At 52.5% G+C, this 141,971-nt stretch overlaps 3 protein-coding genes across 5 annotated transcripts in view; all 3 read right to left on the bottom strand.

The window, feature by feature from the left end:
• The window catches only part of MX2 (MX dynamin like GTPase 2), a 30,813-nt gene extending 5,777 nt beyond the window's left edge, over positions 1–25,036 (bottom strand). The window contains exons 1-12 of the mRNA XM_084873625.1: positions 24,914–25,036; positions 20,711–21,098; positions 20,211–20,403; positions 18,812–18,949; positions 13,570–13,724; positions 11,777–11,915; positions 8,514–8,712; positions 5,514–5,592; positions 3,096–3,218; positions 2,692–2,833; positions 1,021–1,179; positions 530–606 (exon numbers count right to left, since the gene is read on the bottom strand). Coding sequence (XP_084729751.1) covers positions 530–606; positions 1,021–1,179; positions 2,692–2,833; positions 3,096–3,218; positions 5,514–5,592; positions 8,514–8,712; positions 11,777–11,915; positions 13,570–13,724; positions 18,812–18,949; positions 20,211–20,403; positions 20,711–21,055 — 1,749 coding nt within the window. The 5' untranslated portion in view covers positions 21,056–21,098; positions 24,914–25,036. The remainder of the gene's footprint in view (positions 1–529; positions 607–1,020; positions 1,180–2,691; positions 2,834–3,095; positions 3,219–5,513; positions 5,593–8,513; positions 8,713–11,776; positions 11,916–13,569; positions 13,725–18,811; positions 18,950–20,210; positions 20,404–20,710; positions 21,099–24,913) is intronic.
• Positions 25,037–32,270: 7,234 nt separating this feature from the next.
• On the bottom strand, positions 32,271–51,306 carry FAM3B (FAM3 metabolism regulating signaling molecule B). 2 transcript variants are annotated; one of them, XM_084875710.1, is made up of 8 exons: positions 50,858–51,124; positions 46,903–47,046; positions 45,418–45,541; positions 37,351–37,409; positions 36,482–36,532; positions 35,350–35,437; positions 34,998–35,130; positions 32,271–32,408 (listed from the first exon to the last, which is right to left on the bottom strand). In XM_084875710.1, exons 1-8 carry the CDS (start codon positions 50,874–50,876, stop codon positions 32,319–32,321), a joined length of 708 nt encoding a protein of 235 aa, XP_084731836.1. In that variant the 5' UTR covers positions 50,877–51,124; the 3' UTR covers positions 32,271–32,318. The 2 variants fall into 2 exon arrangements, with proteins under 2 accessions (XP_084731836.1, XP_084731837.1); XM_084875711.1 differs by lacking the exon at positions 50,858–51,124 and adding an exon at positions 51,240–51,306 and having other exon boundaries at positions 32,279–32,408.
• A 24,171-nt stretch (positions 51,307–75,477) lies between these two features.
• On the bottom strand, positions 75,478–141,678 carry BACE2 (beta-secretase 2). Of its 2 annotated transcripts, XM_084873644.1 has the most exons (9): positions 140,868–141,666; positions 115,721–115,809; positions 108,661–108,877; positions 105,136–105,264; positions 103,583–103,717; positions 102,203–102,304; positions 96,621–96,770; positions 90,736–90,904; positions 75,478–77,137 (listed from the first exon to the last, which is right to left on the bottom strand). In XM_084873644.1, the coding sequence occupies exons 1-9, from the start codon at positions 141,159–141,161 to the stop codon at positions 76,884–76,886; spliced, it is 1,539 nt and encodes a 512-aa protein (XP_084729770.1). In that variant the 5' UTR covers positions 141,162–141,666; the 3' UTR covers positions 75,478–76,883. The 2 variants fall into 2 exon arrangements, with proteins under 2 accessions (XP_084729770.1, XP_084729771.1); XM_084873645.1 differs by lacking the exon at positions 90,736–90,904 and having other exon boundaries at positions 76,932–77,137; positions 140,868–141,678.
• Positions 141,679–141,971: the final 293 nt, after the last annotated feature.

The following is a 141,971-nucleotide window of genomic DNA, read 5'->3' as shown; positions in this document are numbered from 1 at the left end:
GCAAAGGTTCTGAGACAAGGAGAATTTTTAGCTCCTTTAGCTGAAGCTCCTCTGACCACAAATGCCTTTCACAATTATCTTTCATCTCTGGACTCTTACTTAATCTATGCACAGCCTTTTTCCAGATTGCTGGGACAAGAACCCCGGCACCACACAGCGGTGGCAATATTTTTAAGTCAAACTAATAAAAATGTTGGACCAGGACTAGTAGACAATGCTGTCCTTCATGTAGGAAAAAGGCCCAAAATACTTGCCAGTCACTAGGGACAGTCATACATTCAGTTATGTCCTGCCAGGACACAAGGGACCGAGAGATCAATGTCAGTGTTGTGTTCTACTTCTCCCGGGAAGGGCCCCTCAACACCCGGGCAGAAGCAAAACAGCGCTGCTGCTCAAGTCGCCCGCCCGCACGGGTACAATGTTATCCCCACCCTTGCATATCTAAATGGAGTACACACGCGCCTTCTTTCGAAGGCTAGATCCTAATAAATCCGCACAGGTGCCCAGCAGCTGAACTGGGGGCACTTACCCGGGCTGTTTGATTAAGGTTGGAAAATTCGCCAAAATGTGTTTTGGCTGCATCAATGAATGTTTGCCGGACGATTTCTGACCAAAGGAAAAACCAAACATCAGTGAGATGCAAGCAGGAATCACATGGCTTAGTGGCACAGGGCAGGGAAATCATGGCACGGGCCCCTATTCAGACCTACAGACTTCAGTGAGAGAAGGAAGAGATGGTACACAGTCCTGGGAAGACATAAGATCCATGGCCACCACCCTCCCTGAGCAGGTGCCCTCAATTTCCTGTCGTTCCTGGTAGGTGTGATCCTCCCCAGGTGAGCATCTGGCTCTTTCTCACACAGCTGCGTGGAGGGTAGGTCTGACTAGGCGAAGCCCAATGCACTGGCACCCTTCTTTCCCAAATGGGCAAAGGAGATCTGCAGGCTGCGGTTGGTCATTCCAACCCAGTCTCTCCCTCAAGGCATGGAGACCATGGGCAGTGCTGGGAGAGCCCCTCACCCACGGCCTTCTGGAGCATGCTCAGGGCGGGCTCCACCAGCTGCTGGATGTACTGCTGCACGATGGTCTCGAACGTCTTGTAGTTGACAAACCCAAGAAGTTCTTTGCCCCGGTACTGGTTTTCATACTTTGAGACTTCTTCATGAATGATATTTTTAACTGCAAGGTGAAACAAACCACAGACATTTTTAAAGATAAAGGCATTTTTAAAAGTCTTGCTCACCTACTATATGTATCCTAAGGCGATGCTTCTAAATGCGCCAGGAACCAATGTCAGCATGTCATGATTACAAGAGTTTCATCAAAAGGTTGATGAAGCTTGGGGGGGCTCAACAAGGGCTGAGCCACATATGTAATTCCTGTTGGGACAGCTAAAAAGCATCTCCCCCAAACCTGAATAGGATTGTTAGCTGCCAGACAACTCAGGGCATCTTAATCTACACATTATTGCCTCCTGTTGGCCAAACACCTGAACAGCTGTAGGCTATTCCCCAATCTGACAATGCTTCTGTAAATCCTACCCTTTGAAACTCTACCCTTTGAAGTGTATTATCTCTACCTTGCCTTAGGACAAATTGTGTTAATAAAAAGCAAAGGTCCTAGACAAGATGAGAGTCTTTAGCTCCTTTAGCTGAAGCTCCTCTGACCCCCAATGCCTTTTAAAACTGTCTTCCGTCTTTGGACTTCTTCTCGAATCTACATGCAGCACAAAGCTCCCTTCTCCAGATTGCTGAACCCTTCGTAATGCTTGGACAAGAACCCTGGCATAAATGGGAGTCCTTTTCATAATGAAAAACATACAAGTTCTAACAGAGACCTTCAGGAACAAAATCTGACTCTAAAAAAAATGTATTTCAACTGAGAGTCATCACCCCGAGAATATGTTGGGTGTGTATAGTTGATAGAAAGGAAGCAGATGAGTTCAATGAAAATAGGAAGTTACATGTTTCACTTACAAGTCTCTCAAAAATTCAGCTAAACTAGGGTTAGAGGAATTCTACTGTGGAAATGAGTAGTGCTGTTTTTTTTTTTGAAAGTGGCAGACATTTTAAAATATATATTTTATTGCTTTCAGAGAGGAAGGGAGAGGGAAATGGGAACATCAATGATGAGAGAGAATCATTGATAGCTGCCTCCTGCATGTGCCCTGACTAGGAATTGAACCATGACCTCCTGGTTCATAGGTTGACATCAACCACTGAGCTGCGCTGGCTAGGTAACAGTACTATTTTTATCAAGTGCCAGAATGGAAAACAATGCAATACACACACACACACACACACACACACACACACACACGCTCACACGCAGCCCACTTTCATCCTGGCTGGAGCAGAATGGAAGGTGGAAGCATGCCAGACAGAGCCAGGAGACTCTTACCAAAGCCTTCACCTCTGGTTTCGGCTTCGGGGTTACCAGAAGGGAGAAATGGGGGAAGCGGGATTGCCTAGCCTCACAACAAAGATGTGAGAGAGAAGCAAGTCTGGGATGCGGAGCTGCTTTCTGTGGAGTGGGTGAGGGCAGGCTCCCGCCCAGTCATGCATGCCCGCACGCCGCAGGCCAGGGTCTCTGGGGTGGGCAATCAGTACCCCACACTGCCTGTGCCGGGGGTAGCTCCTGGCCTTGGTAACTACGACGCAGCTGCTGGGGCAACCCTGGCCCAAGACTCACCCTTTTGGGAATTGGCTGCAAGTACACGGACCCACTGTTTAAACTCCTCCCGGAGTTTGTTGTATAAGCGCGTCTCTTTGTCCTTCACCACTTCTTCTCCATCTACTAACCTTTCAATGTTCCGATTGAACACTTTGATTTTCTGGAAAAGAGGTAACGTCATTCCGCTGTGCTGTGGTTGAGGAGCCGGGCCGGGGTGCAGGGCGGCGAGGGAGCTGGCAGTACATCACCCACCCACCCTTCCTATCCCAGGTGACACTGGAGGGAGGACAGGGCCCCGCAGGACCCAGGCAGGGGAGCACAGAGGCCCCAGAGATGCGCTGGGCCACCTGGGAGGGTGTTGCCGCTGCAGGGAGAGGCCAGATTCTGTGCCCGAGTGTCACCTGGCGCCCGGGAGTCCTCACCTCGACCAGAAAGAACATCTTGTCGGCATCGGTGTTGGGGATGTGCTCCCCGCACTGGCGCAGCTCCTCCGTGGCGCTCAGGTGGCTCTCTCGGATCTGATCCTCCAACAGCGGCAGTGATTTCTGAACAAAATAACAGCCAGCAGTGAGACACCGCAGCCTGGAGCACGTTGACAGATGTCTTGGGCACAGGAGCAGAACCCGCTGGGAAGTCAAAGGCGGAGGGAGGGAGGGGTTCTGTCGCTGTGTGAGGCTTTGAGGCAAAGGCCCATAGGGAGCTGGAGCAGAATCCGTGGTTCTGTGCTACAGCGAGGAACACGGGGAGGGGCAGATCTTGGTTTCGTTTGGTAAGGTAAGTGTCTGTGTCTTTAGATCAATTACACCCGAACACAGTGTCAGCTTTCTCTAGGAACACGTGGCCTGGGTGAGCATCTGAAGATCATCAACTGAGAAAGAGCGCTTTGGTAGAAGCTATGCCATGGGGGTTGGTGCCAGGCTGGGGACAGTCCTAAGCAATCACCATGCAGGTGAGGAGAACAGAGAGCCTAGAGCGCTCCACGAGGGCTTCCTGTGGCCACGCCCTGTGTCTCAGTGACGGCCCTGGGTGTGGGGGAGCACCGGCTTCGTGGCCTTTTTCCAGGACAGGAACCAGAAGCTCAGGGAGGCCCATAGCTGGGCAGCCTTGCTGAGCTAGTAAGTGGCTCGGTTCCAGTTTGCACCCTGCTCACCAAAGCCCAGACAGGTGGACCCTGCCAGTGAAGACACCTGAGTGAGCAGCGCCCCCAATCCTGCTTCGGTGCCAAGGTCGCTGCAGCCAGCACGGCAGGAGGAGGTCATTGAGACTCAGAGGCAGCTTGTCAAGGCTACACAAAATGGCGGTAAAGGTGGGGGCGCCAAGAAGGTAATAAGGCCTCCTGGGCTCTTTAAAACTAAACAAAACATATATATGTATATTTCAAATTACAATGACCAAAATTGAATCCTGATATACATGAAAAATTAATTTAAAATACTACAAATTTCAATTTTAATGTAAAACTTTAAGTGTTGAGAAATGTGTTATCAAAAATGTTATCAAAATGCAACATCTTTTTGCAGAAACACGTGTTTGTTTTTGCAATTAGACAGGGTTCTATCTTTTGGTGCCTCCTTCTGCACACTGAGGGGATTCCGCAAGAGTTAGTCCTTCTCTAAGTGTGTTCCCGAGACCGCCTGCGAACTTACAAGGGCAAATGTAAGTTCGACCTGCTGACTCAGAAACTGGGCCCAGGGATGTGAGCTTTCACCAAATTTCAAGGGGATTCTTGTGTGCACTGCCTCTCAGGTCCACTGCCCCCTTCCCACCAAATATGTCTTTCTTTTTCTTAGTTGATTTTTTAGAGAGAGGAAGGGGGTGGGGAGAGAGAGAGAGAGAGAGAGAGAGAGAGAGAGAGAGAGAGAGAGAGAAACATTGATGTGAGAAAGATTGATCAGTTGCTTCCCATACACACTCTGACCAGGGATCGAGCCCAAAACCTTTTGGTGTATGGGATGGCTCACCAACAAACAGCCACCCAGCCAGGGCCCACCACCTATGTTTTGAGTGTGTGTTTTCTGGCTCAAAAGCATTCATTGTCTTGGTCTAACTCGCAGTTGAGCAGTTTAGCATGGACGAAACCCAGGCCCGGGGGTCATCTCTGCTCTGGGGTTAACCTTCAGTCCTGCCCTGTGGTTCAGCCTCATGTACAAAGGTTCAGGCAAGCTCCATGACTGGGTCTCAAGAAGCACTAAGCCGCCTTCGGTGGTTTGGCTCACTGGATAGAGTGTGTGCCTGAGGGCATGTGCCTTGGCTGTGAGCACATCCCCCGTAGGGGGCGTGCAGGAGGTGGCTGATCAATGTTTCTCTCTCATGAATGTTTCTAGCTGTCTATCCCTCTCCCTTCTCCTCTGTAAAAAAAATCAATGGAATGTATTTAAAAAAAAAAAAAAGAAAGAAAGAAAGAAAAGAAAAAGAAAAAGAAGAAGAAGCACTAAGCCACTAAGTCACGCTTGTACCATATTTCACAACATCATGAAAAGTTTGAGAATCCATGGAAACCAAACACATATTCCTTACAAGTCTGAGGCTGGGAAAATGTCTGATGTGTACTGTGAAGTGTTAAGGACCGCTGAAAAGAGAGAAATCTGCTACCTCGGCGTTCATTGCTTTTTACCGCGCTGAGCTGGTTTCTCGTTCTGCTTTCCCCACGCTGACCAGTTCCCCTTTTTGTTTCCAGATCATGCCCTGTTCCTCCCCTGTTTCAGACGCTGGCCTCGGAGCCATTTGGTTTATTTGGTTTTCAGAATGTGCTTGTTTGCAGTGTGTCTTAGCCCTTTGGTGACTGAGAGGGATTCACGCAGGCTGCAATTTTTATAACTTGCAGCCAACCCTTGACTCACGTTGATGTGCCAGATGAGCTCGGTGGTGAGTCTCTCTGCCAGGCGGGGCACCGTGGCCTTGCCTTCCTCCAGGAGGACTCTGAAACAAGACAGTGCACTTGAGTTCGGGAAGGGCCCATGAGGTCATTTGCCCACATCCTGGCCTTTGTGAGTGGGTGAGTGAGCTCACTCTGCTCCCGGGGGGCGGGGGGGCGCATGGTGTCAGAGAAGCCCGGGAGCGCGGGGGAAAGACAAATGCTATTTATGGGATGAGCCTATCCGAGGCATGCACGGCGCTAGGAAGGTTACATCCGCCTTCTCTTTTTATCATCCCAGAAACTGATGACATAAGGCAGTGGTCGGCAAACTCATTAGTCAACAGAGCCAAATATCAATAGTACACGATTGAAATTTCTTTTGAGATTCAAATTTTATAGGTAGGTACAAGGTTACTAACTTAATTAGGGTCCTCCTAAGCTGGCCTTTGCTAAAAACCCAAGGGGCCAAAGAGCCGCATGTGGCTCGCGAGCTGCAGTTTGCCGACCACTGAAGTAAGGGATCTTTTTATCCACAGAAAACAAAACCAACCTAACTTTGTAGCAGTGGAGTGATTTGTCCAAACTCGTGTTTTATTTTTGGTAACAAATATTCACCCCTGAGTAGCCAAATCAATCTTGAGGAAAAAGAATAAAGGGGGAGGGATCAGCCCTAGCTAGTTTGGCCCTCAGTAGACAGAGTGTCAGCCTGCGGAATGAAGCGTCCCAGGTTCCATTCTGGTCAAGGGCACATGCCCGGGTTGCGGGATCCATCCCCAATAAGGGGCATGCAGGAGGCAGCCGATCAATGATCCCCTCTCATCATTGATGTTTCTATCTCTTGCCCTCCCCCTTCTTCTCTGGAATCAATACAAATATATTAAAAATAAAAAGTGGGAGGCACCACATGTCCTGATTTCAAAATATATTACAAAGCTACAGTTTGTTATTACAAAAGAGTACAATGCTAGCACAAAGACAGATATGCACAGAATAGGGCACCCAGAAATAAATGCGTGCATATATATTCAACTCAATTTTAATAATGGTGCCAAGATGCACAATGTAGAAAGATTGCTCTTCAACATAGGATATCAGGAGACCTATATGTCTGCATTCAGAAAAATGAAATTGGATCCTTATCTCATACCACACACAAAAGCCAACTGAAAATGTATTGAAGGCTTTAACATAAAACAAGAAATGTAAAGCTCCTAGAATAAAACCCCACGAAAAACACAGGGGAGCCCAGCCAGTGTGGGCCAGTGCTCAAGCATCCATCTATGAACCAGGAGGTCAGTTTGTTTCCCGGTCAGGGCACATGCCTGGGTTGTGGGTTTGACCCCAATGAGTAGGAATGCAGGAGGCAGCTGATCTATGAGTCTCTCTCATTATTGATGTTTCTATCTCTCTCTCTTCCTCTTTCTTCTTCTCTGAAATCAATAAAAATATATTTAAAAAAAAACACACAGGGGAAAATGATTTCACCAAAAACACTGAGAAGAAAAGCAAAAAATAGACCAAAGTGGGACTACATCAAACTGAAAAGCTTCCACAGAGCAAAGAAGCAACACAGAACCTACCAAATGGGAGAAAATCTTTGCAAACAATGTATCCGATCAGGGGTTAATTTTTAAAAAATGTGAGGAGGAAGCAGTGGCAGCTCCTTCTGCGTGGTGATCGGCTCTCATACCAGAGTTTCCGTAAAGCTCAGGAATTGGATAATGGTTGCCTCATGCCAGTTTGGGGGAACAACTTAAGTTTCGTTTATGATTTTCAGAAGCAAGAAGAGCACGTGTGTGGGCACCGGCTTGTCTGTGAAATCAGCCGAGTGAAGCATTGCCGGGGTGACTGATCGATCCGCTGTTGTCTGCTCAGGGGATCTCCGATTCTGGCCCCCGTTTGTGTTTGTTTTAACAACGCAATGGGAGCTGAGCCAGCGTTTAAAAAGGAGGATATTCTGCCACATGTGACCACAAGAATGAACCTCGAGGACTTTATGCTAAGAGGGCTCTTTCACAAAATACCAGAGCCTGGGCGAGTCTGTTTTGAAGAAGTGGCATTAGAAGAAGTTTAAGTTTAAAAAATGTGACTCTCAAAAGAAGTTTCAATCGTTGTACTGTTGATATTTGGCTCTGTGGACTAATGAGTTTGCCAACCACTGGTCTACGCGAATGAGAATGTCCACTGTGCAGTGGCCTGAAGGTCCATTCCCAGGGGAGAGGGTGTCCATTCAATCATGTGATCAGGCCTCACAAAACCCAGCTCCTTTGCGGGCTCTAACGCAGTGGAGGGAGCCCCAAAGCAGATGTTCACGTGCACCATTTATGATGATCAGCATGGGTTTCCGGAGGCTCAGAGATCTGCTTTCAGTCCTGTTTCCTTCACTCGTGCTTTGACCTCTCATCCTTGTCTACAGAAGTGAGAAGACCCTCACTTGCCATGTGCATCTCCTAAGACTTGATGGGGCGCACACGAGCAGGTGAGTGAAGACATTTTGGAAAACCCAGGCACCCTATGCCCTGTGGCTCACCAAATTACAACCTTTAATCAGCACCATCGTTAGAGCCCACCAAAAAACGATTTGTTTCAATAAGCCAATGAATTTTTAAAAATACATTCTATTGATTTTCACAGAGAGGAAGGGAGAGGGATAGAGAGCCAGAAACATTGACAAGAGAGAAACATCGATCAGCTGCCTCCTGCACACCCTCTACTGAGGATGTGCCCCGCAACCAAGGTACATGCCCTTGACAGGAATCGAACCTGGGACCCTTCAGTCTGCAGACTGATGCTCTATCCACTGAGCCAAACCGGTTAGGGCAATAAGCCAACGAATTTAACACTAAAAATAAAGTCAAGGATGGGTTCCGCTATACTGTACAATTTTATATGCAGTTTGGTCATCACGCTGGCCCATCCTGGGGGGTAGAGGAGGGGGAGCGGTTCCCAGGGAGCCCAGCTCCAGGGTCCCGCGGGCGCTCACCTGAAATACGGATGAGTGTGGAAGAACATCCTTTCTTTCTGGGTGGCCTCCGCCAGGCTCAGCTTGTCGGTGATCTCCTGCTGGCCCCGGCACTTGACGATCATGTAGCCCTTCTTGAGACGGTACGTCAGGTTCTGCGCCACGTTCACCACAGTCTTTTCCGTGCCCTTGTCCACCAGGTCCGGCTTGGTCAGGATCCCTGCGAGGTGACAAAGAAGGGCATGGAAGGTCCGTTCTCTTCTCAGATCCACTTGACCGCTGCGGGACTCTGGGTTCTTTCCCGGCCAGGACCCACAGAGCCTTCTGCAGCCTCCGCTGCCCAATGCCTGCCTGTCATCCATTCATGTCAGCGGCTCCCCTCAGATCGGCTCCCCCCACTCCCTCAGTTCACCAACTGCCTTGAGTCATTGATTTAACGAATGTTCTGGGTGGGCCAAAACCGGTTTGGCTCAGTGGATAGAGCATCGGCCTGCGGACTGAAAGGTCCCGGGTTCGATTCCGGTCAAGGGCATGTAGGTTGGTTGCCGGCACATCCCCAGTAGGGGGTGTGCAGGAGGCAGCTGGTCAATGTTTCTCTCTCATAGACATTTCTAGCTCTCTATCCCTCTCCCTTCCTCTCTGTGGAAAATCAATAAAAAAGTTTAAAAAAAAATGTTCTGGGCACTGGGCAGCAGCGCGGGCACAGGGGACCGGCTCCATCACCACGTCCCTGAGAAGCTTCCCTGGCGCTTAAGCAGCTTCATTTCTCTGTCTCTTCTGTTCCCAGAAGTTGTTACTTCAGAGCACATCCTAGACTCACTACAAGGTCTGTGTGAGCTGACCTTCGGGTGACTCACAGAGCCCAGGCGTGTCTGAATCTGCGTCTGCACCTCCCGTTGGCGAAGGAGAGGGCCCCCCCAGGGAGGGGAGACAGCTGGGACTGCCCCTTCCCGGAGCCAGCACTCCTTCAGGGAAGCCTGGGTCCCTGTGCTCTATTCTGAGTAAAGGGAGTGAGATCAGGAAAATGGGAGCTTGCCATTAGAATCCGCCCCGGCAGGGGAGACAGGGCCCTCTAGGGCACCTCGGTTAGAAACACACACCTCCAGCCACAGAATCAGCTCAGAAGCATCATTTAATGGCCCAGCTGCCTGGCTACAGAGATGGGCACTCAGCCATTTTTAGATGCTTTCATATTTTTTTTTTTCTCTTTTTAAGTGTGTTCATTCCTGAATGCGTTCCGCACACACATTAAATTAACCAATGCTTATTGAGCACTCTGCTGCAGGTGGGATGAGTGAGAAAGCATAGTTCCTGATTTCACAAATAGCCCTCCGTCTTCCAGTGGGGAAAAGCCAGCTAAATGATCCTAGTTACATATAAAAAATAAACAAAAATATCCAATATTGATAAATTCCATGCCGGGAATGAAAAGAAAGGCAAAGAAATGACCACAGGCTGGGTGGCTGTACACGGGTAGGCTGCTGGACGCTGAGGGCCCCAGAGCAGGCAACGTTTGGGCTGTGACCTGAATGAGAGGAAGGAGCCAGCCTTGTGGGCGGAGAGGTAGCTGGATGTCTGAGCTGCACTGGACAGTAGGGGACAAGGTGGGGAGTGATGGGAGCCGTGGTCCCAGAGGCATGCAGAAGCCAGGTCCCAGAATGCATTGTGGTCTCGGTAAAGCGGTCTGGGTTTGGAAAGTGAGCATAGGAGGGGCATGGCCTGACTTGCAGGTCTAAGGCGGGGCACAGAGGGTGGTGGTGTGTGGATTGTTGTGGGCAAGGTGAATGCCGGGAGACCAGAGCATGTCTGCGTAGCCCAGGCAGGCGATGGAGGCTGGGTCTAGGTAGTGACTCTGGGGATGGAGAGGGGCAGACAGACTCGGTATTAGTTCTGGAAGCAGGGTTGCCGGGACTTCAGATGAATTAGACACAGAAGCAAGGAAAAGGAGGAATCGAGGGTGACTCTTTGATGTGGCTTTAGACCTGGGCAGGTGGGTGTGGGGCCGTGAAGAGGTGGGGAAGCTTGGGGAGGAGGGGAATTGGGGTGTGGGAGAATAGTGTCAAGATTAGTGCTTTGGTCACAATACCTCGGAGACATTTGATGGACATCCAAGTGGAGACATCGAGTCTAGGGAAAGGTAAGCGTTCCAGAAAGAGCTTTGGGAGTCATTGGCATGTAGAACGAATTCAAAAGCATGGACACATAAGGTCACTTCAAGAGAGTGTGTGATAGAGGGAGAGCTCAGAACCAAGTTCTGGTTTCCCATATGTAGAGGTCATAGAGTTAAAGAAGCAACCTGCCAAGGTGACTAGGAACGTGACCTGAAGCTGGCCAGTGAAGGAGAGAACCCAGGGAGAAGCTGGGCACCCAGTAGTTCTTCGTGTAGCCCTCCCAACAACCCTCGCAGGTGGCTGTGACTGTTAGCACCATTTACAGAGGAGGAAGGAGAGGTTAAACGCACTGCCCAAGGGCATGGAGCCAGTCAGTGAGGACTCAAACCCAGGCAGTCTGTGCTCGTAAGCCAAGTCCCTTTAATGCCACGAAGGGTGACATTTAAAAAAGGACATTGAGGCCGAAACCGGTTTGGCTCAGTGAATAGAGCGTCGGCCTGCGAACTCAAGGGTCCCAGGTTCCATTCCGGTCAAGGGTACATACCTTGGTTGCGGGCATATTCTCAGTGGGGGGTGTGCAAAAGGCAGCGGATCATGTTTCTCTCTCATCGATGTTTCTAACTCTCTATCCCTCTCCCTTCCTCTTTATAAAAAAATCTATAAAATATATATTTTTTAAAAAAAGGACATTGAAGATAACACAGTTTCCCACAACAAAGCGTTCTGCTTGAATTTAGTCCTGCAGATGCTTAGGATCCAACATTCGCCTGGAAGTGTGTTCGTGGGGTCTGTGACGGTCTTTTCCCTGTACCCAGGGGCCCAGACCTTCATTGTGTTATGGCAGAACTGATGGGCCAGGCACTTTCTCCTTTCTGGGCCATCGTGGGAGAGCAGATAAAGCAGGCCTTGTCCCCATTCAGAATGGCTCCTGAATGCAATGGGGCGATGAGGAGGGTGAAGAAGCGCGTCCTGGCGGCTCAGCTAACCCTGACTGTGAGCAAGATGACCAGCACGGATGGACCCTGCGCCCATGGAGCTCTGGCTGGAGCAGCACTTGGATCTAACACAGGATGTGGGCATCTCTTACAGTGGACCTACCTCCAGGGCCTTCCACGTGTGTGAGGGTCTCCCCCTCCTTCCCCAACCTCTGGAAGCCTGGTTCTCCCTTCTTACCGATGGTCCTGTCTCCTTCGGGGTCCACCTCGTGAGCCATGCTCAGCGCCTCTGTGGTGGCGATGTCCACGTTACAGGGCACCACCACCAAGTTGATGGTCTGCTGCCTCTGGATGTACTTCTTGATGAGAGCCTTGATCTGATGCCACAGGGTCACACAAAGGAAGAGCAGGTCTCTGATGACTCAGCAGCACAGTAAGACACCCCCCCAATTATGGTAAAAACCAGTCATCCTAGTGCGGGACCCAGTGTTCCCCCTTCCGAGCCCTCGCTTGGCCTATCCCCTTCCTCTGGAATGCCCACCCCACCGGCCCTTATGGAGTCTCTGTTGATTTTCTACTTATTCCTCAGAGCCCATCACTGGTGTAGCTTCTCTCCTGAAAACTCAATTCTTATGGCCGGAGGAAACCTCTCCTTCCTCTCCAGATCTCTCCTGGAAGCCTTCTGCGATTGTATCACTTTACTAGAGGCCTGGTGTACAAATTCGTGCACAGGCGGGGTCTGGCCAGCTTGTCCCAAAGGGGGCCAATCAGGGCTGGGCCAGCAATGGGGAGGGGACACAGGCAGTTGGCCAGCCAGCCCCACCTTGGATAGGTTTGTTTTTTTTTGGGGGGGGGGCAGCAATCAGACTAGTTGGCCACCACAGTGCACATCATAGTGACAGGTTGTTCTGGTCGTTCTGTCATTCTGGTCACTTGGCTTTTATAGATAGATAGATAGATAGATAGATAGATAGATAGATAGATAGATATAGATCAGCATGATTTTTTAAAATGTGTTGTACCTTCCCCAGAAGCCCAGAGGTTCACCCATCATTGGATGGATGAACCAGCACCCTCCTGGCTGGTGAGAAGTGTGGAATTAGTCACTAACTCAGTAAGGAAAAGGAGCAAATTACACTGCTCCTAGAGACAGAGAAAGGGTAATTTGGATGTTGAGGAAGAAACCAACATTTCACTGCCCAAGATTTTTCCCAGAGCAGCAGAGCTAGCAGAGAACCCCCGAGTTTGGCTATGGTTGGGTTCCCTCACTGGCAGTATCCCTCATAAAAGGAGAAAAGGGCAGGCAAGTGAGCCTAGTTCGTAGGATAGGAAGGTCTCATCTTCTCCCCCTCACAAACTCTATCCCAGCATACCTTGCACCGGAGACCATGTTTTCTCCCTGGCTTCCATGTGAGCTGGGTTAGCAAAGTTAGACAGAGCTAGCTTGGGGATGGGCCTTGCCCAAAGATCAAGGGTGACTCAAACATCCCAGTAAGACTGTGTGCTCAGGCAGTCTTAAGTGGGCAGGTCTTTGGAAAGAAGCAACAGGCTCAGGGGCTCTTAGTTTTACTGGTCATTGTTGTCCTTGGCTGTCACCCCTCCCACTGTGCTGCCTCCTTGCTTCTGACCAGAGACCGCAGACCATGTTCTGATTAGTTTAAGTAGCGTTATTTTTTTTTAATTGTTGCTAAAATTGGCAGATTTCATGTGAAAATCCGAATTTCTGGCGTCTGTTGACTATCTCAAGACAGCTGGCAACACTGGTCCCACATTCTTTATTTTAGGCAGGATGGGAGCTGTCCCATGCACCCCCAGTCCCACCAAGTCAATTTCTCTTGTTTCTATGACCTGCCAGGCTCTACTCTCATCCTCAGTATAAACCCCATGCCAGGAGATCTTATTCCAGTCTCCGCCCCAGTCACTCAGAGTGAGGGATGGGGAGGCACACCACAACCCTAAGGGTGACCAATAGAGGCCTCAAAGTCTCCCCAACTTCAGCTTGGCCCATTCCCAAGTTCCAGAAAGGCTCACCTGCTGTCCGATGTCCTGGGGCTGATTTCCCACAGCCACCCTGGCGATGCCGGGAAGATCAATGAGGGTCAGATCCGGAACCTCGGGGGAGGTGATCTCCAGATTGATGAGCTCGTGGCTGATGCCAACTCCATTCCCGGCGATGGTGTTCTGGGCTATGGAGGCCAAGAGAAGAGAAACCCAGAGCCCAAATTAGCGACCCTTCTGAGGGAAAGCAGTTGTTCTTGAAGGCAACGGTTGGTATTCACAGTATAGGAGCTTCAGAGTCCCAGGTGGTTGGACACGTTTCACAGAAACCTGCCGAGTGATCTGAGGCCACAGAGGTGGCCGTTCATGTACCAGTATTCAGGGTCCCCACATGTGCATACACTTTCAGAAATTCTAGAGGAAAACATCCAATTTCTTTCCATTGGAATTGTGGATGGGTTCTGTTCTCTATATTTTTAAATATTTTCCATTGGGTTTTCACTGGGTGTGGTAATGGTTCTATCCCCAAATCCTTCAACATCCCTCTCATCAAAAGATGGAGCCTTCAGTGGGGTCAGACAGAGGGACTTATATCATGAGAATAGATAAGGTGGAAGTGACAGTGTGACGAGGTCATTCAAGGCATCGTTGCTTGCTCCTACTTTCTCGTGGATGGTTTCACTCCGGGGAAGGCCAATGGCCCCATCATAAAAGGCCACCAAGCAGCAATGGAGAGGCCCACAACAGGGTGGGACCTAGCACCTTTGCCAGCAGCCAGCAAGAAAGTGTGGCCTCCTGTTAATGGCCACGTGAGGGAAGAGTTCACCAGCCCCAGTCGAGTCTTCAGATAGAATTCAGTCCCCAGCCAACATCTGGCTGCGGCCTCACTGAAAACCCTGAATCAGAACTACCCACTGATGTGTCCAATTCCTGACCCTCACACACTGTGTGAGAGAGTATCTGTTTGTGTTTTAATCTGCTAAATTTTGGAGTAATTTGTTATGTGGTAATAGAGAACTAATAGAGGTATGTATTACTTCTATAACCAGAAAAAAATATATAAATAAATACAAATCTATACTAATAAAAGGGTACTATGCTAATGAGACCAGATGTCTCCTGGACATCCTTTCAGACCTCCTTCTGGACAAAGCCACAGTGGTGGGGGCTGAGGCAGAGGCAGTTAGGGGTGATCAGGCCAGCAGGGGAGAGCAGTTAGGGGCGATCAGGCAGGTGAGTGGTTAGGATCCAGTGGTCCCGGATTGCGAGAGGGATCCTGAATTGGAGAGGATGCAGGCTAGGCTGAGGCCCCTTCTCCCCACATGAATTTTGTGCACCAGGCCTCTAGTACAAATATAAGTGTGTGTGTGTTCCAGGGCAATATTACAGTGTCTCCTGTTTCTTTATATCTGACTCTTTAACACACGCATACATATACACAAACATACACTAACAGATATAAATGCACACACTAACATATACCCACTAACACATAAACATGTGACAAATACCACAGTGAAATTCCACTGCTAGGTGTGTTCATGGCAGGGGAGACACATACCCCTCCAGTCCAGGACACCTAACACAAAGCCTCTCTTCCTCCTTCTGTCCGTTGGAAACCAGGTGCGAATCTGAAGGCCTGTGGTCAGTCTGGAGCTAAGCAGACCCCCAAGAAGGGGACCCTCAACTGCCAGCCACCCAGGCTCCACTGCAGGGACCGCAGAGAAGCCCCCGGGGGCAGGACCCCTTGGCTAAACAAGATCATGTAAGCAAACGCGGCACATCAATAACACACGTGCTGCTTATCTTTGGTCATAGACTACTTTGCAGCTACCCTATGGTGCTGTCCCTTGGGGGTAAGAGGGATTGTGGGAAGGGAGGAGGAAAAGAAGGAACTATTCCTGGAAAGTAGAAGGGAGGAGAAATAATTTCTTATATCTTATCTAAAAATGGATTATTTCCTATATAATCTCTATAGAATATTTAAAAGATCTCTTTTTGAGAACTATATACAACTTATTATATACTTACCATATACCCCAAACTATGCATGCATAATACACAGTGATTTATGGTTATTTTACACTGATCCCTTTAAATCACATAGCTGGTCCTGCTCCGGTCAGGGTTTCTCAAAATGTAAGTGCATGTGACCCGTCAGGGGTCTGGTTAGCACCCAGATTCTGACTCCGCAGGTCTGAGCTGTGGCCTGAGATTCTGCAGTTCCCAATAGCCCCAGGTGGTGGCGCTGCTGCAGACCAGGAACCGCACTGAGAAGCCAGGGTATTAGCAGACCTGTAAGCTTCTGGAAATGAGTCAAAGCCCAGGGTGGTCTAGGTGAGGGGGAGGCACGTGGAATCCCTGTGCCAAGGACACAGGTCATTGGTCACCAGCTCAGGGGAAGCATGGAGGCCTAAGGGGAGGCTACAGTTCCTCCCCTTCTCCTGGAGGGTACCTGTGTCCTCCACCTTCCACCTTCCTCCTGCTCAGAATGTGCCTTCGCATCCTCTCTGGGGCAGAAAGTGAGTCCTGGGAGACCCTTCTCCCTCCAGCAGCCTCGCCGGGAGGCCACTGCGTCCACATTGGCAACAGGAAACTCCCCAGACCAGGCGATTCTTTTGTGGCCAGTTCTGCCTGACAACAGCCGTGGGCCCGGGGAGAAGGTCCATTTTTGATGGACTCCGAAGTTTTAGGTAAAGGCCCCCTGGGAAGGGTGGGCAGTTGGGACCACCGGGGGGTGCTGATGCTGTAGGTTAGGACAGGGCCTCCCGGGGGCCCTGAGGGGGTCTCCGGGGATGGAGATGAGGGGAGACACGCCGGCCCCTTCCTGGGCAGCACTGCAATGGAATCTGTGGGCAGTCACACACTGACCGGCATCGGGGACAGCCCTCATCTGAGCACCAGGGAAGCAGGGAAGCCACGGCCCCAGTTAACTGCCTGATCCCTTAGGCCCCAAGGCTTAGGGATGGAACCAGGAGAGAGTGAAAAACCAGGAGCCTGTGAAAAACCAGGGCGGTGCCTTCGGAAACACTTCCTGCTTTAGTCATCCTTTCATGGAGGATGTTATCCAGTGTAACATCTGTACAGAGAATCACTCCTTATCTAAGTGTGCGGCTTGGTGGGTATCCCGGCTGAACACACAGGCGTGACCAACACCCCCAGAACACACAGGTGTGACCAACACCCCAGAACACACAGGCGTGACCAACACCCCGAGAACACACGGGTGTAACCAACACCAGAGAACACGCAGACGTGACCAACACCTGGGTGGAGGGCAGAACCTGGCAGCCCTCTGAAGGGCCTCCTGCTCCGGCCAGTCCTTAGCCCCCACTATCCTGGCCAGGCCTGCATTCATTCTTTTTGCCCATGTTCGAACTTCACACGTGGTTGAGCAACTGCATTTGCTGATAATACGGCATTTCCGCCACAAGAACAACAGTTTCACGTGGCCCCGCCCGACTATACCAGGTAAATGGAATCCCAGGGGCTCCCTCGCGTCTGGCTGCTTTCACTCAACGTTACGTTGCTGAGAGTCACCGTGTCGGTGCCTGTCACTGAGGGACCCCGCGTGTGGGTCAGGCCCGCTGCTGAGGGACATCTGGGCGCCCCCAGCGAGCTGCTCCCCAGCAGTGCTGCCTCAGGCATCCTAGACCCTGGCTCTCGGGGCCTGTCTGGCCGGGGTGTGCCCAGGGCGAGAGTCCAGGGTGCACACCTCCAGCCTCAGCATACTGACTGTCTTCCTAGTAGCTGCACCAGCTCACACCCCACCAGCCGCAGACGGGAGTCCAGAGGCTCTTCTGCAGATGCTTCGGCCTCGAGAGCCGGCTTCTCACACGCCCTCACCCAGCACCAGTCCCCAGCAGCACCGAGCACGCCAGCTCTGCTGTGCGCGCACCCACGGAGCTCAGGGCGGGGCAGGGTGAGGTCCTGTGTGGAAACCTCCCAGGGCGGTCCCTGCAGAGATTCTTATTACCCAGAGCTGGTGTAATTGCAAGCTGGGAATCTTGCCAATGGAGGGTCTGGAGCAGCTTCTGTATGGGGGCGAGCACTAGAATGGGGGCCCGGACCTCTCCACGTGCCAAGGATCCCTCTGTGAACCTCGGGTGCGGGGTTCTCGAAGCTGAGCCCAGGACGTCCTGTGGGGGCCTCCCCTCAGATGCTGAGTTCTTCGTTTGCTAATACAGAGAGCCTGTCCTCCGGGGACGGAGGTGGTCCCTGCAGACCTTCTCATTTCCATCAGGGTCACCGTTTCTGCCAGGCGGACACCGGAGGGAGAGCAGACAGGGGAGCCGCCACCAGGGGGCGGCAGGGCTGGAGTCGTGGGCAGCAGTGACAGTCAGGGGCCCCCTCAGGGAGTGCAGTGGGCTCAGCAGCCTTTTTATCGCTCTGCCGTTACCTAACATGAATCTCGGGTTTTGGTAACTGTGTTCAAAGGCCCGGTGGCGGCTGGCATCTGTGTTGGGGAAGCTGCGTGGGGACGTGGCCACCCGTGGCTGCTGGGGTTAGCTTAGAGCAGCGACCTAAGACAGCGGCGACCAGACAGCTGGGGGGTAGGGTGGGGTCCTGTGGGGACACTTCTCAGGGTGGGGGAGTTAATTGAGAAGCTAAGAAAGAATAGGAAGTAGGTGGCAGGGACAGTGTGAGAGGCAGGGACACCAACAGGAGGAAGCGCATGGGGACAAGAGAGGGTGCTCCCTGGGAGGAGGGGAGGGCGCTCTCTGGGAGGAGGAGAGGGTGCTCCCTGGATGGAGGAGAGGGTGCTCCCTGGATGGAGGAGAGGGTGCTCCCTGAGAGGAGGGGAGGGGAGGGTGCTCCCTGGATGGAGGAGAGGGTGCTCCCTGAGAGGAGGGGAGGGGAGGGTGGTCCCTGGATGGAGGAGAAGGTGCTCCCTGGGAGGAGGGGAGGGTGCTCCCTGGATGGAGGAGCGGGTGCTCCCTGAAAGGAGGGGAGGGGAGGGTGGTCCCTGGATGGAGGAGAAGGTGCTCCCTGGGAGGAGGGGAGGGTGCTCCCTGGATGGAGGAGAGGGTGCTCCCTGGATGGAGGAGAAGGTGCTCCCTGGGAAGAGGGAAGGGTGCTCCCTGGGAGGAGATGATGCGCCCTGGGAGGAGGGGAGGGGAGCACCCTGGATGGAGGAGAGATCGCTGCCTTGAGGACCTTAAAATTCCTGAAGCCCAGGAGGAGCTGGAGGAGGTGGGACAGTGAGGGGAGCAGCCCCAGCAGCAACCGTAGCCCTCCCTTCCCCTCCCCCCCACCCCCCTCCCCGCAGCCTCACCTTTGTGTATTTCCCTCTCCACCTGGGAGGGGTCCTGGAGCTGGAGCTCGGTGCTCCGGTAGCTGAGCTTCCCCGCCCACGGGGAGTCTGCCAGCTGCTTCTTCAGCTTTAGCACCAGCGGACACCTGGTTACGATTCCTGAGAGAGAGGTTTCCGTTAGCAGCGGGGTCCCAGCGCCCTTCCCGCTCACCGCCCAGGAGCTGCCCGTGTCCCCCGAGGCCTCACCCGAGATGTCTGTCCCTGTGCAGGGCCCGACCCAGGCCCCCCCAGCACCGGCCCTGGAAACACCCCGGGCACAGCCTCCGGACCGCGGCGTCCGGGTGGCAGCTCAGGGCCGGGAGAGAGGGAAGCAGCGATCCACCCAAAGAGATGGGCACCCAATCCTCCCGGGAGGCGGGAGAAGCAGCGAGAGCCCAGGGGGAGCTGGACGCCCCGAAGGAGGGTCCACGGGGCGCCCGGGGCTGGTTTTCGAGGTCCCTGGGGGTGAGGGCAGACCCCCTCTTGACGCAGCTGGAGCCAAAGGCTGGGACTGCCCTGAGCTTGGGGGCTGAGGCCAGTGTGTCAGCAGGTGGTGAGGGAGCCTGTCCCCTGAGGGAGGACCATCTCCTCACCAGCCTGGGCCACATGCCCGCCGCTGGCATGCAGGCTCCCACGCTGGCACCCTCTCCCCAGAACCCAGGGCAGCGGCGTGTGTCCCAGACTCTTACCCTCAGGCACCAGGTGCGGCTACTGGGGACCTCAGAGGACCCCCTGGCCCCCAGGCGCCTGGCGTGCAGACTCCTGGTGGGGGCTGTGCCACCCTCTGAGGTCCCCACCCCCTCCCCTGTGCTCGGGGGGAGGGGGAGGGTGGCAGCCCCAGTGGGGCGACACTGGTGCCTCCTCGCCCCTGGGCCTGCGGGGGTCTGGCGATGGCCGTGCTGGTGGGAGCCCGGAGCCAGGGGGCGGCCCGCTGTGAGGACACTGTCTCTCCTGCTTCCCCGTTTGCAATCACTTCACTAAGTTGCGCAACAGCTTCCTTTTATTTATTTATTTTTAAACGAAAAACACATGATCCTGACTAATCGCTTCTCTAAACATTGAATAAGTTCCTCAACAGGGACTTCGCCTGTTAAATGTACACATTTAACCTGATCTAGGGAGACATGCTCCACGCTCCCTGGGCCGCGAGGGAGAAACAGCAGGGCCCGGAGCCTGGACTGACAGGGCCGGCGACAGCCATCGCCACGTGACCGTGGCCTTGGAAACCTAGGGGCAGCTGGGGTGGTCCCTGTCCGCCCCCTCCCCCGCCCAGGCTGCGCCCTCCAGACCTAAGCCGTCCGGGGCCGGCAGGCACGGCCCTCCCGGGGGCCTGTGGGCGCCATCGGACCCCAGAGATGCTGTGTGGCCCCTCCGTGCTCACCGCTGCCTCTGGGGAGGGCGACGCCCGACAGCGCCTCCAGCACGGAGCTCTTGCCCGAGCTCTGGTCCCCGATGACGGCGATGGCGGGCAGGGCCAGGTCCTGCTCCACGCCCAGGGCCCGCAGGGAGTCGATGAGGTCGATGCACGGCCGCACCTTCTCCTCGTACTGGCTGTACAGGTTGTTCTCCAGCCCCTGGTGGGGGAGGGGGAGAGGGGGCAGAGGTCACACCCCCGGCCTCTGGGAAGGCTCTCCCCGGCCGAGGGCGAATTTGGGCATCTGCTCCCCTTGGCTGCAGACAGGAGGCCCCTGCGTCCCGCTCCTATGGAGGCTTTGCTTCTGCAGAAGCGGGCATAGTTAGCTGAGGGCGGAGGGGCCTGGCCGAGCGGAGAGAAGGTGCCCAGGCAGGGCAGGAGGGGACTGGGCCCTGGGCCCTGGGGGAGGGTCCGAAATCCTGACGGTGGCAGGACGCGCCCTTCCAAGCGTTCTCCCCCCACCACACCTTTGTCCTGGGAGGGCTCCTGGTTTCTCCCGGCATCTGAGGGGCCATCTGAGGGGCCATCTGAGGGGCCATCTGAGGGGGCATCTGAGGGGCCATCTGAGGGGGCATCTGAGGGGCCATCTGAGGGTTCAATGTCATCGAGCTGAAGTTCTTGGTGAGGAAGGCCGGGTTGGTCTCTCTCGGTTGGGAAGAACCCGAAAAGATGGGGGAAAACTTCATCTGCCCTCCTGGGGCGCCGAACGGCGACGACTGCTTTGCGAAGAAATTCATTTCTTCCTTTGGAGAGGGCGGGGAGGGGAGCGGGGTGTGCCTCGGCTGCTGCGCAGACTTGTAGCTTTTCGGCATCAGCTGACAGTGAGGGCAGCCGGCAGGTGCTTCTCGGCGAGCTCTGCAGAGACACGGACAGGGTGGCCCCAAGTTGCCCAGGCTGCACCTCTCCAGCCCCAGCAAGGCCCCCCCTTCCCTCTACACTCAGACTCGGGGAGACCAGGCTCCTCGCATAGGGAGTGGGGTCTCCACGGGCCCCCAGGGCTCGGGGAGGAGAGGCAGGGGGCTCCTGGAAGAGCCAAGGCCCCCTGCCACCGGGAGGCACCTGTGGCTCAGGAGCCAACAGGGGACCGTTAGGTGCGGGGAGATGGAGGCCGCATCCCCCAGGCCCCTGGGAGCCGGCGCCTGCCCTCCCACCACGGACGGTCACCCAGGCCCGGTCGGACCCAGGGGAGTCCGGGAAGGTGCTGCGGCCTGCGGCCAGATCCAGGCGGCCCCGCCAGAAACAGCTGTGCTGGAGGGCCGCTCCTTGTGTTCGGACAACAGCTCCACGTGGTGGCTGCTTTCCTGCACTTCCCACTTCAGGAAACAGAAGGCAGGAAGGGCCTGCGCTGGTTACGTCAGGACTCAGACACCCCCCTCCACCCCCCCCTCGCCCGCCTCCCCAATGGCCACTCTCGACAAGAATCCTCCCCCGCCCACAAGAGAGAGCCTGAGTGTCGTGCACTCGTCCGTCAGGGCGGCTATCACAAAGAGCACACACCGGGCCAAACCTCAGGATGTGTTCCCTCCGGGTCTGGAGGCTGGAGTCCAAAACCGAGGTGTGGCAGGGCTGGCTCCGGGTGAGGCCGAGGGTGCCCCTGCTCAGGCCGCTGCCCCGGCCTGCAGGTGGGGGAATGGGGGGGGGCTGTGCACTGCCTCCAGGCGGGGTCAGCGGAGTCCCAGGGGCCGGGCACACTTAATGCTCCTTATGCTCGAGGGCCCAGACAGGTGCTGCTCTGCTCCCTCAGCCACATCGTCCCAGGTCTCCCAGGAGATGTGCAGGGAGGACAGGCAAGTCAGGCAACTGGGATGCAGTCCCGGCGGAGGCCACAGCCCCGGGTGCCAGGGAACCAGGCTTACTGTGCTCAGAGGAAACAGGAAAGCCATTCCAACCGTCCACCGCCCAGTCCCTCTGCCTTTGGATTGTTTTATTTTATATTTTATTTTATTTTATTATTTTATTTTATTTTATTATTTTATTTTATTTTATTATTCTATTCTATTCTATTCTATTCTATTCTATTCTATTCTATTCTATTCTATTCTATTTTTACTCTTTTGTGTTTCGAGCTTCCCACAGGCCTCACTGGTCCCCGAGGAGCCTTCGTGGGTCTGAGAGGCCTGAGTCCCAGCACCCTCCAGACATGCCTGGCCCAGGTTGGCGGAGGGCCCCTCCAGTCCGCTAAGCGGAGAGACCTGCCCTGAATTAAAAACATCCCCCCCTGGACTGGGTGTGGGGAGATGGAGGCGTTCAATCTCTCGGGCAGGCCTGTGGGGCCCGCGTGCCTCCCTTCCTAACTAACAGGAATGCGTTTCCCCTGACGGCAGACTAACAACAACAAAGCCCAGCCTGCGGAGCTGCCATCCTCCTTTCCAGGGAGAGGGAGAGGGAGGAAGTGACGGCCTAACCCCATGGTGGTCGGCAAACTGCGGCTCGCGAGCCACGTGCGGCTCTCCGGCCCCTTGCGGGCGGCTCTTCCCCAAAACACCACGGCGGGGGCGCGTCTATGTTGAAGTGGTTTTAGAAGAAGTTTCAGTTTAAAAACTGTGGCTCTCCGAAGAAATCTCAGTCCTTGTACTGTTGCTAGTTGGCTCAGTGGACCAATGAGTTCTCAGACCCCGTGCTCCCCTGGGAAGGGCAGGGAGCAGCTAAGGGCCACTCTCCCGTAAGGTCTGCCCGAATCTGTGGGCGGGCGGCCTGGGTGACCGAGTGGCCCGCATTTGCTGGCGGCGTGATGTGAGGAGGCCCTCCCCCCGCACCTGGAGACGGTTCCCTAACCAGCGCCCAGGACCTGGCAGAGGCCAGCCGCTGGAAGGGACAGGGAGGACTCTACGGTGGCGTCTCAGGAGCAGCCCACCGGCACCGTGATCCCTCACGTCCTGCCTGCAGAGCTGGGAGACACACAGACAGGTCTCCATGGTGTGAGCCACTGAGCCACGGCACAGCAGTCCCGGGACACCAACCTTCCAGGGTTTAGACCAGGGGTCCTCAAACTTTTTAAAGTGGGGGCCAGATCACGGTCCCTCAGAGAGCTGGAGGGCCGGACTATATGAACTACTAATTCCTACTGTAACACCTCGGCTGCGCTCACTGCCCAAAAAACCTGGCGGGCCGGATCAGACTCCCCTGGGGGCTGCATGTGGCCCGCGGGCCGTAGTTTGAAGACCCCTGGTTTAGACCTAACCTGCTCCCCGCCTCCCCCGCCCTAGTCCAATACTTGTATCTATTGTGAAATGATCACTGTATGCACCTCCCTCCCTCCCCCCCCCCCCCCCGCATGGGGCTGCCAGTTGTGAATATGACACCCCACCCCCCACGTCCCGCGCGGTTCAGGGTTCGGGCTCTGGAGGAGGCCGCACGCAAACGAAAGAGACTAGGAAATACTAATTTGGGAATATTGGGGGCCAGGCGGGAGGGAGCCCAGCTCCAGAGGAAAAACTCTGCTTGGCTCCGGCCTTGCGATCCCTTTTATTCAGGTTTGGGATCCACCCATAGCCCTTAGGCAGGCAATTTCCAGTAACAGCTGGCTGGAAGATGGCCCATCAGCCAGGATTTACAGGAGACTAAAAGGCAGAAGTTGCTTTAGCTACTTTGTTTCAATTAGACAGTGTCTGCAGGGCTCCTCTGACCTTTCCTTGTCCACACCTCTCTGCTAGTCCACACCTCTCTGCGGCTTCCCACTGAGGACCGCCGTACCAGGAAGTCTAGTTAACATCCCTCCCATGCACAGCCTTTGCTTTCTCCTTGCGATGAGGACTTGTAAGATCCTCTCTGTGAAGGAAAAGAGCCACATGCTAACCTGACAAGCTCAGGGGAAACCCACGTGGCAGTCTTGCAAACTCAGAGACCTAAAATCACCACAAAAGATGGTTTGAAAATTAAATATCTAACTACAAACAGGTTATAGTGAGTAGTCACATCCCAGATCAATTTAGATCTTCTTTCCTGAGCTCATCTGCCTTCCGGCCTCTAAGAAAACATATCTGAGATGTCTGGGTAACTTGTAACTTCCCTTTTTCTGGAGCCTCTGGGGCACAACCAAATGTGGTGGGCGCCAGGACGGATGCCTCAAATTTCTTCGTTATCATGTTAATTGTTCCTGCACTCATCTGAGTATACATCCATCATTTTACCTTTTATCCAATCCCAGGGTTTCCCACCGCTTGGCTTTCTCCCGCCTCCTTGCTCCATCACCAATGCATTTCATGTCACCCACCTCTGTCCCTCCTTTGATTTCAGTGTATAAACAGAAATGTAACCCGCCATTCTTTGGAGCACTATCTCAACCCATTGAGATTCTGCTGCCCGGCCTATGTCAATAGTTTGGCTCAAACAAGCTCACTAAAATTCTTTACAGATTTCAATGTTGTTGTTTTTTCCCCCATTAACATCTCTTAACAACTTCCAAGCCCTCCATCCCGGATCGTTATCTGTGGGGATGAAGCGGGCAGGGGGCCTGGGGACCGCAGCCAGCCTACATCCTGTCCATTTCTTATCATAAATCACAGGATCGCACTGCACCGCTGCACAAAGCCCCAACCGCAAAGCCACCCCTTCCCCGCCACAGCGCCCTGAAGCGGATTCTGGAAGGGGGGCCCCCGGGGGCTCTCCCAGCCTGGTTTCCAGGAAATCCTTCCCACAAGCGAAGGCAGCCCTCCCGCCCTGGCCCTCACCTGTGAGCCTTCAGGACTTCGGACGGAGCCTCGTCTGATCAGCCCTCTCCCTTCCAACGCCGCCCTTTATCTGGTGAGGGAGCCACTCCTCTCCCGAGCTTTTCCTGCACCCGCAGCCAGAGAAACGAAACCCCAGAAATGACGCTGGAGGCTACAGAAACGAAACTGAAGAATGGAGGGGTTTGGGGCGGGGAGGGGGGGGGGGTTGTCTCTGATGAATCCCCCGGGGAAGGGGGAGCCTGAGAACTGAGAGGGCCCGGCCCGAGCCCCCGCTCCCCCCCACCCCCCAGGCCCCACTGGCAGGACGCCGGGCTCCAGGGCCGGTCCCTCATCTGCATTGCTAACAAGTTTTCGTGAGGTCCCGGAGCACCTGCCCGCGGCCAGGCCCCGAGGAAGTGCGCCTGACTGCTTTCTTCTCGTGGATGCAAAGCCTGCACCTGGGCTCCATCCGGGACCGCCTGGGACCGGACGTGCACTCAGGTACACGCTCTGACAGCTCCGAGCCGTCCCGCTGGCCTCCCGCCCGAGCCCCAGCGGACAGAGGTCCCCTCGGCCACCTTCTCCGGGTGTGGGGGAAGGGCTCCTGTTAAATAAAGAAGGCAGCCGAAACCGGATTGGCGTCAGCCTGTGGACTGAAGGGTCCCAGGTTCGATTCCGGTCAAGGGCATGTACCTTGGTTGCGGGCACATCCCAAGTAGGGGACATGCAAGAGGCAGCTGATCGATGACTCTCTCTCTCATCGATGTTTCTGACTCTCTATCCTTCTCCCTTCCTCTCTGTACAAAATTAATAAAATATATTATAAATAAATAAATACATACATAAATAAATAAATAAATAGAGAAGGTAGACCGGAGACTGGGCTGGCGGGACACAGGCTTTATTGGAGGGAAGGGTACCCCTCCCAGCTGCTTCCACGGAGAGGGGCGGAAGAGAGCGAGTGCCAGGGTACAAGCACCTTTAAGGATAGGGGACGGGGCTTAGGGCTCTCAGCACACGCTGGTTGGTGATGAGGGACCTAGGGACTTAGGAATCCGGGGCTTAGGGTATTTGGCAGGTGCTGATGGGTGGTTCAGAGCTCCGGAATGTCTGGCCGCAGGTGGGGTTTACATCTGTCCATCAGTTGGAGGGAGGGAGGATCTATCAGTACCCTCACGGGGAAGTGCCTGAGCCCCAGCAGACAGATGTCCCCTCGGCCACCTTCTCCGGGTGCGGGGGAAGGGCTCTGTAACCACACGGGGAAGTGGGCAGATCGGCTGCACTGCCTCGAGCACGGCGTTGGCTTCCTTTAGGGAAGGTTCCCCTGAGAGTTCGGCTCCCACGGTTGGACAGGGAAAGGGCGGGGCCCAGGCCCGACCCAGGCTCCAGGCCAGGAACTCCAACCCTAACCCTACCCCTAACCCTAACCCTCACCTCTGCCCGGAGCTGCCTGCTGGATCCTGCCTCCTCCTCCCAAATGCTTCCCTCTGTGGGGGGGAGGGAGCCCTTGGTGCAGGAGGGAGGGAGCAGCGCCTCAGGCGGGTGCCCACCCCCGTCATTCTTTGGGAAACGTTGTGAACTAAGAAAAGGTCATGTACAGCCCCTCTTTGCTCACGCACTTACTTCTTCAGACAAGGCACTCAGAGGCTTAGAAAAGGTGAGAGCCCTGGCTCAGGAGGCCATGGGAGCGGGCGCGGTCTGGCCTGCGGGAGCCAGCACTGTCCTGGCCTCTCCGGGAGGGACCAGAGACAGGGCGGCCCAGGGCGGCTCCGGGAAAGACAGTGTCAAACCCCAAACCCAATCGAGGAAACAGACCGTCAGCGGGCTTCCTCTAAGGGCCTGTGAACGGGCAGCAGCCGCCCCGCAGGCAGAAAGGAGCTCCCAGTGGCTGCCCGGGACGGACGGCTCCACAGACAGAAGGGGCGGGAGGAGGTCATGGGGGTTGCGGGGGTCCATCAGGCAGACGCCCTCACTGCTGCCCGGACACCCCAGAACTGCGGTTGGATAGGGTGTGAAGGCTCCGTTGGGTGCCGTGGGCGGAGCGCTAGTGACCCCCTGGGGCGTGTGGTTCCTTTTTCTAACAGAAGGCACCTTCGGAGCCCGGCAGAGTGATGCCAGCTTCACAAGTACACCTGGGGACCCTCCCTGCACCCCCAAGCAGCCCCCCCCCCGGGCACCTCCCCCCGCCCGGCGGCCTCTCTAGGAGGGACGAGTCCCTGCACACGCACACTGCACTCGGGGTCCTTGCCGATGCGGGTGGCCAGCCCGGGGAGGGACATCGCGCCACACGCAGCATCGGTGGCGTGCAGGGCGGGCTGCCCGTGTGGTCACACGCCCCGGCCCTCACAGGGCCTCCGCTTCCCAGTTTGCTCTCAGCGCACGAAGGCCACCCCGCTAACGTGTCCTGGGTGAACGGGGCGGAGGGGACCTGGAGCCCTGTGGGGGGTGAGAGATCTTAGCGGTGGGTGTGTGCTCTGGCTGGGCACAGTGGCAGAGAGGGCACGTTGGGGCCCACGCTTACTGACCCCTCGCTCTCTGCCCACCTGCTCCCGTGGGGTCACCACGGCCATCACGGCTGGCAAGGTCTCCTCAGCCTCCTGGATGGTGCCCACCGGAGACTGGCTTGGGGGCTGGCAGTGCCCGTGCCTTTGGCTACAGTGAGACAAGGGCCCACTCGGGTGGTGGTGTCTCGGCTGGTGGCCCCCTTTCCTCAGCCAAGAGCAAGCTCTGCTATCAATGTCGTGGTGCCCACCGTCCAGGGACTTGGTGACAGAAGCACCGAGAGGGGTGGGGAGATGCCTGTCTTCCCAGGCCTGGCCCCTCCCTCTGTGGAAGCAGGTCCCCCCCCCCACCCCGTGCTCTCCCTGGAACCCGCACCAGGAGGGGTCTGCAGCCCTGGTGCGGGGGAGGGAGGCCTCCCCAGCTCTGCCTGCCCTGGGGTGGGGGACTCGGGCTTGCCGCCCATCTAAGTCTCGTTCTCCTGGCAGCACGTTTCCTCTTATAACAGACTTTATTTTTTAGGTCCCTTTAGGTCGCTGCAAAACTGAGCAGAAGGCACAGAGATTTCCCTTACAGCCAGCCCCTGCCCCCCCTGTCAGCAGCCCCGGGACAGGGCGCTCGCCACATCCCACGATCCTCAGTGACTCATCACCATTGCCCAGAGACCCAGTTTGCAAAAACATGTGGCCACCGCCCACTGGCGTGACTCAGCGATTCAGTGTCGACCCAGTCAGCAAGACATCACCGGTTCGATTTCCCGTCAGGGCTCAATCCCCAGGGAGCGGCGTGCGGGAGGCAGAGGATCAATGTTTCTCATCATCGCCCTATCTCTCTATCCCTTTCCCTTTCTCTCTCTCTAAAAATTAGTCAACATTTTTTTTTTTTAAAGTGCAAACATGTGGCCGCCGTCACAGCATCATCCGGAGTAGTTTCACTGCCCTGAAGGTCGCTGTTGCTTGCTGTCTTCTCCGCCCTGCCCCCGCGCCTGCTCTGTGCAGCGCCAGCCTCCCAGGGCCTCAGGCCGTCCATCTGGTGGGTGACTCAGGGGTCCGGGAGCCCAGAAAGCAGGTTGTTTCCCACCCCTGACTCCTGCCCAGAGGGCTTCCCAGCAAGGGGCGGGCCCAGGGCGGAACTGGGGATCACCCTCACCCCGTCAGGGGTCCCCAGGCTCTGAAGGCAGAGGCCCCAGCAGGGGTGATGCGGCCGTCCTGTCCCGTGGCTGTGTTCAGGAATGTCAGAGGCCACCTGCAGAAAGCAGTAGTGGGAACAGCGTCTGAACCACAGGCCAGCAACGCAGCCGAGAACTCTCAAAACCGGTCACGTTGTGGAGGCTATCCTCCTGATCACGTGTGTTTAATGGAAGACAAGGAACACTGAAGTAAGAGGCGCAAACCTGGCCAAGAAGGGTCGCCAAGCCAAGACCGGCTCTATTGTTTGCTGTGTTCTAAGCTCCAGCTGAGCAGCAGGTGGCCTCGTGCAGAGCTCCCCCTAGTGCCGGGCCCAGGAACGACAGTCCCAGCGCCCAGCGCCCAGGGAGGTGGGAAGCAGGGCCTGCAACTCAGAGCCGGTGCCCACATAGGGGCCAGGGTGTTAGGGGTCGCACCAGGGAGAGGGGCAGTGGCCGCAGAGGCACAGGTGCCCAGGGCTGTCGCAGGATGGGACCGGGTGTCATAGGAGGGCCCAGCCCCGGCAGGAGTCTGGGCAGGCTGGCTGGAAGTGAATTCACAGTGAATTCAGACAACACTGCAGAGAAAGTGTGGTCATTTCAACGGGAGAAAATAAAAAGATCCAGCGCCCCCCCTTCCACCCTCCCCTTTATTTTATATACAGGAATCCTTTGTGCACTTAAGAGTTTACATCGTTGGCCCTGACCAGTTTGGCTCAGTGGATACAGCGTCAGCCTGTGGACTGAAGGGTCCCAGGTTCGATTCCAATCAAGGGCATGTACCTTGGTTGCGGGCACACCTCCAGTGGGGGATGTACAAGAGGCAGCTGATCCATGTTTCTCTCTCATCGATGTTTCTAACTCTCTCTCCCTCTCCCTTCTCCTCTGTAAAAAATCAATAATATATATATATTTTAAATAGAGTTTACAATGTAAAGAAAATGACCTGGTGTCCTGGCTGCTGTGAAAGCGCCAGAATCTGAGCGGCGGAGACAGCCAGTGGACATTTATCCTCTCGCTCTAAGGCCAGAGGTCTAAGACGCAGGCGTGTGCGGGCCGGGCTCCCTCTGGAGGCTCCAGGGTGACAGTGGCCCACCCTCCCCCAGCGCCTGCCGGCTGCTGGCCGTCTTTGGGTTCCCTGGCTGTCTAAGCACCTCCCCACCTCTGCCTTCACCTTCCCGTGGCCTTGCCTCTGTATCTGTGTCCAAGTGTCCCCTTTTACTAAAGAGGCCACTAATGATATTGGCCCAGGGGCCACCCTCCTCTCACTCATCACAATGCAATGACCTTATTTCTGAGTAAGGTCACATTTGGAGTTGCCGGGGGTTAGGATTCTGGGGCGACACAATGTAATTCACCTGGAGCCTGAGCCAGGGTCCCAGACATTGGTCTGTGGGGAGGGGCCCAGCCTCTGAGGGCCCACTGCCCAGGCTCGGCAGCCAGCAGCCCCTTCCTCGACTGTCCCATAAGAAGGTGAGCTCCATGGTCATGGAATCAAGGCTTCCTCTCTGCAGAGCTGACCACAGGGTCAAGCTTCCATCTGATCATAAAATAACTGCACACACTCACACGCAGTGGTCACTTCAGCTCCAGGCGAAACCCCTTCCTTAAACAATTTCCATTCATTCCAGTCTTCCTGCTCCTTAGTGTTTCGCTGTATAAATATTGGCATGAAAACACTGTGTGCCAAAGTTTTGTGCAATTATTCCTGCTCTTCCCGAATGGCCGGAGGAGGAGACCTCTACAAATGGTTCCCTCTTCGCTTGACCCAGAAAACTCCACAAACCCCTGCAGACCCAGAGGTCCAGATCCTCACGTTCATTGGGAGAACGCTGGTGAAGCTGGCAAGGCCCGTGGTCGGCAAACTGCGGCTCTCGAGCCACATGCGTCTCTTGGGCCCCTTGAGTGTGGCTCTTCCACAAAATGCCACGGCCTGGGCGAGTCTATGTTGAAGAAGTGGCATTGGAAGAAGTTTAAGTTTAAAAAATGTGGCTCTCCAAAGAAATTTCAATCGTTGTCCTGTTGGTATTTGGCTCTGTGGACTAAGGAGTTTGCCGACCACTGGGCCAGGCCATCAGGGTGTGCCTATCCGAGAGCCACCGAATCTCCGAAGGATGTCCCTTTTCGGAAGCAATGGCTGCCCTTCTGTCGTGAGGACGGTGGGGCTGGTGGGTGTGCCCAGGCCAGACAGTGGGGCGGGACAGGGGACAGTGTCGGGGCCCAGAAGCGGTGCCGAATGATTGCTGCACGAGCTGGACGACGCGGAGAGCAGCGCTGCACCTGAGGGTTTAGATGCCATTGAGCACATCCGGGTGAACAGAGCTCCACCTCCCAGAGCTCGCGGGCGGATGAATCCACAGGAGCTCCCCCTGCCGCCCGGCCCGAGAGGACCCCACTGAGAAACGGCAGGTGGTTCCTGCAGCCAAGGAGGTTGCAGAGCAGAAAAAGATGCCCCAGGAGAGATCGAAGACACAAAAACAGATGGCCGGGAGTAAATGCAGCATCAAATGAACGCTAAGGAAAGTAAAAACAACAAAACAAAACAAAACAAAACACACACGGGCATTGCATTCCTGCCTAGGATATTCACCGCACACACTGTGGACACGCCCTGGGCTGGGCCTGGCAACAGGTGGGAGGAGGTGGGGCTCACACGGAGCCCTGGCAGGAGCCCTGGGCGTGTGCGTCCTGCACTCTGGCTTCTGTGCCTGACAGGACCCCCTCCGGCCGGCTGAGTGCTCAGGGCCCAGCCGCAGCTGCCCCGCGGCCCAGGTATAATCTACTCGAGGGGGAAATCAGGGCCGTGTAAGCCATTGAGGTTGGGTGGTTTGCTGTGGCCAGGATGCTGACATCCAGGGTGCCATGTGCTACCATGTTCTTAAAAGGGTTTCTGCTGATAAACATGCTCGGACTCATTCTTCTACCCTAATTCTTCCATCTTACACAAGAGAAACTAGGGGCTCAGAGAAGCTACATTAGCCTGGCACCAAAGTGCTTTGCTGGGAGCTGGGCTTGGAAAGACGGTTAGAATGAGCACTGGGCCTTGACCCGATTGTCTGAACCCCAAATCGGATGCATCATCGGACTTGCTTCTCAGAGCGTGTGTATCTCGAATACACGGGTCTCGATGAACCTTCTGGAAGGCCCTGCGTGGACAGTTGTCCTCCTGAGGTCAGACCTCCATGGAGCTCTGGCAGTGACACCCCGCAGGAAGGCAGAGGCTGTGTCCCTGCACCCCCAGTGGCTGAAGGCAGGGGGCGCCCAGGTTTGCTAAGGGAAGAGTAAGCTCACGGACCCGCAGGGAGAGTTCAAGGGCTCAACTGGCGCTGACCAGGGCAGCCCTGCCAGGCCCTCTGACCATTGCTCCTTCTCCGAGGAGATGACTGGCCCCTAAGAGGGTCATGGAATCAAGGCTTTCCCTCAGGGTCATGGAATCAAGGCCAAGCTCCGATCTGATCATAAAATAACTGCACACACACTCACAAGCAGTGGTCACTTCCCACAACGCTCTCCACTCCGGGTGAAACCCCTTCATTAAACAATTTCCACTCATTCCAGTCTTCCTGCTCCTTATGTTTTTGCTGTATCAATATTGGCAATAAATAAAAATACTGTGTGCCAAGTTTTCATGCAATTTGCAAATATTGGTTGGTTGGCGACAAGACCCATATAATCAAATATTGACTGTTGGGTAAGACTCATGGGCCATTTCCTGATTCATTTGTCTATAGAAACACACACATTTATTAAATCTGCACAGTGTCAGCTTGGCTCCTTCGGTACACAGCCTTCTATCTGAACTTCTGCAGGCCAGCCTGAGGCACTGTCCTTTGCATCATCCACGTGGCTGACCTGGGCAGAGGAAAGAAAGGAATTGTATTTATTTGCTAATCCACAAATATTGAATGTGTCCTCTATGAGCAAAGTCCTACAACTGAAAAGTTCCATTCTAGGATTAGTCACTTCCTAGAACGGATTTTGCCCCAACCCACTCTGGATACTTGATTTTTCCTCTCAACGTGCTTCCTAATACAATGTGACCCTGGTGTTAATGAAGCTCCAGAACTTTCTGTAATGATGTAAATGTGCTGGGACCAACCCTGTCCAATAGAGTATACACTAGCCATGCTTGGCTATCAAGTACCTAGCGTGAGTGAGGAACTGAATTCTAAGTTCTATTTAATTTTAATAAGTATGATACAAATTTAATAAAATGTAATAAATGTAATAAGTGAAATGCAAATTTGGTTCGTAGCTGCTGTATTGAACAGCATAGCTCTAACATTTAGTTTTCATTCTTTGGGGGTAGGACTATATGTTATTACAGAATTCCTAGCTCAGCACATGTGTGTTCCTATTGATGTGGTGTTAATCCTTTATATCTCCTAGAGGCCCAGTGCACAAAATTTATGCATTGGAAGAGTCCCTAGAGGCTGCTGGCAGGTGGAGCCCAGGCCCTCACCACAGCTGGATCTCCCCAGCTTTCCTTTCCTTACACAGATCCGAAAACGCAAGCCCAGAGCAGCGAGGCAGCTTGTGCAGCAGCACCTGTGACCTCCCACCCCCCTCCACAAACCTGACCCTGGACACTAAGCCCCTCTCCCGAGGTATTAGAATCGAACCCAGGATCTTTTAGTCCAAGGGCGGACACTCTATCCAGTGAGCCACACCAGCTAGAGCTGGTGCTCCGCTACTTTAAATGCTTCGGGGCACAGGCGCGATGGCCTCTGAGCCCATTAGCAGGGAGCACTGTCCCCTTCCCCACACGGAGGCACAGCAGAGAGGCCTGAGTTGGCTCCAGCATGACGCAATATCAGTCTCAACAGCCACTGAGAACTTTCTACTCTTTTGTTTTGTTCATCCTCACTGGAGGGTATCTTTCCATTGATTTTTAGGGAGAGTGGGAGAGAGAGGGAAAGGCAGAGCGAAACATTGATGTGAGAGGAACACATCCATTGGTTGTCTCCTGCACAGGCCCTGACCAGGGGAGGAGCCTGCAACCAAGGTACGTGCCCTTGACTGGAATCGAACCCGAGACCTTTTGGTCTGCAGGCCAACATTCTGTCCACTGAGCCAAACTGGCTAGCGTGAGAATTTCCTACTTAAAAAAAAAAAAAAAAAATATATATATATATATATATATATATATATATATATATATATATACACACACACACACACACACACACACACACACATACACACACACACACACACACACACCGTATTTTCAGGCATATAAGACGACCCCCCTAATTTTACAGTTAAAAAACATAGGTTTAGGCCTATATTCGCTGTATAAGACTACCCCCCACTTCCAAGGCAACACCAGTTCTATTTTTTTTTTTTTAAATATTTTTTATTGATTTTTCACAGAGAGGAAGAGAGAGGGATAGAGAGTTAGAAACATCGATGAGAGAGAATCATCGATCAGCTGCCTCTTGCACACCCCCTACTGGGGATGTGCCTGCAACCAAGGTACATGCCCTTGACCGGAATCGAACCTGGGACCTTTCAGTCCGCAGACCGACGCTCTATCCACTGAGCCAAACTGATTCCGGCAACACCAGTTCTTTTTTTAATAGACCGCCTCTCTGACTCTGGCCAATCTGAGCAGGCTTTTTTTTCCTTTCAAAAGTCGTCTTATATGCTGGAAAATACAGTGTGTGTGTGTGTGTGTGTGTGTGTGTGTGTGTGTGTATATATATATATATATATATATATATACTTAAAATATATATATACTATTGATTTTCTACAGAGAGGAAGGGAGAGGGATAGAGAGTTAGAAACATTGATGAGAGAGAAACATCCATCAGCTGCCTCCTGCACACCCCCCACTGGGGATGTGCCCACAACCACGGTACACACCCTTGACTGGAATCGAACCTGGGACTCTTGAGTCCACAGGCTGACGCTCTATCCACTGAGGCAAACCGGTTGGGGCGAATTTCCTACTTTTAAAGAGATTTAAGAATTGAAACTTCAGTGCCGATCTAATGCTGCTCTAAAGGGAAAGGGTTTTGGTCTCAGCATGGACGGTTTCACCCACGACACACCCAGCGCCTCCGGAGTGGAAGGTGGGATTTTCCGAGACGGAGGAACACGGAACCCGGAGCGGAGAGACAGCGCTCAGCCCAGATGCCCACCCCCACACGGCTCTGGAGGCACGCACTCCCCACAGGGCCGGGGTTAGAGACAGGGAGCTGTCACCGGCTGGCAACCTCTCCAATCGCAGATCCTGCCATCCTCACCACCTGCGGGAAGGGACCTTTCAGAACCACTCACCCTGTGGCTGGCACGGTGACGGATGGCCACTAGACTCGGCGTGGTGAGCACGTGGTACGGTGTACAGAGGCTGCAGCCCTGTATCGAACACCTGAGACTAATGTCACACAGAAAACCAGCGAACTGAACTTTCAAACACAAGGACACACTCACCTCCTCTCTCTGGAGGCCCGCGGGAAGTTCAAAGCCCTTCGCTGTGAGAAAGGCCCAGGTGGACCTGAGCCGCAAGCTCCTGATCTCTTTGCTTCCAAGCGCTCCTATGGCCTGCTTGGCGTCCTCCTGCAGGCTAGGGGGCAGAGGAGAGCGGCTGAGTGTCCCCGGGGGGACTCGCGTGTGTCCCCTGTGCTTGTCCCCGCACAGAGGTCTCCAAAGCACCTCAGCTCCTTGGCCGGGGGTGGGAGGGAGGGGGTGGGGAGGGGGCTTGGTAAGCAGGAGGACTGGGCACCCCAGCTGGCTGCGTGTGTCAGATTTCCAGTCCCCGCTGGGCGACCCCACGCATGCTCACTGGGCGCTGCCGTCCTCCTGGGTCACCATGAAGAGCAGGGACTTCGCGGGCGCGCCCCGGATGAACTGGGCCATGGCTCCGGAGTTACCTGCGGGGTCAATGCAAACCAGTTTCAGGAGCGCCGTCAGCTGAGGCTCCTGCCCTACATGCTGCACCTCCCTGCCCTGTAGGGTGTCTGTAGCCACTGAGCATCCTGATTCCTGGAGCCCCTCCCTGGACCATGCGTATGGCCCTCACAGCTGCTGGGCTTCCGCGTGGGGCCGTCGAGGGCAGAGCACGATCGGACCAGGAAGATGCTACTGACCAAACTCAACACCTGCAGCCACTTTGGTGGCCTGGGCGGCGCGCTCTGCAATGAGGAAGGCAGCCACACCCACGGGTGAGCATCCTAGATCCGAGCAGCTCAGGCAGATGGGCCGGACAGAGACAGGGATGCAGGCCTGGCCTTGGCCGGGGAAGTCCTGGCTAAGGGGGCTGCCTGCGTTTCCCAGGATAAAGGAAGGCGGACCTCTGACCCTGCTTGGTACCCCCGGGGCTCGGTGCTGGTAGCTGTGGTACAGTTAGCTGCAGAGTGAACACGCACAACTCCCAGAAGAGGCACCGGCATTTCTCTCACCTCTGCATCAGCTTACAGAGACCTGCTCCCAGCCCCCAGGGCTGGCACAGCCTGGCAGGCACCGTGCCCAGGACCCAGTGCCCAGCTGGAGAGACACTGAAGGAGGGTGGGGGTCGAGGGCCTGGGAGGGAGCACAGCAGGCCCCTCGGGCTCCAGGCTCAGGACAGAAACCCTGAGGGTATGCGGGCTGGATGCTGATGGTGTTACTTGACAGGGTTTTGGTTTGAAACTGTCTCTTCCTGTTCTCCAATGAGGGGAGGGAAGGAGAAGATTCAGGACAAGAGTGACCAGGGGAAAGAAATGTTCTAGAGAGTGCCTTCACGCTGGATTGTATGAACCCAGAGCCTAAGAGGACTTGTGGAGGGACAACGGTTCTAGAACACTCAGCATGAAGTTCCGGCAGTTTTCTTAGCAGACAGCTAAGAATGTCCTGCATTTTGCTTGTGGTTTTTACGGGTAGAACCTGACTTCTGTTTATAAGGCACTTAGATTTGTACAGGAGAAGGGTTTGCTTACCTCCTTCATGCACATCAAAATGCCGCGCTGCGACCGCTTTCCCGGTCACGTCTGAGGAGAAAAGGAACAGCTTTTAACAGGAAGCTCCGCAGGACTCGGGGTGCCTCCTGGCACCAGGGTCTCGGTGTGGCCTGTTCCCTCCCCGTCTCTTTCCCGGAGCCCGAAGATGCGCTGCTGCCTGCCCCGCGGGCGGGTCAGAGAGGGCTCTTCCGCTGTCCTGGGCTTCCTCCTGGCTGCTTCCCACCAGATTCATCCTACACTTTCCTGTCGCACCTTCCTCTTCCCCCAGAGACCCCGCGTTCCCGCCTCAGGGCGTTCTGCTGTGAGCTGCAGGCTCACCCCCCCACCCCCCACCCCCCCATCATCACGCTGGGCACCTTCTGTCTTGAGTTCACTGGGCCATATGCCCAGCTGGCGTCCAGGGGCACCCCAAACCCGCTCTCCTCAGGGTCCCCAGTGGCGATTGCCTCTCCCAGGCCTGAGGGGAGGCCAGGACTGGCTTCCCTTGAGGCCCTCGACCCCCAGGAACTGGTGGTGCTGCCACCGTCCGCTGGCCTCGGGAATCTGAGAGCAAAAGCGAGGCCCAGGCCTGTTCCTTGGCCCTCACCCCACCTCTGCCTCTGCCCGTCCTCCTGGTTTTGTTTAAAAAAAAAAAAAAATCTATGTTTGGTTTCACTGTGTTTTCTTTGGAACTACAAATAATCTGTCAAGTGAGGCGTAAAAATAGTTAAATATGTACTTTAAAAAATGCATTAAATATAAACCTAGACTAGGCTGAATGCAAAAACCATCGAGAACCCAAGGTACCTGGGAAAAATCCCATCACAGAGCCCTTAGGAAAGTTTTAGAGAAAAGACTTAATGACTCACAGTCGACAATGGCGATGTTGATTCCTCTCCCAACATTTCCAACCTTTTTTCCTATGAGCCTGAAACGTACATAAGTGTTAGTCAAAGGACTCCTTTCTTACCAAGCCCAGGGGTGGCCTGCCCTCTCACCCCATCCTCCGCAAGACAAGATCTTCTCCTGCAGTCACTGCCTCTCCCATTGTCACCTAACGCCCCTCCCGCCCTCGCTGACATGCACCACAGACACCCCCGCACTCCTCCACACACACTTCCCCGAGTTCCTATAGGCTCAGTCCCTCACACGGAATCTCATAATTTAGACAAATATCCAGGGAGAGGACAATTTCAGATTTGTTTAGCAAAGCTCAGATTTGTGTAGCACAGGCTCTTTACAAACTTTCCCCCTCCCCCACTGAGTTCTCAACCACCTCAGGAGCAGTCATTGTTCTGCTTTATTCAGATGAGGTAGAAGGGGTGGGCATAAGAGATGGCTCTAACCCAGGTCTGGTATCAATTTATACATACTCTCCCCCTTAGTGTGATGACCAAGAGTCTCCTCGACTCTTGCGGTCCTTTAATCTGACTCCTAGTGACCTCCTTCAGTAAGCCCCTGTATTGCTTCACTTAACCTTTGCTTTTATCTATTCATTTAAAAAATATATCTGTATTGATTTCAGAGAGAAAGGGAGAGGAAAAGAGAGACAGAAACATCAATGATGAGAGAGAATCATGGATCGGCTGTCTCCTGCCTGCCCCACACTGGGGATCGTGCCCGCAACCTGGACATGGGCTCTGACCAGGAATCGAACCATGACCTCCTGCTTTATGGGGTGACTCTCAACCACTGAGCCATGCTGCCCGGGAATCTTTGTTTCCTGGAGATGGTAGGTCTTTGGAATTCCATGCAGGGATGCGCACTTCCTCTGCCAGGTTTTAGAATTAATGGTATATTCGTTTCCTACAGCAATGCGGAAGCTGCCATTCTTTTCCATGTTTGGAATAGTGACTACAGCACGGGAAAATTCTGCCTTTGACGTGTTTAGCTAAACTGCCGTGGAAGCCTTCTAAGCTAAGTCCTTTGGGGAGGAGTAGCTCTTTGACAGTTTCAGAGAATATTCTATAAGAATTGGAAAAGGCTCAAAAAGAAACTTCCATTCTATATAATAAAGAGGTAATATGCAAATTGACCCTCACACCCTCACAAATGGCTACCTATGACCAGGCTGGCAGGGGGGTGGGTTTAATGTAGGACAACCAAACAACTGAACAGCAGGCTGCATGGGGTGGCCAGGGGGGCTGTGAGGGGCAATTAGGCTGGCAGGTGGAGCAGTTAGGAGCAACCAGGCAGGCAGGCAGGTGAGCAATTAGAAGCCAGCGGTCCAGGATTGTAAGAGGGATTCCGACTGCCGGTTTAGGCCTGATCGGACATCTCTGAGGGGCCCCAGATTGGCTGAGGGGGATCCCCCTTTCCATGCACAAATTTCATTCACCAGGCCTCTAGTTTATGATAATTTATATAAAGTTAGGTTATCTGACCCTACTCTCCCAATAAGAAAAAAACAAAACAAAACAAAAAAGTTGGGGAGAGGGGCTTAAAAATGACCTGCTTGAATATGTTATATTAATAAAAATTTCTCTGGCCAAGATTTGGGAGAAGACTAAATTACAAGGTGCTGAGCCCAGCCTGCGAAGCTACTTACATCCCAGAAGCATTTGTCGATTCCAGAAAAAGTGCCCAAGAAGGGCACTTCTGATAGCCATGTGCACCTCGGGGGACAAATGCTAGAAACCAGGGCCCATCAAAGGAAAGGCCCTATTAACCCCCCCATTTCTTATTTGGGTTGGAGTGAAAAAGGGTTCAATCCCGACAGTGAGAGTGAACCAGGAATAAATCAGAACTTCTATAACTGCAGACCACTAGGTGGCCCAAAACACCTCAATCCTTAACACTTACTCACATTATTCTATTCAGTAATGGTTCCAGTCCCTGACAGAAGTCAACAAAAATTCTTAGAAGAAGAAGGTATATATCATCATCTGCTGCCTCAAATGCTCTGCCTGGCACACTCTCAAATATGACCTGGCACAGGAGGAGAGGAGCCGTCAGAACAAGAGCTGGTGGAAACAGCAGAACACAATAGATAATGGAGACAGACTCACAGGGCTCCAAATACGAGGATTATCCAACAGACTTTAAGTAACTAAACTTAATATGACGATGATAAAGAAAGTTGAAAATTTCAGAACTGGAAACTACAAAACATGATGTGAAGATTATGAAAAAAGTCCAAATGAGGCTTTAAAACTAAAATAACATAACTAAATTCAGTAGCTAATGGAAGGGCTTAATAGCAGAAAGGATTAGTAAACCGGAAAGCCATTCAGAGGAAACCAGCTCTGTTCACATGAATAACAGAGAGAGATACAAAATGGAAAATACAAAATAGACTATAGGCTACTGAGATTATAATAATAAAGTCTACTGTTGCATCAAGTGTCTTAGGAGAGGAAAGAATAAATGGGGCAGAAAATGCAGTGACAGAGAATTGGTTAAATGTGATGAAAGACTAATACACATACATTTAAGAAGCTCAGCCCTGGCCAGTGTGGCGCAGATGGTTGGAGCACCATCTTGTGCACCAAAAGTTTGCCAGTTCAACTCCTGGTCAGAGCATGTACCCAGGTTTCAAGTTCCCAGGTCAGAGTAAGTATGAGAGGCAACCTGTGGGAACCCTTAACACGACCCTCGTGATCAGGGCCCACTCAGGGTCCGGTTTCTGGAGGAGGCCACACACTAAAATGAAGAGAGAGACTAGAAAAGAGTTAATTTGGGACAAATGGGGGGCCAGGCGGGAGTCAACCTCTAGTGGGAAGACTCTCTAGGCTCTGGCCTTGCTCTCCCTTCTATTGAGGCTGCTATGGGATATACCCATTACCCTTAAGCAGCTTTGGGAAACACCCATAGCCCTTAGGCAGGTAATAAGCGGATTATCACATCAGTAAGGATTTAAATGATTACAAGATGGGGAAGTTGCCTCAATTACCATTGTCTCATTAGATAGGGAGTGGTTGGCTTTGACCTGTCAGAGCTTCAAGGTTGACCAGCCTCTTTCTATTAGTGAGACAATGATTGGTTTCCGGCAGCAACCAATAGATGTTTCTCTCTCACATTGATATTCCTCTCTCTACTTTCCTCCCTCTTCCTCTCTCTCTAAAAATCAACAAAAAAAATGCTAAGAGGTTTTTGTATTAAAGAAGCTCAATAAAGCCAAGTAACTTGAAGCAACAACAACAGACATAGCAGGGTACAAGTGGTGAAGACCAAAGAGAAGCAAACATTCTCCGAGGCAATCGGAGAGGGAGAAAAGGCAGTTTACTTCTGCAACATCAACGATTAAACTGTCAGCTGACTTACTAAGAAAAACAACGGAAGCCAGGACACCATGAATTATTTCTGGAATGGGTTGTTAAAGAAATAATAAGCAAACATCTTCCATCAATAAAGAAGAAATAAAGATATTTCAGAGGAACATAAACTGAGATAATTCAGCACCAGAAGACCACAAACAGCTTTGGTTCTGCATCTTCTGCTGTAATAAACTTTATCCATAAATATTAGCTGTCCTTGAGTCTTACGAGTAGTTCTGGAGTATCGCTGAAACAAAGGGTGATTGTGGGTTCCTGCACCCCCCCAAAATCTCTAGGCACATGTGCACCAAGAGACACGAACAGGGCTATCCATAGCACTATCACTTATAACAGCTCCAAACCAGAAATGACCCAAATGCCATTCAACAGAATGGATAAATGAATTCTAGTATATTCATGCAATGCAATATTACACCGCTATGCCAATCAATGAATAATAGCTTTGCCCTACATCAAGGATAATGCTCAAAAATATAATTTTGAGCAAAGAAGAGACAAAAGTCGGTGGTTTACGGTTACATTTATATAAAGTTCAAAATAGCTAAAATGAAACAATAAGGTTTTACAGTGGATGCTTAGGCTGTAAAACTATCATTTAGAAAAGCAAGGAAATGGTTGCCATAAAAGACAGAGTGGAGGTTACCATGGGCAGTAAGTAAAAGGGGGCTGCACTTGGGAAGGGGTACAGGGGGCTCATGGTTTGCTGGTGATAGTCCATTTCTTAGCCTGGATGGTGATCACACAGTATTCACTTTATCATAATTTGTTACACAACAACATGCTCACAAGGTTATTAATTGCAATACTATTTATAACTAGAGGCCTGGTGCATTGAATTCATGCACGGGAGGGGGATGGGGTCCTGCAGCCAGGTCTACACCCTTTCGCAATCTAGGATGGGGAGAAGGCCTAAGTCAGCAGTTGGACATCCCCCTTGCAGTCTGGGACCCGTTGCTCCTTACGGCCCACCTAAAAAAAAAAAATCTAAAAAAAGTAACCTGGCCATTGTGGTTGAGCATCAACCTATGAACCTGGAGGTCAGGGCACATGCCTGGGTTTCTGGCTTGATCCCCAGTGTGGGCTATGCAGGAGGCAGCCAATCAATGATCGTCTTTCATCATGATATTTCTATCTCTTTCCCTCTCCCTTCCTCTCTGAAATCAATAAAAATATATTTTTAAAAATTGCAAAGTAATATGTAATGAGAACCCAGTGGAGGGTACAGGGGAGATGCTCTGAGTATAAATTTTTTTCTACCTTGTGGCAGCTCCAGCTGGGGTTTCTGCTTCAGGTGAGCTGTGATTTATGAGTCTGTCTGTTCCTCTAGTTTTCAGGGCGGAGGTTTGCCCAGTGACCACAGGTCTCTTGTATGTATGAATTCTTACCAATAGCAGAACTCGGGTTGTTGTGTTTGTTGCTTTTTAAAATTGTGCTTTCACTATATGGCTATAGTTTCTTTTGTCTTGTTAAATGTTATACATTAACTGAGGTATAGGCATGTTTAAAAATGGCCTTTTAATAAATGAAAATAGAGAAAATTTTTACTCCATTCAAAGAGCTAACTATATATATATATATATATATATATATATATATATATATATATATATTATAAATCAACAAAAATGGCCAACAGCAGAAATAAAAATGGGCAAGAGATAGGAAAAGATAGTTCATAACAAAGTAAATACAAAGATGCAGCATAAAGGGACCCTCAATTCACTATGGCAAGAGCAATAACCAAGTAAAAAATCTGACCCGAAACCCGCGTTTCGTCTCACACAATGGCAACTGCCAGAGTGTTTGCCCACATGTCGTGTTTGGATAGACAGCGGCGGGCAAACCGTCATGCTCGTCAAGACTAATCCGAGTCCTCTGAGAAGCGGAGAGCAGAACAGGACCAAACGCACAAAGGCCTTCCTTAGGGGGAAAGGCCTCTGAGGGAAGGTGGGGAGGGGCCGGGGGACTGGGGAGAGCCGGTCAGACCACATTGCAAGTCTGTCCGACCGACCGGAAGTGAAGGAAAGAGGGAAGCAGTTGGGTAGACCAAGCTGCCCTGCAGTCTTGGGAGGGCTCAGCAAAGCCAGGGCCCCTGGAGCCTGTCTCCCAGGAATGGGCCTGCGTGGGACCCCTGGTGCCGCCAGACTCTCTCCTTCACTGAACCCTACCCAGGCTTCCAGAGCTCTTCCCACCGAGGCCTAACTTTTGGACTACCGCGTTTATCTCTGCATTGTCCAGCGTTAGCAAGAATTCTGCTAAGTCAGGTTAACTAGAACCCCCCTGCCTTTGATTTCTTCCTTATTGATTGGGTTCCTCATCCTCCACTTCACCCCTCCTGGTTTCTGATCTTCCCAGCCCACCTCCAGCAAGGAACCTGTTAGGTTAGTTTAGCCAGAATCCCCTCGACCCCAGATGCTTCTTTCCTCTTAGGGATTCCTATCCACTGACCTCACCCCGCTCCTTGGCTAGGATTCCCACTTACTGTGTTCAGAGTCAAGTACAACCTCTCTCTCCCGCTGCAAGACCCCACTGCAGAGGTTCCTACAGTGGGTGCCATGGCCCACCTTGAATAAATTCTGCCCTTCCATCATCAACAAGCATCATGAATACTTTTTATATTATATTTTATTTAAATACTAGAGGCCTGATGCACAGGATTCATGCACTGGTGGGGGGTGTGGCCCGTGGGGATCAGCTGCTGCTCATCCTGGTTAACCGAGCAGAGTTCCCACTGTGGGAGCACACTGACCACCAGGGAGCAGCTCCTGCATAGCAACTGGCCGACCTGTCTTTCTGGTCATTCTGCCATTGGGTTGCTGAGCTTTTATTATATAGGATTAGTAGCTCATTGCAAGAAAATTCCTGCAATAGGGCTTCCTGCTGCGGTAGCTGCCCCACCTGCTTTCCTCCCTTCTCCGCCACCCTGCTTGCCTCTCCTCAGCTTTGGTTTGGCTGCTTTCTACACTGTCTTGATATACAAATTAACCGCCATATTGGTTGGATTAATTTGCATACTCACCCTGATTGGCCAGTGGGTGTGGCTTGGGTGTAGCAAAGATGTGGTCAATTTCCATATTATTATACTAGGTAGGATGTTATTATTGATTTCAGAGAGAGGAAGGGAGAGGGAGAGAGAGATAGAAACATCAATGATGTGAGAGAATCATCGATTGCCTGCCTCCTGCATACCACCCACTGGGCACCGAGCCAGCAACTTGGGCATGTGCCCTGACTGGGAATTGAATGGCAATGCTTAATCACCGGAGCGGCCTGTGGAAGCATGGCCTCAAGCAAACATACTATACATTTCAGAATGCAGCAATGGGGCCTGTGGGCCAATGGACCCCCTCCCACTGGAAACCTGAGAAGTGCATTGCTCCAGGCAATGACCTCAAAATTCAAAGTAGAGGTCATTTCTAATTTAGAAATGTATACCCAGCCAAACTATCACTTCCTTGTGAAGGGGAATGCCTATATATATATATATATATATATATATATATATATATATATTTATATATTTTATTGATTTTTTCAGAGAGGAAGAGAGTGGGATAGAGAGTTAGAAACATCGATGAGAGAAACATTGATCAGCTGCCACTTGCACATCCCCTACTGGGGATGTGCCCGCAACCAAGGTACATGCCCTTGACTGGAATCGAACCCAGGACCCTTCAGTCCGCAGGGTGACGCTCTATCCACTGAGCCAATCCGGTTTCAGCGGGAATGCCTATATTCTAAACACAAAAAATCTTTAAAAATTTTTACCTCTCCTTCTACCCTTTTCTCGGGATGTTAATAGAGGATGCGCTCCAGCAAAACAAGGGAGGAAACCGAGAAAAGTGATATTTGTATCCTGGAGATAGGGGCTGCCACCCCAGAGAGGGAGGCAAAGAGCACCCCAGGATGGTGGTAGAGAGGGATGCCAGCGGTGCCAGCCTTGAGAGCAGCCTGGCCTCCTGCGGGGCAATAGAGATCGCCCCACATCAGTGCACCCATGCGAACAGAGTCCTTTTTAAAAGGGGCAATTTGGGCCCAGATACACACACTGAGGGAGATGATGCAGACTCGGGAAAAGACCACCACGCACAGCCCAGGGCAGGGGCTGGAGCAGGGCCGCCCTCGGCCTCACAAGAAACCAGACCTGCTCACTCCTCCATCCTGGACGCCAGCCTGCACACCAGGAAAGAACACACCCCTGTTGTTTGTGCAGGGGCCTAGGACAGCTCCAGGCCAGCATTTCCTCAGGGTCTCTGTGGGCAAGGCGGCCACACAGACCTGCGACGCCGAGGTGTGGGCTTGGAAGGGAGGCCGCACCTGCTTCAACCCGTGAGGATCATGTAACAAAACGGAAGGAAACCCGCGTTCCTTTCCAGTGACTTCGAAGGGCCATGGCACGTATTCAGAGAAGGCTGTGGAGTATGAGGCCTGTCTGACCTGCTGCCAAACGAGAGTTCAACGCTGGGACACAGCCTCCATCCACATCCTCCCGGGAGCACCGCTGGCATCCTCAGCCCCCCTCCCCTGCCTATGCTCCCTGCCCTTGCCCAGGGTCAAGGTCGTGCCCTTCCCTGCTGGGGGCAGACCGGCTGCCTGGCCCACCTCAGTGAAGGGAAGGGACCGGGTGGCTATGTTTTCCTTTCTCACCCTGCTACTTACAGCTCGTCCTCGAAGCAGATTTTGGCATAGCTGTCCGTGCCCCTGCCGCTGAGCAACCGGTAAGCGTAGGTGTTGGGGGGGCACGGGGCCCCGTGGTCGCATTTTTGCCTCTTGGGGACTGGGGCTGCAGGGAACAAGAATGTAACAGGTCTCGTGAGGATTTCCCGGAGGAGCCCACCGCGTGGCAGTGAGCACAGCTGCTCTGCCCGGGACACCACACCTGCATGGCCCACGTCGTGGGCAGAACCAGGAGTGGGAAAGGTAGCCAAGAGGAATGGTGGCCACCAGTAGGAGCTTCAGAGATTCCCCTAAGCACACGAAGTTAACTTAATTTGCTTTTGTCTTAAAATCACAAACACACAAAAGGGAGGTGGTTTTTGCAGGTGTAATGAGTTTCAGAGTTGGGTATCACTGCCCATGGCTGGCCATCCAACGGACATCCTTGGCATGGGATGGAGGGAGAGAGACACCATGGCAACGAGTCCCTGAAACGCCTGGATCAGAGGCGGCTCCTAGGGGAAGCTGTGTCCAGGACAGACTTCTGGTTTTGTGGGAAAACGAGAGAGCGAGCCCTCTGAGGGCGTCTCCTGTGCTCTGATCTAGCCAAGGCTTCCGTGGAGCTGGGCCCCACCCCAGGCTGTGCACAGTCAGCCTACTGATTCCGGGCAAGTCCCTATGAGAACCTAATCAAACTCAAACAACCCTGTCACAGTTAGTCCTGGAAAGCGTTTGTTTGTCTGTTTTTAGCCATAAAAGATAATTCAATCTGAGAAGGAATGGCTTTTATAAAAAGAGTCAGTGCTCTGTATTTGTGCAAACTGATTTTGAATAATGTGCTCGCGTATTGAAAGTATCCCAGCATATTGCTGAAACCGGTTTGGCTCAGTGGATAGAGCGTAGGCCTGAGGACTGAAAGGTCCCGGGTTTGATTCCGGTCAAGGACGTGTACCTTGGTTGCCGGCACATCTCCAGTAGGGGGTGTGCAAGAGGCAGCTGGTCGATGTTTCTCTCTCATTGATGTTTCTAGCTCTCTATCCCTCTCCCTTCCTCTCTGTAAAAAACCAATAAAATATATTAAAAATAAATAAATGAATGAAAGGATGCCACCATATCTACTGACAAACCTTGAAAAGGAATACAGGTTATTCCTTAGTCCTGTCTATGCATCACCGAATGCCATTTTTAATGGCTGTTTGGTCGTTTCACCTCATTCCCGATGTGAGCTGTGTTCCAGACACATTTTTCACTTAACGCGGTTGCACATCAAGTTGTTTTCCAGTTTGTCGCCCTCACAGCGTGAGTGGCCTTGGAGCCTCTCACGGGGGGCGTGAGGTTGGAGAGGAGCAGAAATGGAAGGAGATGTTACCCCACCCCCCCACCCCCGGCCTCCTCATCATCGTCACCAACGTAAAATGGCCAGAGTCTGCTGGCACCTCTGAGCCAGGCTGCAGCTACGAGTGCGCCATGACCCGGGCGGGCACTGACCTTTGAGGACGGGCCTCTCCCCGAGGCTCCGGAAGCTGTAGATGGCACTGGACAGGGGCGCGTCCGGGATGAGCTCTGCCAGCAGGTACCCGGAGTACCAGGCGCACACGGAGGCGAAGATGAAGAGCACGGCTCTCAGGGTGCCTGCGGGCAGACATGCGGGTGTGGATGCTCAGGACAGCAGCTGCCAGGCAGCCCTGCTCCCTGTTCTCCTAGCCCCCCACCGCCACACCAACCACGCGTGTGTGCAGGGCGCTCCTGGGGGCGGACCAGAGCCCAGGGCTGCCTTAAGGAGCCTACATGCTGTGATGACTTAGTAGGCTCTGTGGGGGGTGGCAGTGAGGCAGACAGAAGCAGACAACATGAACAGATATGAACGCTTTCAGGGCCATGCTTTCCTGTCCACTGCTGGTCTGAACTTCCCCCAATGCTAACGTCATCGATTCCTCAAGTGGCCTGGGGAGCCGTCCCGCCTGACGTGGGCCACGTCTAGCCGGCTCAGCGGACGGATGGGGCAGGCGTCAGCTCTCTGGGGCTGCTCCTCCGTTCCGCGTGCACTGTCCCACCTGCACACCGCCGGCCAGCTCTGCCAGTCGTTCTGGCAAATGATGGAGCCTCGATGAGTTGTTGGAACTCCCAAGGTCATAGATGGGGGTGGCCCCAAGGCTAGTGGCTGGCGGCTGAAGGGAGGGCAGCTGGTAGGGGCTGTGCCCTTGACCTGCTGGGTCTGCACTAACTGCTGGCGGCCAGAGTCAGAGCTGCACTGAATTGTGGGACACCCGGTTGCTGTCAGGGGGCTGGTGTCTCCCTATCCAGCACCCTGAGCAGAGACAGGTGGCCAGTTCTCCCAGGCCCCCTTTTCCAAGTTCACGGCCATCGACAGAAGCAGGCCTCTAATCCGCCGGCACACCACCCAGGCGCCCTCCTCTCCAGGCGGTGATGACAGGCAAACCTGCGCCTGTCACTCTGCCCGAGCTCAGCCCGGACCTCAGCTCCACCGTTTCCTGCACCCGCGGGTCTCCCCTTCCTGTGAGCGTGGCGGGGGTGCCCCCACTGCTGTGTCTGATGGGGTCTGTAGGCGCTTGTGGGCTCACTAGCTCAGGCAGCAGCGAAGCTCATAGAACTGGATGCTTCGGTCTTTTTCCAAGTGCACATGTCAGCATCAATACTTCTTCTCTTTTCCAAACTACGCAGCCCCCAAGGCGGTGAGGACGTTATGCAGGGAGGGCTTCCTGATGGTAATACCCTGGACCGTGTGGCTGCTGCCATTTCTAGGACTTGGGGGCATCTCCCTGCTGGAAAGTGATAGATCCTCCCTTCCTCCAGTTCAGGGGTCTTCAAACTACGGCCCGCGGGCCACATGCAGCCCCCGGGGAGTCTGATCCTGCCCGCCAGGTTTTTTGGGCAGTGAGCGCAGCCAAGGTGTTACAGTAGGGATTAGTAGTTCATATAGTCCGGCCCTCCAGCTCTCTGAGGGACCGTGATCTGGCCCCCACTTTAAAAAGTTTGAGGACCCCTGCTCCAGTTGATGGACGGACGTAAACCACACCTGCGGCCAGACATTCCTGAGCTCTGAACCACCATCAGCACCTGCCAAATACCCTAAGCCCCCGATTCCTAAGTCCCTACGTCCCTAATCATAGGCCTTACATGGAACCACCAATCAGCATGTGCTGGGTGCCCTAAGCCCCGTCCCCTATACTCCCCTTAAAAATACATGGACCCCGGCCCTCGCTCGCTCTCTCTCTCTGGAAACAGCTGGCAGTGGTATTCTTCTCTTCAATAAAGCCTGTATCCTGGCATCCGGGTCTCCAGCCCCCTCTGTTTCATCTTTCAGAAAGAGTAGCCACAGAGAGCACAGGAGAGCCCTGGGATGGCGGTCCCTTCCTGGAATCCTGCTGGCTCGGTGGCAGGCGGGGAGACCTGCTGTGACTGCGAGTGGCCCTCTCTGTCCTCTGCTTCAGGACGCGCTCTGGCACAGACCCCAACCCATTGGCCCGCCTCCCGCTCCTCCTCATCGGGCTCTCCCAACCGGCCATGAGCCCCCACTCTGGTGCAGCCCCGTGGCCTGTCCGGCACCCTCATCGCAGCCATTCGCACACCTTGTGGGTGTGGCACTCCAACGGCCCCTTCCCTCCGGACTGTGCCCACACACCCAGGACAGGGCACGGGCCGCAGAATATCCCGGAAAGTGCTGTTGGGGCCGCACGGGGTGGCTGCTGGAGTCCCGGAGTCAGCCTCAACGGTCAGGTTCAGCGGAAACAGCCGCTGAGCACGTCACAGCTGGACCACTTCGTCCAAGTGTCCTGTTTGAAGATGGCACTCGGCCAGCCGGGGGCCAGTCAGAGGTCGCATGATGTCCTGGAGCGAAGAGCTGCTGTTTGGCTTGGAGGAGCTGAGAGCGAACTCGTGCCGCCTCTCGGACGTGAGAGAACGGCCACACGGAAGGAAGACACAGTGTGTCACCGGCTGAGCCGGGACAGTGGATGCAAGTGACAGGGAGCAAACAGAGGATGAAGGAAAGCACGCAGGCCTCACCGGCGGAACCTGCAGCCAGGCTGGCCGCCGGCACGGTGATGAGCCCCCTCCCTGCGCACTTCCCGGGCCCCTAGGAAGGCTGGGGTGTCCGTGGGCTGGGGCAGGGGTGCCAGGATGACCTCAGGGCAGGTCCCACAGAGGATGGGGCACTGGCTGGGGGTGAGCCATCCGCAACCCTGGCACGGGTCTAACTCAGGATGCCAAATGGAGGCAGGCGTAGGAGCCAGGAGGTGGGGGACAAGAGGCACCTGGAGAACCAAGGCCCAGGCTGCCCGGGGCCCAGCTGCCCGGGGCCCGGCCTGTCCCTGAGCCTGACAGCTGCACCAGGAGCTCAGTCCCTGCAGGGATGGCTGAGCAGGCGGGACACTGGCAGGTAAGGGTGGTCTTGGAAGGTGAAAGTCCAGGGAGCCAGCGAAGGGGGGTCCTGGCCCCAGGGGGCTGCCCGGGGGAGTGGTCCAGCAGCCGCAGAGACGGGGGGGGGGGGGGGGGGGGGGGGAGCGGAGGCGAGAGGAAGTGCACAAAGTCCAGAGCCTCCGGTGACTCCCTGACGAGGACCCGACCTTTGCCGCAGGCAATAAAGCCATCACCGGCTGTCAGACAGGGCTCCCCGGCTGGGCTTCCACCGTGGAGCAAAGGCCAGCCCTGCCCTGCCCTCAGCGGCCACATGGCTCTGAGTTTCTGCAGGTTACTTCCCCTCCCCCCCCCCCCCCCCCCCCCGCCCCAACAAACACACCGACACCAGGAATAGCAGCAAAGCTTGCTGTGCCAGAACCCCGCAGCTCAGAGTGATCAGGAGGTGGGGGATGAAGAGGGGGACTTGGAAGAGGCCCTGGGACCACATTCAGCATTGTCTCCTAACGAAGCAGCAAGACGATGTTCTAAGTACGTGACGGAGAAAGAACCATAAATCCTTCCAAGATTGCGCCCCCGAGATTCAGCGCCCGAGGGCGGTGTATTCTACCCCCAAAAGACACACATCTCCACCTGTTTGTCCTACAATCTACGGCGTAACCTACAACCGCTCTTCAATGCAAGGCTTTTGGAAAGCAGGACTGGGGGAGGGGGTGCCTCCCAGAGGCCGGGGAACTCTCCATTCTTTCCACACCTGTCCAGATACGCTGCCTGCTCCAGGCAGAGTCCGGACTCCTCGGCAATGGGCAGAGAGCAGCAGCAGCAGCTGGCGAAGGCCTGTGCCAGGGGCGGGTGGTACCCAGGCGCAGAGGGCAGAGGCCACGTCAGAAGACAGGCTTTCAGGGAGAAAACGACCTTGGGAATAATTGCTTTTTTCCTTTCTCCTTCCCAAACACCCCGCCACCTAAGCAGCCTGATAAGTGGAAAACATAAAACCAGCCTCTGAACAGCAGTCAGAACCAGGCCAGGGGGCGCCCCCTGCTCGCCGGACCCCGTTCTTACCCACCTCGCCGCGGGCCCTGCATTGGACACGTGGCTGAAGACTCCTGGTCAGCAGAGGGCCCGAAGTGAAGTCCCGGGGCTGGGGGCGCCCCTCAGGCACCTGCTCTCCCCAGAAGGACCCCACCCCAGCTCCTCCCCTCGCTCCCCCAATCCAGCCTACACATCACCCTCACGGGTGCCCCTGCCAGGAGTCCCAGTGGGGCCAGAAAATGCCCAGGGCTGCCTGCTCTGAACCCCAGTCTGTTCCCTCTGGGGCACACACTCCCCGCATGTGTTCCGGTCCCAGGTCAGAGAGCAGAGGACTGGCCCCACCCTCTGGCTCTTGGGGTGGGGCGGACCGGGAACAGAGGGCCCTGTTCCTCCTCGGTGGTGGCGGTGGCACTCACGGGCAGCCTTCAGGCTCATCTTCCAGGAGCTGCTCCTGGCCTCCTGGCTCAGGCGGCTGCCTGCCCGGGGACTGGGGACCTCCCACATGCCAGGGCCAGCGCCAGGGCCGGGGTGGAGGACCAGGCAGCACGCCCTGGGACAGGTGGCGGGGAGGGCGGGCAAAGCAGACGCCGCCGGGCCAGGCAGGTGCGGACGGGGGAAGTGCGGGCTGCCTGGCAGCTGCGCAGGGTAGAGCCCAACCAGCTCCCACTGGGCAGCCCCTGAGCACCCTGCCCTCTGCCCAGCGCCCGCTGGAGAGAGTGAGCAGGCTGGTTCTGGAGGGAGGACTGCTCCCTAGTGGCTCTGGACCCAGCCCCCGATGCAATGTCTCCGGGGGAAATGGCTGCAAAGGTGAGCGTCATGTGAGCTTTTAAACTCCTAGACCGAGCTCCCGGGCCCTGGGCCTCGGTGGGGGGCAGCGGGGGAGGCTATGCTTGCCCAGACCAGCCCCCTGCCCACTGCTTGGCCAGAGCCCCGCAGGGTGCATCACCTCCTGCCTTCTTTACGGTGTGAGTGTGTGGAGGGGGCGGGGGGAGGGGCCTGAGTGAGGAGGGGGTGATTAGAAAGTATGGGCAAGCCCTAGCCGGTGTGGCTCGGTGGATAGAGTATCAGCCTGCGGACTGAAGGGTCCCGGGTTCCATTCTAGTCAAGGGCACATACACAAGTTGTGGGGCTCAGTCCCCGGGAGGCAGCCGATCAATGGTTCCCTCTCATCATTAATGTTTCAGTCTCTCTTTCTCCCTCTCCCTTCCTCTCTGAAATCAATAAAAATATATTTTTTAAAAAGAGAGAAAGTATGGGGCCAGGACAATGCCCCAGCCCCATGGTCAGTGTCAGATCTGTAGGTCCTCTTGCTCATACAGAGCCCGGGTGGTGGTGGTGGTGGTGGGGGGGGGGGCACGTGGTGGGCAGGCAGGTGTTTGAAGAAAGCAATCCTTTTCTTCAATTTTTTTTTTTTTTAACAGTTTGAGAAGGGTGAGTATTAATTCTTCTTTGATTTTTTGTAAAATTCTTCTTTGAAGCCATCTGGCCCAGGGCTTTGTTTGGTAGTAGATTTTGCTGTTGTTACTCCTCACCCAAGGATATTTCTCCATTGGTTTTTAGTGAGAGTGGAAGGAAGAGGAAGAGGGAGGAGAGGAGGAGGGGGAGGGGGAGCCTTCCTTCTACTTATTTTAGGTTTGGTTTGCTCTATTTCTAGCTCCTCTGGGTTGCAAAGTTAGGTAGTTTACTTGAAATTTTCTTGTTTCTGAAGGTAGGCATGCAGAACTACGAATGTCCCCCTTAGAACGGCTTTGGCTGCATTCCATACATTTTGGAAAGCTGTATTTTCATTTCCATTTGCCTCGAGGGACTTTTTGATCTCTTGTTTGGTTTCTTCTTTGACCCATTGATTGCTTAGTAGCACGTTTAGTCTCCATGTAGATGAGGTTCAAGAACCAACAAAAGTGACCTATGGCAACAGAGGATGGAACAGGAAGCTCTTCAGTGGGAAGGAGGAGGGAAGACTTCCTGGTGTCTCTACCTGGGCAGTGAGGACACAAGAATCCTATGCAAACAATATTCACTTCCAGAGCAATATTCATTCGGGAACGGTGTACTTTGCTGCATATAAATTAGACTTCATTAAAGAATGTTATTTAAAAAAAATTCTGTTTTTGTTTGGGGTGGGTGGGTCATTGCGGTCTTATGTTGCTCTTGCTACCACACAGTCATGTATTCACTGTCTTTGGATGATGAGTTTTAAAGCCAATAAATAGGAACACCAAAAAATAAAAAAATAGAAAACAAACCCAATAAATTAAAATGACAGAGAGGGACAGGTGTGTGAAGCTTCGGAAGACTCGGGCCCTGGAAGCACACTGAGAGCTCAGCCTGGCCAGTGCGGCCCGGAGAGCTGCCCGCCAGGTGCCCTTCCTGGCCGGGGCCGCTGGGAGCTCTGAGGGCTGCGTTCTGCCAGCTGTCTCCGCGTTCTTCAGCCTGTGGTCCCATCTCCACATGGAACTTCCCCAATAGCTCTATCCTGCCCTTCCTTCGAGGTCACAGCCCCCCAAGCCGCCCCTCCTCTCTGCCGCCCTCTGCCCCCGGGCCCCACAGGCCTCTGGGCACCCCAAACTCGCCAGCAGCCTGTCCGCTCCCGGGAGGGTGGTCTCAGAGCCATGGCAGGGTGCAGTGTGGGGTCATAGCTGAGAAGGTCCGTCAAAGGTAGACCCCGCACACACACCCTGAGACCTGGAGGGTTTTTTGATTGTTTGTTTGTTTTTTACTGTTTTGTAGCTTCTGTGCACTCCTGTGTCCATTTCTCTCCTTAGGTTAGCATACTGAACCGAACATACCTACGTTATCATTTTCAATGTCACGACGATCCGGCCTAATTTTTTATTTCTTTCATCACTTCCCCCAGGACTTCGCACTCGGTGACCATTCAATTTGTACCCCAGACGGCAGTTCTCACCCTGCGGCCTGGGCACCCTGGGGGTCCGGGGACCCTTCAGGAAGCTGGCCAGTCCCTCCCAACGCTGGGGGCTCTGCCTGCGGGGCGCCCTGCCGCCCCACTGCCCCCCGCCAGGCCCCACATGCAGCTCTGTCCCTGACCCTGACCCTGACCCTGACGCTGACCCAGACCTTGATCCCACCCACCCAGACCCTGACCCTGACCCTGATCCCACCCACCCAGACGCTGACCCAGACCCTGATCGCACCCACCCAGACCCCCACCCCGCCCTGTGTCCCCACTGACCCCGCCCGGCCCACGTGCAGCTCTGACCGAGGCCCCGACCCTGACCCTGACGCTGACCCATACCCTGACCCTGATCCAGACCCTGATCCCACCCACCCAGACCCCAGCCACGCCCTGCGCACAGCGCTCACCCAGCCTCCGCCCGTGGTCTCTGTGCGCCAGGAGCCTCCGCGCCCGCGCCATCCGCCCGCCCGGCCCGCGGCCGCTGCACCGCCGCCTGTGGTTCCGGGCGCACAGGGACCTGCGCCCTCGGCCTGGGGGGAGGTGGGGGGTGAAGGGGGTGGGGTGGAGGGAGGGATAGGGTGGAGGGGGGGAGGGGGATGGGGGGGGAGGGTGGGAGGGGGAGGGGGGTGAAGGGGGGGTGGGGGGAGGACGGGGTGAGGCCAACTTACAGGCCGCTCCGCATCGCAGAGCCCACTGAGCGGTGCGGAGTTCGCCCCGCCCCCATGTACCCAGTGGGGGCTCTCACTGCCCTCCCGTCCCTCCCCACACCCCGCTGGCCCCTTGGCGGCATCGCCGCCTCCTGCCGCGGGGACCCCATGGAGGCACCCGCCCAAGGCGCCTGCCCAGACCCTCATCAGACTGCCCCCCCATTGTCCTCCCCCCTTCACCTCCCCACCCCCCATCCACCGCTTCCCTGGGGTGCTGGCTGCTGAAACTGCAGGACCCAACGACACCCCATGGGGGCCCCCAGGAAGTTCCCGAGGCCGGAAGTGCAGGTGAAAAGGCCGCTTTGGGGCTGACTGTGAGCTGTCCCCGGAGGCCCCATTAGGGCTCTGGCTGTGCACTGGTCACCCCCCCGCCCCCCCCCATCTCCCCCATCTCCAGCAGCTTCCACTCTTTTCAAGTCCGGGCTTCGCTCCCGCACTGCCATCCTCAGCCCTTTCGTAATCATGTCTCATTAACAATAAACACAGGAAACGTTTGAGGAGCCTCAGCTCAAATGCTTTGGAGTTAGTTTCCAGATTAACACGCTTCCCCGGTTACCTCTGATCCGTGCCCCACGCCCAGGACTGTCCTGTGTTTGTTGTAAGCGGGATTAATGACTTCCTGGCGTGTCAGTGGCACCTTGGCCTGTGGGTTTCGGGAAGGCAGGGGCTGGGTGGGGGGGTGGGGAGGGCGCTCAAGCATCCAGTCTCTAACAGCAGTGCTCATCGAATCCCAGGGTCACATGACCTTCCGAGTTAGAAGGAGGCTTCTTATGGGGAGTCTGCTCTCCGAACTTTAAAAAAATATATATATATATGTATTTTACTGATTTTTTTACAGAGAGGAAGGGAAAGGGATAGAGAGCTAGAAACATCGATGAGAGAGAAACATCGGTCAGCTGCCTCTTGCACACCTCCTACTGGGGATGTGCCCGCAACCAAGGTACATGCCCTTGCCTGGAATGGAACCCGAGACCTTTTGGTCCTCAGGACTTGGTACATAAAACAATGCTTTTGGCTCCTATCAGTAATTATAAATTCAAGTTCAGGCAATAAGGATCAGAAAAAGGGGGGCTGATGCTCTGAAAATTAATAAAGGAAACCTCAATTAAAGTTGGAATTGCAGCTCTCATCCTCAATTACTCCAAATAGGAGAAGACAAACCTTGCATCTCCAATAGAAAGATGTTTTCTATTGACTATCCTAGCAGGAGGAAGATTTTCTCTTTGCCTGGCAACAGCCCAGCCAATGAGAGATTGTCACAACTCAGCCAATGAAAAGCTGAGCTGCCAGTTTCCTCCAATGGACTCTGTAACAGGCCCTCCCAACTCCCACTTCCCTCTTTATTTTTAAAATATATTTTATTGATTTTACACAGAGAGGAATTGAGAGGGATAGAGAGTTAGAACCGTCAATGAGAGAGAAACATAGACCAGCTGCCTCTTGCACACCCCCCATTGGGGATGTGCCCGCAACCAATGTACATGCCCCTGACCGGAATCGAACCTGGGACCCTTCAGTCCGCAGGCCGACGCTCTATCCACTGAGCCAAACCGGTTCCGGCCCACTTCCCTCTTTAAAAAGAAGGATCCCCTTCTTTGTTTTCCAGACTTGCCTATGGTTTTGTCATGAGGCCTAATATTCCGAAGTGCGAGTCTTTGCTGGTCAAATAACTGTTTTTCTAGGTCAACAATGCCATATCTCCACCGATCCTGGTCGTCAAGGCTGACAGCTAAGGTGTGCTTGGTCAGCACAGGGTTTGGCTGGAAAAAGAGGTTTCCTGAGAGAATTAAAAATGCTAAACTCAGTTTCATAGCTTGTTCTTGATCTCATTGTGCAGAACAGAAGTCAGGATACCTGATGAGGAATGCAAACCAAAACTCCTTGGTCACACTGCCTTACAACTCTCATGCCAACACCCTGGCTTATTTGGTTCATTTAAAGCGAAACAGTGCTGAGTGGAGTGGGAAATAGTTAAACACACCTCTGTTTAGAGATGCCAAAAAAAAAAAAAAAAAAAAAAAAAAAAAGGTAACACCTGTCTGCCTTCTTCCTAAAGAGAGAAACAAGTTTTCACTGACTCAAGTCCCTCTGTTTATCCAGTAACTTAAGGAAGCAGGTGAATGAATGAACAAACATTTACTTTGGACTGGTTACTTCGATGGCCTCACTGTGTACTCACAATCGAGGGAGAAGAGAATTTACACCCATTTTACAGATGAGGCAGCCAAGGATCTGGGAAGAGCAGTGAGTTGCAGGGGGCTGTTTCTATATTTTCCGTGTCCATCACAGAAAACGACAGGTTCCTGAGTGGAAGAGCTGGGGATTAAGAAAGAAAGAGAGAAAGAAGAGAAGGAGACCAAGAGGCAGAAATAGATTCATCTAGCTGGGTGCTAGGTGGGTGCCATCTCTCTGATGGAGAGGCAGCGAGCCCCCAAACCACGCAGCAGGTTTATTTATAGGTCAAAGGAGCTTATTTGCATTCTTAACTAGGCCCTAGCATCCCTGGATTTACATGTCTAGACCTGCCCCTGCTGACACCTGGACAAAGGTACTCTGCCAGTGCCTGGGGCTCAGCTGACAATTTAAAGAATGCCCATGTGCCTTCTCAGGCGGCCCGCTACAGTGAGTCCCACAGCTGGTCGCACCCAGGATGAGGGCAGCACCTGGGCCCTCTCCTTTGTGGTCTTCCAGGGGCATTTGTAACACCGGGTTATGTATGCTGACCTGTACGCGTTCTGTCCCAGCCCCGGACCTGGGCGTTACCGGTGGGAAGACCTCTCTACGACTTGTTTATCCAGCAACTAAAATGATCCTGGGCCCATAGCCAATTGTCAATGCACATTGAATGAATGAACGAAGAAACAAACTTGATGGAGAGCAACAGAAGAGAGGGAAGACCCTATTTGATTTGAATTGACAAATGCCAGGTTCTAATCCAAGCTCTGCCATTTTCCTAGCTAGCCCACCAATTCTTCTGGCCCTTGATTGTAACATTCACCTGTAACATCACATGATGGCGATGGTTATTAACCTCCATAAGGATGAAATAAAAGCTCCCCTGCAGTCGCTGAGGTGTTGGGACCAATAATCACCGATGTCATGTGGAATGGGGCTCCTGGAAGGGGAGGAGAGAACCCCAGCTAGCTATTCCTTGCCCCAGGGCAGAGGCAGCACCCCATGCACCCCCCCCCACACACACAAACAAAAGCACACACACTCACACTCACACACACACACACACTCACTCACACACACACACACTCACACACACTCACACTCATACTCACACACACACTCACACACACACACACTCACACACACACACTCACACACACACTCACACACATACACACACACACACAAAACCACACACTCACACTCACACACACACACTCACACTCACACACACACACACACACAGACACACACACACACACACACACACACACACAACACCGCACACACAGAGGGCCCTCAGATCCCCAGGTCCGGACAGAGCAGAGCCACACAAGGTAACTGGGGTCTCTTCCGGCCTCTCCACACACACCCGCCGGCCAGTGTGAGCAGAGATGTGTGCTGTGCACCCATGGCAATGTAACAAGCCCCCAATACGAAGCCTGCTCCTCCGCCCGTGGTTTTCCCGTTTTCAGACGATTCTGGTGGGGCCGCTGGCTCTCAGCTGAGTGCACATTCGGATCCCAGTCTGCATTGGAAAGTACAGATTTGAGGCCTCACCCCAAGATGCCGATGTCATGATCTAGGAGGGACCCTCAGAACTGATTTTTTAAGAACTCCAGGTAACGCTCATGTACAGACAGAATTAGATGCTACCAAGTTCGGATGTAGGGTTTTCAACCCGGGCACATGGTAGGACGCTGAGCATTGTTCCTGCTCTCTGTCCCCTACACGAGCAGCGACACCTCCCCTGGATCCTTTATGAAGCGAACAAGAGGCTGACACCAAAAACTGTGTCTCCGGGAGACCCCGCTGCTCCCTGCTGAGAACCCCTGGATCTGCTCATCAAGGGTGGGAGGAGAGAGGCCATGACGACACTTGGTCCTCGATGGGTTGTGGGATCCGTTAACACGACCCACGTGGTTCAGGGCCCACTCAGGGTCCGGTTTCTGGAGGAGGCCGCACACTAAAATGAAGAGAGAGAGAGAGACTAGAAAAGAGTTAATTTGGAAAAATGGGGGGCCAGGCGGGAGTCAACCTCTAGTGGGAAGACTACCACCAGGCTCTGGCCTTGCTGTCCCTTTTATTGAGGCTATGGGATACACCCATTATCCTTAAGCAGCTTTGGGAGACACCCATAGCCCTTAGGCAGGTAATAAGAGGATTATCACATCAGTAAGGATTTACGTGATTACAAGATGGGGAAGCTGCCTCAGTTACCATTGTCTCATTAGATAGGGGGTGGTTGGCTCCGACCTTTCAGAGCGTCAAGGTTGACCAGCCTCTTTCTATTAGTGAGACAATGATTGGTTTCCAGCAATGGGTAGTCACGGGACCTGCAGCACCTGGGGGCTTGTTAGAACTGCAGGCCCCCTAACCCTGGTGTCACCTGGCGTTCCTCTTAAAAGATCAGTTCTGCGGGTCCCTCATAGATCACAACATTGGCATCTTGGGGTGAGGCCTCGATTCTGTACTTTCCAACTCGAACTGGGATCCGAAGGTGCACTGGGATCCCCGCCCCCGTGGGTGCTGTGCTCACAGGATGCCTGGCGTTCTCGTGCGCGTTGGAGAGCTGTCTTCTTTCCCTGCAAACACTTATCACCTGAGTCAGGTGATCCACTACCAGGGGTCTTCAAACTACGGCCCGCGGGCCACATGCGGCCCGCAGAGGAGTCTGATCCGGCCCGCCAGGTTTTTTGGGCAGTGAGCGCAGCCGCGGTGTTACAGTAGGAATTAGTAGTTCATATAGTCCGGCCCTCCAGCTCTCTGAGGGACCGTGATCTGGCCCCCACTTTAAAAAGTTTGAGGACCCCTGCTAGCCCTTCACCATCTGCTCCAGGACTACGTGAGGTCAGAGCCACCGGGGCCAAGGCGGGAGGGAGGCACCTGGAAGTCACCTGCGCCTCCCAGGCCAGGACCCCGTGGCGGTCTGGTCCCTTGCAGGAGAGCTCCAGGGGGGCAGGTGGCAGGGAGGGCAGGCGAGAGGCGCCTGGGTGGGGACACCCAAATGAGGGACCTGAATGGCTGGTTGTCCTGAGCAGGAAACTGGGCGAGGGAGTCGCTGCTGTCACAGGGACAAGCTGTTCCTCCTGCCCCTGCGTCGTGGACGCCGTGAGATGACAGTCACGCTGAGCCAGAGTTTCCTGGTGTCTGAGCAAGGCCTGTCCCCCATGGGGCAAAGGCGAGCAGGAAGCCTGGGCGGGAACGGAACTGGCCCGGCCGAGCCACCAGGGCGGCGCATGTGGGCACACCCTCTGCAGGGTGGTAGGGAATGGAGAGCAGCCCTGCCATCTGGCACTCCACTCTGTCTCCTGGAGAACCACGTCTGGGGCTGCCTCTGACCTCGCCGGGACCAGATGTCAAAGTCAACTCTAAAGGGGAGGGGAGGCCACAGAAGGTCAATGTATGTGTGTGTGCGCGCGCGTGTGTGTGTGTGTGTGTGTGGCGGTGGGGGACTATTATGGAAATGGGCCAAGGTGATGGGAGGAAGCCCTGTGATATTTATCAAAACTAGCACCCCGCCCCAGCCAAAACCAATTTGGCTCAGTGGATAGAGCGTTGGCCTGCAGACTGAAGGGTCCCAGGTTCGATTCCGGTCAAGGGCATGCATCTTGGTTATTGGCACATCTCCAGTGGTGGGTGTGCAGGAAGCAGCTGATGTATGTTTCTCTCTCATCGATGTTTCTAACTCTCTATCCCTCTCCCTTCCCCTCTGTAAAAAAAAAGAAAAATTCAATAAAATATAATTAAAAAAAAAACTAGCACCCCCCTCTCCATCATCCTCTCCTTATCCCTGCCTGTTGCCCCTCCTCCCTAGCACTGAGCCGCTCCTGGCATTAACTTAGACATCTCGTTCACTATTTTCTGGAGTGTAGCCCTGTCTCGATAGACTAGGTTCCAGGAGGACAGGGTTTCTGTCTAGTTCACAGCGGGAATCCCAGAGCCGGCAGGCCCTGGCTCACGGTCAGCACTCGCTAAATATTTGTCCAATGCCTGAATAAATGAATGAGCAAATAGATAAGCGTCAGGGTGTTTTATTTGAAAGGTGTGCTCTCGAGAGGGCACCCAATAAAATAATATTTTATTTTATTGATTTTGGAGAGGAAGGGAGAGGGAGAGAGAAGCATCAATGATGAGAACCATTGATTTGCTGCCTCCTGCATGCCTCACTCTGGGGATCCAGCCTGCAACCCGGGCATGTGCCCTGACCAGGACTCAAGCCGTGACCTCCTGGTTCATAGGTGAAAGCTCAACCACTGAGCCATGCACATTGAGTTAGTTTTAAAGGGCGTGAGAAACAAAGGCCTTATTGATCAAGGGAGTGAGGCTGACCATCAGGAGCCACAAAGAAACCACCAGGCCATGCTATGTATAACCCATTCCCTGGCCTTCTTCCTCCTGGAGGGTTAGGCAAGTTCAAGGCGAGGCTCGAGGTAGGCCCATGGACGGTGGGTGGGAGGGGAGCCTGGCCGGGGCAGGGAGGCCTGGTGGTCTTTGGGGAGGGAACAGCCACTCTCCACAAATGAAACCAACGTGCTCCTGCCAAGTGCCCGGTAGAGAAGCAGATCTCAGCACACACCCCTAGCATGGTCCTGTCTGGGGTGTGAACATGTTTTAGAGAGACTGTAAAAGGCTTAGACAAATACAGACAAGCAGCCATTCACCCGCTGACCCAGAAAAGAGTTACCGTCCACCCTCTGTATCCAGGGGCACCACATCTGCCAATTCAACTAATTGCCAATCAGAAAAATCCCAAAACCATTCCAGAAAGCTGATCGCTAGGCAATACAGTGGACCAACTTTTAACGTAGCATTCACATTGCATTAGGTTTGTAAGTAACCTAGAGGAGATTTACAGCACAGAGAGGGATATTAGTCCATCCTATATAATAAAAGCCTAATATGCTACATGTCCTGTTGTCCGTTCAGCCAATCAAAGTGTAATCCTATATAATAACAGGGTAATATGCAAATTGACCCTAATGGTGGAACGACTGGTCGCTATGACACGCACTGACCAAAAGGGGGCAGACGCTCAATACAGGAGCTGCCCCCTGGTGGTCAGTGCACTCCCACAGGGAGAGCTCTGCTAGGCCACAAGCCGAGTGCATGAATTTTCGTGCACCAGGCCTCTAGTTTTATATAAGGGACGTCCCTGGACTTTGGTATCTGAGGCAGATCCTGGGACTAAGGTCCTTTGGATGCCGAAGGATGACTGCAGTGTCATCCTCCTCGAGCCAGACACAGTGAGGGATTTTGCTGGAGCTGTGGGGACCATGCCCACTGCCTGCTTCCTAGCTGGTGACGACCATCAGGCTGGGATTCAGGCTGAGCTAATCAACACCATCAGGGGGGATGCTGAGTTACCATCCATCTCGAAAAGACCTGGAGGGCTGCCATGGGGAGGGGAGGCTGGGCTGGGGCCTGAAGGGGGAGAGGCAGTAACCAGGTAGGGTGTTTGCTGAAGGTGGGGTGCGGGAGAGGGTGTACCTAGACCTTGTTACTTAATGGGGGGCCATGATCCAGCAGCATCACTGGGGGCTGGTCAGAGAGGCCCCCTTTCTCCTGAGTGAAGTCAGCGAGACTGGAATGTAGGTTTCCAGACACCCTGTCAGCGTTTTATCTCTTTCCCTCCATTGCAGGGACCTCCTCGTTTCAAGCGATTGAAATGCAATCAACAAACAGGACATTGACTCAGAGACTCTCAGCCGAGAACAGGGCTCTCCTTTCAGCCTTTGGCCTCTGGGTCGTGGCTGGGGATTGGTACTCGAATGTTTCCTGCCCCCATGCAGAGCTCAGCTCCCAGGTAAAACACTAATGCGCTTGCCCTGGCCAGGGTGGCTCCGTTGGTTGGGTGTTGTCCCAGGTTCCGAAAGGTTGCTGGTTAGATTCCTGGTCGGGGCGCATGCTGGGGTTTCTGGGCTCAATCCCCAGGAGGGGGCGAGCAGGAGGCAGCAGATGCATGTTTCACTCTCACATCGATGTCTCTCTCTCTCTCTCTCTCTCTCTCTCTCTCTCTCTCTCTCTCTCTCTCTCTCTCTCTCTTTCTCTCTCCCACTCTCTAAAAAATCAATAGAAATATTAAAACAAACCAAACATTAATGCTCTTCAGGCAGAGCAAACGTGAAACCCCAAGTGAAAAGGCTCAGGGAAATGAAGCACATCCCATACCATACAGAAGGCACAGGAAGAGGGAACCTCACCATAAGCAGGTGCCTCTGTATTCACAAACCACGTTCCCATCGCCAGGTGACCCGTCTCGCCCCCTGCTGGGCGGGGTGTGAACTTGGACATCACCACAGGACAGGAAGCCAAGCTCACTGAGCTCGCAGACCCCGTGTTCCCTGGGACCTAGGGATGCTCTGCTCCAGCCTCTAAGGAAGCTGCGAGGAAGGTCCCAGGAGATAACATCTGAGTGTTTCCTCACCTTATCCAAATTATCCCACAGATCCAAACACCACGGGGCTGCCGGGATGGTTGGGGGTGTGTGTGGGGGAGACGGGGCTCTGCTCTTGGGCACCTCGGTGCTAGGAGCTAGGACAAGCTGTCCTCCTGTCAGCAGGGCTCGGAACTGGCTGGGGCTCGGAACGGGCTGGTGGGAACCGGTGCTGGAGGAACCTGCTGCTCCCCCCTTCACACACTCAGGCCACAGGCACAGAGCAGGCAGACCCAGCCGGCCCGAGGCAGTCGGCACCCCGCAGGAGCCTGGTGGCTTGGGGGTTGCTGTGACCAGTTAGTACATGACTTGCCAGCGGCGGGTCCTGACACCGGGACGGCTGGAATGCAGGCTCCTGAGAGACTGAGAGGCAGGCGTGTCCCGGGAGGTGGATCAGGGCCACCCCGGCTGGCCTGGGCCTGATTGGGGTTTCTCTCTGCAGGGAGCCAGGGGGAGGGTGCAGCTTATGTGGGGGTGGGGGTGGGGGCACCGCTCACAGAGAAGGTGGGCTCCAGCGGGGAGAGGCAAAGGGCAAGAAAACCAACGCAGAGTCCAGAAGGCGCATCTTTAGGGCTACCCGGGGACACACACACACACACACACACACACACACACACACAGCTGAGCCATCCAGGAAGCGGAACCAAAGGATAAGGAGCAGGTCAGTGTGGGGAGGGGAGGGGAGGGGAGGGGCAGGGTGACTCAGGTTCCTGCCCATCTGTGGTGGGTGGGGTGCCACCCATCATGACAGAGAATGAGAGCCTAACAGGAGGGTTGAGGAACAGAAAGAAAACCATGGGTGGCGTTTTACAATTCACCTTCCACAGGATTTCCTGGTTGTAAAAATATAATATTCGGGATGGGGTAAAGGGGGCTTATAGTTGGTATGGAAAGCAATACAACACTTAATAAATAATGATACAAGAAGAAACCCTGTGTTTTGTGTACTTACTTACAACTGTAAACTTGTTTTGGCTCGACCCTGTGTTTAGGAAATACAGACCTTTTAGAAGAATATTTAAAATCACCTGTAATTCCGTTAGCGCGAGTGGCTTCAGCTTCTGGGTGCATGGCTCCGCGGCTTCAGTCTCACTTTCTGAACGTGTGGGCCCGTGTACGTGTGTGGGCATGTATATGTGTATGTGTGTGAGAGTGCATGTAGGTGTGTGTGGGCATGTAGAGGAGCATGCGTGTGTGTATATAGGCATGTGTGTGGGCGTGTGTATATGCGGGTAGATGTATGTTAAGGTGACCAGACATCCTGCTTTTGGTGGGACAGTCCCGATTTTTAACAATTTGTCCTTTCCAAAAATTGGGACTGTTAAAACGCCGCGGGACGTGGGACAAATTGTTAAAAATCGGGACTGTCCCGCCAAAAGCGGGACGTCCGGTCACGTTAGTGTATGTGTGTATGTGAGTATGGGTATGTGTGTGTGTGTATGTGTGTATAGGTGGGTGTGCACTTAAAATTGTTGATCTCACAGCTTAGAGAGTTTCTTTTTCCTCTTGACATAATATAATATAGTCGTTCCCCATTCCTTCAATTATCAAACATAGCAGCTGCCAAGGACTCTGCCCGTTGGGTGCCTGGATGATGACCACGCTGCTTCCCTCCTGTGGGACAGTCAGGTCACTTTCTTCCCACCTTGACCAGCACGGCAATGAATATGCTCAATAACCCTTTATGTTCCAATAAAAAGGCTTTAAAATATTCAAATAACCTAACTGAGACATTTCTGTAAAAACAAACAAACAAAAAAAAAACAAAAAAAAAAAACCCCAAACAACACGGATTTACACGGATGCTGAAGCACACAGGATAAAACATCGGAGGCCAGCCGGGGCAGGTTTGGCTCAATGGATAGAGCGTCGGTCCCGGGTTCGATTCCGGTCAAGGGCATGTGCCTTGGTTGCGGGCATATCCCCAGTAGGGGGTGTGCAGGAGGCGGCTGATCGATGACTCTCTTTCATTGATGTTTTGAACTCTCTATCTCTCTCCCTTCCTCTCTGTACAAAAATCAATAAAATATATTTTAAAAAAAAACAAACAAAAAGAAACAGCGGAGGCTGAACTTCAGGTCTGAACACGGAGCGCAGCAACTTCCTCCTCCTTCTCATGGGAATCACAGAAGAGAAACAGGGAAATGAAACAAAACAAACAAACAAATCTCAAGCCGTGAAGCCTGCCCTTTCGGTGAAACTAGGGGCAGAGGTAGGTGTAGGCTGCCGGGCTGAGCGGGCAGACACTGCCAGCGGCGGCGGGGAGAAGAGGTCAGGCAAAGGCCAGCACGGGGCCTCGGGCTCTCCGCTGCCCATCTCGGAGGCCCCAGAGCACACTGCTTCCTGAGCAGCGGCTCCTCCTGCCTCAGCTGGGCTCCCTCTCCCAGCAAGGGGGAGGGGCGGAGGGGGAGAGGGCCCGTGGCCCCTCGCAGGCGCTCAGAGAGAGGCTGTGAAGTGATGCACACACATGTGCCCAATCCCCAGAACACAGAGGACAGGAAGTATTACCGTGAAACCCGGGAGGTCGGTGGAGCCTGCTCCTTGCTCCATCGGAACTGCCTGCTAATAGCTGGCCTGTAGAGGGCCGCCTGAGAAGGCACATGGACATCCTTTAATTGTCAGCTGAGACCGAGGGCTGGGGGTGTATTCAGTTTCTGACTTACCTTTGTCCAGGTGTCAGCAGGGGCGGGTCTAGATATGTAAATCCAGGGATGCTAGAGCCTAGTTAAGAATGCAAATAGGCTCCTTTGACCCTATAAATAAACCTGCTGTGTGGCTTGGGGGGTCGCCTTGCTGCCTCTCCATCAGAGAGGTGGCACTCACCTAGCGCCCAGCTTGATGAATCTATTTCTGCCTCCATGTCTCTTTCTTTCTTAATCCCCAGCTACTCCACTCAGGAACCTGTCGTTTTCTGTGATGGACACGGGAAACAGAGAAACAGCCCCCCGCACTGGCCCACAATTCCACCGTGAGGGAGACAGAGATTGGAAAAAGGGTCTCAAGCAGAATTGATGAGTGAATGCTCTTTTAAAAATGTGGGAAAGAGTAGCAAAACTTACCATGGAATGAAGGCATCGGAGAAAGGCCTTCAGAGAGCAAAAGAAAAGCATGCATTTCATCACAACTTTAAGACACATGCATAAAATGGAACTGCCATGTGGCCCAGGGATCCCATTTCCGAGCATATTTCCCAAGAAGCCAGAAGCACCGGTCAGAAAGAACACATGCACCCCTTTGTTCATAGCGGCGCGACTTACAATAGCTAAGCTCTGAAACGGCCCAAGTGCCCGTCAGTAGAAAATGGATAAAAGAAAAGCTGTGGTACATCTACACCATGGAATACTATGCAGCTGTAAAAAAGAAGCATCTCTTATCTTTTGAGGCAGCATGGAGGGACCTGGAGAGTATTATGCTAAGTAAAATAAGCCAGGCAGAGAGAGAGAGGGAGACAGAGAGAGAGAGAGAGAGAGAGAGAGAGAGAGAGAGAGAGAGAGAAGTACCACACGATCTCACTCATAGGTGGAACCTAATGAACAACATAAACTGATGGACAAAATGGGTCTAGAGATATTGAAGCATGGAACAGAAGGAAGAGGAAGGGGGAAGAACTTACATGCATATATACACAGCCCGTGGACATAGACAACAGTGGGGTGAAGGCCTAGGGAGGGGCTTCGAATGAGAGAGGTGTCATTGGGGGAACAAAGGGGACATCTGTAATATGTTCAACAAGAAAGATAAATTAAAAAAGAAATAAACCAAAACATATTGGATCCATTTTTTAAAATATATTTTATTGATTTTTTACAGAGAGGAAGAGAGAGAGATAGAGAGTTAGAAACATCGATGAGAGAGAAACATCGACCAGCTGCCTCCTGCACACCCCCTACTGGGGATGTACCTACAACCAATGTACATGCCCTTGACCAGAATCGAACTTGGGACCTTTCAGTCTGCAGACCAACGTTCTATCCACTGAGCCAAAGCGGTTTCAGCTGGATCCATTTTTTAACAGAGGCCCATAACGAAGAAACACAAAGATTGGGGGAAGATGGCAAAGTAATAGGAGATAAAATTCAAGCTGACCAAACTCCAGAGAGACAGAAAAACAAAAAGATAAGACAAAGTTGTGAGAATAAGCCCTTGTGGAAACATAGCGAAAAATACAGCAGACAGAAGTGAGGCAAGTGAAAAAAACGTATGAAAATAAAGAAATGTGCATGAAATACTACTATAAAATGATAGACATAGGAGACAAGCAAAGCAGATCTAACACATGTATAATTCAAGTTCACATAAAGAGAGGGAGGGGCTATCGCAACAGAGGAGGAGGAAGATTGAACTTTCCTTCCACAGGAAACTTGATCCCAAATGGTTAGCATGAGCCCTCTCTCCTAAGCTTTAAAGATAAGAAAATTATATTTTGGGCATCTAGGGAAAAAAAAAGTCAAGTCACTTAAAGTAAGAAGAGCAACGTAGAGCTGATCCCAGTGTTCCTCAAAGCCATGTTTAAATCAGAAGGTAGTGATGCCATACCTACAAGATGCTAAAGAAATGAGACCCATAGCAAGGCTTTTATATCCAGCCAACGTTTTCTTTCCATATAAAGGATGCAGGTAGTTTTTTTGTTTTGTTTTGTTTTCGTTTGTTGATCCTCACTCAAGGATATTTTTCCATTGAGTTTTAGAGAGTAGAAGAGAGAGAGAAGGACAAAGAGACACATCGATGTGAGAGAACCCTCCTCCATGCACCCCTACCAGGGTCCGAGGCCAGGGAGGAACCTGAGTGACCTTGACTGGAGTCAAACCCGGGACCCTTTGGTCTGCAGGCCGCCGAGATTTTATCCACTGCACCGAACTGACTAGGGTGTGGCTGCAGGTAGTTTTAACAAACAAGGTCTCAGAAACTGTTGTAAGTCCTTTTAGAGGAGACTCCTGGGGGGAAACTCTATCCAATCCAGAGGCAACTGGGGAAACTGGCAAAAAATGGAATGATGAACACCCAGGAGTAAAGAAATGGTTTTAGTAGCAACGTGTGCCTGATGGGGCTGTTCTGAGGAGAAATGTCATCCTATGCCTAATATGCATAGCTAACGTTTGCTGTTCCATAAATGTTAGCTTCCATCCTTATACATTTGTTACACCTATGTTCTCCAATATCTTCCTCTGTAGCATTTTGGCATACAGCATTCTTAAATTTAAAAAGTAATTTTTCTTTCAATTTCCAGTGCTAACCCTTATAAAGACAGTAGCGTAATGGCTGAGATCATGGACCTGGACTTTGCCACCCACGGGGAGAGCCTGGAGACTTCATGGCACCTCTGTGACTCAGTTTCCTTCCCTGTGGGACAGCCGGGCAGACAGGCCGGGGCTGGCAATGTGCACTGCGGATTACCTCCAAGGTTTGCCAGGGTGTTTTGCAGATTTGTATTTAAAAGGATGGAGGACTGGACAGCTTCCACAAGCTGCTGGGATGTGGTTTAAAGATATGCACACACTTGGTAAAAGCTGCCTTTAAAAGCCACACAGAATGGGGGAAAGAAACTTCCCGCCATCAAGTTTTACAACAGCACCACCTAGCGGTACGCACACAAAATCACACCTGCAATGCCACCCACAACTTAATGGACAGCAAAATATAACAATCTGGCACCAAAAAATAAAAAATAAAAAGGCGAAAATTCACATCAAATGATCTCCTTTATTATTAGAAAGCATATTTCCTATTCTGTTTCTCCAGTAACTATTGCTTCACCTCCTAATGGTTTGAAATGTCTTTTTTTTTTTTTTTTCTTGTCTGGGTATTGTCAAAGTGTCCAGTTATTGAAAGAAAGTTATTTCTCAAGGACTGGTTAGATCACAGCTTATGGACCGTGTCCATATCCATTAATCAAGCATCTCTCACTCACCCGACTCGGTGCAGACCCCTCCAGAGAGTGACCCACTCAGCGGGAGGGCCAGCACCTGGGGGAGAGGGTGCAGACCGAGGTGTGCTTCTGGAGGGGGAGGGAGCCGGTCTAGAATTTGGAGAACACCGTGTCCTTGCAGAGGGTTGTGGGAGGGGGGCACAGGTGACACCGTGCGGCCACATTCAGTCTCAGCACCGGGCTGAGACCCCGCCCCATCCTTAGGACACTGTGCTCACTCTCAGTCCCAGGATGGTTCTCACACTCCCTTGTACTTTATTTTCCTCCCCTTTCCAGAATATTCTACAGTCTACACCTTTAACAATCGAGCTTGGACCCTCCCTCCATTCAATTTTATCTCCGCTCCTTTCTGGGAGCCTACATCCAGCCGTGGACGCATCACCGACGGTCCCTTCAGAGCCATGGCTTGAACTGGGCATTTTAAAAATTCCAAGCCTGTCCTGTTGGAAGTATTATTTACTCAAATGAACCAAAGTCTTTTATCTCCTTTTCAGTGGTTTACCCTTAAACTGGTGGAACATACAAGTACAAAAATACGACCAGTTTAGAAAACGCGCTTTGAAGCACACCCCTTGGACAGTGTCTGCAGAGCACCCTGTGAGACTGGAGTGTGGGGAGACACCGCCTCACCCCAGCTCTTGGTCCTCTGCTACTTTAAATCAGCGCTGTGTACTGGAAGCAGAGGGGAACTCCAAAAGGGAGGTACACAATACTCTTAAGCATTTAAAAAAACACAAGTCACACTTAAGAATTGTGTGTGTAAGGCTGTTGGTCTGGGACATACACAATGCAGTCTGCAAAGTGCAACGCCTGGCGGCTGCTTCGGCCTTCCTCAGAAACCGTGCGTGTCTGCTGTGAGTGGCGGAGCACAGGGACTGTACACGTTAAGCATATTTAACTGTGCAAGTCACAGCAACGGGAGGACAGACACCATATCAGATCACAAGAATTCAGCTTTCCTTACATGACACATCGGATCTCTTCTCTCTCTCCTCACAGGTGCTAAGGGCTACCCTGAGAACGTCCAAGCCCTCACTGATGAGAACATTGCACCTGCAGTGAGGAGAGGGAGGAGAGCGCCAAGTCAATAACACTAGCCACAGAGAACACAGCATTCTGTAAGGAACTGGGAGTTGAGGGAGTTTATTTCGGGTGATTTTCATTATAAGATCCTTAATGGACTTGGATCCCTTTTTCTTTATCTCCAAAAGAGAAGCATCTAATGTTTTCTTAACTTACCCTCAGAGGCAAAGTTCACTTCAGAACCTCCAGGCTCCTGTGAAATTTCACTCTGACAGACACAACGAAGGGAGCTGAGACCTGAGTTCTCTTAGCGACCCCATCCAGCCACAGGGAAACACGGCCTGTGCCTGGGGAGACCCTGTCTTCTCAAATCCCCTCCTCTGTGCCTCCATCACGAGTCAAAATACAGACATTCCAACTGAAACGAAGAGCATCCTGTGGGGAATGGTAGCGAGGCTAGGCGCGAAGGTACTGGAGGGTTCATGGCCCCCTTTTGTGATACCATTAAGGTGACAGCTGGGCTCAACAGACTCGGAAGCTATTTCACAGATCTATCATGGGCAACTACACAATCACACGTCTTCAGTGGCTAACACCTTCCTCAGGCTGACCTGGGCGGGATACCCATGTGGAATCTGCAAATGCAGCCTCCGCCCAGTTGGCTTACACAAATAACGGTCCACCTGCAAAGAGAACGCCCACTCGTCATTACCGCTTCGCAGGCACCCCAAACTCCATCCAGCCAGCACCGAGGGGCCAGGCCGCCTGGGACAGGAGAGACCAGGTGTCCGCTGTCACTCTCTTCCGGGCTGGGTCTGAGTTCATCGGGAACCTTTCCGTGCCTCTTGGCCCCGCCCGAGCTGACCGGCACTCGTGAAGAGCAAGGCGGCTGTGAAATCACACAGTGCGATGTCGGTTAGAAACACTGGCCATCTGCATGTTAATGCTGGATTATAAGGAATCCCGAGGAAGTCCAGGGGCAGGGGAGAAAACACTGCATGGATTGGCTGCAGTGGTGTCCTCACCCACACAGGGCTGGGCAAAAGTAGGTCTACAGTTATGAGTCTGCAAAGCACAGAGTTTAGTCTTATATTATTTACTAACTAGAGGTCTGGTGCATGAAAATTGTGCACTCGGGTGGAGGGAGGGGAAGGAGATCCCTCAGCCTGGCCTGTGCCCTCTCACAGTGCAGGAGCCCTCAGGGGATGTCCAACTGACGGCTTAGGCCTGCTCCCCGCTGTCAGCTGGACATTCTTAGCACTGCCGCGGGAGAGGCTCTGCCATTGCTGCTGTGCTCACCAGCCGTGAGCCCAGCTCAGGGCTTCTGTCTGAGAGGCACTCCCCCTCTGGGAGCTCACTGACCACCAAGGGTCTGCCCCTGGTGGTCAGTGTGTGTCATAGCGATCGGTCATTCCATTGTTTGCTCTTTTGCAAATTAGCCTTTTATTATATAGTATTGTTGTATTATTTCCCATACGCACAGCTGTAAACCTACTTTTGTCCCGTCCTGTATTTAGTCCCAGTAGCTAAGGGAGCTAGAGGTTCGGCAGACACTCTGATGTCAGCAGCAGGTCTGGCTCTGCTCTCACTTCCACACTCCACGGACGTGGCTGCCAGCCATGGCAGGCTGTCTCTACCCACCCACGATGGCAATCGCGCCGACCCAGGGCCTTGCCCATGGCCAGGACCATGTCTGTGCTCACCAGAGGCACCTGGGGATGCTCATCACCTGGCCCGGGGCACACACAGGGCAAGGGCCCACCTTTCTCACCACCCATGCTTACACGGGGCACAGGACCCCAGCTGGAATATTCCTGATGTGTGGGGCTGGCGGCTGTACAAAACCATTTGCATCTCCAATTGATTCAGCAACGTTAAGGGTAAGAGACATCGGTGGGCTCCTGGAATTAAAGCTACTTTTTCAAAAGAACCAATTCCGCTTATATTATTCCATACTTGATTATTTTTAATTTTCCTTCCCCGCTCCCAGCATGCCTTTACCCCTTTGCTGTGTAATCAGTAAACAGTCACGAGTCTGAATGTGACATTCTTATGACCCAGAAGAAACTCGCACAGTAAGGTCTGTTTTGTGCAGTTTTGGCACCAAGCATCTAGTATCTTTCTTGGCAAAACTGTAATTTTTCATTTTATGGTGTCTAGTTTTTTTGTTTTCTTTTCCCCCTAAAAATAATAAAGATTCTCTTTGTGGCAAGTCTTTATTCTGAACAGTTCTGTCATCAGTTGTGAAAAGTTTGTGTACGCACAAACACCCTGCGGTCCCAGGCAATGATGTGGTTTCCCTGAATGAGGATGAAGTCTGTGAACCAGATTATTGTTGATGAATAATGGCTGGGGGGGGTGGGGTGGGGGGGTGGTTTATTCCCAGTGACATAACGGGCCTCGAGGCCAGCACTGAGAAGAGAGCCAGGCCTGGCAGCTCCCCCACGTGGGCAACCCCCCCCCCCCCCCCGGAGAGGGGACATTAACACTCTCCCAGGAGCCCATTAAGTAATGAGACACTCCTCCTTACTATCCTGGTGAGATCATGCCATCACAGCTGCTTTGCAAAACCTGTGACCCGGAGCCCCTCGGAGTGAGGGAGGCATCGCTGGGAGCTCCTTTCATAACTGATCTGCCATTAGGTGACCCCTCACGGATCTCCAACCGGAGCCTCTGCATTTCCCGATGAACCGGGTACAATCCTCCCGGATGATGGGGAGCGGACTGGCGCAGGAAGCCCGTGCTGGCACACGCAGGGCCCTTCGTGCTTCGCACGTGTTCCGGGTTCGGGAGGAATACAGAGCAGCATGAGAAATGCCAGGGGGCCCCCAGCTGTCACTTGGGGTGCTTTCCAGCTCCCCAGGAAAGAGGGGCCTGCTCTGTTTCCTAAACAGCTTTGGTTGCTGAAGACAGGATTTCAATTTAGGCTTCCAAATACTTTGTCAGGGTTATAAAGCATTGCTCCCGTAGCATAGTGGCTCTCAACCTTCCCAATGGCGCTATCCGTTAGTACAGCTCCTCACGTTGTGGTGACCCCAACCATAAGATTATTTTCGTTGCTACTTCATAACATAATTTTGCTACTGTTAATGAATCATCATGTAAATATCTGTGTTTTCCGATGATCTTAGGCCAGTGGTCAGCAAACTGCGGCTCTTTGGCCCCTTGAGTGTGGCTCTTCCACAAAATGCCACGGCCTAGGCGAATCTATTTTGAAGAAGTGGCGTTAGAGGAAGTGGGTTAAAAGATTTGCTCTCAAAAGAAATTTCAATCCTTGTATTGTTGGTATTTGGCTCTGTGGACTAATAAGTTTGCCGACCACTGTCTTAGGCGACCCTGCTAGCGACAGACAGGGTGAGAACCCCTGCTGTAGAGCCTAAGTCCACCGGAAAGCACAGATATTTACATTATGATACATTAACAGTAGCAACATTACAGTTATGAAGGAGCAACGAAAATGATGTTACGGTTGGGGTCACCACAATGTGAGGAGCTGTATGAAAGGGTCACAGCCTTAGGAAGGTTGATTACCACTGCCGTCAAAGCATCCATTGCCCATCAGAGAGCTGGCCAGGGTTTGACAACAGCCTGATGCTGAGCTGCAGCTGGCAGAAAAGAGCCCTCTCCCAGCTCCTCACGGTGTGTCCCCGGCTCAGACTGACACCTTCCAACGGCTGCCACCTCCTCTCCGGCTCAAAACAAGCTCCTCGGAGGGTTCCCGAGCCAAGTCTCCATTTACGTAACCGGAGGAGGTGGGAGCCGCGAACGGGGTTTTGACTCAGGGTCCAATTCCCAGCAGCAAGCTGTGCCAAGAAAGCGTCCCGCATCCCAGGGTCTGTTTCACTCTGGGTGCTAAATTAGGCTTCTGTAATTTAAGCATTCCCATTAAAATGTCACATCCAACGACACCGGAGATGAAAAGGTAGAGACACTCGAGACGAAACGCAGAGAAATGATAGCACAGTCCTTCCCAACGCCCCCGCTCGGAATCAAACGGGCTCTTCTCATGTCAGTGTCTGCTAACGGGCTGCGACAGAAACATCCTGAGCTCAGACGCCTGACAGGGAAATGGCACGGAGGACACCTGCCCCAAACACCGAGGAAGCTACGCGAACCGGGCCACACCGGCAACTCTCTTCTTGTTTCAGGGGGTCAGGCTTTCCGAAGCATGGGGAAGGTGCCACCGAGGGGCACTGCCCTCCCTTCTAGGCAAACAGGCCCACAAAACAACTGCCAGTGGGAAGGCCAATAAGGCAAGGAGAGGACTAGGCCCCCGGAGATTGCTAACTCTGAGACAGAGTTTCCTTATATTAACTAGCTGAGAACAGACGTGATGATAACAGTTTCATCCCACCATCCCATCCCAAGAGGGTGTGAACGAAAGGAGCCATGTGCTACCACATGTGTCAAACACAAGGCCCGCGGGCCAAATCCAGCCCGCCAGGCCTTGCAATGTGGCCCGCACCGCGCTGTCATCACTGCACTCCGCTGTCAGTTTATGACATTGTCAGTTTATGACTGTTCAGTAAACCATTCGGCCCGCGATTTAGGCTGGATTTTAGATTTTGGCCCCTTCTCTGATTGAGTTCGACACCCCTATGCTAACCTGTCAAGCTCAGGGGAGGCCTGCCTGGCAGTCCTGCAAACTCAGAGACCTAAAGTAACCACAAAAGATGGTCTGAAAATTAAATATTTAGACTACAAACAGGTTATAGTGGGTAGTTATGTCCTAGGCTGATATTTTCCCTGACAAAAATCAACTTCGATCTTCTTTACTGAGCCCATTTGCCTTTCTGCCTCTAAGATAACATATCTGTGAGATGTCTGGGTAACTTGTAACTTCCCTTTTTCTGGAGCCCCTGGGGCACAACCAAATGTGGTGGGCGCCAGGACGGATGCCTCGTATTCCTTCGTTATCATGTTAATTGTTCCTGCACTCACCTGAGTACACGTCCATCATTTTACTTTTTATCCAATCCCAGGTGTTTCCCACCGCTTTGCTTTCTCCCGTCTCCTTACTCCATCACCAATGAATTTCATGTAACCCCCCTAGGTCCCTCCTTTAATTTCAGTGTATAAACAGAAATGTAACCCCGCCATTCTTCAGAGCATTATCTCAACTTATTGAGGTTCTGCTTCCCGGCATATGTCGACAGTTTGGCTCAAATAAACTCACTACAATTCTTTACAAGTTTCAATTTTTTTTTTGTTTTGTTAATAAGGGCTCCTTCCTGCTGTGCTTGAACTGCAGCTAGAATAACACGGAAAAGTCATGCTTTTCTGCCCGAGTACCTGTGAGAGCTGGTCTGCGGGGTCACCGTGACAGGTATGCGCGACCTCCCATCCCTTTGGCACTGGCATAAATCTCTAAATGGGGAGGTGACCCTGAGGCCCAGTGAGCAGAGCAGGTGGCTGACAGCCCACAGGTGGCCTGTGGGGGACACAAATAACACTCCAGCCAGAGCAGGTCCACCGTTAGCCCTTCCAGTGGGATTTTATTGTACATCCAACTCACCGCAACGGCAATGCAGAGTGAACATTGACCTTGGCACAGACAAGGGAGAAGGGACGCTGGCTTTGAGCCCTTCTCCCAGGTACATCGATCACATAAGGCTGATTACATGAGTTACAGGTTTCTGCTTTTCTTTGGCAAAGGCCTCAAATGATAGCAAGAGGGGCTTTCCCCAGATAGAGATACCCCTGCCCCCAACGGGGCACCGAAGACGGAGTGCACCTACGGGAAGAGGCGTGTGGGTCACCCGCTCAACCAAGCGGATGCAGGCGAATGTGCTGGGGTCCGAGGGGTTCTGCAGATGGAGGCGCGTGGTTTCCAAGCACAGGAGCAGCAGCAGGTCCCTCCCAGTCCTCGGCATGTCTTGGGTCTTCCTTCCCCCGAGAGCCCGTCGGAAGGGCAGGCATGTGGCTGCTTTTTACTTCTCTGAAGGGTCACCATCAGCCTACCTGCGTAGGAGGTTTGGGAGAAGGAACCACTAAGCCCATAGACTTCGTTTCTCTCACTGACACGCCGCCCACTGGCTTTAGGTTGAGCACAGGAGCCAAAGCCCAGCGTGGTGGGAGAAGCTCCTGGTGCCTGTGTGGTTCGGAGCCAGCCTCCTGCACCCCCACCTGGGTCAGGACCCCGGGCAGAGTCACGGTGAAGGTAGCATGTCTTCCACCTCCATGCCAACAATGCGATGGAGGCATCGAGTACAAAATGCGGGCTTCCTCCTCCCTCCATCGCGATGGGCCAAGGCCTTCCACCTGCAGAGGCTGGCGAGGACCGCGGGGTGCCGATCTCCACTCTGGGCCCAGAAAGGTCCCGACAAAGGGCCTGCTGCCGTCTCTGACTCAGAAGGGCGGACGGTCCTATCATCAGGCCCCAGGCTGCTTCTCCTGCCATCACATCGGGAGCCTTCTTGGACCCTCCGGGGCTGGTGGACGCCCGGTGCAGAACTCCCTTACGTGCAACGGATGAGAAGCTTCTGGAAGCTGGGAAGAGAGAGACACTCTGCACTCCCTTCCGCAGAGACGGGAGCGGAGCGAGGCGCGCTGGCCTCGGCTTGCTTTTGTTTCGAGGCACATCAGGACGGTGTGGGATGCCAGTCACAAAGAGTCTGAAGCCCGGTTCACTCTGTTTTGGTTTAGAACGAGGTGGTTTTTATTATCATTTTTTTTTTTTTTTTCTCGGAAGGAGGGCGCTAAGAAATCAAGAATCAAAATACAGCGAATCTGGAAGGCATCTGGGAGCAAGAAGAGAGATTTAGAGAGGAATGAACATGGGGGAGCAGCCTGGCCTGGCGCCCCCTGCCTGCTGCCCCTGGGACTGAATTCTCTGAGTAGCCGAGTTCAAGGTTGCTGGGGTCCAGGCCTTGCTCTTCATTTCCAGCGGTGCCGGACCAGGGAGGACTCGTCGTTGACGGCCTCGGGGTCCCGGGGCACGCGCCGACACTGGTACGGGAGGAGCAGCAGGATGATTAAGGTGAGAAGGATGATTCCACACACGCTCATGAGCGTATAGGAGACGATCCACAAAACGGGCTCGTTCAAAGGCAGAGTGGGGACACAGTTGCTGGCTATGTCGTCAGTTGAGAAGGGCCCAGAAATTTCAGACACCGGGGTCCCTGCGATTTCTGAGGAGACAGAAGGGGGAAATGCACAGCTCTGAGATGAGCAGTCCATCGCTAACATCAGACAAAAGAGACAACCCCGCACTCTATCAAGCCACAGCCTCATGGCACCAGGTTCGACGGCTCTGGGCTCTGGGTGAGCCCTGGGGGAGTCTCAGTGGCAGCGGGTCCATCCCCCAGGACTGGAATGACAGCATGTTTCAAGGTTCATGTGGGCACACAGGGAGGCACCAGGCACTCCCCAGAGGGAGGTGAGAGCATCGGTCCGTGCCTGGCAGGCCCAGCTGGGTAGGCTGGTTGGGAGAAAGGAAGAGAGCAGCAGGATCCACAGCCCAAAGCTCAGCTGAACCCGTCTGCATCCTGGGGACCTCCCCGGTGGAGTCACCTGGGTCCACACTCTGGAGGTTCCTAATTCTGCAATGTGACAGCTTTACTTTTAGTGTTTAGAGGAATCTCTACACTGTTTTTTCATAAAGGCTGCACCATATGACCCAGCAATCACACTTCCGAGTAGCTCCCCAAAGAAAAGGAAAACACTAATTCGAAAAGACATTCGCACCCCTGCATTCATTCGGCATTACTTAGGACAGCCATGGCATGGAAGACACCTGGGTGTCCGTTCACAAATGAATTGACCAAGACGTGGTACGTGTGTACAGTGGGATATTACTCAGTCATAAAAAACAAACAAACAAACAAACAAACAAACAAACAAACACATAATCTTGGCATTCATGACAACATGGGTGGATCCAAAGAGTACTACGTTAAGTGACATCAGTCAGACAGAGAAAGACAAATACTGTAATGGTTTCACTTATATGTGGAATTAAAAAAAAAAAAAAATCCCGGAAAATGAAACAAAACAAAAACCAAACCAAACCAAAAAGCCTCCAAGAAGACTAAAAAAAGATCAAAATGGTGCTTGCCAGAGGGGACGAGGGCAGAGGGATGGGTGAAAAAGGTGGCGGGGACATTGTTAGTGAATATTGTGATGTTTGCATGGTGACAGGATCGCAAGACGTAACGTGCTGATCGTATTGGTAAGTGTGTAGATGTCAAGTCACTGTATTGTACACCTAAAGCTTATATAATATTGTATGTCAACTACACTTAAAGAACAAAGTACTTTAAAGAGTATATTCAACAACTCAAAAACTCTACAATCAGCCTGACCCACACTCCTCATGGAGTCCATGACCACCTGGGTTGGACCGGCCCAGGTGCTCCTTCTCCACCCCACACTGGTCCTGGTCACACACACAGTGTACGGAACACCCAGAATGGAGAGTGGTACATGAGTGCACCATCGAATTCATGAGGAGTGGCCAACAAAGAGAAAGTCGGCTAAAACCAATCTCATGACTTCTGCTGGCCGACACTTAGACGAGGCTCTCACCAGGGAGGCAGTTGCAAATGTCTTTTCACCGTAGGTCGTCTGTCTTTTAAAACATTTATTTGCTTTATAAATAGAGATGCTTTAACACATGCAATTAGGAGGGTGGAACATACTCCGTGCAAAAACCTGAGTCCAGGAAGGCATAAAGGACTTAAAAGGACCTGAAATCACTTCTGTTTCCAGACAAAATGGAGTAGGAGGGACCAGATGTACCCTCCCACCCGAATTAACTCAGAAACTGGACAACGTGGAAAGAAACTACTGGAGATCTTGGAAGTTGGGTGAGGAGCGACGGTAAGTCCTGAGAGGCAGGAGACAGGAAGTGGGGACAGTTGCTCAGTTTACTGACGGGGGAACGTTTCTGGTTGGTGGCTCAGGGAACAGAGACACCGGCAGAAGCCAGCAGAGCTCCCTGTGTTGGGGAGACAGGTAGATGAACCTGGGAGAGTTTGCAGAGAGAGTCAAGGTCAGGGGCAAGCAGGGCCCTGCTGTCTGCTCACTCACTGTGGGGGACTGCCTTCCCCTTGCTGCCATGGCCAAGGGCAAGCAGGGCCCTGCTGTCTGCTCGCTTGCTGTGGGGAATCTTCTTCTTCTTCTTCTTCTTCTTCTTCTTCTTCTTCTTCTTCTTTTTTTTTTTAAATATATTTTATTGATTTTTTACAAAGAGGAAGAGAAAGGGATAGTTAGAACATCGATGAGAGAGAATCATCGATCAGCTGCCTCTTGCACACCCCCTACTGGGGATGTGCCCACAACCAAGGTACATGCCCTTGATCGGAATCGAACCCGGGACCTTTCAGGCCGATGCTTTATCCACTGAGCCAAACCGATTTCAGCATGTGGAGAATGTTCTTGCCCCGCCCCTGGCTGCTTGCACACACGCTGGCTCGGACTGCCTGGGTCCCAGGGATGTTCCTGCACCTGTGAGCGTGGCTCTGGAGTGGCAGGGGGTTGTTCTAGGACCCTGGCTGCTCCGGGCCTATGTGCGGGCCTACAGGCTTAGAGTGGCCTGGCTCTTGAGGACGCCTGTCCCTGGGATTCAGGCTGCTTGGTGCCAGTGTGCAAGCAAGCAGCCACCCCTCCCCCAGCCGCTTGGTGCCTGCATATGAAAATTAACCTGCCATTTTTTTTGGTTAATTTTCATAGCCACTCCTGATTGGCTGGTGGGCGCCATGAAGTGACGGTCAATTTGCATCTTTCTCTTTTATTAGTGTAGATACTTGAAATTTGCTAAGAGGTAGATCTTCAATATTCCTACCAACACCACCCCCCAAAAAGAAAGAAAATGGTAACTGTGTGAGGGGATGAATATGTTCATTAGTTTGATTGTGGTGATCATTTTACAATGCATGTGTATACCAAAACATTGAGTTGTACACCTTAAGTATATATAACTTTTATTTTTCACTTATACCTCAATAAAGCTGAAAAAAAAATCATCACAGCTGACCTGCCCTATAAAATACACTAAAGGAAGCTCTTCAAGCAGAAGATCAGCCATATCAGGTGGAAACCCAGATCCACACAAAGAAACAATGAACACCAGAAATGATAACCATGGAGGCCATGTGAACACCTGCGTGCTTAACTGTACATAGGTAAGAAGGTAACTGATTTATTATAAAGCAAGAACAAGGACAATGTACTGGGTGGGTTAACTTACGCATACGTGACCTGCAGGACAGTGACAGCTCAGGGGGGCGGTGGGGAGAAGTGGAGGTGTACGGTTGTGGGTTCTTCTACTGCATGAAGTGGCAGACTGTGATAAAGGTGTACACTACAAACCCTAAGGGACCACCAAAGTAACACAACAAAGAGTAACAGCTAGTTAACTAGCTGAGGAGATAAAAAAGGAGCAGAAATAATCCAAAAGAAGGCAGGATGAGGGAAAACAGGTGGAAAGAGAACAGATGAGACGGAGAACACAAATAACAACATGGTAGACTTAAACACAACCACACCGATCATCACATTCAATACAGTCTACACCGGGGGTTGGCACACTTTCTCTGCAAAGACCACACAGAAAACATGGTAAGCTTTTTGGGCCAAATGATTTCTATCACATACTCTTTCTGATCCTTTTTACATAAGCCCTTTAAAAATGTAGAAACTATTCTTGGTTCAAAAGCAGGCTACATGCCAGATTTGGCTGGCATGCTGCTGTCTGCCAATCTGTGGTCTAAACACCCCAATGAGAAAGCAGAGGTTGTCAAATGAGATGAAAAGCAATATTTAATTTCATGACGATATGCTGCCCGCCAGTAACCCATTTTAAATGTAAATACTCAGCTATGTTAAAAGATAAAGGATGGAAAAAGACGTATCACACTAACGCTAATCAAGAGAAACTCAGAGTGGCTATAATAATACTAAACAGAGTAGATTCAGAGCAAAGAGTATGGCTGGGGATGAGGATGGTAATTTCATAATAATACAATGTTCAATCGTAAACAGGACATGAATAACACGAAATGTTTATGTACCTAATAAGAGCTTCAAAATACATGGAAAAAGAATGATGAAACTGGAAGGAGAAATGAGCAAATCCACAAAAATAGAGATTTCAACACCCCTTTCTCAATAATAGATAGAGCAAGTAGACAGAAATAAGTAAGAACACAGCCTACCTTACCAGCACTACCAACCAGTTCGACCTAATTGACAATTTATAGAGTACTCCACCCACACAGCTGAATATACATTGTTTTCAAGAGCAGATGAAATATTGAACAAGATGCGCTCTATCACAGTCTATAAAACAAGTTTCAATAACCTTACAAAGGCTTGGTTTATACTATGTTCTCTGATCACAGCAGAAAGATCTCTGGAAAATCCATTATTACCTGGAAACTAAATAGCCCTTTTCTGAAACTAGAAGAATTCTGTAAGGAAGCATAGGATGAAAAGTCCTTGAGTTAGGGAAAAACATCTTAGTTATACCAGAAAGTACCAACTGTAAAGGGAAAAAAGAATGAGTTTTACTTTTTCCAAATTAAGACTTCCTCTTTGGGAAAAAAAATGATATTAAGTGACAGAAAAGACTGGGAGAAAAATACTTGCAAGTTACATTTCTTATAAAGGATTTGAATTCTGAACATACAGAACTCTGAAAACTCAATAATAAGGAGAAGAATTCAATATAAAAATGGGCAAGAAAATTTGAAAAGACACTTCAGCCAAGATGTGTGGGTGGCATATACACACGTGAAGAGATGCTCAGGTTATTAAGTCATCAAGGACATGCAAATTAAAACACAGTGAGATACCACCAAGTAGCTATTAAAATGGAAAAGGCTGACCAGCCTGGCCGGTGTGGCTCAGTTGGTTGGAGCATTGTCCTCCTTGGGTGAGGACTTAAAAATTTTAAAAATTAATTTTGTAGAAAAGACTGAGCCCTGGCCGGCATGGCTTAGTGGTTAGAGGTTGGCCTACACACAGAGAGTGTCAGGTCTGAGTCCTGGTCAAGAGCAGGTAATGGGATTACAGGTTCCATCCCTGGCCCCAGTTGGGGCACGTGCAGGAGGCAACCAGTCAATGTGTCTCTCTCACATAGATGTTTCTCTCTCTCTCTCCCTCCTCCCTGCCATTCTCTCTGAAACTCAATGGAAAAAATACCCTTGGGTGAAGAACAACAACAAAAAACGACCGAGCATCTCAAATGTTGGTGGAATGCAGAGAAACTGGAACGTAATTAAGAAAAAACAGTTTGGCAGTTTTTTTGGGAAATGAAACACATTTCTGTCATATGAACTAGCCATTCCACTCCATGGATTTACCCAGGAAGAATGAAAATACATGTCCGAGGACTTCTACACTAATGGAGAACAGTGTGGTGATTGCATAAATGGTGATGGAAGAAAATGAAATAAAAGAAAACAATAAATAAACAAAAAAGAGAATGGCCAGATCTTTCTTGTCATGGCATGCAGAAGAGAGTGGGCAGTTTCCAAAGACAGGTTACTCAGTCCGGAGATGGTTTCTGAGGAGGGTCTGGTCCTGCAGCACAGACGTCTGGACCCAGGGCCACTTGCTCCATGGGCACATGAAAGCCAGTGCTACCGGGGTGCAGCGGTCCCCCCTAGGAAAGGAGGAAGCGGGGCTGCCCAGTCTCTGCCCTTGGGGCCCTGTGGCTTTGACATCTTTTTCTTTTTTTCTTTTTAAAAAAACATATTTTATTGATTATTTTTTAAAGAGAGTACGGGAGAGGGAGAGTTAGAAACATCGATGAGAGAGAAACATCAATCAGCTGCCTCCTGCACACCCTCAACTGGGATGTGCCTGCAACCAAGGTATATGCCCTTGACCAGAATTGAACCTGGGACCTTTCAGTTTGCAGGCTGACGCTCTATCCACTGAGCCACACCAGTTAGGGCTCTTTAAAAAAAAAAAAATATATATATATATATATATATATATATATATATATATATATATATATATATATATATATTATTGATTTTAGAGAGGAAGGGGGGAAGAGAGAGAGAGAGAGAGAGAGAGAGAGAAACATCAATGATGAGAGAGAATCATTGATCGGCTGCCTCTTGCATGCACCCCTACTGGGGGCGGAGCCCACTGCCTGGGCATGTGCCCTGACTGGGAATCGAACTGTGACCTCCTGGTTCATAGGTCAATGCGCATCCACTAGGCCCCACCAGCTGGCCTTGACATCTTTTGATGGAATTGAAGTGGAAGGCAGAGCACAGCTCTGAAACTCTGTTCTTAACAGTGAATGTTCCTATTTTTACACACGAACATGGACCAGATGATCCACTTTCAACCTGCAGCAAAGGAAATTCGGTGACGACTGCCAAGCCCACGATGCCTCCATGCACAAGCTGCCATCCGCACAGCGCCGGGGGCTGCACGTCCCCAGCTATAAAAAGAGCCGGGTGGCATTTCAGAAGCTGTGGACACATGAGGAGAGTTGTCAGTGTGAACGCTATTATTTTCCTGGCTGCAGGACACTTGGCCCGGGGGACACAGGCAGTTGACAGGACCTGCTCCAGGGGCGTGAGACTATCTGCTGAAGATTGGGGGGGGGGCGAGAGGGGGGTGGAATCCGTGTGCACCATTACTGCCACCTCGTCTACCGGGCTCTGATCTGAGGCTGGAAGAGTGCCTCTCGGTAGGGCTGTGGAGAGGGGGGCGGTTGAGAAGAGGCAGGGGAGCATAACAGAAGCATCTGAGGGCCTTTTCCCAAAATGCCCACCACCCTCCCACCACCTGGCGCCCTGATCTACCCTGGCTGAGACAGGAGGTGAGGATGTGGGTTCTAATACTATAAGACACATCAATGGAACAGAATAAAAAAATCCATAAATAAATATGTGTGTCCTAAATATTGACTGGCATTTAATATGAAATCATAGTGGGATTTCAAATTAATAAAGAAAAGGTGGATTATTCAATGTTATAGGCACCATGGGGTAGTCATCTTGGGAGAAAATAGTTTATGTACATTCTATGCCAAAGTAAATCCAACATGAAAGTCCTTGAATAAATCGCAAAAAAAATTTTAGTGAGAAAGACCATTTAACACATGAAACCTAAGTGCCTTCATGCAAACGACTGATATATTTAAATACATAAAAGTAAATATTTCTATTAAAATTCATTATAAGTTCAACAATAACTTACCATTGAGATATGAATTAAAGTGTGTTTTATTTTATTTTATTTTTTAAATTTAATTTAATTTTTTAAATATATTTTATTGATTTTTCACAGAGAGGAAGAGAGAGGGATAGAGTCAGAAACATCGATGAGAGAGAATCATTGATCAGCTGCCTCTTGCACACCCCTACTGGGGAATGTGCCCTCAACCAGGGTACATGCCCTTGCCCGGAATCGAACCCGGGACCTTTCAGTCCGCAGGCCGACACTCTATTCACTGAGCCAAACCGGTTCCGGCGTGCCCCCCCCCCCCCCCCCCCCTAGACAAATGACTAATTTCTTAATTACATAGAGAACTCCTACAGGTAAATACAAAAGAACCACCACCACCAACAAAAATACACTAAAATCCTAACAGGAAAAAAATGGGGAAAAGATATGAGTGGGTAGTTTACAGAAAAGCAAAAACAAATGCCCTTAGAACAGTGTTTTTCAACCTTTTTTGGGCAAAGGCACACTTGTTTCATGAAAAAAATCACGAGGCACACCACCATTAGAAAATGTTAAAAAATTTAACTCTGTGCCTATATTGACTATATATAAAGTAATTCTCTTGAATAGGAATCAAATAAACACAAAGAAAGTATTTTATAATTACTTCATTATGAAATATTAAGTAAACAAAATAGTGAAAAATTATAAAATTCTTGTCTTGTCTGCACCTACGGCACACCAGACAACATCACAACCAGGAACAGCGGTTGAAAAACGCTGCCTTAGAAGATAAACCCAACGTCACCCATATAAAGTAGAACAAATTAAAGTCACGCTGAGATCATGTTCTACGCCTATCAGATCGGCACAGTTCCCCGGCATGTGATGAGCCCACGCTGGCGAGGCTGCCTGGGGAAACAGGCCACCGGATCCACACCAGAGTGCAGAGGGCCTCCTGGGAAGGCACATGGACATCCCTTAAATTGTCAGCTGAGCCCGAGGCACTGGCAGAGTCCGTGTCCTGGTTACACTCCCCAAGAAGGCTGGGGGTGTATTCAGTTTCTGACTTACCTTTGTCCAGGTGTCAGCAGGGGCGGGTCTAGATATGTAAATCCAGTGATGCTAGGGCCTAGTTAAGAATGCAAATAAGCTCTTTTGACCCTATAATATAAACCTGTTGCATGGCTTGGCTGCTCGCTGCCTCTCCATCAGAGAGGATGGTGCCCACCTAGCGCCCAGCTTGAATCTATTTTTTAAAAAATATATATTTTATTGATTTTTTACAGAGAGGAAGGGAGAGAGATAGAGAGCTAGAAACGTCAATGAGAGAGAAACATCGACCAGCCACCTCTTGCACACCCCCTAACGGGGATGTGCCCGCAACCAACGTACATGCCCCTGACCGGAATCGAACCTGGGACCTTTCAGTCCGCAGACCAACTCTCTACCACTGAGCCAAACCGGTTTCGGCTTGATGAATCTATTTCTGCCTCTTGTCTCTTTTTCTTCTTTCTCTCTTTCTTTCTTAATCCCCAGCTCCTCCACTCAGGAACCTGTTTCTTTTTCCGTGATGGAGATGGACACGGAAAACAGAGAAACAGCCCCCCCCCCCCCCCGCTCCCCCCTCCCCGCCCCACCGGAGAACGGGCAGAGCCAGATACAAAGAAGCATCCCCTCTGCCACAGCCAATGCGACAACATTCATCAAGGTCACAGGTGAGTTCCCTTTAACTCAGCAAATCCACTTCCAATCCTCTCACCGAGAGGTATACTCCCGGGTGTGAGCAGACATATACACATGGCATCCATTGTTTCTAACAACAAGAGATTGGAAACGACCTAAATGTCTGCTGACAATGATTGGTGAAATAGATTAGGGAACATCCACATACTAGTACAGCTGTCCTCAACCCTTCTAATGTTGCCACCCTCTACTATAGAGCCTGAGACCATCGGAAAACACAGATATTTACATTACAATTCATGACAGTAGCAAATTTACAGTTATGAAGTAGCAACGAAAATAATTTCATGGTTGGGGTCACCAAAACATGAGGAGCTGTGTTAAAGGGCCGCGGCATTAGGAAGGTTGAGAACCCCTGTATTAGAAGGTCATAAGGCTGAAAAAAATGAGGGCGGCCTTCATGTACTCATAGGATTGTCCCTGAGCAGGGCACTATCAATATATGATCCATTGTAGCTTCTGAATATTCCCTAGCCAACTTTTCAAATTAAATTTAAAATGATAATGGAGATAATGGAGATAGAAACCACAAAATATAGAACACTACAAAATTTTGAGCTAGTAGGCTTGAAAAAGTGCAAAATAATATTTCTAGAATGAAAAATATAGTGGATGCAATTAAAAACTCACTGAATAGGTTAAACAGACTGAACATGGCTGAAGAAAGAATGGCCAATACATACATTCAAATTTTCCATAATAAAATATTGAGAGGAATCAGAGGGGAGACTACATATCCAGTAAATGATGCTGAGAAAATTAAATATCCTTATAAGAATTAGATTCCTACTTCACATTTTAGAAGAAAAATTTTAGAAAGTGTATAGTATCTTTAAAAACAACAATTCTATTTTCTTAGATTAAGGAAGAATTTCTTAAATAAAAGCAGAGTAAAGCCATAAGAAAGATTAGTAAATTTTATTTCACTAAATTTAAGAAAAAATGTAAATAAAAGACACCAAAAACAACCAAAAAAAAAAAAAAAAAAAAAAAAGGCCAGGAGATCACCATGCACATAGCCCAGAAAAATTAATCTCAAATATAGAAAGAATTCATATATGCCAATAAAAAGGTAAAAAAAAAAATGCAAAGCTGTTAATAAAAATCACCATCTGAGAAAAAGCTCAAACATTCCATAAACGTATCAAAAATTAAGACATCTCAGATAATCAATTAAAATACTATTTCACACAGATTGGCAAAAAGCAAAAATTACGATAATACTTTGACGGAATGGAAATTCTGGTGGCCCAGCTACTTTGAAGACCAATTTGACTGTAGCCCGTAATGCTGATGACTAGCACGCCAAATCATTTAGAAATTCCATTTCCAGATCTCATTTGCGTGCACAAGAGGGTCACCAAAGTATTGTTTATACTCACAAATGTTAGAAACCACCCGATATAAATCAAGGCGGTATTGGGCAAGTGATCTGGGTATACTCACGCAATGGAGTACTATACAGCACTCAGAATGAACGACCTAGAGCTCGTAGGAATGTGGGGGGTCTAGGAGATGTAATGGTGAACAGGTTGACCAAGGATAGCCACCATACAACAGCAGTCGTGTAAATTAAGAAATGACAAGAGACCCAACGACCAACTTGTGTTTTGTTGTAAACACTATTTATAAGTATACTAGTGGCCCGGTGCATGAAATTTGTGCATGGGGCGGGGGAGGGGTCCCTCAGCCCAGCCTTCACCCTCTCCAATCTGGGACCCCTCTGGGGATGTCTGACTGCCTCTCACAATCTGGGACCACTGACTCCTAATCACTTGCCTGCCTGCCTGATTGCCCCTAACCACCTCTGCCCGCCTTCCTGATCACCCCTAACTGCTCCCCTGCTGGCCTGACCACCACTAACCTCAGTGACATTACACACTTGCAGTGATTATGAGAATATACACCAGCTTCACAATAAAGGGTGACTCTGGGAGTGCAGTGAGGTGGGGCTTTAGCTATACTTATTATTTTTTATTTCTATAACAAATTTTGGAAGATGACAAAAGGATAGCATTTGTTATATCTGGGTGTTTAGTCAGTACATGGATTTCCTGTAATTTCAAGCATTTTCTTTGTTAATTAAAACGCGTTATAGCCCTGGCCGGTATAGCTCAGTTGGTTGAGTGTCGTCCTGTGCACCTTAAGGTCACGGGTTTGATTCCCGGTCAGGGCACGTGCCCCAGTGGTGGGTTCAATCCCCACTTGGGGCATGTATGGGAGACAACAGATTAACGTTTCTCTCATCGATGTTTCTCTTTCTCCCTTCCTTTCGCTCTCACATCAATAAAAACATATTGAAGTAAATAAATAAGAAGGAAGATTTAAAAAACGTTATAAACGAACACTTTGGAACAGAACAAAAGGCAGCCCTTCGTTCCGTGTATTACGGTGCCACAGACCAGGTCTGGCTGCTCGCTGCAGCCCCGAGGGGAGCCATCACTTTAATGGCTACGCGACTTGCACTAAAGAGGAGACTCATCGGTGTGCATTCCCGCCGCTGCTACAATCGAAGGGCTAAGTGCCCACACCTTAAATATATTTTCAACAAACAGCAGAAACGAGCTCCAATAAAAACACCTCGCCAGGAATTCATGAGGAAACGCGGCCGCCGAGAGAGGCTTCGTGCTAACGGTTCCCGCGGCACTTCCCGTGGAGCAGACGGGGTGGCGGGCTCCGCAGCCTCCATTAAAGCGGACGACGTGACGGCTGTTGCCATAGCAGCCCCGATCTACCTCGGTGGTGTTTAACCAGCGGACGGGAACGGTGGGGAAACTGCTCTGGCTCTTAGATTCCCTGGTTTTACAGAAGCAAAGCGCCCACCGCGGGGAGACACGGTGTCTCAGGCTGTGGGGCCCCAGGGAACGCAGGGAGCGAGGACCCCCTCGGTGGAAAGCAAAGGGTTAGTGCCCATCTGAAAGGGTCACCTTGGCTCATGACCAAGATTCAGAAATGACAAGTCTCCAGCCTCCCAGTCTGGTCACAAGTACAAGTCGAAGAACTCTGCGCTGACGTTTAAGAAGATATATCACAGCCCCGTCATTCATTCATGGATTGGGTGATTTTATTTATGAAGAATGGGAACTGGCCTAAGAACTCCAGATGTACTTTTCCCTTCTCCTGTTTCTCTGCTGTTCTCCACATTCCTTTACTTTGTGGGGATCGCAGAATAAGAATATGAAGCACACTTGCCTACTTTATATCCCAGGACTCCCATTTTGAGGCCACGATGTAGGCAGCAAGAAATAATCGCTGGAATCTCTCCCTCCTGAACAAATCAGCTGTGATGGGGTTTCCTGCACACCCTCCTCTCCGTGACTCTCCCCCAAACTCTGGTTAATTTTACTTTTCATCTTTGTGTTTTTTAAAATATTTTAAATGAAAATTTTTAGAAACATCAACGATGAGAGAGAATCATTAATCAGCTGTCCCCTGTATGCCCCCTACTGGGGATCAAGCTCACAACTCGGGCATGTGCCCTGATTGGGAATTGAACTGTGACATCCTGGTTCATAAGTCGATATTCAACCACTGAGCCACACCAGCCAGGCAAATGCTAGTTAATTGTAGATCAGAGTGAAGATCTGGTTGGTTAGTGTTCCTGCCTGTCCTGCAATTACTATGTCTCAAGTTTAAGGCTTCCTTTCATCAAATTCCTGTTTCCTTTCCTCCACTGCATGGGGATCGTGTATTTCACCATCACCCCAGTTTTCTTCTGTTCCACCTCCTGTCATTGGTTCTTTTTTCTACCTCACATTTGCTTAGTTGTTCTACCCCTGAGCACTTCATTCTGCTCCTGACCCTGACCGATGCCCCAAACGTTTTCAGTCCTCTGACAACCTATGGGAGACCTGACACCCTATGGCCTGGCACATACTTCCTGGGGACGAGCTTCCTGCATTCCATCTATGACTTGCCTTTTCCTTACCAGCTCGGCTGTTAGTGGGGGGTACCCGTGTGCAGTCGGGACACTCCATCCCAAGCCCACCGCCAACTCCGAAGACATTTTCAAGTGTAAGGAGTGTCACCATCCTATCAACGTGACTGTGCTCTTGTGGTTTCTCCGGAGATCTGGCTAAGCCTCAAGCCAGGCTCCGCAGAACAATGCTGCTCTGTCACTGCCACGCCTTCTCACAAAGGACTTCTGTCAGAAGAATGGGCTCCTTGGTCTCATTCTTTTGGGCTTTTGAGAAACAGCAGTGACAAGCATTTATTTCTTATTGTACAGGGTTTCGTTGAGGAAACAATATACATAGTGTATCTATGAATTTTCTTCACTTTCACTGTCAAACACTGACGTTCCACCCCCAGGCCTCTTGGAATATTTTTATTCCTGGGATGAGGTGCCCATGCAGGTTTTATATGAGAGGGAACAGTCATGCCAACACTTCCTAGCCTTTTCCATGTGCCAAGTATGGCACTGGACGTCTTACTTGGGTGGACTTGCTTTTTCCTCTCAGCAAACCCCAGTACATTTTACCAATAAGAATTTGATCACAGCCCTAACTGGTTTAGCTCAGTGGATAGAGCATCAGCCTGCAGACTGAAAGGTCCAAGGTTCGATTCCAGTCAAGGGCATGTACCTTGGTTGCGAGCACATCCCCAGTAGGAGATATGCACGAGGCAGCTGGTCGATGTTTCTCTCTCATCAATGTTTCTAACTCTCTATCCCTCTCCTTTCCTCTCTGTAAAAAAATCAATAAAATATATTTAAAAAAAAAAAAGACTTTGATCACAGGCATGAGTGGATCAACTCAACACAACTGACTTGCAAGAAGTGCTCCCGAGTGAGTGAACTGACACGTTCTGGAGGCAGGTCTCCCTGTCCGACGCCAGCATTGCTCACCTGCACAGGGACTTGCCGCGAAGCCCACCCTCTTCCGAGCTCTGTCAAAGATCACGTAGAAGCCCTCCATCACGGTAGCACCAATCACCAGCGCATTCGTGGACGGTGAAATGCCAAATCGGTAGCACTCGTAATTCAGGCCAGCCCTCATCATGGGCTGAATGTAAAGCTGGTGTTTAAGAGAAAAGAGGAAACAAGAAGAAGCACAAATCAGGCAACATCACACAGCTGTCATGGTCACAGGGGGCTCAGAACTCTCCAAGATGCTATGCACACTACAGATCTAGGAGTTGAAATGTGGTGGTGATAAGCATGGTGGTGATAAACACTAATGAGAGTGACAGGAACATGTGCATGATCTGTAACTGTACACAGGGACAACCATACGCAGACTGCCATCCATTCTATCTATTTAGTCATCCATTCATCAAGTCATCCATCTATCTAGTCATCTGTCCATCTGTTTGCCCGCCCATCCATCCATCCATCCATCCATCCATCCATCCACCTACCTATTCACCCATCCATCTGTCCTTCCATCCATTCAACCATCTGCCCACCAGTTATTTTTTGAGCCTAGATACTGCCGTTGGTATCAGCAATCCAAGGACGAATAACACATGGTTCCTGTCCCAGCCAAGCTTCCCATCTAAGGGGGTGACAGGTGAGTAAACATTGAGTCAGAAGTATTCCAACAGGTCCCTTCTATTGATAACGTTGGCCTGCTAGTTCTCTCATCATCACAACTCTCTACACCTCATCTCTAAGAGAGGGTCCTCTCTTCCTCCCTCCTCCCAACTCACTGGCTACTCCCTCCCAGGCATCTGCACTGGATCTGCTTCCCCTTCCTCACCCGTCAGTATCTGAGAACTGCAGAGCTCTGGCTTCCTTTCCATCTTTCCTCCCAGGTGGCTCATGCAGCCCCATGGCCCTCAGTACACCCCCTGTGCTCTATGCCGAGGCTCCCAAATCTTCACGTCCAGCCCAGATCTTTGCTGCCATTGCCACACGCTTCTGTCCACCTGCCCCCCCACTCATCATCAGTTGGCATCTCAAGTGTAACAGTAAGAAGATAACCCTGAACTTTGGCAATTGCCCCAATCTGCTCATCTGAAGGCTCTCTGTCTCAGTTAAATCCGTGACGCAGCCTTGACTCAGGTGCCAGAGCACCAGGTCAGTATCTTTGATCTCCCACCGAGACCGCACATGGCGCCTGCGGCCTTCCTTTGAAATAGAACCTGATCTGATCACTTCTCCCATCGCCATCACCACCACCCTGGTCCAGGTCATGGGTGGCCTCTTCTCTCCTGATCTACAACAAAGGTCCCTAACTGGCTCCAGGATGCACAGGGAGGATGACTTCCTCAGTGCAAGAGGCAAAAACCATCACAATCAGAGAGAAGACACGGCATCAAAAGATAAGAAGCTCTGACATGTGTGAGGCCCCTGTCCTGAGGTCCCCAGGAGGCAAGAGTTACTAGGGCCATGTGTTCAATCTTAAAACAACCAGTGAGCAAATCAATATCATATTAGTAACAATTCCTCTGCTGTTTTTTAATGGAAAAGTATTAAAAATGTAGGCAGTTAAGAGAGAATGGCTTGGTATGACATGACAAATATATGTTTTTGGGAAAAAAACACACACACACAATAAAGCACAAAATAAGTGAGAAGGATTTTGCCCTAAAGGATGGAAGCACTAAGGAAAACCTGGAGGAACAAGTCAATACTCGGATAGGCAGTCTCGGGCCTTCTGGAAATGTGAGAGGTAGGGAATTTGGAGGGACAAGCAAAGATTGAAAGGAGACCAATGAAAGGAGCTTCTGTATGATGACTGATAGAGGTGGAGGAGGCAGAGTGGGTCTTTGGAATGGTAGGCACAGGAACAGCATTTAAAATCCAAACAGAAAAGGAAGCCAGAAGCTGTGCTGGCGAGAACATAAGTGATCAAACTGACCCCGAGGAAGGTTAACGCCACTGTACTTCCCCTGCAGGGCGGAGGGGAGGGAGAGGGGCTGCAAGGCGAGGGGAAGCTCGGAAGGACGCAATGGTGGCAGGGCCTGGAGTCACCACCTGCTGGGCATCGAGCAGCTGCTGTGTCCAGGGCGAACCCTGCACTGATTGGTGTGTCTGTCTGCAAACCCCTCTTCAAGGCCAGGCATCATTCTAGCGCCTAGGCAACTAGTATACGCCAGGCATGCAGGAAGACTTCAATAAATGCGCGTCAAATGAATGAATGGGGCTAAGCTTTGATCAGTGCTAAATTAAGTGTGTGTGTGTAGGGGGGGGGGGAGGGAGGGGACGGTGGCTTAGCTGTTACAGAATCAGAAACACACACACACACACACACACACACACATACACACGTCCCTATCTTTGAATGAACTAATCCCACAATGAAACCCAAATAATTATATGAAGTATGATGCAACTGATGATACTGATGCGAACAGAATTTGTATCTTTTACTCTGGCCTGTCTGTTGGGTCCCAGTTGAACTCCCAATAAAAATTCCAGACTGTCAATGTGTCACATGTCGGGAAAGCTGTGGCATTTCTGGATCTCAGAAGAAACTGTCTGCCTTACGCTGAGTACAAACGGGAGAACCAGTGGCACCAAGACTGACACTATTTACACGTACAGGGTTATGTGAAAAAACAATCAGAATTTGTCTGAGAGCTGGAAATGGATTTTTTAACAGGCCAAAGAGAACTCAGCTAGTGTGTTGCTGGAAAACGGTGTTGGTGACAATCCAGACTCTCCTGCTCTAGCAGCCACCCGCCCAGCTCTGCCTGCTGGGCCTGAAGGTCCCAGGTGGGGACCCCAGGCTAATACTTTGGGGACAAGGAGCCCTGTGACTGCTCTGAATGTTAGGAAAGGGGTGGGGCAGGCGGAGCTGACGTGTTAGATGACACCAGTGCGTCCTTGAGGGGTGGGACCAGCATATGGAGCGTGCATGGTTCTCAGCAGGGGATTGCTCACAATTGCACATCCATGTCCTTCCCAATAGGCAACGGAAATGAACATGATGAGGCTGATAAAAACTCAGACAAATAATGGGGAATGTTGATTTTTAAAAATCGAAAATGTGAACATGTCAAAGTCAAACCCCCCAAAAAACTACAGTCTCATAAGTGAGAATAAGACTGGATTCTTGCCGAAACCCGTTTGGCTCAGTGGATAGAGCATCAGCCTGCAGACTGAAAGGTCCCATGTTCGATTCCGGTCAAGGGCATATACCTTGGTTGCGGGCACATCCCCAGTAGGGGGTGTGCAGGAGGCAGCTGATCGATGATTCTCTCATCGATGTTTCTAACTCTCTATCCCTCTCTCTTCCTCTCGGTAAAAACTCAATAAAATATATTAAAAAAAAAAAAACTGGGTTCTTACTCAGAGATATGCACATGGACACCACCTCCCCACCCGGCCTCCTGTGTCCCCTCACTCACCCTGTGCTTGATCCTAAGAACACCGACAATCCCCAGGGAACTTTCAGCTTTGATGGCTGTTAGCTGCCCGGGATGTAAAAGGTTTTTCCCTGATTGCCTGCTTTTTCCCTCCTGCTTCTTGCGAGTCCCTGACTCTGCCAACCACCCACACGCCATTTATTTGCCAGGACACGTCTACCTGTGTCCTCCAGCTAGGCTTTAACTTCAGTCACACACCACACTGATGAAATAACGTCCACATTTGGCTGGCTGGCAGACCAAAATATAATCGTAAAAAGTACATTATTTTAAAGATGCTGAAAACATATTCCAACATCACTCTTTGCAGTGCCGTGCAGCCAAGGTCATGGGCGTCTTCTGAACATGTCACTGCAAGTATTACCGTTTCTCTTTTATAGTTAAAGAGGTAGACGCAGACAGGGCGAGTGAGTCAAGGACAGTGTTCTCTGCCAGGCTGTATTTCAGTCTTTTCCCCAACAAATGCCCCTTTCTGGAATGCCACCCCCTTCTCCTACGTAAAGTTGAAAAATGGAGAAAAGGCAGTATTATCCCTTACTTGTTTCTTCTGAAATTATTCCTCTTTTCCTACCTCCTAGCCACACTCCTTTATCCCAAATCCACCAGATTATATGGCATAGACACAGGGCTTAGCCTTTTGACAGTCACAGGGCACTCCCCTCCCCCACATGGCAGAATTGTGGAAGGCAGGGTGGTCTTTAAAACTCATGGTTCTCATCTTCAAGGAAAGAATTGAGAGAGAATAGAAGTGTGTGTGTATGTGTGTGTTTTCAGAAAACAGAAGCCAAAGGGGGAAAGGCAACGGCATAAAATACACCCCAAAGACATGGCCCCGTGCCAGATGCATAGCCTGGAAAACTCGCATTATGGGCTTGAAGGGCAAGCTCACAAATGGGTCATTCTGCTCAGCGGAGGTTCCACAAAGGATGGGTTGTTCTAGTGGGGTCTTCGAGGACGGGAAGAATGTAGATGCACAGATGGAGTGGGGACCAGAAGGCCTTTCAGGCGGGGAGTGGTGAGGGGCGGGGAATGATTAGAGCAAAGGTTAGGAGAGGGAGCAGGCGCAGTGGCCAATCAGTGGAGGATCACGGATGTAGCAGGAAATAGAGGGGAGAGCAAGGAAGGGCCCAGCGAGGGGGTCCTGGAGAGCCACACCAGGGAAAGAGACCATCGGCATTTAAACAGTGGCACTGAAGCCAAAACCAATTTGGCTCAGTGGATAGAGCATCGGCCTATGGACTGAAAGGTCCCAGGTTGGATTCTGGTCAAAGGCATGTACCTTGGCTGCGGGCACATCCCCAGTTAGGGGTGTGCAAGAGGCAGCTTATTAATGATTCTCTCTCATAGATGTTTCTAACTCTATCTCTCCCTCTTCCTCTCTGTAAAAAATGAATAATATATTAAATAAATAAATAAATAAATAAATAGTGGCACTGAAAGCTGTGGTTTAGGAAGCCTGACCTGGAATCGTTGTATAGGGAAACAGAGTGGTGACATGGATGCCTGCAGGGCACCCTGGAGGTTCCCGAAGTGATAGAAGGGGGAGTGAGGGACATAGTGAGAGCTATGGGGAGAGGCGAGAACATGACTAAGGAAGATAGGAGTTGGTCTATTGAATTAGATGCTTGGGATGAAGAAGGAATCAATGATTTATTGCATATGGGGGAAATGGTGTCTTAATCTCTGAGAATCCGGTTTTATTCTTTATTTACACATAACTAGGAAAAACCCATCTATTGGTATTGTTGGAGATGTTGCAAAAAATGTCCTCAATTCTTGACCTTTCCTTGTAGCCACCCCCTTGTGATGTGACTTTGCAGACCCTCCCATTGGGAGGTGGTGTCTACTCCTCCACCCGGGAGTCTGGGCTGGCCTTGGCCTCATGTGGGCAGCACTGTGCAGGAGGTGGTGGCTAGTTCTGGGAATAGATTGCAGGAGTCCTCGAGTTTCTTCTCTCTCAGAAGAAGAAACCGCTGCATGAGTCACCGCTGGATGGTGAGCCAACAAACAGCCCTATCACTCCATTGACCTAGCCACCAGAGTAAATGAGGCCATCCCAGAGCCCAGACCAAGGCCCACCGAGACCAATGCCCACCTGGACCAACATAGACCAAGGCCAACTTAGACCAAGGCCACCCTAGACCGAGGCCATCCTAGACTGAGGCCACCCTAGACCCAGCCAACACCAGCTGACAAGACACAGGAGAGCAAGCCCAGGAGATCAGCAGACCCACCTAGGCTCCTGAGCAGGAATTAAAGCTCACTGGTAAAGCTGCTGCTATTTGTGGTTGTTTGTTACTCGGCAGCACTGAATATCTATTCCTGTGCTAGGTATTGATTATTAGATATTATGCATGAAGGGCTTTACTTTTGCAAGCTACATGTCGAAGAGAGAAAAGCACAAATCCAAGCTCCTACCTGAGGCAGGATAGTGAGGCGGAAGGATCTGCTGGAGTTCTCGTCTCTCAGGTAGATGGAGATTTTCGGGAAGTAAGACCAAGGTGTTTCGGGACTCGCCCAGCATGCCAGCTGGGATCCAGTCCAGAAACCATCCGAGAATTCTGGAATCTAGACAAATATGATAACGTGAGAACTAATGACTAGTCTGGCGCGTCAACAGGAAACAGCTCCCAGCTCTTCTTGTCACCCCGCCAGAGGCCCACGGGGATAAACAGGGTTTAATTTGGACGGCGCAGGGGAGCCATCAGTCCTCTGGAGGGGAACGGTGCTGACAAATAACAATTATTAACACCGAGGCTCGTGGAGCACTCGCCGGCATGAGGAACCTTTATAAACGCTTTGCAGTCCAATCTGATCCTCAAACACCGCCATCAGCGCAGTAACACTACCCCCTCTACTTCACAGACGAGGAAACCAAAGCACCAGGAGGTGAAGTGGCTTGCCCAAGGTAACACCGTAGTTGGCAAGGACCCTTTAAAAGAGAGACCTGATCCTAAATGTGGCCCTGGGGACCTTTCAGGCATCCTCTCTCCTTTGAATTCCCCGCGCCCAGCAAGCTTCCTCCAGGTACAGAGCCCTTTGCGAGCTCTCCGCTCTTCTGGAACACCTTTCTCCTCTCCAGATCTCAGCTCAGATGGCGCCTTCTCCAGGAAGCCCTCCCTGATTCCCCCCCACATAATGCTGGTCCTCCACCGGAGATGCCCCTGTAGCAGTTAGTTTGACATTTACTGTAATTGGTTCACTTCCGTTTCCTGCACTAGGATCTGAGTCCTCTAAGGACAGGGGCCTGCTGTCTGCATCCCCTTATGGTCCTAACAAAGCCCATCAGGGAGACCCGGGACAGACTGTGGGAAATATGAATGGGCTGGAACACAGAACGCCCACCTGTGCCTCTCGTCAGGGGACTGGAAGGACAGTCACCCAGCATGTCTACTAGTTGCTGAATCTTCAGTGAATGACAAGTTCCAGCCATGCCATCTCGCCAGAACCAGCAAAGGCACCAGAGCAGGGCTGCCCTGGGCCTGCTGGCTCCCCGAGGGAGGACCGTGTGGGAGGCTCCTCTGCTACCAGCACACCCCTGCCAGCACAGAGCCCTGCTGGGGGACTATGTGGTGGGGACAGGGCTAGGAGAGTACTGACAGGGAGGAAGGCGGGTGTTTGTCCCTGAGGTAGGAACACCTGGGCTGAGTTAGGGACGAAAGGGCATTGGTGAGGTATAGTGGGAGGGAGGGGGAAGGAGGAGGGAGGAGGGCAGAGCATGAGACTTGCCCCACTGGGACGCGGATGACAGCCACGGAGGACAGAAAAGCGCACGAGGCAGGCATGGAGAGAGCCAGGGCACCACGGTGCATTTATCAGAAACCGTTTCTCAGAGGCCTGGGCTCCGCGGCACACAGTGTCACTGCGGCATTCCAGTGGGACCCGCAGGTCACTTGTCTGAGTCCAGCCTCCGGGGGAGGAAGGGGGCGTGGCTGAATTCCAGAGTCACAGACAGGAGGGTGGGATGGGCCATGGACAGAGCATTTAGGACAGTACAGGGAGGAGAGGGACCTAGGACCCACCCAGAGAAATGGGCAGGAAGAGAGACCCCCAAGAGGGCGGCCCAGGGCTGGGAAGAGGTGCCCAGAGGAGGGAGTGATGGATGCCGAGGCAGCTAAGCACACTGCTGTGCAGAACATGTGGGGCAGGTACAGAGGACACCATGGTGGGGCAGGATGAACACGGAGTGTGTCCTGTGATACACAACCACACACACCGGCGCCAGCCCTCCCTCCCGGTGACAGAGGGAGAAATATCCTGTGTCTCTCCATCCACGGAAGGCTGCCCCCTGGACTGCCCAGGAGTGACCTGCAAGATCTCTAACACTGGCTTTAATGCAGTGTCTCCTTTGATAAAAGCAAAGTCGATTGGAAATGAGCATCCTAGGGACGAGCCTCTTGCCAGACGATGAGGCAGGGCAGTCATTTTGCCAGAAAGGTTGGCTCGGCTGACCCACGGACCACAGCTCAGACATCAGCACTAAGAGCAGGTCCAGCCACGGATGGAGAATGAAGCTCAGAGAGGCCAAGGAGCTGGCCTGAGGGGCCCAGCTCAGAACCTGATGCTTCCAGGGGCTAAGCCATGTGGGCGGGGGGTGGAGGAGGCTTAGATCACAGAGCTTTAACAGAGTCAGAAGTCATCTGGAAGCTGGTCCTCTGCTTGTGTGTTTTAGAGTTGCAGAAGCACAAGGCCTGAGATGCATGGTACCACAGCGGGGAGGAGTGGAGCCCAATCTCTGCCACACACAAGTCCCCACTGGGCTCATTTCAAAATACAGGCCTACCCACCATCCTATCTAATAAAAGACTAATATGCAAACTGACCTTCACATACAAGATGGCTGCCCCCGTGTAGACATAAGATGGCTACCACAAGATGGCCAGCAGGGGAAGCAGTTGTGGGCAATCAGGCCAGCAGGGGAGCACAGTTGGGGGCGACCAGGCCTGCAGGGGAGGGCAGTTAGGGGCAACTGGGCTGGCAGAGGAGCAGTTAGGAGCCAGTGAGGCTGTCAGGGGAATGGTTAGGTGGTGATCAGGCTGGCAGGCAGAAGCGGTTAGGGGCAATCAGGCAGGCAGGCAGGCAAGCGGTTGGGACTCAGCAGTCCTAGATTGTAAGAGGGCAGTCGGACATCCCTCTAGGGCACATGTGTCAAACACACGGCCCGCGGGCCAAATCCAGCCCGCCAGGCCTTGCAATGTGGCCCGCACCGCGCTGTCATCACTGCACTCCGCTGTCAGTTTATGACATTGTCAGTTATGACTGTTCAGTAAACCATTCGGCCCGCGATTTAGGCTGGATTTTAGATTTTGGCCCCTTCTCTGATTGAGTTCGACACCCCTACTCTAGGGGTTCCAGATTTGAGAGGGTGCAGGCTGGGCTGAGGGACACACTCCCCACAACCCCCATGTACGAATTTCATGCACTGGGCCTCTAGTTCATTTCTAAAATCCCCAGGCGATAGTCCATGCAGGAGCCAGAGCCCAACGAGCCAGCCTTTCCCTGACCCGAAAGGAGACCAGGCGGGGCGCGGCTCCGAGGGCCGGCAGACAGAGAACAAACACGCCTTTGGTGTGCACACAAAGGCCCGCAGAGCGAGCACACCCTCCAGGGACAAGCAGCCTTCCCAGGTTGCTCCTCCTGACACGGCTCCGGGGTCACAGGATCCGGGGCGACGAGGAAAACACATTTCTTAATTTCCCTCCTGCACCTCGTGGTTTTCTTACAAAGCCAGTCACTGCCCAACCCGTGATCTGATGACCACGGGGTGCCAACACCTGCCAGCCACAGCCTGGCGCTCTCTCGGCCTGCAGAGGCTCCGCTGGCGGTCGGTCACATGCCCAGGGTCCGGGCACTTCCGTGGCCCAGGGGAAGCACTCACAGCTCAGAGCATTACACCTGACAAGCACTGGTAGCTCAGAGCATTACGCCTGACAAGGCCCTGCTGCGGACATGTCCACGAGTGAGGGAAACGGGCAGATGCCTCCGTAATTCGAGCATCGAGCCTCGTCTGATTTGCAGCCAGCATTCTGAATGTCAGGCTCTAAAGCTTCAGGCCTTCCTTGTCTGATTCAGCGGATATTAGACGGCTCTGGCTGCCGCCTTGATGACCTTTTAGTGCCTCTGTGTTCTTGCTTTTTTATTCCTCCTCTGCAAGCTTTTTGTTTGCCTGCTGCTCTTCCTGTGGCAGTTTTATATCTGTCTGTCTGTCTGTCTGTCTGCCTATCATTAATCCTCACATGAGGAAATTTTTCCCATTGATTATTAGGGAGCGTGGAAGGGAAGGAGGAAGTGAGAGAGAGAAAAACATCAATGTCAGACAGACATATCGATTGGCTGGCTCCCGTGTGCGCCCCAACTGGGGCCAACAATGAATTTGCAACCCAGGTACGTGCCCTTGACTGGGAGTACCATTCAGTGCACAGGTCAGTGCTCTACCACTGAGCCACACCGGCCAGGACCCCATGGCAGTTTCAGACTCTTGAAGTTTCTGTTCAGGAAAACTACAGGCCCTCTCTCTCTTCCCAGGTTCCTGCCATCACCTGTAATAAAGCAACTGCTCTGCCTTTTCCGATCAAGCATCCTTTGAACTCGGCCTTCCCAGCGGAGTGAGAAATCAGCCGAGTTAGTAGCAGGATAAGGACTCTGCGGGAAACACTCATTTCCGGTGACTTTGACAGGGGGTCCCTCATGGACAATTTTTTAAAAAATATATGTTATTGAGTTTTTACAGAGAGGAAGGGAAAGGGATAGTTAGAAACATCGAAGAGAGAGAAACATCGACCAGCTGCCTCCTGCACCCCCCCACTAGGAATGTGTCCGTAACCAAAGTACATGCACTTGACCAGAATCGAACCTGGGACCCTTCAGTCTGCAGGCCAATGCTCTATCCACTGAGCCAAACCGGTTAGGGCTGGACAGATCTTATCATAAAAACACCTCAGCGGCTGGGAGGAACGTGTGTCTTGCATTCACACAGTAGCAGCACTGCAGGGTGGACACTGGACGGCAGCTCCTCTGTCCTGAGCACCTGGGTGCAGGACGTGACCCCAGAACAACCCCGCTGAGAACGTGGGGGCCCTCAGGGGGCCCGATCCCTTCTCCGGGCACTCTGCTCATCCGTGCCAGAAACCAGACTAACTTCAGTCCCATCTGACCCCAGAGCTGTGTCCTTCCCAGTCAATGCCAGCCGGTCCGCTCCGATGCCCCAGACTGGAAAATGGGGGTCGCCCTGGGAATACCATCAGCCAGGTCCTCACAAGGCACTGTGTCTGACCACGATTTCAGTTGTGTTACTGAACGTGACCACGCAGTCATTATTATATCGGCCAACTGGTCCTTGTCACCGGTGGGTCACATTCTTTTACAGCAGAATGAAAATCCCAATGCAGCCCTAACCAGTTTGGCTCAGGGGATAGAGCGTCGGCCTGCAGACTGAAGGGTCCCAGGTTATTCCGGTCAAGGGCAGGTACCTTGGTTGCAGGAACATCCCCAGTGGGGAGTGTGCAGGAGGCAGCTGATCAATGTTTCCCTTTCATCGATGTTTCTAACTCTCTATCCCTCTCCCTTCCTCTCTGTAAAAAACCAATAAAATATATTTAAAAAAAAATCCCAACACAGCTTGAATGAGGCCTGGTAAGGAGTATGATTTCTGGTTTATTTCTTTAGTTTTAAAGGCTACAAACATATTCCAGGCTTACTATTTATTTTAATGTAGTATATTGCCATTTTTATTCTTAGATTAAAAAACTGTTCAGCACCGACTACACCATCATTTCAAATACAAATACGCTGCACCTTCAGATTCCAGATCTCTCGGGTTAAAATGAAACAATGAGGTGCCAGTTAATGTCAAATAACAAGATGGTGAAATGAATGAGAAATAGTTAAAAACGCACACAGCCCTCAAACCCTCAGAGGGAGGCCAGTGGAACAGAGGGTCACACTGCCCAGCACGTGGCCATGACCTGTGTTCTCCCAGGTTCATCCGCCCCCACACTCACCAGAGACGTGCGGGCCACGCCGTCGACCACGGCATTGAACACCTTCAGGGGCAGGCGCAGCAGGGTGGTGCCGCTGTCCACGATGGCCTTGTCTGCGTTATACTAAAGGGGGAAGGAGAGGGCGCATGAGTGACACAGCACCAGCCGCCACCCCTGGACATCGTCATACACAAGCTGGGCAGCCACGGCCCCTCCTTGGCGGTTACGATGAACTTTATATTCTGGAAACCTGGGATCTTTGAGCTCAACGTTCTCACTTCACAGATGAAGAAACTGAGGCCAGAAACGGGAAGTGGCATGACCAAAATCAGCAGCTCTCCCCACGCACAGCCTGTCCTTCATGCAGAGGTGCCCAATGCCTTTACCCAGGAGCCTCCGGGGCAACCAGGGCAGACCCCCGTGCCCTCAGAGGGTGCGATGGCACATTAAATGCCATTTGCACAACGCACACCAGCCAGCCCTCCCTGAGGCTGCCCAGGGAAAGAGGACCAGAGCCACCTTCCCTCGGAGCATCACACACCCACACACACACAGCGTGCATTTTACTTCAGGCCCTTGGGTTCTGCCACCGGATTCCTTCATGGTGAACAAATGCCCTCTGACCTGGGTGGGACGGACCACCATCCATCCCGTCTCCGCGGACTTCTCAGAGGCGTGTGGGTGTATTGGCCTTTGTGGGGGACTGCGACGGGGCTTACGGGAGGACAGGATGCCAAGGTTGGAGGCACGAGGGAGGGATGTAATGAAATGCTGGGGGTTTTCAGAAACCATTCTGAGAATTTCGTAGCAGACGAAGGCTCCCTCGAGTCATCATCATCATGATGCCATCACGTGCCGCTAACACGCCAACACGCAGTGAGCGGGGTGAGAGGCTAGCAATGGCTCTGGCCTCTCGGCCCTGCACACCTGCCTCCTTGTAGCTCAGCCAGCCATTCCCATCCTTAGAGCAGAACTTTTCTCTGAGTGAGGATTATACAGTGGGTGGGGGATGGTTAACTCTGAAGGAAAGATAAAGCTGATGCTTTATTTTTGGTTTCGTTCATCTTACTTTTGTCCCCTCTGTCCCTGACACCAATGAAACCTGCAGAATGGCGAAGGTGCAGCTCCAGGTGCCTCTCTCACTCACCACGTGGTGCTAATTTTTTCCTATTGAGCCACGTGATGGTAAAAAAACATTAAAAAAAATTTTTTTTTTTTTTAGAGAGAGGTCAATTTAAACTTGTCATACAGCTAAAGGCCCTGTAACTTTTAAGGTCATGAATCTTTGATTTGTCTTGTAGTATAATGCACCTTCTGATTTCCCACATTAGGTCCTGCCTGCCACATTAGGCACCTCAGGCACACAGGCAGGCAGGCACAGAGAGCACACAGGGTGGGTACCTCTCTGCAGTCCAGATTAAGGCTCTGGCCTCCGACTTCCAACTTCAGGATTTCGATCTGATAATACCACTCCTCCTTAATCGGGGTATACCAGATATCTCCTTTGTACAGACTCGGTTCGATTCCTCCCAGGACCTAGGATGGAAAAACAGTAATAGGGATGAGAGAGAAAACACACAGGCATATGGCAAGTGACACAAAGCAGCGTGCCCTTGTAAGTCAAGCCCTCAGTGGAGTCGCACTTTCGCTTCAGGCTGATGTTACAAAAGAAATGTATATGCCTTAAAAGCGAATGTGGGGCCAGGTAGCCACAGGTCAGACAATACTCTGCCCCGTCTGATCAGGATGCTCCGGGGGTTCCCTCACCGACAGGAAGCACACGTAACTCCAGCTTTACCGTACCCAGGCTGTGACCCCCAAAATGCAGTGAGGTAGTTAACCACCCAGCCGGACAGTGGCTCAGCCCTCAGGACAGAGGACGGCCTCCTACCCCACCCAGCCCACGGAAGCAGAACACAGGGGAGCTTCCGTAATCAAGCTTCGTTTTGCAAAATTACATAACCTTGCTCCACAAATCCTAGGCCCCCTCTTCCCTGAAGAGGGGATATCTAGGGGTTAAAAGCAGCTGCATTGCCCTAGTGGGTGTGGCTCAGTGGATAGAGCATCGGATTGTGGACTGAAGAGTCCCAGTTTGATTCTGGTCAAAGGCATATGCCCAGGTTGTGGGCTCCATCCCCTGTAGGGGACATGCAGGATCAACGATTCTCTCTCATTGTTGATGTTTCTATCTCTCTCTCTGTTTTTCCCTTCCTCTCTGAAATCAATAAATACATTTTTTTTTTTTCTCAAAGAAAAGAGCAGCGGCACTGATGGCAAATGCAAGTGGCTGAGCTTGTTTCTCACAGCTGGAGAGCAAAGGCCCTCCTGTGCGTTCACCTGTCACTTCCTGCTGGAGACTTCGGGGTGCAGGTTCCGTCAAGGGGACACTCAGGGCTGATGGCCTTGAATGATTCTATTTCACTAACAAACACTTTAGCTGTGTGTGTGTGTATGCGTGTGTATGTATGTGTGCATGTGTATGTATGTGCACACGCGCGCGCGTGTGTGTGTGTGTGTGTGTGTTGGGGAGGGGGCATATACAGGTATTCTTGTCTCTCCCAAACATATGAAATCACAGGCACTGCCTTTGCGTCCCCTCCCCAGAGTAAGGCCCACCTGCAGACCCCCCACTGGTTTTCACCCGCCCCTCCCCCACCCCTCAAAACCAGTTCCCTTCCACAGGAAAACTTTAAAAAAGCTTCAGTGGAATTTGGGGAAGCTATGAGAATTACCTTTGGGATGGCAGGACCATTAGGAAAGATAAAAATAACAGCTAACTTTATTCACTTTTGAAAAGGTCCTGTAATAACTATTATCAAGCTCTTCCAAGGCCTGTGTACGCCTACACATCCACCATTTCTATCAGGGTCTTTAATAAAATAAAACAAACAAACAAAACAGAGCCCCCATGTTTGTGAGTTTCTTTCGCCTCTGGAGGACGGAAAGATACCCACAAGACTACCTCCGTTGGTACCCGATCCGGCCGCCGGCAGTCCCGCCCCGCACATCTGCATGGAGAAGACGTTGGGGATCCCGGCTTGCCTCACGAGGGAGTCGAAGAAGGTCTCCAGAGAGCTCGACGGCTGCGGAGGGAGGACAGGGACAAGGCTTCAGACGCACAGGCCAGGCGAGGAACGCCCAGGGTCCACACCACGGCATGTTCACGTGGAATGTTCATCACAGCTACAAGGTAAACACGCTTAGGACTAAGTACCTTCAACAATGACTCACACCCTCCGGCAGGACGTCCTGCCACGGGGGAGTGTTCCTGTGGGCTGCGGGAGTGAGAGTGCTCCCGGAAGCTATTGGGAGGCTGTCCCCTTCATCATCACCACAGCCGGGCGAGGCGGCGTGGGGAGCTGGGGAAGTGGCTTTCCAGTAGCGGGTGGATTCTCACTGCGGACATTTCGGAGGAAGAGAGAGCAGGGTCCCCGGGCTGGAGGTGGACTGCACCTCTTTCAGTCACAGTTGTCTGTCCATCATGCAACTTAGGGATGCCGGACCCAGGGGACAGTTTGTCTCAGATCCCAGGCGGTTCAGCTGTCCCCTGAACTCCGGTGAGCGGGGACTGAGCAGAAAAGGAGCAGTGCTCTGCTCCTCAAGGGGAAAGCTGGCTCGTTTGTTCCCCGCCGCCAAATTTCACTCTGCGCCTTCCTGACACGCAGCCCTCTATGCCGAGGACGCCCCCATTTCCCCAGGACTCAAAGGAGAGAGGGACGGTCTACCGAGCGCTCTGAGTGGGGGGTGGACCACGGATGCTGCGGTCACAAAGGAAGGTCATGGGCTTGCGTTTCGATTGTGGCTCTGGCAGCTGGGAGACAGGAGAGCTCGTCACTCTGAGGGTTCGTTTTTGGTGGAAACTTAATCGCAGTGGCATGGATGCTACAGGCATATGCCAACAACCCGTGGTTAACAGAACGCACGGTCATTTATTATCTGTAAGATAATACACGTTATCATCGACAGTTCCGGAGGGAGGATGGAGAGAGCCCCACTAGCAAACATATAATCTTCCCGTTTGTTGAGTTCATTTGCACTGTCTCCCACGCAGCCCCCGTGGAATCTGGGGAGCCTGGGATGATGTCTGTCTTTGCCACAGGACTTTGAGTTTGGGTCAGTGAGCGAGACAGAGGCGCCTCTGGACACGGGTGGGGCCGGTGCTGACCCAGGTGGGTGTGGACATGGTGGGGCCGTTGCTGAACCAGTGGTGTTTTCCTGTAGCCCATCTCCCTGAGAGGCAGCATGGTAACCACGGCGCAGGACTGAATCACCGCTCCACCTGCTTCACCCTGGGACTTGGTTTCCTTATCTGTGAAATGGGATGATAATGGGCTCCGAGAGCGGTTCTCAGCTTCAATGGGCGTTATCTCATAAAGGGCTGGGCACGGGGCCTGGCACAGTCAGGGATCTGTTAGGATTCCGTCAGGTCACCGTCAGTAGGACTGCGCCCAAGGTCCCTGCAGAGGTTTCAAAGCACACCGTCCCGCAACCAAGAGAGCCTGATGGAGGGGCGTGCTTGGACCTGGGCATCTGCAGGAGGGAGCTCCCGTGGGTGCCTCCTCAGGGGGAAGCATCTCGGATCCACCAGGGACCGCCACACCATGGCCACCACTCACTGTCATCAACCCCCCCGCCTGCCCTGCCTGTCCCTGCTCCCTGCACAGCCTCTCCCTGTCTCCTGGACTCCCGGCGTGTGGGGCCAGTGGCTGCTCACCCTGGAATTTCGCAGACGGAAAGATAAAAGGCCACGTGGCACATCTGGAAACCCCCACGTGGCTGACTCCCAAGGGAAGTTTCACATGCTATTCATTCTAGATCGGTTAGCTCGCCTCCACCGCTTCCCAACAACCAGCATGAGCATAATCACACCCACGTCTGTCACTTTCAAAGTCACACGAAGACGAAATGTTTGGCCCGGGGTCACGTGGTTGGTGAAAATACACTAAGAAATGAAAGGTACGCAAATCTCCTACTAAGCTGGGGCTACAGTACCGAGAAAAGAGGGGGGTCCGGGGCCGGGCTGGGCCTCACAGACAGAGAAACAAGGCGGCTGGGGCTCTGACTGCCCTGGGCGAGGCGGACCTTTGATCCTCAGTGCACGCATCTCAATAGTGGCGTAACTTGCTCTAATCAGTTTGGGTCAGTGGACTGAAGGGTCCTGGGTTCAAATCTGGTCGATTCAGGTCAAGGGCATGTACCTTGGTTGCGGGCACATCCCCAATAGGGGGTGTGCAGGAGGCAGCTGATCGATGTTTCCCTTTCATTGATGTTTTTAACTTTCTATCCCTCTCCCTTCCTCTCTGTAAAAAATCAATAAAATATATTTAATAATAATAATAAAAAAAAAAAAGGGTGGGGAGTAACTTGACCTCACCCAGCCTCTCGGGGAGCTCCGGGGAACTGACATCATTGGTATTCTCAGCCGCGTGTCTCAGGGGCTGGTTTTTCTCCTTGAGAAACCACAGGGCTGGGGATCCCCCCTCCCCACACTTGCTGCCCCCCCACACCTTTCCCCTCCCCCACCCCTGCGCCATCTGCCAGTAAACTTGAGCTGGAACAAATGTCCTTTGGAGGCGAGAGAGCAGGCCTTCCCTCCGGGTCCCTCAGGGGCGCCGGGGCTCTGTGGTCACTGGCCTGCCGCCCTGCTGCTCCTGCCACCCCTGCCAGGCGCCTTTGGTTTCCCTCTTCGCTCTGCGCCAAGCCTGACCCTGAGCGAGGAGGGGTGGTGCCTGGTACAGGCCGGAGGGTGCCCTCCTTCTGCCTTGCTTGGGTGTCTGCAGACGTGCCCAGAGGTGCTCAGTGTCCCAGCCACCTGCCCCTGGCAGCCCTTCCCTGTGGAAATACCCGTGCCCCCACCCTAACCCCCCTCCCCCCTCGCCTCTGCCAGCCGCCTCCCTCTTCTGCCCTCCATCAGCGCTTCCTGCACAGCAAACACTGGAGACCCTGCACCTGCTTGTGAGGGGCTGATGCTGCCGAGAACAAGGTTCCCCCTTCTTCCTCAGTGGGGGACTACTTCCAGTGGCCGGGGGTCCCAAGGCAGGCTCTCAGGTGTCCCTCAAAAGCCCCTGGGTCCACCCCCCGTGTCTCCTGCAGGGCCCATCTGCATCCGAGTGTATGGATGTAACACATGTGTTTTTCTCTGGACCCTACGCTAATAAAAAAAACTCCTCCACAAAACCACAGAGTGATCCAGCTTCTCAACATTTCCAAACTATACGAGTCAGATAGATAAAAACACCAGACAAACAGCAAGTAATGGCACCCGGGTATCTTGCAGGAAGGTTCCAAACTTGTGCCATGTCCCTTTCGTTGTAAAAATGCCTAGACATCTCATGAACCGTGTGGCCAGCGGTCTGTTCGGCCCCGTGATCCCGTCTGACCGTCTCCAGCGGCCCGGCCCCGCTCCCCGGCCCCCCGGACGGGGGGTTTGCGGGTCCTCCTCCCGTCGCTCCGGTCCCCTTGCCCCTCACGGTGCTCACCTTGGCCAGGGCCCCGTAGGCGAGCCCGAGGATGCCGTTCCACTGGATCCCTGGCAGGAAGAAACTCTCCGACTCGAAGATGGTGGCGATGTTGACGAGGAAGGAAGCGTTGAGGCCCTTGGTGATGGTGACCAGGTCTTCCCCCACGGCGCCCGTCCAGCTGCCCTGTGTGTACTTCACGGTGACATCAAAGCCCTTGGGGTGGTACGTGCTGGACCTGGAGGGAGGAGAGCGGGGCCTGGGTGTCCCTGTCCCACGGGCGGCCGGCCGAGGGGGCAGACAGCTGTCCCAAACCTGGTCAGTCGGCGGCAAGCGGTTTTCACCAGTGCGCATCGAACCCGGTTCCATCTCCCCCCACAAGCATGGCCACTATGTGTGGGTGGCAGCGTGTGGCAGGAAATACCGGGTTCACACGTGGTCCCTCTGCATACAGCTTTCCTGCCACGCAAAGGCCCATAGGTCCACTGCTTCCCTTGACTGTGCCAGCCTGGGAAGGCACCACTGCGGGTGGGCACCTGCCTGGCCGTCTGGCTGGGTGGGGACCCTGCACTGGGCTTGGTGACACAGGGAGCAGCGCCACCAGCAGCCGAGGGCTCAGATTCACACAACCAGTGTCATGAGTCAAGACAAAGCCATTCCCGCCAACGCCACAGGCCTACCCCTTCAGGCCGCACACTCCCCCCTGATGTCCCGGGTTCCGTCAGGGCTCCTCCCTAATGCCCTGAAGTGGATCACCCTCACAGCAGAATGTGGGGGATAAAGCAATGGCATGCCTGACACAAATCACTGGGCACCACCACCTCCCGCCCCATATGGACAGAGCCCTAAGCGTAGGTTACTCAAACACAGTAACTGAACAAGGTGAGATCATGGGCGGGAAAAATGGCACAGAGGCAGACAGTAGGCAAGCAAACAAAGAAAACACCAGTGATGGGAACTATCCAGGGGACAGATCTACAGCAAGCATGTCAAACTCAAGGCTACCATGGGCCAGATATACAAGGTTTAGGTTTATGTATGTAAAAAACACAAAAACTTCAATTTTCATAGAGATGTAGGTTTACTTCGACAGAGACATGCTGAATACAAAGGGCTGAAATTAATGGGTCATTGTTAACGTAAAATAATAGAACATTTTAATAAAAATTAATATTTTTTCTTGAACATTAACTTACCAGACACTGAATAACTGCACAAATTAATAAATGTAACACAAATAAACCTATTTTTCTTGTTCTCCGAAAGTGAAATATTTCCTGTTGTGCACACCAAACAAGTCAGTCCAAGACTAATGCCATGTCCCTCGGCTGCTAAAATATTCTCTGCTGGTATTAGTGGAGAGAAATGGTGCGCCACCACGCAAGGTGCTAAGGGAAATGAATGCAACAGGATGATAGGACTCCGTCATTAATACACATTGTAGTTCGTTATTAACAATTATGTATAACAGGATATTGTAAAAATTAAGTTACAAAATTTGTATGAAAATGTTTCTTACATACTCCAGAAATGACTGAGGGAATGTGCAGAGTCTGGTCAGGGAGAGGTGGGCGCCTGGTGATTGGTGACATGCCAAGCTTTACAGACAACAGAAATTCAGGTGTGCTTGACAGGCAGCCGGGGCTACATTCATTTACACGGAATTGAATAAAAACAGCGAAATTATTCAGTCCCTTTCGACAATCTGGGGTCATCCCTCAAGTTGAAAACCACACAATTGCTAACAGAAGATGCTGATTATTTTGAGATGCTCGGAGGAGGTGAGCTAGCACAGGTCGGCACCCCCACTCTGTCAAGGGCCAGGAAATAAATGTTTACGCTCCTGTGGGTCACATGACCTCCGTTTCAGCTCCTCAGCTCCGCAAGGATAATGAGCAAGCAGCCTCTGACAACACGTGAGCAAATGTGCCTGGCTATGTTCCAATAAAACTTTATTTACAAAGCAGACAGGAGGTCCCAGGCAGCCTATGGGCCCTAGTTTTGCCAGCTCCTGAGCTTCAAGATCAGCTCTCCCCTCCAAACAGTGGAAAAGCACCATCGCTTTCTTTTGAGAAATGGTTTTCTTTTCACTGCGTCCAGGCTCTTTGGTAGCGCCAAGAGCCTGAACATCTACCGTGTTTCCCCGAAAATAAGACATCCTCCGAAAATAAGACCTAGCGCATGGAAAGATAAGACATCCCCTGAAAATAAGACCTAGCGCAACTTTGGAAGAAAACATTAATATAAGACACTGTCTTATTTTCGGGGAAACAGGGTACCTAGTATGTCTTCTACAGTTTTCCCACCAGCTGCCAGTGCCCTCGTGGGGGTGAGGGGGCGGGGGACCATCTGGATATTTCCTTGTCATTTGCAGAGACATAGCGGCCACTGGAGCTACACTGCTCGGGTTCAAATACCAGTGAAGCCCCTCTCAGCTGTGTGACCCTGGGTCAGGCCATCTAACCTCTCTGTGCCTCAGTTTCCTGGACTCAGAATGGGGAGAATATAGCACCACCCCTCATGGGGTTAATTCTGAGGATGAAAGAGTGAATATGTAAAGCATTTGGGACAAGACCCTGGAACACGGCAGGTATACAACAAAAATAGTTGCTGTTGTTATAATTATCTAATCACTTGCTACCTTTACTCAATGTATGAATTACTACAAAATGTAAGCTTCTCCCCCTCCCTGCCCCCCGAAAATCTTCTGCAGAGCTGCTCTTCCTGAATATCCAAACTGTCTCATTCTAAGGTCTAGCCACCCCCACTGGAAGGGGAAAGTGTGTGGGGAAGGCTGGTTCAGGTGGCCAGGAAGGTGGAGGAGACTTTCAGGGTTACACACGGCACAGTTGTCCAGAGCTGGTGTGGCTCAGTGGATAGAGCATTGACCCACAGATTGAAGGGTCCCCAGGTTCTATTCCGGTCAAGAGCCCGTGCCTGGGGTACAGGCCCGACCCCCCAGTGGAGGGTGTGCAGGAGGCAGCCAATCAATGATTCTCCCTCATCATTGATGTTTCTATCACTCTCTCCCTCTCTGAAATCAATAAAAATATATATTTTTAAAAAGGTACAGTTATGTTTCAGACCAGCACTGCCCAGGAGACCTAGCTGTGAGAAATAGTCTCTGGATGCCATCCCATTCAGCAGCCATGGGGGGCTACGGAGCACTTAAAAAGTGATGATGGGCCCTAGCCAGTTTGGCTCAGTGGGTAGAGCGTTTGACCTGTGGACTAAAAGGTCCCAGGTTCAATTCCAGTCAAGGGAATGTACCTTGGTTGCAGGCACATCCCCAGTGGGAGGTGTGCAGGAGGCAGCTGATGGATGTTTCTCTCTCATCCATGTTTCTAACTCTCTATCCCTCCTCCTTCCTCTTTGTAAAAAAAAAAAAAAAAATCAATAAAAAAATAAAAATAAATAAAAAGTGATAATGGTGGGACGGAACACTGACCATTTATTAACGTTAATTAAGGAGCCACGCGTGGCTAACGGCTGCCCTTACAGAAAGCACGGCTCCGAAGGGAGAAAGCTCTCCTCAGCCACGTCCCCCGGGACCGGCGGGCCCAGCCAAAGGCCCGGAGACGAACCGCAAGCAGCTCTGCGGGTTACCAGCGCGCAGCTTCCAGCACTAAATTAACAAACAGGTGCGTTCCTCCCCCTTCACGCTCTAACGTCCTGCCTCTTGGCACTGAAAAGCCTTGGCTCTCGACTGCTCCGCACGTTAATCAGCCAAACGGAGAGGGAGCCCAGATCGGCTTCTCCTCGGCAGCATCTCAGCGTGCCCCGAACAGCGGCCAGTCAAGGATGCGGGAGCCAGGAAAAGGTCCACGCACCGCAGTCAAACCGCTTTGCACCAAATTCAGGAGCCGCTCTCCTCTGCCGAGGGTGCTCGGCGGACTTGGGATTGAAAAGGGAAATCATTGGGACCAAGGAGAAGAGAGCCCAGCACCTGTTGTTATTGCAAAAGAAACCACAACCATTTCAGGAGACACGAGAGAGAAGGAGGAGGGCAGAACTCCAGGGCTCCCCTGAGTCATGCCACCCGGGAGGGTCCTGCAGGCCTCTGCCCACTCCGTTCTGTGCACACTTCAGACTTACCTTCAGGGTGGCTGGCCTGGCCCGGGGACCAGATCCCCCTCTGACTCTGCCACGGTCCTGGAAGTGACCGGAACACAGGCCACAGACGGCCCAAAGGCTCTAGGCCGGCCTGACCTGGTGGCTCATCAACATTCTCAACAATGGCCCATGCGAGGTGGCTCCAATAGGGCCAGTCTCCCCTGGACACCCAAACAACGGGCAGGCTCCATACATTACCGAAAGTCAGGCACTTGGAAATAATGTGTGGCTCAAGGCTTGAGCGTCCACCCATGAACCGAGAGGTCACCGGTTCAATTCCCAGTCAGGGCACATGCATAGGTTGCCGGCTCAACCCCCAGGAGGGGATGCACAGGAGGCAGCTGATTGAGGATTCTCTCTCATCATTGATGTATCTCTCTCTCTCTCTCTCTCTCTCTCTCTTTCTCTCTCTCATTAATGTATCTCTCTCTCTCTCTCTCTCTCTCTCTCTCTCTCTTTCTCTCCACACACACACACACACACACACTCTCTCTCTCTCTAAAATAAATAAAAACATATTTTGGGGAAAAAAAGAATTGGACAAAAATGTCTGTCACCGTCACATGGACAGAGGCATCTGGTTTGGGGGGTCCAGCTCAGCCTCCTTCAGGTTACCAGGTACTTCTCGCATATTCTAATTCCCGTGCCATGCTGATCTGAGGACTCCACCCCAGGTGGATTGTGGGAGGAAGAGAAACACTAATAGAAATATACTTAATTTCCTGAATAGATTAGCAGGTCAGACATGATCAGTCTATTGAATCTCTCAAGACCACGGCTGGAGGCTGTCAGACTGGCTGGAAAAGAAGCACATCTTAAAAAGCACACCGCCTTCCCTTGGCTGCGGAGCAGTTCATGGGACACTGGCCGCCCCAGGCAGCGGAACGAGACACACGGATGACTCATGGCAGTCTGACATCCCAGCTCCCAAATCAAAGAGACCTTGTCAAAGAGCCCCAGGCCCAGGCCCCAATTACTGGGGAAATGCTTCAGGAAGCACGAAACCTCAGTCCCCAGTGTCTGGGGGACTTGAATTGGAGGCCGACAAACCCAACCGAGCCTCATTCTAACCGAGGGAGATCAGAGGGCCGAGCCAGCAGAGGCATCACGGCGCAGGCGCCGCCCTCGGAGCAGAAGCCCCGGGAAGAGCTGGGGAAGGCAGCGAGAACCTTCTCCTGGCTCCACAGAGAGCAGCGGGGGAAGGTGTGCCTCAGGCCCACGCCATCGGCACCCGAAAGCGTCAGACAAACACATCACACGTCCTTTACACAGAGGCTGCGTTATGTTCGTCGTTCGTAGCTTCACAATAATAAATCTGTGCTCCTGTAAGTCCATGGAAGCCTGGGAGACGGAGGGCAGGAGCGGGAGGAAGGCAAGGTGAAGCTCAGCGTGGGGCAGCTGGCGACAAGACGTGCCTGGAGGTCAGCGATGAGCCGCCTGGATCTGGCTCGGCTAAGAAAAACCGTGGCCTTGTTGAAGAATGTTCTCTTTACAGGAAAGGTGGGCTGAGGGACAGAGGCCAATGTGAGTGATGTTCTAAGGTACTAGAGTGGGCCCTGAATCACGCGGGTCGTGTTAAGGGTTCCCATATCAACCCTTAACACGACCCGCGTGATTAGGGTTCCCACAACTAGGAAGATCTCAGGCCCTCACCAGTTTAGCGCAGTGGAGTGTTGGGTCGGCCGGTGGACTGAAGGGTCCTGGGTTCAATTCCGGTCAAGGGCATGTACCTCGGTTGTAGGCTACTTCCTGGCCTGAGTCCTGGCCGGGGCTTCTGCAGCAGGCAACCCACTGATGTGTTTCTCTCACATCCATATTCCTCTCTGTCTTTCCCTCTCCCACTCTCTCAATGGAAAAATATCCTGGGGTGAGGATTAAAAAAAGAAAAGAAAATCTCACTAACTTACTCCTTGCGAGTCAATCCAGCTGTGGTTTGAATGACAGAAGTGCCCATGGGACGAATGCACACGTAGTTTCGGGGGGGGGGGGGGGCACCTCCAAGACTCTGCACCAATGAGGAAAATCCCGCCTTCTCCCCAGGCCGCTCTGGGGCCCGGGTCTATCTCAGCCAGCTTCCTGCCAGCCCGCTCTGGGCACCGGGTGCCCGCGGTGAGCTCACAGCCTGCCCGGCAGCATGCGTCTCCAACTGCTGTCCACCCGGATGTTTACGTATGGAGGTCCTGACTCCTTCGATGTAAATGCCCCCTCTCTCCCCAACGGGCACCAGGGCCACCAGAGCTGCATATGCAGGGAGGCGACATCACCTCTGCATCGCTTCAGGGCACCACAGAGGAACTCCGTACAAACTACGGGACAACACAGAGGCAGGTTCCCCACAGCCCAGGCCCCGCGCAGTCCCCTGCCCACCTCCAGGGCCTCTCCCAGCTCCGGTTCCCACCACATTAGGACCAGAGAGGCCACAGCCAACGCCCAGGACCATGTGCTCTCTGCACTCGGGTGTCACTACAAAGATGATGACTTGCACTTTTCTGAATCGAATCACAAGCATGTACAGAGACGATTAGAATGTCCTATGTCCTATGGCAAACTGCGGCTCGCGAGCCACATGCGGCTCTTTGGCCCCTTGAGTGTGGCTCTTCCACAGAATACCACGGCCTGGGCGAGTCTATTTTGAAGAAGTGGTGTTAGAAGAAGTTTAAGTTTAAAACATTTGGCTCTCCAAAGAAATGTCATTCGCTGTCCTGTTGATATTTGGCTCTGTTGACTAATGAGTTTGCCAACCCCTGTGCTATGGATTCCCCCGGAATGAACACAGATGCATTCACACATACACTGCACACATACACTACACACACAGATACTCTCACGAACATATACACATACACACAACTATGTACAAGTGCAAACATATACCTTCCTCAAGATGAAACAGACTCTGGCTGTTTCACTCCGGGGTACTTTGAGGAACTGGTGTGGTCCCCCAAGCCCGGCCAGACCCATCACTCACCTCTGGCTGTCAAAGTAGGAGTCTATGTTCGGATGCGGTGCGCCGGCCACGGCGAAGTTGCTGCTCCCGGTGTCCACGAGAATCTGCAGCTTTGGTTTTTAAAGGGAAGAGACAGAGAAGGGCCCTCAGGTTACTTGAAAGAGACCATACTCTTGAACGATTCTTCTAAAAATTAACTACTCATCATTTATTACTTGGAAAAACTTAAATCGATTAGACCGTTTTTAGAAAGCTGCTATAAAACCGACATGTGAACCCAGCCCACGAAGCAGCTGGCAGCAGGGAGGGGAAACGGTTTTGCCTCGGATCCACAGCAACCCTTACAGAGAACAGATTCCGAGAGACAGCGAGGATGTCCTTCCTAAGCCACTGGCACGAACAAGGCAGACCCTCTCACCCCGGGCTGTCGCCAGGTCTGTCACCGGGCTGGGCCCAGCGACTCCCGCCTTTCCCGTCTCTCTTGGAAATCCCGATCCATGGGGGCCTCCCTCATCCCTGCTGCTAGCACCTGGGAACTCTGGTCACAGGCCTCATTTTTTTGTTTCAACGAGGTATAATTTACGGCCAATACAAATGCAAGATCTTTGATTTTCCACTGATGCATTTAGATTAAGGTGACCGGACGTCCCGCTTTTGGCGGGACAGTCCTGATTTCTAACAATTTGTCCCGCGTCCCTCGGCGTTTTAAAAAAGTTCCCATTTTGTAAATCGGGACTTTTTTAAAACGCCTGGGGCCGACGGACAAATTGTTAAAAATTGGGGCGGGACAAATTGTTAAAAATCAGGACTGTGCCGCCAAAAACAGGACATTTGGTCACCTTAATTTAGATGTGGTGTCCCCGCAAACCAAGATACAGACATTTCTCCTCTTTCCAGATGCCCCTTCCCAGTCAGTCCCTCCGGTTCTGCAATTCCGATCACTTCCTACGTCATTCAGAATTTTGATGGAGGCCTCAACACTGGGCACAATGGTCAAAATCTTTGGCCATGGGTGACTGACTCGAGTCCAACCTCTGCCCTGCCCCCCCTCCCCCACCCCTCCCCGCCTCCCCTTCCCCTCTCTCCCCCAGGGAGATGAGGCTGGAAGCGCCAATCCTCTTCTCCCAGGTACTTCCCCATCCTCAGGGGCTTTCCAGAGGCTGGCTCCTAAAGGTACTGGGTGTGGCTCAGAGGGCTTGTCAGTACTAACAAAAGGCCTTTTATCACTCTGGTCACTTGGGAACTTGCTAGGGTTTCAGGAGCTCTGCCAGGAACTGAGATGGAGACCAAGTATACGTTTCTTCTCACACATCACAACATCACACGTGATCCGTGAGCGAACAGCCAGGGCCCGACCTGATCCGCCATCGGAATGAAACTCTCCCAGCACCAAGGCCACTGTCCCAACAGCAGAAACCCGGTGCAAGCAACGTGAGCTAACGCAGTGTCCCCCAAAATGTATGCTCACTTTAACAGCTGATAGGTATTTTAATAAACACTGGCTTTGAGAAGACTGAAAGGCTAATTCCAATGTAACCCTGAAGTTTGGGCGGTGGTGGGGGGGGGGGGGTAGCAATCTGGATCTGTGCCAGTCACCCAATGTACATCCTTGGTGACCTATAATTAAGTCACTGCCCCTTTCTCCACAATCCAGTCATACAAGACCTGTTACCTAAATGCTCCCATTTTACAGATGCCATAAACCATGAACAACACACAACCCCCAGAGGGGGTTATCAGCGCTGGTGCCAGGCCAGGCCCTGAGATAGGGTCGCAAGGCCCCTATCCCAACCCACCGGGCTTTTTGCAGTGCCCACGAAAGGTCCGGAAGGCCCCATCCATATTTGGGGGACAAAGAAGCCAAAGGGGATAAAATAAGGGCTTCCACCATATTGGTTTGCTCAGACTTTGGAGGCGACTCCTCAGAGACCGCCGGTGTAACAAAACTGTGTGATTCCATTCCTCTAAGGTAGGGGTGTCGAACTCAATCAGAGAAGGGGCCAAAATCTAAAATCCAGCCTAAATCGCGGGCCGAATGGTTTATTGAACAGTCATAAACTGACAATGTCATAAACTGACAGCGGAGTGCAGTGATGACAGCGCGGTGCGGGCCACATTGCAAGGCCTGGCTGGCTGGATTTGGCCCGCGGGCCTTGTGTTTGACACATGTGCTCTAAGGCGTTGCTTGGGTTTCTTTGGTCTTCTGTAGCACCTTTATCATGACTCAGTGTGTGTGTCCCCATTTTGGCGGGACACCCTACATATGTAGCTCCCAGGGCCCTGAGTATGTGTCCCCGTCTCCAAGGCCTGGGTTCACATGTTTCCTGGAGGCCAGGTGAGCTTTGCAAGTTGCCTGGGTGGAGGCAGCAGGGAGGAGGGGGGATAAAGCCAGCATCCCTTCGTGAGGCCCATCGGGGAACTTCAGGCCTTTCAGAGAAGGGAGTGCAGTGAGAAGTTCTCCTTCTCAGCCATTCAAAGTCCCAGAGAACAAGATATGGATTCCGGAACCAACATCCCTGCTCTCCCAGCCGTGTCTACAGCCGCTCCCCGAGTCCTGCTGGCAGCCACACAGCCCACAGCCCAGCAGGACTCCGGTTCCCAGGCTGGCATCCACACCCCCGCCCCCAGCGCCTGCGCACGGGCGTGGCCAACGTGGACACAAGACTATTGTCCTGGGCACAATGGCCCCAGTGACGGGGACCGTCTTGGCAGGCATCGCGCCCTTCTTTCCTGGGTGTGGAATTCCACCCACAGCCTCTGCCTCATGTCAGAACCCCGTCCTGCACACACCCCCGTCCTCAGCACCCTGCCACGCCACACGCTGTCCCCCCTTCACAGAGGCGGGGGCCACACATGCGGAGACAGCCCCCCCAAACACAGGCTGCGCCACGTCACACCGACGACTCCAGCTGCCCGGGCATTCTGTCCCGCCGTCCCGGCCAGCTCAGCAGAAGCCGGCTTCCAGAAATATCCACAGCCACGCACGGCTCGGCAATGTTGGTCACCGCCTCGGCCGCTCCTACAGTGTGATTCAAGGAGACACATCACCCCGATAACTGAGGCAGCCGCCCTATCAGGCGAGGGATGGACATCCAGGGAGCAGTAAACATGTGGGGGCGCGGGGGTACGGCGGGGAGGGCTGCTTCTGGTAATGTTTCTGCCAGTAAATCAGCCAACCCTTCTCCTGCCCGATGGTGCTGGGAACGGACATTTCTCAGGCTGATTTCTCCCCGGGGCCAGGGCAAGCAGTGTCAACTGAAAAGGAAAAATAGGAAAGATTGCACGTGCCCTATAATTGTGCGCCATCCACTGTGAAGGGACGAAGGGTCGGAATGGGAGGCTCGGGGTGCAGGTTTCGTCTGGACACCACACCCCTCTCCACAGGCCACCAGCGTCGCCTGCTGCTTCCTTTATCCCGGGAATTCCCCAAACCATCTCCTGCCTCCTCAGGTTCAATGCCACCCACACACATGACAATGTCACCCCTGAGCACACCAGTCAGCCCCACAGGGCCGCTGAGAATACACGCGGCCTCAGATTCGTGGCATGTTTTGTGCACATGGGCTGCACGCCTCCCACGGCCCCTTGCCCCTCCTGGTGATGCCGGGGCACTAACCATGCAGAGAGCCACATGCTGACTGCCGCAATAGGTAAAGGGAAGAACTGGTTATGGACCCGGTGAGCGATCAGCAGCCCTGGACTTCTCAGATACCACTGTCTCTTTTGCTGCAGGTTAATAGGAAAATAGCAGATAATCTAAATAATGGCCCGTTTAACGCAACGGTTCCTAATCACATCAGCGGCCCATCTGCCGGCGTCTGCGGGCTGTCGGCCTACAGTGACTCCACGGGGTTGTCGGCGCCCCACTTGCTAATAGGGTCCTTTCCGCGCCTCGGCTCTAGGAACGAACCCCATTTCCTTCCACATCGCTTGTGAGAGAGAGCAAAAATAATTGCCACGCGCCATTTCTCCACAATCTAGATTGAAATTAAGGTTGTTTCTATAAAGGGGAGGGGGGAACCATTTCCAAACACTTAACACAACCAGATGTTGAGGAACTTCGCTCGGAAGAGCTGGTTTATGCCGTGTACTCAGGCTCTGCACGTGTGTGCACACACACGTACTCAGACTCCGCATGCATGTGCACACATACACACGTGTACTCAGGCTCTGTACGTGTGTGCACACATACATGCTGGTGCTTCTGCCATCGCACCACAGGCCCGGCTAGGAAAACCCACATCCAGAGTCCTGCGGACGGATTCCTCAGCTCCTTGGAAAACCACGGCTGCCGAGGGCACAGTGGGGAGGGGAGGGGCCCCAGCTTTCCAAGGAGTGCGTGGCGCTTGGCAGGGAGAGATGGGCTGTGGAGGGTGAGCAGGGCTGCGGAGGGAGAGAGAGCAGGATCTGGGCATGGGAGGGTGGGTGTGGGGTCCCCGTTGGAAGAGCCGAAAAGTCACGCCCGGATCAGAAGACTCTGGACACAGGAGCTGCCACCGCCCCTGTTGCCGAAACCTGTTCCCGGGTGGCGGGGCGGTGACTGAGGGAGGGGTCTCCCCGAGTCCTGAACCTTCCAAAGCACCCCTCCCCGGCGGGAAGCGGAGAGGGGAAGGTGGCGAGATGTTAGCATGTGCCCAGAGCTGGCGGACACGGTCCGCTCCTACGGGCGCTGCTTTAAGTCTACTTCCACCCGCGGCCCCAGGACGCAGCCTGCACTGGTCCAGGGGGGAGGGGACACGCAGGGAGACCTCTGTTGACCGAGGGCAAGCTGATCTTCTCTTCCCCAAAGAGACAACTAAAAACACCCCAAACCCTTCCCACCTTGTCAGGGGTTTAGAAAATGGCATTTCAGCCAAAAATCAGCTCTCTCTGCGCATTTCCCGAAGGAGCGGAAACAGACCCTCCTCCCACGGGCAGTGTCTGACCGCAGGCTGTTCTGCAGGCCCCTCTGGCTTGAGCTGGGCCTGGCAATAGGAAAGGCTGTTAGGTCCGAACTTCCCCTTAAACACACGGGGTTCACTTCATCTTATTTCCCAGCATCCCATAGTGTCCGCTCCTCGTCCATGTTTGAAAAAGAACAATGAAAGGAAGATGACGCGCACACACTGGCAGCAGCGGGCACGATGTTCAAGTTGCTCTTCCAGTCAAACCTCAGTCCTCGGATGCCTCCCGGCTCCAGCAACCTGCTTCTCAGCCCGGGAACTGCTCCCGCCCATACCTGCAGGACCAGTCCGTGCCTCTCAGGTGACAGACAGAGGACAGAATGCACAGGGGCGGGTCAGTTCACCGCTACACCTTGGGTTGTTGACAGGAAATGGTGCTGTGAATATTGGCATGGTTTTTGTTGTTGTTGTTTTGTTGTTGATTTTTCTCTCGGAGGTCTGGAACGGATGAACTCCATTTACACGATTTCTAATGGGGAAAACGATGTGGTTGGTTTCTAACAAATTGCTTCTGGAACAGCCTTGGGAACCTAATTATAATGGAGAACCCCTGGCCCACGCCCCACTATTTGCTGCCTCCTCACTATTATTCCAGAAACTAAGATTTCTTTTCATTGCGGTCAAAGACACGGAAGGTACTGTTTGCCATCGGACCCAGATTTGAGAGGACAGTTAAGGGGCGCTACATCCAGCATTCACATTGTCCTGCAGCCACCACCACCATCCACCAGCGGAACTCCTTTCTCTTGTAAAACTGAATCTGTCCCGTGGAACAAGTCCCATCCCTCCTCCCCTGTGCCTGGCACCCACCAGCAGTCTGCTTTCTGACTCGGTGAACTTGACCTCTCTATGTCCCTAGTGAGTGACGGGCGTATCTGGCTGAGCTTAATGTCCTCAAGGTTCGTCCATGCAGGTGTCAGAATGCCCTCCCTTTGGAAGGTTGAAGCATAATCCATTATATGTAGAGGCCACATTTAAAAATCCACTCATCCAGCCCTAACCGGTTTGGCTCAGTGGATAGAGCGTCAGCCTGCGGACTGAAGGATACCAGGTTTGATTCCGGTCAAGGGCATGTACCTTGGTTGCGGGCACATTCCCACTAGAGGGTATGCAGGAGGCAGCTGATTGATGACTCTCTCTCATCGATGTTTCTAAGTCTCTATCCCTCTCCCTTCCTCTCTGTAAAAAAAAATCAATAAAATATATTGGAAAAATAAGTAAATAAAAATCCATTCATCCACCCATGGACACTGGCTCGCTCAGTTTGGAGGTGGTGAATAAAGCTGCTTGAACACAGGTGGACAAATAACTCTTCAAAATCCCGTCTCAAGGTTTGACAGGAACAGCCCTCCTCCCCCAATAAATATAATATTTAGTGAGCAGCTACCATGTCCATGGGCCACGGGGAAGAAGAAGATAAGGTGTCTCTGACAGAATCCACCACCTAATTAATGATCAGACCAGCTCCTCCGCATAAGGAATCCGCCCTGTGCGAATTCCAGGGCAGCCACTGAAGAAACAGGCCATTTCTATGTGGTTTGTAAAAGGCTTTGGCATTTCTCCCCTGCCGAACCCACGAGAAAAAAGCAAGTATTTTAAAAGGCACGTAGCAATTACAGACATAATCTCCGCGGAGACGGTGGAAAGCCCTTCCGAGTCCGTGCCTCTCAGAAAAGACCTTCAATCCCCACGTTCCGAGGGCGGCCAGCTCTCTGAAAGAATGCCAGCCCAGAGGAGAAATCATAGATGCATCTTTCTTTTGCGTCCAGGCCAATGAAATGCAGTGTTTTCCTAACTGGGTATAGAACAGACACAGGGAAATCTTCCAGAACATACTAGGGATGAGATACACTAAGACTAGGCAAAAACAACAACAACAACAACACATGACATCTTAACCTTGGCAAAGTCTTCCTGCCCCTTCCCATCACACACCTTATCACTGTTCATTCATGTCACCTAGACATGAACCAGGCATGACACGCACAGTAAACACGGGTTGCAGCCACACCTGTCCATGGAGCACAAAGACCTGTGAAAATAGTTCTTAGTGAAACTTGTATGACATGAATTCACGAGTCCCTAAAACACTGAAAGCAACAGAAAAGCCAACATGGGGCAAAGACGGGGTTTGCAGAAAGGTTGTGTAGCTTTCCAATACACCGCCCCGTCTAATCACAGCCTCTACCCGAAGACCCAACTGACGTCTTAAAACAATCAAGGTTTAGTCACTAATTCTTTTTTATTAGAAAATATACTTTTCAGTGATTTCAGAGAGGAAGAGAGAAGGAGATGGAAACATCAATGATGATAGAGAATCATTGATCAGCTGCCTCCTGTACGTCCCCTACCGGGAAACAACCCTGCAACCTGGGCATATGCCCTGACCGGGAATTGAACTGTGACCTCCTGCTTCATAGGTTGATGCTCAACCACTGAGCCACGCTGGCGAGGCCACTGACAATGATTCTAAACCAGTGGTTCCCCACCTTCCTACTGCCACGACCCTTTCACACAGCTCCACCTGTTGTGGTGACCCCCAACCATAACATTATTTTTGTTGCTCCTTCATAACTGTAATTTTGCTACTGTTATGAATAGTCATGTAAATATCTGTGTTTTCCAATGGTCCCAGGCGACCCTGCTAGCGGTTCTCAACCTGTGGGTAGCGACCTGAGAACCACTAGCAGGGTCGCCTAAGGCCATCTGAAAACACAGATATTTACACTACGATTCATAACAGTAGCAAAATTACAGTTACGAGGTAGCCACGAAAATCATGTTATGGTTGGGGGTCACCACACCACGAGGAGCTGTATGAAAGGGTCCTGGCATGAGGACGGTCGGGAACCACTGTAAACCTAACCGCCGCTGGGCTTGCTGCTTTGGGAAGTCCTGATTGCTCTTGGCAACTGCCCACATTAACTCAAACATCTCCTCCACGGCCAACACAGATTTCCCTCAGCAGCAGTCGTGCGTGTGAGGGGTAGGGATGGGCATAGGTGTGATGGAGGGGTAGGGATGGGCACAGGTGGGAGGCCAGGGAAAGAAGCACCTCTCAGAATGAGAAGTCACAGTGCTCAAAGCTGACACGAGACTAGAAAAACTGCCTGTGACCACCAGCCAAGCTGGAGAAACCTAAGGACGTATAGCACGTTGAGTAGGATGTACAGAAGGATTTAGCCTCAGTGTTGGGGAATACAGGTATACCTCATTGTATTGCACTTCGCTTTATTGTACTTTGCAGATAATGTGTTTTTTGTTTTGTTTTTTTTACAAATTGATGGTTAGTGGCAACTCTAGGTCAAGCAAGTCTATTGATACCAAAAAGATTATGACTTGCTGAAAGCTCAGATGGTTATTAGCATTTTTAAGCAATAAAGTATTTTTATAATTATTGAAGAAGATGAAGAAGAAGAAGAAGAAGAAGAAGAAGAAGAAGAAGAAGAAGAAGAAGAGGAAGAAGAAAAAAAGAAGAAGAAGAAAAAAAAAAAAGAAGAAGAGGAGGAGGAGGCAGCAGCGGCGGCGGCGAGGGGAGTGCAGAGTTTGGAAAAAACCTCCGCCCTCCATTTCCTAAAGTCCCATTCCTAGGAGGGGTCTCAGCCTCACCACAGGGCTGACCATGCCCCCACCCTGCACAGCCACCCGTCTGGTCCGGACGGAGCGCAGACGTGTGCAGGCTGCTCCGTCTGCGTGTCCCTCCCGGAGGGGCCGCGGGGAGGGAGGGCGATCGATGAAGTGCCCAGATGGCGAGGAGACGCGAGAGTCACCGCCGAAAGCCTCATGTGCTTAAGGGCCGGCTTCACACAAAACATCTCCATCCTCTCCGTTTCAAGAGCTCAGAGAGGCCGGGGGCGAGACGGTCTGGGCCCCGGAGAAGCAGCCATAAAGAAGCCGTCATTTTCTGGGTCACCTGAATGTCACGATTCCGCCCCAAGTGGCTGCGCCTCGACTCGTAGAAAACAAGCTTAACTCCGTTCAACGCGCGTCTCCGCCGGCTGCCTCCGGCGCGATAAGAGCAGGTGCTCGGTGCTTCTGTTCTATTCGCACGCGTTTATTGAAGAACAAAAGGCTTAATAAGACAAATCGTCTCTATGATCCAGAAAATAAGCCCGGGAGATGTCCTAGCCTGGGCTCAGCTCTGTCCCAGGGGCCCCGTCCCCTCATTCCTGCCAACATAAAATGGTCCGACAGGGATCATGGACTGGGGGAGGGGGCGACCTAGGCCGCCGGCTCCCTGGGACCCAGTGGGGGCAGGGGCATGCGGAGCAGGGGCTGGGACGCCAGCAGGCTGTATTAGCTTGCTCATACAGACCTGGGCAGAACAGAAATTCCTTCCGCACAGGCCTGAACGGTTTGGCTCAGTGGATAGAGAGGGCCAATCCGCAGACTGAAAGGTCCCAGGTTCGATTCCGGTCAAGGGCATGTGCCTTGGTTGCGGGCACATCCCCAGTAGGGCGTGTGCAGGAGGCAGCTGATAGATGTTTTTCTCTCATCGATGTTTCTAACTCTCTATCCTTCTCCCTTCCTCTCTGTAACAAAATCAATAAAATATATTCAAAAAGAGAAAAGAAATTCCTTTCGCATAGTCTGAGGGCTGAAGCAGAAATGCCAGCAGGTCATTTTCTCCTGGGGCCCCTTGCTGCCTCTCCATGTGGCCACCCCTCTGTCCTCCCCCCGCCCCCCCCCCCCCCCCGTTATCTGTTCTTAAGGGGCACAAGTTACATAGGATGAGGGCCCACCCTGCAGCCTCCTAAAGGCCCCTCTCCCAATGCGACACGGTAAGTGCTGGCGGTTAGGAGCTCACCTTACGATGCGGGGGAGGGGGACACAATTCGGGCCGCAGAGGGGGTGGGGGACAGCACACCCAGGGATGAGGCCCTGAGCCCCGGCGGTCACACGGCTGCAATCCAACCCCTAGGGCCTGTGAACACCTCGGAGATGGCGGTGAAGGCCGACTGGACCGTGACCTTGGGTCTCTGCTCCCCTGACCTTCTGCAGCTCAGTATATTCACTGCAAACCAACAGCAGCAAACTGTGGCCTGAAATAAAGATCTGGACGGACTCATACACTAAACCGAGTTATGGTCTCACTTCGTCATCACCATCCGTGGTAGGCAGTGCCCAGCAGGAGGGAGTTGCCACCCAGGGTTCCCGAGAGGCAGTGTGATGGGGGCTGCCCCGGGGCTGTGGGCAGGGGCAGGGGCAGGGATGGGCGCAGGTGTGATGGGGGGCTGCCCTGGGGCTGTGGGCAGGGGCAGGGATGGGCACAGGTGTGATGGGGGCTGCCCCGGGGCTGTAGGCAGGGGCAGGGGCAGGGGCAGGGGCAGGGATGGGCACAGGTGTGATGGGGGGCTGCCCCGGGGCTGAGGGCAGGGGCAGGGGCAGGGATGGGCACAGGTGTGATGGAGGGCTGTCCCGGGGCTGAGGGCAGGGGCAGGGGTAGCCGTGGGCACAGGCTAAGGCATTCAGAGCTCCTCCATCCTTGCTCGAAGAGGTGGCTGGGGGCAGAGCTGGGAGGGGACCGGCCATTGGGAGCTGCATCTGGGGCGGGAAATGCAGCCTGTTAACCCGAGGGTGGGCCTGTATACCTTCTCTTCATCCTCATGGGCTGACCGGAAGCCAGGAGAGAAGGGAGCTGAGTGGCACCCTGACATGGGACAGAGGGCCCCCACTCCCTGAGTGCCCTGGGTGTGCCCTTCCACCCGGCACCCAGGCCTCATGCCTCCCGCTAAGCCCCGAGCAGGTCTTACTGCCCCCCACAGAGCGTCCTCACCCCTGCTCCTCACTGACCCCCCCCCCCACCCCCCCTGGAAGGCGGTGGAGAAGAGGGCAGGGATGGCAGCAGGAGGCGGAGGGGGCTCAGCAGCCAACCCGCCTCCCAGGACAGACTCCAAGCTGCACCTCGCCATCCATCCGAGGTTGCTCCTAAAAGGTGGGCGGTGCCACAACGCCAGGGGGTGATTCATGCCTGCTGACTGGGCAGAGGGCAAACTAGGCCACGCCCAGGCAGTGCACGGCGAGCATGCTGGGAGTCGGCACTGATGGCTTCTATCAGCTTTCTGTTGTTCACGGCTGTTCTGGGGCCGCTCTGGCGGGGGAGCTTGTCAGAGGCGGCAGCCAGGTGTCCTCCCAAGGCCGTGGCAGGGTCGGACACGTGCGTGAAGGGCTGTTTGCCGAGCACCTGTGCTTATCCAAGAACTGGACTGGCATGGGTACCAGGATCCTGTCTCCGCTCAGCAATGGGTTGTTCCTCCTGAGCCAATCCAGGCCCACCCTTCCTTGTAGAGGCTCCTAAATTCTCACGGAGAGTGACTCTAAATTGTTTAGGATAAACGACGCCATCAAGAAAAGTATTTCTCGCCAAAACCGGTTTGGCTCAGTGGATAGAGCGTCGACCTGCGGACTCAAGGGTCCCGGGTTCGATTCCGGTCAAGGGCATGTACCTTGGTTGCGGGCATATCCCCAGTAGGGGGTGTGCAAGAGGTGGCTGATTGATGACTCTCTCCCATCGATGTTTCTAACTCTCTATCTCTCTCCCTTCCTCTCTGTACAAAATCAATAAAATATATTTAAAATAAAAAATAAAAAAATAAAAGTATTTCTCAGTACTCAACTCTATGTGTGAGCACATCTGTAACGTATGTGCTAGCAGGTGGCTTAGTGAGGTGGTTCAGAGCACACAGTGGAGGCACACCCACCCATTTTCAAATCCTGCTCTGCCCTCACAATGTAACCCTCTGGGCCCCAGTTTCCTCACCTGTAAAATGGGGACAGTGAATGGTAAACCCCCATCTACCCTAGCTCTGGTGAACTAGAAGGTACTACTTCTCACTGTTTCTTCTCGAAGAACTAAAATTGTGTGGGAGATTTTTACACAGGTCATAAGTTCAGTGTCCGGATTGGAGGTTCAAAATGTTTTTTGCAGGAAGCAAACCTCTATCATCTGTGATGGTAGACAACCCAGTAATGATGGAGACATTTAAACATCCTATATTATAAAAGCCTAATATGCAAATTGTCTCCTCGACAGGGAGCTTGACCACCCGCTATGATGTGTGCTGACCACCAGGGGGTGGCGCGGAACATGGCGAGCATTGGCAATGCAGCACTGGTAGCAGGCAGCAGTGGAGGCGCTGCTGGTCCCAGTGGGCCCCGATGAGAGTGGGACCACAGTGAGATGATGGAGCAGGTGAGTGGGTGATGCCAGGCCACAGCAGGTATGCACAGGGGCCCAATCACCTCACCGGTTACCCCGAAGAAGGCAACCATTGGTGCTGGGGGGTGGGACTGCCGCCTGGCTCCCCGGCGCTGAGGGAGCTAGATGGGGAGCCTGGACCCGACTGATACCCCACAGACAGTAACCAGCTGTGGTGGCGGGGGCCTGGCCCCAACTGATCGTCCCACAGGTGGGATGTGGAGCAGGTGAAGGGGCAGCACCAGGCCAAGGTGGGGCTGCAGGGCTGCGAGCTGGGAGCACAAGCTAGGGCCCCATCCCCATAGGCCATCCCGAGGGATCCCACCTGTGCACGAATTCATGCACCAGGCCTCTAATATCTTTATAAGACTCTCTCCGCAGCTGGACTTTCCTTTGAAAAGGAGTTTCTAACTCGGTGTTAAAAAATCATCTCAAAGGGACCCATTTTAATCGCGTTTATTATTTTTTTCAGTGTCTACTCAGTTGCACACCTCTGCCAGCCCACTGTGGTCCCCGTAAAGTCAGCCCTTCTGGGGCTGTGGCTTTCTAGTCTATAAACACTTGCACCTTGTCCTTAAAAAGCACAGCACACCAAGAAAGCGCTGAAGTCTGCAGATGGTCCAAGAGCCTGGAGCCAAAGGAATGTGCAAGGGAGGCCATGCTCGCTGAGCCGCACAGTCACCCCCACTCTGGAGACCTTTGTCCTGGACAGTCTCCCAAGTGAGGCTTCTGGTGGGCATGTCCTGCTCTCCTGGGGGTACAGACACATTAACACACCCTCTTCTCCAGCTGCCCTCCTTCCCCGAGGCTCTCTAAGATGGTCCTCACTCAGTCCAGCTCCATCATGCTCCCTGGTCTATGTCCTACATCCCACCAGTCAGTCCCTTTTCTTTCTTTCTTTCTTTCTTTCTTTCTTTCTTTCTTTCTTTCTTTTTTTTTTTTTTGAAGTACTCTTTTTAAAAAAATATATTTTATTGATTTTTTTACAGAGAGGAAGGGAGAGAGATAGAGAGCTAGAAACGTCAATGAGAGAGAAACATCGATCAGCTGCCTCTTGCACACCCCCCACTGGGGATGTGCCCGCAACCAACGTACATGCCCTTGACTGGAATCGAACCTGGGACCTTTCAGTCCGCAGACCGACGCTCTACCGCTGAGCCAAACTGGTTTCGGAGAACATCATGCTGAGTGAAATAAGCCAGTCAATGAAAGAGAAACACCACATGACCTCACTCATTTATGGATAATAAAGAACATTATAAACTGATGAACCAAAAGATATAGAGACAGTAAAGCAACAAGCAGAGTGTCAAATTACAGCAGGTAGGGTAGGGAGATCTGGGGGAGATAATAGATCAAACGAAGGACTTGTATACATGCATATAAGTACAACCAATGGACACAAAACTCTGGGGAGGGAGGGTATGTATGGGAGGGGGGGCAATGTTAAAATATGTACACAGATAATAATTTAATTAAAAAAAAAGTGAAACAAAAATGAAGTACTCTTTTAAAACAAATAATATTTTTTATTTATTTCAGAGAGGCAGGGAGAGGGAAAGAGAGATAGAAACATCAATGATGAGAGAACCCCTCTGGTGGTCCTCTCACCTGGGGCTCCTTTTGTGGTGACCAAGCTTAGATCCCCGTGACCTGGTCCACACCTTGCCCACGGGAAATAAGGGCCTTGTCCAAAACAGCAGAAAGACAATCATAGAAGACTTTCAGACGTGTCTTCTTCTCCGGGGATTTCCAAGAGAGGAAAAAGATGGCACATCGCCTTAAACTAATTTCTTTTAATTATTAAGATTTTTTTGTTGTTGTTTCCTTTTTTCAGGTTATGACGATGCATCATTTGGAATGTTTTTAGAAGGAAGTAAACAGGAAACTATAGAGTTAGGGTGGGTCAAACAAGTAATTTTGTTTTTCTCCAAATCAAGTTGTCTCTAGAGATTGTTGGGACTGGATCAACATCTCCAGGAAAACCAGGGGCAGACCCTGGTTTCCCCTAACCTCTGGAGCAAGGTCGGAAGTTGGCTGTCCCTGTTGAAGGCCTGGCATTTTTATCAACGGCAGGAGGCAGGCAGGAGAAGTGATCATTTCAGCCTTAGCTTCCACTTTTATCAGGAAAACAAGCTTTCCCTGAAATCCCCCCGGGGACCTCCATGTAGGTCCTTGTCCAGAGCTGTGTCCTTGTCACAGAGGGGGCCACAATGAAAGCTTCGGGTCAGAGAGAAGGTCAAGTGCTGGGAAGGTGCTTGGATTTCATCACCCAACTGAAAACACCTGCCACAGGTCAGGCACCAACACTGTTATCATTGCCATGTTTCAAAAGTTGGACTTGAATATCAATAATGAAAATAAACTGTATACTCTGCCTACAGGATACAGCCCCAGAACTTCCATTTGGCCCTTTAAATGCTTCTCTTTTAAACAGACAGTCTAATACTTGCCAGGTAGTTGAGGAAAGCCTCTAATGTGAGACAGAGATCATGATAAACACCCCAAGGAAAGGAACTCAGAGACAAAAAAGAAAATGCAGGAAGCAGAAAGAAAACTGCCAAAACAAAACCAACCAACCAACCAACCAACCAAACAAACAAAAAAAACCAAATCATAATTTCCTTAGAGTAATAGAAGATACACAACTCTGAAATAATAGGGAGCAATGACAACAAAAATTCTTAGGGGAACAAAGTGCTGTTAAAAAGTACAGTTAAGATGGCAGAAATGAATAGTCAGAGTCAAATTAAAGATAAAGAAATGCAGAATAGGAGAAACCAAAGTAGAAGGCCCAACACATGGATAATCGGAGGTCTGAACAGAGAGAAAAGACATTTTACTAGAAAATTCCTCAGAACTCAATGTCATGAGCTTCTAAACTGAAAACATTCAGCAACTGCTACAATAAAATCTATAATAATAAAAGCACAGTATGCTAATTAGACCAGACGTCTTTCTGGATGACCTTCTGGACCAATCCCAGGCTGCAAGGGAAGCCCGGGTCCCAGGTGGCAGAAGGAAGCTGGTGCCGGCAGCAGGGAAGGAGGGCCTACTCTTGCACAAATTCCATGCACCGGGCCTCTAGTAATAATAATAATAAAATAAAAAATAAAAACATATTAGGCCATCCTAAGATATTCTCATGAAATTTTGGAATACCAGGTCTAATAATAGCACATATACAATATCTCCTACATCTCAGTATCTCATATACAGTTAGCATACAAAGAATCAAAAATCCCAATTTCAATGGGCTTCTCAACAGCATTGATGTGGAAGATAATGTGAAAACGGCGTCAGGACTTTGGGAAATGTGTGGAGACACTCTCTGGCCAGTGAAGACAGGATGGCTGGGCTCTGTATCTCCGGTCACTCACAGGTGGGGTCTGAGGTGATGCAGCCTCCAGGAACCACAGGAAGTGGGAAGGAGCGCCCCCTGCAGCACGGGCCCTGCTAAGCACTGGGCACCTAGAGGAGTTCTGGTGAAGCTGGGTGGGAACAGGAGGCCACGTTAAGTGTCGCAGGTCTCTGTCTTTCCTGAGGCCTGAACACAAATATTGGGATTTTTCTCTGGCCAGCCCCACGGGTCAGAAACCCAGCACAATGAGGTATGTGTTGAGAGAGACAAGAGAGGAGCAGGCCAAGGGAGTTGTCAGTGGGACGTGGAGGAGAGGCGAGAACCGTCCTTGGGTACAGAGACCCCACCTTCTGTAAACAGCCCAGCGCCTGGCACGCAGCCTCTCCTGTTTGGGCAGAGTGAGCAGGAAGAGGGGCAACTGGAAGTTGACTGCCTGTGTCCCTCAGGGTTAACATCCTGAATGTACTATTTGCTTTACTGATTGAAGGATGATGAAAAATATTTCATATATATTTTGGAAAAGTGTATGTACTTAAGAATTGATGTTATATAAAACGTCCACAAGCTGTTCGGTAATCAATCCTTATGCATACAAAACACGGAAGTTATGGCTTCATGGAACTTGTGGGATCAGGAACTTGGAGGATCAGGTGACCACGTGGAGGATTAGTCGGCAGCGGGCACTAGCCGTTCAGAAGTCCCAGGTTCAGAACACTCCGCCATCACGGGAGGGTCTGTGGTTGTCTTTAACCTCAAACAATCTCCTCCCACCCCAACCATGTTGTCTTGCTTGTGCCTGCATATCCCACGAGGGGCCCGGCCAGACGGGCACAGAGGCATGGGGAGCTTTAGGAAGGTTCTATGGAGAGCTTTAAAACTGTTTGCGGTTCCTCAGTTGCAATGATGTTCTCAAAAGCACTCCGTGGTAGAAGGTATTCGCTTTATTATCCCTCGAATGTTAGCCTCTCTTCTGCTCTCAACAGCCCAAACTATGCCTCCTTAGAAAGGTCGTCTTCAGCGACCCTCTCTCTAAAGCAGTCTTGTTTGTTTGTTGTTTAAATCCATAGCATTACCAGCTTATATTGCCTTTATAGCCTGTGTCTAAAATTCTGTTTAGCGTCTTACCGTCCGCCTTCCCAACAAGCACACGGTTCCACAGAAGCAAGGAACACCTTTGTCTAGTGGACTGTTGCCTCCCAGGGCTTAGAATGGGACCTGGATTCCGTCGGTGCTTTGAAAATATGCTGAAGAAATGAAAGCATGCTCATTCCTTGAGTCTGGTTCAAAATTCTGACCATTGGCCAGCCCTGAGGGAAAGCTCTAGCCCCAGGCCCCCTCGAGAGCGCTGGGCAACCCAAAACCGAAGCCCACCACATTTCCTGCTGGCTTTAGCAAAACTAACCACTGTCGGCTGAGGGAGGAGGCCCCAACAAAGGTGTAACTGGCACCATTTGTAACAACTTCCCATTTGTCCTGCCCCTCACCCAGCAAACACTTCTTAGAGCCCAAGAGCTCTGCTAAGACACCAATCCACAAACACCCACACATCTGCAACGAGGTGCACTACCCACAGCGAGGGAACAGGGGCAGGAGGAAGCCCCGGGAACGTGGAGATCCCTGCTGGACCTAACAGCCGAAGAAGTGGTCCTTGTATCTGCAGGTCTTTCTTTCCTTTTGGTTTCCCTAGTAATTCACGTTTATCGAATTACAAATTATTGCTCGGGAGACTAGAAATTTGAAAGGCTGCCATCCACACAGAGACTGAACGGCCCAGTCGCCGAGCGCTTCCCCAGAACAAAGCTCACTCCGGGTTCCACCTGCCAACTTGAGGAAGCTTCGGGAACACAGTCTGCATGAGGGAGAGACTTCCCAATGGGCAGAGGAGACAGTTAACCAAACAGCCGCGTTTAGGAGGAGAGGACACACACCCATTTCGCACAGAAAACCAGGAGCAGAGGAGCACCTGGTGCCCTTCGTAGCTTCCAAATAGTGCCCAAGGGCTGGGGAGCACAATAAAATGCAGATTCCCGGGCCCCAGGGCAGCAGGTCTCCCCCAGGAAGTCTGGATGGGGTAGCAGGAATGTCCACCTTCTCAGCAAGCAGCTTCTGTTCCAGCAACCCGTCCCCACCTTGCCAAGGGCCCGGCCAGAGTATCCTGCCCTCTCTGCTCTCAGGAAAAGGTTTCCACTCACGACCTTCCACCTTCCCTCCCCAGGGCACCAGCTGCAGGGGCTGCCCGTGGGCTGGCATTAGGCAGGGGTTGGCGTGGGTGGGGAGTGGAAGTGCCTGCCTGCCCGCTGCCAACAGGCCATGTATCGGCCGGCGTGGGGGAGGCTGGAGATGTGTGGTGGGACCAGCAAGCTGTCCCTAGGCCAGGGGTCGGCAAACTCATCAGTCAGCAGAGCCAACTATCAACAGGACAACGATTGACATTTCTCCTGAGAGCCACATTTTTTAAACTTGAACTATATAGGTAGGTACATTGTTAGTAACTTAATCAGGGTACTCCTAAGCTGGCCTTTGCTAAAAACTCAAGGGGCCGAAGAGCCGCATGTGGCTCTCGAGCCGCAGTTTGCTGTCCACTGCCCTAGGAGACCAGGTATGAATCTCCCCCTGTTTAGTATGGGATGGAAGTGGGCTTCCCGCCGGCGTCCCGGAACGAGGGAGCTGGCCCTGGGCGCCGGGCCTCCCTCTCCAGACAGCCCCCCTCCTCCTCCCGCCGTGGCAGCCGGAGACCCAGCACTTCCAGCCACGGGTATGCGATGTGCCGTGTCATAAACATCCGGCCTGGGACCTGCGCTGCAGAGCAGGCACTAACTCAGCCCCGAACCGACGAGCGCTGAGCCCTTCACGTGGCCATTTCAGCACTGGAGAGTATTTCCTGTCTTTGTGAATTCCAAGAGCAAAACAGCAACCCCCCCTTTTTCTTATTTTTATTGAGTAGCAATAGGCAAAGCCTCAAATGGTCCGTCTGGGCCGGGAGAGGGCTAAGGGGAGCCAAACGACACGCAGGCCAACTGTGCATCACACAAACTCTCCCCAGCCAGGGACAGCAGCCTGCAGTGTGGGACTCACACCCTCTCACAAACCCGAGCCCCGACCTCACAAATAGGGATGCACAAAGGCACGGGGCCACGATGGGCCAGCCTCCCAGGTGTGCATGGCTCCCAGGTGGTATCTGTTGTCACTGGCGTGCAATGAGCCCCAGCGCCAAGGTCAAGTCCAGCTGGACAAGCGGAACAGCGCTGTGAGGAGGAAGCTGCGGCAGACGACCTTGGACCAGAGGCCCATTGTTAGCAGTGCAAGGGGCCCTTAGGTGGAAGGACGGCACCGGGACTCGGTGCCCACTCCTGCTGCGCTCTTCCGGGGCTGGGGCGGGAGTCAGCAGCCACCGGCCCCGCCCTCAGCCCCGGGGTTCACTGAATCCAGGGCCCAAGGGTGGGACCTGCCCCATCCTGTATCTGAGATAAAATAAATCCCAGGGCACGCTGCCAGGCGCCATGGGCAAGGGAAATGCCCCTCTGAGGTCCCCTCCTGAGGTCCTGTGCAACGGGCACCATCACGGGAACAATCCCTGCTGGGACAGTGGGCCTCAGTTTCCCTTCCAGTCGTTAGTTAGAAGGATGGGCAATCGCTTCCGGGGGGAACAGGAAGCCATGAGCCGATGGAGCCCTGGTCCCTGCAGCAAAGGAAGCCAGACAGAAGTTAAGAAAGCGCCGGGGATGGTGGGAGGATGAACTGGAGGAGAAAGGTGTGTCTTTCACATCAAACGTATCTGATCTGAACGGGGGACAGATGCCTCCCAGTCTCCCCACCGCGGAATACGAGCGTCCAAGCCTTTCTTCATCTGTGTGGCTGGAAACACGAGAACCTGTTTGTCACAGGCATGTAGATGCCAGGGGCCTGGCAGAGGGGGCTTCCCAAGTTACAGCGTAACCCCAGCAACTCCAGGATGAGAGCGCTACGATGGGAGATTCTTTAACCTGTAAGCAGCGACTCTCTGGTGAGGAGACGGACACAGGAATACAGGAAAGAATCTAAAATCTGCCTTTCTGGCGTGGCTCCGTGGCTGAGCGTCGACCTGTGAACCAGGAGGTCACGGTTCGATTCCTGGTTTCGGGCTCAGTCCCCAGTGTGGGGTGTGCAGGAGGCAGCCGATCAATGATTCTCTCTCATCATCGATGTTTCTACCTCCCTCTCCCTTCCTCTCTGAAATAAATAAAAACATATTTTTTAAAAAATCTAAAATCGGCCCTCGTTCTGCCACCTGACAGTCCCCCAGGGCACGATCTTGTCACAGGCTGCATGCGACGGCCTTCAATAAAAACAACATGTGAATTCCAAGTCAAAGTCATTGGCAATTAAAAGACGGGTTAGAAAGAAAGAAAAATAATCCATGGAACAATAAACTCAGAGCAGGCTTGTGCGTTACACTGTGTCTCCCCAAAAATCAGGTTGGAGTTCTAAACCCCGTCCCTGTCTACAGATGTCATCAAGCTAAGACAAAGTCAGAATGGACTGGGGTGGGCCCCGGAGCACTGACTGAGACACACACACACACACACACACACCACACACACACACACACACACACACACACACACACACACAGCGGGGAGAGTGTCACGTGAGGAGGGAGACGAGTGAAGAGCCAAAAAAAGCCAGGCCCTTGGGCAGCCACAGGGAGGGGCTGGGAGAGGCAGGAAGGACCTCCCCTGAGCCCGGGAGGGAGCAGGCCATGCCCACACCCTGATTTTGAACTTCTGGCCTCGGGAACTGCGAGAAAACACAATTCTATTAAGTCACCTCGTTTGTGGTAATTTATTGCAGCAGCCTCGGGAAAAGAAAACTCAGAGATCATTCATGAAGGAGAAAAGGAGGACGCGGGGAGGTTGGTCACCTGCCTGTGACCTTGTGTGCAATGTTACCAGCGTCAGGGCCCCAGACCCTGCCCACTACACCCACCTCCCACAGCGAAGGAAAACAGACAGAAGTCAAGAAAGCGCAGGGTATGGTGGGAGGAAGAACTTGAGGAGGAAGGTGTGTCTGAGGGCGGTTGGTTATTAAAAAATTATTTGTATTGGCTTCAGAGAGGAAGGAAGAGGGGAAGAGAGAGACAGACACATCAATGATGAGAGAGAATCATCAACCGGCTGCCTCCTGCAAGCCCCACACTGGGGATCCAGCCCACAACCCAGGCATGTGCCCTGGCTGGGACTTAAACCGTGACTTTCTGGTTCATAGGTCGATGCTCAATCACTGGGCCATGCCAGCTGGGCAAGGTGGTTATTTAACAAGCCCACGTGCACAGCAGGAGCAGTGGTGCGAGGCTTGGACTGTGGACAGGGCAGACCGGACTTCTCCCCGGGCTCTGCCACTCGCCATGTGGCCTTGGACAAAGTAGCTGACCTCCCCAGCTGACAAGGAAGTCACATGACTGCACATCCTTCAAGGGCTGCTGGGAGGATTGGATGAGGCGCCCTGTGCATGGTGCCAGCACGCCATCCGCCTGAAATAAAGGTTGGCAGCCCACGGGAAGGTGGCGAACGGCTCCCCAGACCGTTCCTCCCCGGGGACTGCGCCGATGTCTTGCGTGGGCCTTTGCAGTTCTTCCTCGCAGGGCCATCGACGCTGAATTCTGTCTCCAGCTCAGAAGCCGCCGAGACCCTCGCTCTGACATTCTTGTTCTTTTGACCCCAGTAATCTTTTCCTTTTCCCCTCATTGTTTGCCTCCTCGGTTTGTTCTATCGCTTCTCTTCTCTCTGGCCACCGCCTTCCTGTTTCCCCGGCCTCGCTGGCAGGGAGCTCAGTGCAGCCTGGGGACACTGGACAGCTCCCTCCTCAACGGCAGAGGCTCGGTTCGCATTTTCAGCTCCAACCCTTCCCAAAAATTGCGGACTAAGTAATAATCAAGCCAGTGCACCATGATTAAAATGCGAGTCCCCGAAATAATTTGGCTTCTTTTCTCACATTCAGATGTGTAACTATGAGCATCATTTGGCTGCCTGTCTTACCCATCTGAGCAGAGATGATAGATGTCTTTCAACAGAAACCCCTGAAGACTTTTCAAAGCCATTACCAGGTATAGCGATGCAGACCTTTAGCACTTTCCGTAGGATTCACCGTGTTAGCATGAAAGTCCTTTTTTTTTTTTATCATAGAAATTGCTGTAATTATAATCACTTTAGGACACCGTTATTATTATTAATAAGACCACACTGCCCGGTTCAAGCAGAGGTGGGTTCTGTACTGTCAGAAGTCACATAATGGCCGCAAACAGCCAGCTCTCATCTCCATGCCAACGCGGTCCCGCTCTCCCCGGGGCTTCTGGGCAGATCCCTTGAAGAGTGTGAGGCAGAACAAGGAGCCCCAGTTCCTGATGAAAGCATTCGGGAACCAGCCCATGCCCAACAGCTGGTTTTTCTGGGGGTACAGGTGGGCGGGGGAGCTCTTATTCCTGTGGAATCTTCTCTCCCATTCCAACTGCTCACTGTGCCCGGAAGAAGAGAGTCGGGGGAGTGGGAGAGTCCGGGTTCGGTTGCATGTTAAGCCCCTAATACCCTGGGGGGTAGGGTCCAGGGATCTTTGTAGCCAAAATGCAGAGAAAGAAGCCAAGACGCAGGAAGGCCAGGGAGCAGGTTCTGCCTGGTGGTTCAGAACCTGGGTTCTGGAATCCAGGTCCTGGTTCAATTTCTGCTTCTGCTTCCTTGTCCTGTGGCCCCGGGCAAGTCCTTCAGCCCCTTTAAGCCCCAGTCTCACCCCCTCAGCAGGGATGAGAACCGTGAGGTAGTTCTGAGACTCCCCTGGGACAGGGGGGCCCACACACACTCTCTCTCTCTCTCTCTCTCTCTCACACACACACACACACACACACACACACACACACCATGGCATCGTGCTGGTCAGAAGGGAGCCCTTCACATCATCACCAAGCCCTCCACACCTCTGGGGACCCCTGGACGCTGGGGCTGGACCCCGCCCAGCATATGACTATTACTTAATTCTCCAAAAACTCTTAGCTATTTACCGCCTGCATCTACAATCCCATTTTTCTCTCCACCTAAGCAAGTTTTTGGCTTCAGAGAACCTGCAGGGAATATAAATCATGTGTCTGGGCCATGAAGCGAGCAGGAAGGCTCACTCTGGGTTCAGAAGTCCCCCCACGGCCAGCTGCAGCCGGGCTAACCTGCCGCGAACACCTGCCGGGGGTCAGACCCGGGGAGCCTGGGAAAAAGCAATTCGATGCACCTGCCACCGCTCCCGGAGCGTTCACAGGCAGCATTCGCAAGGATCACACACGTGGATCTGCCATAAAGCAGCTTATCACTGAATGAGGCCAGGAGAGAGGCACGGAGTACTTCATTTCCTGTCGAGTGTAAAAGTTATACGCAGATTGTAAAAAACAGCCTTCCCTGGAAACATGCTACCGTTTCTCTGAGAAATAACCTCGAACAAACTTCTTCCTTGGCCGAGGTGAAGCTATGATGAGCATTAGGTACTCAATGCATTCCTGTAACTTAAACGTTCTCATTTTAAAGCAAAGATTATTGATTAATAAAGACAAGCTATTACTTATGGAATATTTTTTTATGTTTTTGGGAGCCCAAGAGAAATATTTTTATTTTTATTTTAAGTTTTAATTTTTTTTTTATTGATTTCATAGAGGAAGGGAGAGGGAGACAGAGATCGAAACATCAATGATGAGAGAGAAGCATTGATCAGCTGTCTCTTGCACACCCCACATTGGGGATCGAACCCACAACCTGGGCATGTGCCCTGACCGGGAATCGAACTGTGACCAATTCGATGCTCAACCACTGAGCCACGCCAGCCAGGTGAGAAATGTTTTTTAGTTCTTTCTTGGGCTTTTTCCTCCCCCTCTTCTCTGGAGGGAGACGGGCATCAGGACCCATTTATCACTCCCCCCGAAATCTGCTTGACTTCAGTAGAGAGAATTCCCACCTACTCGAAAATAAACACGGGTTCTTCAGCAAGCCTCGCCTTTCCCAATGGAGAGGCATTTAGGCCTGTTCCCCAAGGTTACCCTTAGGCCACACAGCGGTCCCACCCTCAGTACCGCGTGAGATCTTGTGAGACAGAGACCTTCAATGCTCTCACCACCCGGCACATGTTTTCACGTGGTCTCACCAGCACCAGCATCTTGTGGTCCCTTAAGACTCCTCAGCTGACTCCCTCCCACTCCCTGAACTGCATCCCTCCACCCTCCAGCCTCCAGCCCACAGCCCCCTGGCCCCAGCCTCCAGCCTCCAGCCCCCAGCCCCCAGCCCACAGCCCCCAGCCTCCAGCCTCCAGCCTCCAACCCCAGCCTCCAGCCCCCAGCCCCCAGCCTCAGCCTCCAGCCCCAGCCCCCAGCCTCCAGCCCCCAAGCCCCCACCTCCTGCCCCCAGCCACCCTGGAAACAACACTCAAAAGAAAGGAACTAGAATCAAAGTTATGAGCAGAATCCATTTTTGAAGGTTTTTAAAAAAAGATGAATTAAACAAGTATGGAAGTTACTCAGTTTCTTTTTAAAAAAAGAATTAGCATGGCATGCCGCTTCTCAAGAAAGTCTTGAATAATTTAATTAGAATTACACCAAAGTCATGAGTCTGTTCTATTAATGGAGGCAGCACGGCTGAATTAAAAAACCCAAATGACAATGTTAGAAGTAAATATAAAGTATCTTCAGACAACGTAGTTCACCGCTAAGAAACACTGCCTTCCAATCACCCTTCGATTAGGAAGGAAGGGGAGGGCTAGCGCCCCTGGGATGTTGTTGTTCTTAGATGACCCGGCCTGGGGACATTTATTTCTTGCTCCAAAAAGTGCTGAGAAGTGAAAATCCTTCGGAGAAGGAGGAAAGGAAAGCTGTTCCATGTTACTTTGTCACCGGGAGACCACTGGGTCCCGAAAGCCTAGCTCCGCTCGGCGAGTCTGCTCTCCCAGCAGCTGTGATGCATTAACACGGCGCCTCGTGTGCAGACCCCGGGCTCCAAGCGGAGGGGCTGGGCAGCCGGAGGAGCCGGGAGGGAGCAGGGGAGTTCCGGGAGGGAACCGGGGAGCCCCCGGAGGGAGCCGGAGAGCCGGCTCCGGGGGAGGGAAGCGGCCGGAGGGCACCGGGATCGCCCCGCAGACAGCGCTCCCCTCCCACCCGCACCCGGACCGGCAGCTCCCCGCGGGGCGCACGCACAGCCCTCTCCCAGCTCAGGGAGTCCCGGGCCGGCCACCTGCCGTCTGGGCGAGGAGACGCGGGGATGGGTGTGTGTGTGTGTGTGTGTGTGTGTGTGTGTGTGTGTGTGTGTGTACATAGTAACACAGAACCCCTGCACGGCTCCGGGTGTGTGTGTGTGTGTGTGTGTGTGTGTGTGTGTGTGTACACACATAGTAACACAGAACCCCTGCACGGCTCCGGGCGGGACGGGGCGCAGCCGCCAGGAGGAACGTCCTCGGATGGAAGTTACGGGGCTCCCCTGGCCGCCCGGCCACAGGGGGCGGGAGGGAACAAGTTCAGGAAACAAACACGTGCTGGCTCCCCTGGCCGCGCCCCGCAGGGCTGCCCGGCTCCGGCCCAGATGAGCCCCCCGCGCCCCCCACCTGCACCCCCGACCCCAGCCGGCCGCGGGGTCCCCAGCCCCCTGCTCCCGCGGCTGCAGCCCCCAGGCCTACCTTCTGCGGGGGGGTCCCGATCAGCACCTCCAGGTAGTAGCCGCGGCCCGAGTCCCCCCGCAGGTTGTCCACCATGGCCAGGAAGCTGGCCGCGCCCCCGGCCGGCTCGGGCTCCGGCTCCAGGGCCAGGGCGAGCCCGTCGGCGGCGCGGGGCGCGGCGGGGGGCCCGGGCCCGGGGGCGGGCGCGGCCACGCGGAGGGGCAGCGTGAGGGGCGCGGCGGGCAGCGCCGGGGCGGCGGGCAGCAGCCACGGGGCCAGCAGCGGCCACAGCAGCGCCGGGGCCAGCGCGCCCATGCCGGTGGCGGGGCCGGGGGGGCGCCCGGCCGGCCTGTGCGGTCCCGTCCGGTCCGCCGGCGGCTGCGGCTCCGCGTGCGGCTCCGCTCGGCGCGGCGCGGGCTGCGGGGAGGGCTGGGCGCGCCGGGAGGAGGAGGGGAGGAGGACGGGGAGGAGGAGGAGGAGGAGAAGCAGGCGCCGAGCCCGCGCCGCCAAGTTGAGCAACTTGGTCGCCGCTGCCCCCTCTGGCGGGCGGTGTCTGCCCCGCAAGGGCCGGGCCCTCCCCGCCGCCCAGGTCAGGGCGCGGGCTGCGCTGGGGTCCGCCCCGCCGCCCTCCCGGGCCCGGGCCGCGCCTCTCCCCCGGGGTCCCTCGGGTCCCGAACTTCCCCGGCGGCCGCGGCCAGCGGATGTGACGAGGCTCCTCGGATTCCAGGGGGAAAGTTTCGGGAACCCTTAAAGGGGAAGCGAGGGCCTGAGCTGGAACCCCTGGGCCCCCGCGCGCCAGGGCGCCCCGCCGGGGTCCTGGGGGGGGGGGGGAGAGGGGGCGCAGGGGCAGGGCTGCAGGGGGGAGTCGGGTCCGAGAGGAGAGCAGGGGGTCGGAAAGGAAGAGCCGTGAGCCCTGCGGAGTCAGCGAGTCTGCGCCTCCCCTCGCCAAGTGCATTGGGGCCGCCCCCAGTGCATCGGGGTCTGGCCGCTTCCCGGGGCTCCGCCCTGCGCCCACCCTGCCCCAGGCCCCCGCTGCCCCAGGCCCCCGCCCCTGCCCATCCCCTCCCTCCGCCCCTCTGCGGCCTCAGCGGTTTCGAAGCGGCCAGATCGAGGTCTGGGGGAACG

The sequence above is a fragment of the Pipistrellus hanaki genome (genome assembly GCF_964339955.1).
Source record: "Pipistrellus hanaki genome assembly, chromosome: 2".
Taxonomy (NCBI): domain Eukaryota; kingdom Metazoa; phylum Chordata; class Mammalia; order Chiroptera; family Vespertilionidae; genus Pipistrellus; species Pipistrellus hanaki.
The sequence above is the reverse complement of the archived record's forward strand: the minus strand, read 5'-3'. Positions and strand labels throughout refer to the sequence as shown.

Bases quoted from the DNA above. Each gene is read 5' to 3' on its own strand.
- FAM3B (XM_084875711.1), bottom strand. The intron at 35,438-36,481 runs GTAAGCAAACCC...TTGACCCCGCAG, and splicing joins TTTTGATGTGCATGAAGGAG to GTAACTCCGGAGCCATGGCC. The intron at 32,409-34,997 runs GTGAGTGTGTCC...TCCTCTGCCCAG, and splicing joins CGGGCCTCCAGAGAGAGGAG to GTCAGCCACGTGGATGATGC.
- BACE2 (XM_084873644.1), bottom strand. From the start codon at position 141,161: ATGGGCGCGCTGGCCCCGGCGCTGCTGTGGCCGCTGCTGGCCCCGTGG. The intron at 96,771-102,202 runs GTGAGTGTGGGG...ATATTTGTCTAG, and splicing joins GCGTGGCCCGCACGTCTCTG to ATTCCAGAATTCTCGGATGG. The intron at 90,905-96,620 runs GTAGGAGCTTGG...CTTAAACACCAG, and splicing joins GCCTCACTATCCTGCCTCAG to CTTTACATTCAGCCCATGAT.